This window comes from Oenanthe melanoleuca, chromosome 1 (genome assembly GCF_029582105.1).
Source record: "Oenanthe melanoleuca isolate GR-GAL-2019-014 chromosome 1, OMel1.0, whole genome shotgun sequence".
NCBI classification, from domain to species: Eukaryota; Metazoa; Chordata; class Aves; order Passeriformes; family Muscicapidae; genus Oenanthe; species Oenanthe melanoleuca.
Genome location: NC_079333.1, coordinates 5,116,824 through 5,261,002, shown reverse-complemented (window position 1 = coordinate 5,261,002; position 144,179 = coordinate 5,116,824). Strand labels below are relative to the sequence as shown.

At 46.3% G+C, this 144,179-nt stretch overlaps 2 protein-coding genes across 3 annotated transcripts; both read right to left on the bottom strand.

The window, feature by feature from the left end:
• Positions 1-24,172: 24,172 nt before the first annotated feature.
• On the bottom strand, positions 24,173-45,297 carry CD101 (CD101 molecule). The gene is made up of 9 exons (XM_056498263.1): positions 44,244-45,297; positions 42,533-42,910; positions 41,363-41,779; positions 38,938-39,321; positions 37,798-38,181; positions 36,589-36,987; positions 34,159-34,560; positions 32,977-33,372; positions 24,173-31,490 (listed from the first exon to the last, which is right to left on the bottom strand). Exons 1-9 carry the CDS (start codon positions 44,293-44,295, stop codon positions 31,297-31,299), a joined length of 3,006 nt encoding a protein of 1,001 aa, XP_056354238.1. The 5' UTR covers positions 44,296-45,297; the 3' UTR covers positions 24,173-31,296.
• Positions 45,298-55,704: 10,407 nt separating this feature from the next.
• PTGFRN (prostaglandin F2 receptor inhibitor) lies at positions 55,705-120,531 on the bottom strand. Of its 2 annotated transcripts, none has more exons than XM_056492899.1 (9): positions 120,283-120,531; positions 92,169-92,534; positions 90,899-91,318; positions 87,130-87,513; positions 83,471-83,896; positions 75,687-76,151; positions 67,443-67,550; positions 60,367-60,672; positions 55,705-59,211 (listed from the first exon to the last, which is right to left on the bottom strand). In XM_056492899.1, the coding sequence occupies exons 1-9, from the start codon at positions 120,341-120,343 to the stop codon at positions 59,045-59,047; spliced, it is 2,703 nt and encodes a 900-aa protein (XP_056348874.1). In that variant the 5' UTR covers positions 120,344-120,531; the 3' UTR covers positions 55,705-59,044. The 2 variants fall into 2 exon arrangements, with proteins under 2 accessions (XP_056348874.1, XP_056348883.1); XM_056492908.1 differs by having other exon boundaries at positions 75,732-76,151; positions 120,283-120,529.
• Positions 120,532-144,179: the final 23,648 nt, after the last annotated feature.

Genomic DNA, 144,179 nt, shown 5'->3' with positions numbered 1-144,179 from the left:
AGCCTTGATCTCACCACTATGAAATTCTCCCATTCTTCAGTCTACATGTTGTTATGCTTTATTTCATTGCTGTGGTTAGTCCCCTGCCAGATGTCCAAAACCCCATCAGAGGACTGCTCACTTGCAGCACCTTGACATGCCACTGTGTGCCTTCTGTGAAATATAGGACTGTGAAATTTAATCTATATGCCTGCAGCCCCAAGCCATTGAGAGCAGGTTGTAGATTTATACCAACACACTTTTCCTCCTTGTCGCTGGCCCAAGGACTCTGCTGCACCTGCACTGCTGTGACCCCGAGGCTGCTGCTGCCTGCTGAGTGCTGGCCAGGATGGCTTGGGGCTCCTGGGGTGCAGGAGGAGCAGCAAGGGGATGGGAACTCTTGTAGGTGCCACTTGTGGTACCAGCCTGGAGTTCCTCCCAGGCAGGCAGCTGGCACAGAGGAATTTGGGCTCAGGCTGACCCAAATGGGAGCAGCACAGCAGTCACACCCCAGATCACACCAAGACCAAGTCTGGCAGTTGAGTGGTGCTGATTTATGCGTGCTCTGGCTGATTTATGCAGGCTCACACTGAGCCTCCTTCCCTGCTGAGAGACTCCAAGCTCAACACTTACATCTCCACAGGTCTCAGCTCTGTGTGTCCATCCTCCCTGAAGTCACCAGACCACGAGAGGTTTAAGAGCTGCTGCAGCAGCACTTTGGAACACCCCAGCAAATGGTGAATGCACAGGAAGTCAAACTCATGACACTGCTCACCAAAGAGGCTCTGGGTATTCAAAGCTCTCAGAGCTGAGCACCCTTTCCTTCTCCCATCACAACCACATCAACCACAGAAACCTTTTTCCTCTACCTCCCAGCCTGGCATGCAGTGGAGAGGTTGATCATTGCACAGAAAAATGAAGCTACTGTATTTATCAAGTTATAATCCTCCTTCAGTAGATCCCATCTCAGAAAATCAAAATCCCATCAAAATCCAGATCAGGGTAAGTCCCTGAATAATACTAATGCTCCTGAGGTCCTTGCACTTTCTGCCAGCAGAAAAAAACTTCTTAAGGAAACTGCTTTTGTGCTAGTTTGCATTTTACAATCTCCCAAAGGGCCACGTGCTAGGCAGGAATTCAATAATTCAGAAATTGAGCATATTGGGCATCAGTCAGGGCACATGGAAGCAACAGAAGAAAAGAGAGGATGTCTCATGTGTCCAAAAGGCTTTTAACTAAAGCCAATATGGAAGATCAGGATGTGGGAGTGGTGGATCCCAGATTTCACCATGGCATGCCTTGGCACTCCCCAAACCTACTTGGCCTTGCAGGGCACAGCACTGATGGACCTGCACATCCCAAACCACTGCAGGAGGCAGCCCTGGCTGTGCAGATGAGCCTGAAATGCTTGGAAGCCTCAGGTGGCCTTAGAGGCTGGATTAGCCTCTCCTGCCTCACAACACAAAGCATTTTGTCTGGGAATTAGGGGTGGCATGGGGGATTTCCAAAGACATGAAAGAGCCCAGCTCCTTGGAGGCACCATCTAATCTGCTTGGCTGCAGCTCTGGTGCTGGGCAGCTCCACCCTGCAGACCTCCTCTGATGAGAAAGCCTTCTGCACATCTCACAGAGCTGCCACATACAAACAAGTAGGTCATGCCTGTAATCTCTTCATCTGGGTATTAAAAAGCTTGTCCAAGTTTAAGCTTGGGGTGTGTCAGTCTTATTATTCCCAAGGGCTTCTGTTGAGTTTGGCAGGGGAAGCACCAAGGCTGCCAAGGTTAATGAGAGCATCCCCAATGGCAGGTGAGTACTTCCCCTGGCTCTCCATCCAAAATGTGCTTGCAACAGAGCCCAAGTGCCCCAGTCCCAAACTGGGGAGCAGTGGTTTGGGGACTGGACAAGCAGGCTGCTTTTTTCCAAGCACAGAGTGCTCTGAGTCTACAGCAAGGGACTCCCAGGCTCCTGCCAGGAAGACAAGGATTTTTCTGAGAGAAATACTACCTGGCATTTAGCTGCAAAGACCCTGATTTTATCAGGGAATATGGATGTGTGTGAACGTGTGGTGAGTGATGGTGTGTGAAAGCAAGAGTGCACTTTGTTAGCAGCTCAGCCTCTGGAAACCAGAGCTGTGAGGGAGCTGACTCCAGCTTAATATTGCACAGCAAATTGAGGGTGCTTGTTGCACACAAAGCAATAATTGTATCTGGTCCAAATGAACTCAGCCATCACTCCAGGATATAGTTATTATTGCTGTTAACGGGAAGCTAACACCAGTTACTGCTCTGAAATGAACTCTTTCCTTCTCTCCTGATTGGATACCATCACTCTCCTGCTCCTAACAGTGATTGCTTTCCACAGCCTCCCTCCGTTTTCTTTGCAACAAATACAGCTGCCAAATACAAATATTGGTGTTTGGACTCCTTCCTCATGGCACTGATCAAGCTCCCTCCATCCCACAGACATCCATGGCCTCCAAAATGTGAAGCCCAGTCCTAAAATGAAAGCAGTGAATTTTGGCCAGGCAAATCTACATCCAGATGCTGTCACTCACACACAAGGAACATCAAGCCACTGTGAAAAATTTACAAGCCAGCAAGTGCTTATATCCAAAGAACAGCCTCAGAACAGTTTTTCCTACATAAATCCTGTGATCTAGCATTTGGAATTTTATTGCCATGACACTGCCTACTGTGGTCTGCTAGACTAAGTCCAGAGATGTGCCTGTTCTACCATTCTTTCCCAGCACATAGGTCAGTATTTATGTCACCCTTTGCCAAAGAGAGCAGAGCCCCTGAGCTCAGTGGCTTTCTGGGGGACACAGAACAAGCAGGTGTCACAAACCCTGTGTTGGTTTTTCCCAAATTCAAACCCTCACCTTCTTTTGAACATTCACTTTCAAACACAGTATTCTCTTCTCAAGGAAAAGACACTAAAAGATTTCAGAAATCAACACGAAATCCTTTTCATGGTCTGGCTGAGATTCTCCTCCGAGGTACACGCTGACCCTGGCTTCACCTTAAATAAGATATACATTTCCATAAATGTTGCTGCTCGTCTCAGTGGTGCAGACAGCTGTTTACAGAGCACTTGGCTGGTTTGCTCCATCAGGGAGCAGCACCAGAGTGGCTGATGCAAGCCTAGAGGGTGGATGGGCACTTTGGCTGGTGACAGTCCCTGCCTTGCCCCTTGAAAGTGCAGGTGGAGCTGGCACAGGGCTCACCTTCACAGAGAGGAAGCTGGTTTGGACATTCCCTGCCATGGCTCACGACCAGAGGGCAGCTCAGGACACAGACATCACCTGTCTCTGAGGCTGGGGGAGACAAAGGCAAAGTAGGGAGGCTGTCATCATCAACCTACACACAACACGGTCCCCAAACACCATTCCTGCCCTCTCCCTGCAAGGGTGAGAAAGCCAGCAGGGAGAATGGGAGAATAACCCATTGTGGCAGCCTGCTCTGCACACAAATGCAGAGAGCACCACAAATGTTTGGGATGCTCAGGGAAGCAGAGCATGAGCTGCTCCATCATTCCAGGCACAGGCAGACACCCAGGTGCTGGAGCAGAAATGTTTGGGATGCTCAGAGATCCAGAGCATGAGCTGCTCCATCATTCCAGGCACAGGCAATCACCCAGGTGCTGGAGCAGAAATGTTTGGGGTGCTCAGAGATCCAGAGCATGAGCTGCTCCATCATTCCAGGCAGGCACCCAGGTGCTGGAGCAGACCAGGAGCACAAAGCACTGCTCAAAAGCACCAACCCTTTCCCCTGTTTTACAAACAGGGACGAGGGGCAGCAGCACAGCCCCGGGTGTGGGATCAGCCCTGTCCCTGTGCTGGCCCCTGGGCTGGTCCCCAGCTCTCCTCAGCAGTGACAGTGCCTCAGCAGTGACAGTGCCTCTGCGCCATCTCTTGGCAGCTGCATTTGCATTTCCTCCACTGCAGCAGCTTTTACAGGGACTGCCAGGGATGCTCACCACAGAAAAGCAGAGAGGCAAGAATGAAACCAGCCATGCAGAGAGTGGAAAGATCTCTTTTCTGTCAGCTGATGGATAAGTGTCAGCAGCAAAGAGAAGAGGACATGGACCTGCATTTTCCCTGTATGTGTGGAACAGGATATTTCCATTTGTGCAGGATGCAGACATCAGCCACCCCAGTACCAGGCAGAGAAGCACTTGACAGAGAAGGATTAGATCCTCACAGCTGGCTCAGGAGCCTCTGGGGGGAAAATCTAGAAAGGGGATGTTTGTGAAATCTCTTCTCTTTCTGAAACCAGGGGTTTCCAAAGTTAGTTCCCCTGTAAAGCAGAGCTAATGCAGCATGGTACCCCCCAGAACAGTCTGCAATTAAAACCCCAGGCTGCCCAAGCAAAGCCCTGCCTGGGACATGCCAGCCCCTGGCTCCAGAGCTGCACAGCAGCCTCATCTGTGATTCCTCCTGGGCATCCTCTGCCTCCCCAGGCTTGCAGGGGATCCAAGAAATGCAAGTACCCCGTGTCACAGGCTCCCTGTGTCAGCTGGCACAGCAGCCAAGTGAGTTAATCAAGCAATGCCCAGGGGACCATAAATAGTTCCAGCAGTGTGATGTGTCTGACTACATGGGATAGATATACCATCAGCCAATTTGCCCACAGAGTCAGAAAGGAACCAGGCAGCCACTGCTGGAAAAGCCCAAGTGCAAAGTGAGGCTGAGAGAGGGGAAAAAAAAAACAACTCAGAGAAAGGGCTGCAGCACTGACAGATGAGGATTTTGGCAGCAATCACTGCGTGTGCTTTGTGTATCTCACAGCATCACTGCAAGACTTAATTAAACAAAAAGGGCCCTGGGAAGTTCAGGTGCTATGGGAGAACAAGGTGATGGCACTGATCCTGTGACCACCTGAAACATGAGCTACTCTGGGGAGAAAGGGGGAAAAAAATCCATCTTATTTAGATCAGAGCAATGCCAGTGGGCTTGACTGACACAGGAAGAGGAATTGCACCTCTACTCCAAGAATATTCTTTATCTGCCCGTTTTGGGTACAAATAAGAGTAGAGAGATCATTTTGACAGCAGCAATGAGATTGCTCAGAAAATGAACCTGTGAAAATTGATTTCTGAGCTCTCTGTTAGGAGTGGAAAAGAAGAATAATTTCAGGTTGTCCAGAAATGCAGATTTTCCAGTTTGCTTGCTGACATGTACCATGAAAAAAAATAAACACAGTGGGTTGGCTAAATCCTTGCTTTTGACACAGAAATTCAGTGCCATTTACTTCATTTTGAGAGCTTATGTTTTGTTTTATGCTCTTTTTTAAAAAATCGTGTTTCAAAACAGAACATTATTTCAAAATGAAAAAGGGAAATGTTTTGTTTAGGAACTGTGGGAATAAAACATTTAGATTGAAAAAAAGCCACCCTCCATTATTTAAGCCCAAACTATTTGTTGCACTTGACATACATTTGCAAATGGATTCAGTTGCCCTGAAAATTGAGGGGTTTTTTTTATTTTTCCTTGCTGATAGCTGCTTCAGGGGGGTGGAGGGAAAATAGCCTATTTCTGCCTTGGAGTTCATTTGTTCCTGAAGCTCTTTAGCTCAGCTGGAGTCAGAAATGTTCATCTTCACTGTGGGAATGACCAGGCTGTGCAAACAGCCTGCAGGCAAGGGGTGGCAAAGGTGCACTGGTGCTTTGGCATCAGGCAGCCCCTGCTTTTGCCCTGGTATCCTAACATCCCAGCACATTAAAAAAATTAGGATTGCACAGAAAGACCTGTTGGAAAACCTCTGGCAGCCTGGAAATGCTGTTTGGCTGCAAGAAGTGTATTTTTTTTTCCAAGCAGAGCTCCCCTCAGCACAGACCCCTGCACCACACCATTGCTGGGTGGTTTTGTCAGGAAAAGCAGCACAGGTGTGAACCCAGCTGCAGGACACAGGGATGCAATTGCTTCACCCAACACCCCTTCCTACCAGGAGAGCAGCATTTCTCTTCATGGAAATGGTCTTCAGTGCTTATCCAACATTTCTGCTGCTTATTCTACTTTTGCACTTCTAATTAAGCTCCTTATTAAAGCAATTAATTCTCCAAACACAAAACTGCAGCGAGTGAAAGTTATTACCGACCGAGGGCTGCTTGGTGGAGTGTGGTAAATGAGTCGTGGAGTTCTGAGGCTTAATCCTGGTCCCCAGGGATAAGGATTGTTGGAAGAAAGCCTTCCCCCACTGCTGGAAGGGGTTTTTGCTGAAGCTCAGCAGGTGACAGCAGAAAAGAGGAGCACAGACACACCCCTCTCCTGAGAGCAGCACCCCAGGAGCCTCCCAAACTCATCCAGTCTGGGCAGCCTCTTGTTTTGTGGAGTGCTCTGTACATTAGGGCTTAATAACAAGCTCAAGATTTAGGGCTCCAGGGCCTGAGGGCTGCTCTTCTGCATTAGCATAACAGCCATGCAAAAACAGAGAGAGGGCCATTCCTCCCCCCAGGAGCCTTCTCTTCCTCTCCACACCTGTCTCTCCCCAGGCTGCCAGCTCTTCTAGACCTCACCCTGCCGGGAAAAACTAAAGCTCCTTTCTCTGATTAGGTGTGATTACCTTTTAGAGCATAAGGAGTCTTTGCCCTACAAATCTACCATTCCCAAAGGCAGGCTGTGATAAACCCTACCCTTAATTCTGGTCTGCTTCAAAAGAAAAGGGGTGGGGAAGAAAGAGTAATACAAGAGGGATAAGAAGTAGCTGAGGCTGACAAGCAGCTCACCTGGCACAAGGAGGGCAGGCACAGCACTGACTGCCTGGCTTAGAGCATCCCATGGTCTGCCTGAGCCACAAGGCAGGAAGAAATATTTATAATACCTGAGAGACAAATGTCAGAAAAGTCCTCTTCCCCTCCTCACCCTGCTGACACCCCTTATGTGGTATTCAAAGAGTACATGCTCATTTTTTAGGGCAGACCCACTTAACCATCTAAATTTTCTTTTTCTCCCTTAAGCATCTTCCTCCTCACTCCAGACCTGTTGGAGTGAGCAAAGGACCTTTCCAGGCAACCTATTAACAAAAAGGGGTGAGGATGAGCTCCAGCACTGCTGAGCCAAAAGCAGTGCCAGCAGCTATCCTTTAACTTCATCCATCCCTTCCCCAAAGCTTTAGTTCTCTGCCTCTACTACAGTGCAGCCTCCAGTTGGTAAAATCCCATTTCCCACCACACTGCCCCATTTTTCAGGGGGACATTTCTGCTGTGGTTTGGCAGGGAAGGCAGTCCTTGAACTGGAAGCTGACTCAAGGCTGATTTGTTGCAGTGTTTCCTACTCCTGCCTCTAGTCTTTATCCCCAGCTTTACTTTCTCCAGAACCTGAACACCAACAGCCTGTGAATGTCCCACCACCCACCTGACTTACCTTGTCACAGCCTTGCTTCTGCTGCAGCTCAGGAGAAAGGGATGATGCCATGTGGGATGGCCAGCAAGCAAATCCTTGCACCAGCCCAGGGGTGCTATTTTGATTATCACACACACAGGAGCACTGCAGAAAATGTGTGTTTTCTGCCAGGAGGGAGCCACTCTGTGCATGAGCACATTGGAATGAAGTATTTCAGTTGCAAGAGACATGAAATGATCACCTAGCACCTGGTCAGCTGCCTGTCCACTTCAGGGCTCACCAAAGCATGTTATCAAGGGATTGCCTAAATGCCTCTTAAACACAGACAGGGATGGGGCAACAACCACCTTAAGGAGCCTATTCCAGTGCTTGGCTGCCCCCTCTCTAAAGAAATGCCTCCCCAGACCCAGTTTAAACTTTCCCTGGCACAGCCTTAAGTCCCTAGCAGTGTTTACTCCCAACCAAGCTATAACCCCAATGCCCTTTTTATATTGATTAAAGCCTTTACATTGATTAGTGCCCTCACCTGCCAGCACTGCCACACCCAGCACCCACATGTAGAGATCCATTTCTCCTACCCAGCTGTCAGTATTTCATGAGAGCTGGTGTTCTCTCCCTCCTGCTTTCACCTCAGCTGCAAACACAGAGCACTGCCTTTACCCCACAGCACAGCACTGCCACTGGGCACAGCAAAAGGGGACACATCTCCAGAGATTAATAGGCCAGTCAGGAGCAGCTATAGCTCCTAAACCCTGTGCAAAAAGCTCCAGAAAGACCCTGTCAGCAGGTGAATTTCTGCTCTGGGTTTCTGCTGTCTGAGCACTGTCATGCAGAGGAAAACCAGGCTGGCACACAGCCCATCACAGCAGACACACTGTGCCTGTGTTCCTGGAAAGGGACCTGCCTCTTGCTCCAGGCAGAGAAACAGCACATCCTGTCCAAATTTATGGCCATTTCTGGGTGCCAGCCCCTGAGCAGTGGTGCAAGGGAAAGGCTGCAGGAGAGCAGGCTGCAGCAGGGCCAAAGTGGTGTCCAACTTGTAGAATTCCTGACTGGAGGCTCACCTCGTGCATCAGCTGCAGGGTTGTGAGGGGGAGTAAACTGCAGAGAGTCTGCCTGCTGCTGTCAGTGTTGCTGCTTTCCACTTGCATTTGAGACCAAAACCTCTGTTCTGTTTGTTCTACTCACATGGTTTGGGCTCCTCAGGCAAACACAAGATGGGCAAGTCTCTGTGGAGCTGCAGAAGGGAATCCTCTCAGGCAGCTCTGGCAAGAGCAGGAGAAAGAGGAGGCTTTACAAAGCATTAAAAATGCTTTTTTTTTAGTGTGTTCAAGCCTGTCCAGTCTGTGGCCACTGGGATGGCACTTTGGCATTGTCCTCCAGCTGCTGCAAGCAAAAGCAGAGGGAGGTGCCAAGCCCTGGAGCCCTGAGCTGGGAGGATGAGGTGACAAAAGCCAGCTCAGGGCAGAGCCATGAGTTAAATTCCCCACTGGCATCCCCTGTCATGCAGCAGGGATGGCTCACAGCTGCAGGCAGCCCCTCCTTGGCTTGCAGGGCCAGCACAGCCCCCAGCAAGAGAAGGGTTTTGCCCTCCTCCTGTGCCTGCAGCTACCACAGCCGCTGAGTTTGTGGACAGAATAAGACAAAACCTGCCTAAAATGCTCCCAGACCACACGTTCTCTCCTGTCTATTCAGTTCAACAGTAGCAGCTCCAGATTTCCATACCTGGCTACAGCCAAAGCCAGACCTCCAGACCCTTTCCTTGAGTGGTTAACAAGCAGAGGGACTCCTCAGAAATGAAGTGCAAGTGTTGAGTCCCTTCACAGCTGACTCTGGCATGCTGGGGACCTCTTTCCCATCAACTTTGAGTAATCCTTTCTTTCTCATCCCAGGCAGGGCCTGAGCAGAGCAGCAGGGGACCTGCCTGTCCCAGGTGTCCAGAAGTTCTGGGCTCCACTCCCCTCATGTGTCCTTGAGCAAAAGAGGCAATTTCCCACCCTGACATCAGTGCAGGGGTCTCTCCCATTTTGGGGGAGTTCAGGAGGTTGATACCAGCCAAGGATGTGTCCGTGCTAGGGAAGGCACTGCCTTTCTGTCACTGCCAAATGCATGGCCCTGCTCTAAGGCTGCCACCAGAGAGGCTGATGCCAGAAAAAGCCTCCTTCAGCCAAATAATCTCACTCATCTGTCTGTCAGGAGAGGAAAGAAAGCAGCAAAACACTTTGGGATGCCAGCCAGGCAACTGTCATAGAGCAAACAGCTGCCTGGCTCTCCTCCAGTGACAAAAACACAGCAGCCTTGGCACAGGGAGGAGGAGGAGGAGGAGGAGGATGTAGTGTGAGCCAAGCAAGAAGCATTGCTTGGTCCTTGGTGCATGGGGGGAGTGCTGAGCTCTTCCTGGTGCTGCTCTACCCCCAGGTGAATGTCCAAGAGCCTCCTGCAGCATCTGCAGATGCTGAGAAACCAGGAGGCAAGGGGCAAGCACCCCTGAGTCAAACAAATCCCCAAAACTGCCAGGATCATGCCTCTAGGACATGCTACTGCACAGGGAATGGGGTGGAGGAAAGCTTCTGCCTTCCTTCAGCTGGGTACCTCCTCACCCTGGGGAAGAGGGGAGCAGCCAAGAGTTCTTCAGGTGACTCCCAAGTAAGTGCTTTACTATAACTCAGAAAACAAAGAATCACCACTTTGGGAGGCAAGGCACTCATCTTTCATCACCCTCTGATCTCCCACAGCTCTAAGTGACCTCAGCAGAAAACATGGATGTGCTGCACTTTAAAGAAAAAATCACACCTCTGTGTTATCTCAGCTATTCCCAGGAGATGTTAGAGCCAGAGAAATTTGGTTGTTCACACGTATCCACAGGAGGTTGGTGCCCACAAAGACATTGCTGCTGGGTTTCTGGCTGATACCAAATGCACCCTCTTTGATGTGCACTTTTGGGTCAATGCACACCAACATCTTCCAGGTCCCTTTTCATCCTGCAGGAGCCAGGGAACCACTTCTGATGGGAGAACTTATTTAGAAATTACTCTAGAAAGATAATGTCTGCCTGCACTCTGGACCCCCTGGTAAAATGGGACCCAGCAGGTGCCCCAGGAGGTTTGCTGCTGCTCCTGCCTCTTACTCCTTGCCATTTCTTCCCATTGCCTTAGACCTCCCTGTTGCAGAGCAGGTTTGAAGCCCTTCAGCTTTGAGCAATGCCAGCTGAATATTGAGGCTGATTTTCTTTATATAGATACTGTTTTTCTCTTCCTATTAATGGTCTCTGGAAGCTCCCAGGCCATTTGTTTGAGTGCAGATTTTATAGCTGCATGTGACAGTAAGGAGAGAAAATATGCTAATGCATTCCCAACTTGGGAAGAGAAATGCCAGGTCAGGCTGTGGGGAAGGCAGCAGCCCCACAAGGAGAAGCAGCTTTGCACAGGCAAGGAGAGCAGGTCACCACCATGCACCTGGCTAGGAGGGGCCAGGCTTGCTGAGCTTTCAAGAAAAGTGTGGCTTTCCCTGGTGCAAAGAGTGGATTTATCATGGAATGAGTGTGGAGGCAGAACCTCCTGGTGAGCTGGCTTGGTCTCCATCCCTCCTGGCTGTAGGCACTGGAGTGAGACACAGCTGGTGACAGGATAGTGTGGACACCTCGTGTGCACCTGACATCTCAGACCCAAAGTAGAGAAATGCTCATTCCCTGCACCTCAGAAAGGCAGCACTGAGGTGGAGGATTGGCTGCTGGGGGAGGGTGAAATCAGACAAGAGGTTTCTGAACACCTTTGGGGGTCAGACTGCTGGTGGGAGAAGGAAAATTGTAGGCTGAGCTTTTCCCACACCTCCTAGCAGCAGTAATTGAGAGAAACCTGAATCTTCACACACTTCCCAATCAGATAATCCACGGGTTACATGCATGGAGGCACACCAGCTTCTTCTCTGGTTTCAAGGAATTCAAAAGGTGAAATTGATTCTGCATATGTGCAGCATGTTGTGTTTTCAATCACTGCTCTCATCTTGTTTGCCATTCCAGCCCTGGGAAGCACACAGCCTCCTCATGGAAAGCTCTTCTTCCCTCACATCTTCATTCATCAGGCACACTGTCGACAGCAGCCTGTAAGCACAAAGCTCAGCCTCAGCAGTGGGCTTGGAAGACTGCTTTATTTTTAGAAAAAAAACCCCTAAAAACTTAAAACAACCATATTCCTCTGGAGAGCTGACTCTAGAACCATTACTAGTAAAAGCTGCCTTGGAATAAAACCATCTCTAATGATGGCATTTAGCAGCAGTTTCAAGAGCCCGGTGTTTATCAGAGGGGAATGCATTTTTGGGGCAGGCATTCAGGGCCAGTGAAGGACTCCAGGGCAGGCAGCATAACTGGCCTTAGCTTGCCTGTCCCTGCTCACAGCAATCTGTGCTGCCTTTGCTCACAGGACCCAGCATTTCCCCTCTGGCTCCGATTAATGCACCGAGATCTCCCATTCCTAAGTGGCTTGCAGAGCACAGTTCTTTTTTCTCAGTAACTCTCTCATTATAGGCCAATTTCAACTTATAAATTCATTTATAAGCCAGTCCATTTGTGCAGACTGTCTTGCTGGAGGCAGACTTCTGCCTTCCTCCATCTCCCTCCCTCCCTGCTTCACTGGAGCCTCTGATAAGGACAAGAGTGTGTGAAGCCAGGACATCTCTGCTCTGCTGCTTGTGTGGGGCTGAGGCTGGGCCAGGCACAGCCTCACCCAGCAGATGTGCACAAATCTGGGAAGTGCAGCTGTGGCTGGGAGGTGTTCTTGCTGCCCAGCTACCTCAGGATGGTGGTTTCTGCAAACACAGCTGTGCCCAGCCCCTGCTGCCAGACCAGGAGTCAGGGATGTGTTCCTCAGTGGGTGCCCACAGGGAGCAATGCCAGCCCCCAGGACATCCCATCTGGCAGAGGAAGGACTTGTTTCAGTTCACTCCATCATTCCCAGAACCTCCCTATGGCCTTGGGATGCTTTCCCATTAAAGCAGCTTTGGAACATAGATCAAGAGTGTGTGGGCAGCAAACCAGGGACTGGGACAGGAGTGGCCACATGTGTGAGCATCACATGGCTCATACATTAATTACATGATCATCACACGTGAGGATCACCAGAAGATCACACAAAATCATGTGAGGATCACACAGCAGTCACATATGGATCATGCATTAACTGCACGATCATCACAGGTGACCATCACATGAAGATCACACAAAATCATGTAAGGATCATGCAGTGGTGATGTGACCATCACATGGATCACACATTAATTACATGACCATCACATATAAGGATCACAAGATCACACAAAATCATGTAAGGATCATACAGTGGTGATGTGACCATCACATCTATCATGCATTAATTGCATGACCATCACACGTGAGGATCACAAGATCACACAAAACCATGTAAGGATCATGCAGCAGCCCCATGACCATCACATGGATCACACATTAATTACATGACCATCACACGTGAGGATCACAAGATCACACAAAATCATGTAAGGATCATGCAGCAGCCATGTGAGCACCACACCTTAAGGGTCCTTCCCGTGCTAAACCCCGGTGATTTTGGGTGCCGGCCCGGGCCCAGGGGCCGCTCCGTGTCCGGGAAGCCCCAGCAGATGGTGCCAGATCGCCAGAAACCCTCCGGGAGCTGCGCCGGGCTGCGAGGGGCGAGCGGCGCCGCGGATTTTGGGATGCTCACCCAGCGGTGCCAGCCCCGCAGGAGCTGCGGGAAGATCGGATCCACCTCCACTGCAGCCGGCGCTCCTTGGCCAGCAGCTCGTTGTTTCCAAGGTTGTTGTTTTTCCTCTGCGATGTTTGCTCCTCGGAATGTCCAGAGCGACGCAGTTCCCCCCTCCCCTCTCCTGGCTGACTTTGCTTTGGGCAGTTTATCTCCATCCTCAGTGTAAAATTTTCCTTTGCACCATTTCATCCTATTATTCCAGAATAAATCAGGATCATTTCCATGTCAAACACCAGCAGGAGAGGGAGAGTTTCATTTCTAAGGCAGTTCAGAGATTTTTCCCCTGTGCTCAGGATCTTCCTGCTGACCCTGGGCTTTTTGGAGGTGGCTCTGGCTCCCACAGCAGAGATGCTTTCCCACACCTCTCTGTGAGCAGGGCTGTGCCAGAGGGTGCTGAAGATGCAGGGAGCTGTGCCACATCAAGGACCAGCTGCCTGGGAAGCCACACAGGGGTGTTTCAGGGGCCACCAGAGGGGAACCCCAATAGCCAGCACTGGTCTGGCAGGATTGCCAGCAGACAGCAAACCCACGGGCCTCAGACCCCAAAAATCAGGACAAGCGTCCCCAGGGATGGAAAACTGCTGACCTCAAGCATCCACATGGCTTTGGTGCTCCCAGCTGGTGGTGATGCAGTCACAGCTAAACAAAAGTCAGCTTTTAAATTACAGAGCAGAAAGCCCAGCCATTCCTCATCTACACCCCACAGCTAAGCTCATCCGTGTTATTAAAACCATGTCACCACTGCTCAGGAGCCTGGGAGAGCTGAGTGAGCAGAGCCCCTTGGAAAGCAGGGCCAATGCTCCAGGAGGGGATTTAGTGCTGGAACCTGAATGTGGGAGCTGCCTGGCAAAGAGCTGCCTGCCCAGCTCTGCTTGCCCTGGCAAGTGCCCTCACCTTCCCCTCCACTCCAGGCCCTCATGCAGGGAATTGTATCACCAAACCCTGCTCTGAGGGCTTGTTCCAAACCTTTCCCAGTCTGACAACCAAACTGCTGCTGCCAGAATAGACCAAGGAGCACAGCAGCCCCAGCCCTGGCACACACAGGAGCCTCTCTTCTCTCTGTACACACAAGCAGCACCATCCCAGCCCTGGTTTCATCTCTCAGAGCATTTTGCCCCTCCCCATGGATGTGTTCTCACTGCCCTTCCTGCAGGCTGCAATGAAATTTGATAGAAAGGGCTGCAGTCTCAGCTGTATTAAGCCCCCCCTGACTCACATACTTTAATTCCACAAATGTGGGCAAGCAGACAGAGGATTGAGACCCCCACCATCACACTGGCTTTGCTCAGCTGCCACCAGGCAGCTCCAGCTCTCCAGGGCACAGTTAAGTACGTCCTCCCTCCCCACAGGGTGTTTCTAATCAGAGGCTTCAGCTTGTTCTTTTCTCTCTGGGTCACTGGCACCAGTGGGACCCTCAACCACAAACCATGACCTCTGTGTTGCAGTGAGGAAAGGTGAGACATCACCCAGCAGGAAAACACTCAAGCTTGAATGTTGCCACAGCAGAGGAACAGGGAGCAGGAAAATTGAGGACACAAGTGTGATTTCACATATTTAACCTCCTGATAATTCCCTCTGTCTGTATTACCTCTCAGCTTCCAAATCCTCAGTTTTGCTCAGAGAGAGGGAGATCTCTCTCAAGGCTTTAAATCTTGGGATTATGTTCCTAGGAGATGCCAGTCCAGGTCACACAGTCAGGCTGCCACTGTAGCCATGGGGAGGAGCACACAGGGTCAGCCACTCCCTAGTTGTGTCCCCACCATCCTCCCCCAGCTCCCATCCTCTCAAAGCCACGGGTGTGAGAGGGCAATCCCCATCCCTTGGAGCACCCCAGCCCTGAGTCTGCTGTCCTCAAAGGCCTCTCACCCTGCCCAAACCTGCTGGGGCTGTCCCCAAGGGGCACAGGGCAGGTGTCCAGGACCTGCTGCACAAGGATGTGCTTCCCAAGAAGTGTGGGGATTTCAGTGAGTGTCTCACAGTGGCTGTGCTGCAGGGCTGCTGCCTGTGTGGCTTAGCAAACCTCCTTTGTATTCCTTGACAGCCTCCTCCTCTTCAAAACCTGAAGTATTTTCCCATCCCTCAGCTTTCAAAGGATGCAGTTAAGGTTATGTGAGCCTAACCTGCATCCCTCAAAGTGCCAATAGAACCATACCTAATTCCATACTCTTGTCCTGGTATTCAGATAGTATGCAGATATTCAGGTGTTCTTTGTCCCAGGTTGAAGGCAAAGAACTTATCCAAGGTGACCAGTGAGACACACCTGTGGAGATGTGAGAAGACTCAGCCTGAAAATCTCTGTATAAACTGGTGCAGGTCTGGCACACCCCCATCAGCATTAACCAGGAGAAGCTCTAGGTCTAACATGAGTCTTTGGCTGTGAGGACATAGAAGGTTTTAAAAGAAGAGAGATAAAGCCATTCTGAGCACTGCTGCAGGACTGGAAGTGTGGCATGAACAGCTTGTGCTGGTGTGGTTTCAGTTGCTTGCAGTTTGTGTGGAGGTTTCCTTTCACACCACAGGGCTCTCATTGTAGGCAGCCTGACATTTCCAGAGCAGGAAAGGCAGCAGTGAACATTAGTGCATACATAACAGGCTGGAGATATTGTCTGGGTCTCCAGATGGGTTACATGAGGCAATTATGAAACTCCGAGCTGGCTAGACTCCTATGACAATGACAAGTGAGAAAAAAATTCAGTAGCTTGTTGGCTTTTCCCTGCACCTCAGGCCTTTGAAGGGAAAGAGGTCACTTCACAGTGATCCTTTCCTGGACAATCTTCAAAAGATTTTGTCCCTCCTTGATGAGTTCAGCCTGCTGCAATGATATCCTTGATAAGGAGACAACTCCATCTTTTTCCAGGCTGGTATTTTAAACAAAGGTTTCATGTGTATGCAGGGTGTGGAAGAGAAGCAGAGGGGACAAGGAGAGGTGTTTGTGCTGGTATGAGAGATTTACCCTGGCAGTGAAAAGTAAACGTGCATGACGAGCTTGTGTGTTTACAGATGAACAGAAACACAAAATGAGATGAAAAGTGAGCTAAAGAATATAAACACCAGGGAGTTCACAGCACTCCAAGACATGGTGTGAACCTATAGCAACCTGTAGCAATTGCTCCTGCACCTGCTGGCACCGTCCTGGTGGATTCAGACTTCCCTGAGAAATCATGAGACCTGGTCCTGAGGATCTGAGTGCCTCCAACAGTAAAAGGTTTTTAAAAAACTTGCAGCCAGAACTGTGGCCAGAATGCTGCACCTGAGAAAGCTTTGGGAAAAAAGAACTATCCCAGAGTCATGTCAAAACTATATTAAGAACCCCCAAACTTTTGTAACATGTCAATCTCCAAATTAGCCATCTCTGCAGCTCAAAGCTTGTGAAATCCTCTCCTGTCCTTGGAAGGGGAGCACCCCAGGGAGAAGCAGATCAAGAAACCCTTAGAAGCACTAAGGAAGCCTCAGCAGGCTGCCAGCAGCAGGGATCTACCTTCAAGGACACCAAACTTTACTGCCTGGGGTAAGCCAGCAGGTCTCAGCCCGAGGGCAGGGGTCAAAATGAGTGATGCTCTCTGAAGCCCAGGACAGGGAGGTGAGCTGTCAGTGTGTGCTGAGCTTGCCATGACCATCAGCCTGCCCAGGGTGAGCCCAGGCTCCTCTCAGGCTCCACATGAAGGGCACCACAGAGCTGATGAGCTCTCCCTTTCCCTTTCCATCCTGTTCCCAAAACACATGTGCATGCTGAAGCTGAGGAATCTGGCAAACCAGAACAAGCAGGGCACCTCTGGCCTTGGTGCAGCACATGGCTGATGCAGCAGTATTTCACAGTGGCAGAGGAGTGAAAGCTGTCATTACCTGATGTTCAAACAGCTCGTGATTTACCTTGCTTTGTGCCTGCCTGTATTCAGTCTGCTGCAAATCATAAACCCACAACCTCAGCCAAAACTCAGGGATTTGGAGGAGCTTGGGTAGCTCAGGAGCAGCAGAAAACCTGGGGGAAGCACAGAAACATGAATTACAGTTGAATGTGCCCATGTAGAGAGTCAGCCACACCCCAAGTGTCCCTGCAGAAGCCCAGGGGTCCCAATGGGCAGCTCAAGGTGGGGAGAACCCCACATTCACATGCTGGTGTAAAACCAAAAGGGACACCACCACAGCAGCAGAGATGGCTGGAAAAAGGTGGAAAAAACATATTTCATGGCCTTGACAATGACCCAGAGTCCCACCACAAGAGGAATTGCTTTGGAAAGCACTCTGGCTGGGGATTTATGGGCAAACATGACTGTATATTTCACAGTACATTCTTATGGCCTCGTCGGTCAATAATCTGCATTTAACTCAGTCCCTTCAGAGTGTGATGGGCCATAACGCTCGTGAAGCAGCTGCTACATGCTGAAATAATAATCAAGGAAGCAGAGGGCAGAGCTGATAATTGACTCTGCTAATGTGCAAGTCGGGACTTTGAGTTATTGATCAGATGTGCTTCAGTGGCTCAGCAAGAGCCTGATCCTCTGTGCCTGGAGGTTATCAGCTCAGATGCTACCAAGAAGGGGGTACTCTCTTCCCCCCACATACTGCTTTTTTTGGGTTGTCTTCTATTCTGGATTTTTTTTCAGCTTTTCCCCTGGGGCTGGTCTAACACAGACCCCTGAAATTGCCTGGCAGAGCAGTTTTGTCCCACATCCAGCCTGTTGGTGTTCTGCACACCCAGATCAGCATCAGGGACAAATACACAGTGCTGAGGAGGCAACAACTTTCACCCCTCAGTACCTCTTTATAGCACCATCCTGGGCATAGGTACCCCTTTGAATCCATTGCTTCCTCCTTCAGGTCTCCCACATACCTCTCCTGTTTCTTGAGTGACCTTCTTGAGCTCCACAGCAGCTTTGGCATGTCTCTCCCTGGCCCCAGAGGTTGCCATGGCTGACCAAGGCAGGTCACTGACACTTTATTCCACACCAGCACTGACCACCTGCTCGCCCATGTCCTGGCCAGAGTCAGAGCCACAGTCATCAGCTGCTTCCTCTGATGCTGGCCAGATGTCTGCAGCCACATCTTGAATCTGTGCTTGCAAAAAGCCTGCCAAAAAAGGTAACTGAGTTATGCCAGGCAGTTCTTTTCAGCTGGTTCACTGGTTTGTGCAGAGACTCGCACGATTCAGGAAATGTGGTTTCCTCCTGCAGAATCTCTGCAGGCTGCACCTCCGAGCAGCCTTACCCATGTAAGCTTCATGGCCAATTCTCCTAATTTGCTAGGCATTGCATTCATTTGCATGCATGTCAAACAGGCCTGAAATTCTCCAGATCAGCCCAAGAGCTGATAAAAATGTGAACAAAACATTTTCCTTTTTTTTTAAAGTATGGGGGAGGGCTCTTTTTCTTCATTGAGAGAAATATTTATTTTTGATCCTCATGTTCCCCAAGACGTCTTGGCTGCTCACCACCATGACCTGGAATTTTAATGATACTTACTGGTTGTTCCAGCTCCTTCTCTCTCAGTCTCTGATGCTTTTTGCTCTTGGTGCAGAAAAGGGCAAGATCTGAGTAAGCACCTCCAGAGCCATCTCTGTAGTGGATACTCACATTAAGGAATTATTCAGCCCTTCAAGGATATATTTAGTTTCCTTAATTGCTCTCTTTTAAGTACAGGTGACTCAGTCCTCAAATATTTAAGCAGATTTCCTGGTATGTGTTACTTGGGAAATCAATGTTTTCACACCTCTAGGTTTCTGCATGCTTAAACTCATTTTGATCTTCTGGAAAAAAATGTTGTCCAGTGAAGAGCATGAAGATCTTAGTCTGAGTTGAGCAAAACCAATTGTGAGATGCTGTGAGCAAGTGCTTTCAGAACAGTCTAAGAATTCGGTGGAGAAAATTAAAAGAAGATTAAGTGACTGAAAATTAGAGTGAGAAAAGCCATGTGCTCTTAGCTGGGGGAGGTAATTACCCACTGCAGTTCACTCCAAGAGGAGGGCTGGAGATTCTCCATCTTAACTTCTTCATCACTGAGACCCAACACGAGGTATCCAAGTGAAAAGCCAAATCTTTCTGGGGGCCTTGCAGGGCTACCTAAAACCCAAAATCTGCTAGCTCTCAGTAAAAGCTTTTAAAGGGTGACTGAGGGAGATGTGACACATGGCCTGGTAACAGTGGGGAAACCACCACAGTGCTGAGCTGTCAGGGGGCAGCTGCAGGTCCCCCCACCAGGGACAGCTGGTGGCAGTGGCACTGGGTCCAGTCTTGGCTGCTCTCAGCTCCTGGCACACACAGCTGCCAAGCTGGCCAGCCCAGGGGCCGAGTGATGAGCCCTGGAGCAGCACTGTGATGCCCAGACATGTCCAGGGGTTAGAGGAGCTGGACACCAGCCCAGGGACACAGCACTGCTGCCTGGCAGGGCATCAGCCAGGCACAGGGACAGCAGGGGCTGTGCTGCAGGACTGTGCCCTCCTGACCTACAGCCACTTCCTCTGAGCTCTGGCTCAGCAGATGCCCTTCCAGGCCTAGACAGACCAACTAAATGCTTCACTCTAGTGATTGCTCATGTGGCTGGAGATAATACTGATTTTCAGATATAAACTTCTTCAGGTTCCTGATGATAGTAATGTTGGTTTTCACCACCAGAACAAAAGCCCATTGATTCTTTCTGATGGTGAATTCTTCTAGTCCTGCCATGGTTTGGTGGTTCTCAGCATCTTGAAGCAACAAACTGTGGTTTTAACTTGAGTTTCTTGTAGATCTCCCTGCAGCCTTCCTCTCCATTTCTCAAGCAGACACCACAAAAACACCCTCATTTCCTTGGATCCCTCCTTACTGCTCTGTGGGTCATGGCTCTGGAGCCACTGTCACCCTTCTTCACTTTCTCCTGAACAAGATTCAGAAACAGAGGCTCATCCTCTTCCATTTCAAAAGAAAAGATACAGCTTGGACTTCAGGTGGAAGTCTGGCACTCCTCCCTGCCCTACATCCCACCTCTTTGAGGGGAGGATGGCATAGGCTGCATTCCTCAGTCTCACTGCAGAGTCCAAGCATTGCTCCCATCAAGTGATGGGTGTCCAATGGACTCTGCTTCCCCCCTGTCTGCAGAGGAGGAGCAGGACAGCTCCCAGTTCACCCACAGCCTGCTGGATGCTGGGGAATGTGCCTGTGCTCCCACCACCACTTCTCATTTCCCATGTTGTCTTTCCAGCCAAATTTATCTATTGCCAGATGTTGCTTACCTTGCTGAGTCTGCAGCTCATGCAGCTGCCAGATTTTCATATGGATCCACAGCAAAAAGTTGACAAGGCTCTTGCAGGTTTGCTGTGGCTGGCAGGGTGCTGAGTTGCACAAAGGGAAACAGGAAGGATCTTGTTCTGCTCACTCCCATGATGCATGGAAATCTAAGAAAAAGCCAGGCAGGCAGGAAAGTGATGGTTCCAAAAGGAGAGTCAGGATGCCAGGGGTCAGCTCTGCCACTCGGACATGTGGAAGATGGGGGGTTTGAAAAGAAAAATGGCATTTTACAAGCATCAGGAAAAAGCTTTCCAAATGCCTGTGCCAGCTGGACAGAGCCTTGCTGGAAGATGTGTAAACACAGGGCCTGCAGCAGCAGATCTGCAAGGCAGAAACCACAGGCTGGGTGTTGTTGGCCTCCCCCAGCATCCCCACTTCCCATGGGAAAGGAGAAGCTGCTTCCCTGAGGGGTGGGAGGTGACACATCACGGCCACTTGGGTTCCTGCTGCAGCAAAACCTTCCTGAATGATGCTGCAACTGCCCTGTCCACCCTCACTGTGCAAATTCATGGCCAGGGGCAGCTCCCCTCTCTGCAGGGACATCAACATGAGCTGGGAGTGCACAACTGCAGTGACAAAGCCCAGTCACACCAGGGGCTGCACTCCCTGCAGAAATACATATTTGATCATCCCACTCAGTGCTTTTTCAGATCACACCTGTCATCCTGTAACCTCTTCTGGTCCCCACAACACACAAAAAATGTTGGTAGAGTGGGAAGGGGCCAAAGAAGGGCCACAACGATGATCAGAGAGCTGAAGATCCTTCTGTAGGAGGAAAAACTGAAGTAATTAGGTATTTTCTTCCTGGAGAAGGCTCAGGGGAGAACCTCACCACAGTTTTCCAGGACCTAAAGGGTGACTACAATTTAGACAGAGGTTCTCTCTTCACAAGGAGCCATGTGGAAAGGGTACAAGTTGGGTACAAGTTGCCAGAGGAGAGATTTCATCTTGCTATAACAAATCTATTTTTTACAGTGAGAACAATCAATCACTGGAACAACCTCCCCAGGGATGTGGTGGAGCCTCATCACTGGAAGTTTTCAAGATGTAACTGGACAGGGTGCCAGATAATCTCATCTACACTCTCCCATTCCTATGGAAGGTTGAGCCAGATGATTTTTTAAAGTCTCTTCCAGCCTGGGCTGTTCTGTGCTTTTCAGACTGGTCCCATCTCCAGATCCAGCTTCCCTCCAGGTCCTTGCAGCTCCTGACCCCTGTGCAGGCTCCCTCCCAGGCATTTCTCCTGCTACTCAGGGACACTGCCTCCATCCCTTCTAGAATTCCCTCCCTGCCTCCTGCTAGAGGGAATCATGACTGTGCCTTGACCAGACAGCATTGTCTCTGCTTGCAGACCCCTCTTCTGCTTCTTTTCTTCTGCAGAATAATTTGTTGCTTTACTTCTCCTCTCACCTCCTCCTGAAAAAGCAGAGAATGAAAGGGGAGACAGACCTGCCACTTTGTTGTCCCTAATCAGAAGGGTGCACAGAGTAGAAGAGGATGTATTTAAGAATGCACCAGAAGGATTTTGGGTACCCCACCCACATCCTCATTCAGCTCTCGGATCCAGAGTGTCATTTATCCTAATCTGTGCCTTTGCACTTCCCAGCAATCACCCTTCACATGAGATCACACAACTCCTGCACCCACAGCAGCACACAAATCACCAGGGCCAACCCTGTCCCAAATAAATCACAGCTGATCTCCTCATTACAGAGGAAGTGGCACAAATCACCCAAAGGGACCAGGGAAGTGTAAAACATGCCCAACATGCAAACACAGACTGCAGCTACAGGGCAGCTCCCAGCACTGGAGGGATGGTGCTGGTGGTTACCCAGTGGTTTTCCCATATGTGTGTGTAAAACATTCCCACTGCCCAAAATGCCCTGCCTGAATTTGGAAACAGGTCCCCTCCAGCTCAGCAAGGAACATTTCTACACTGGAGCTTCTGACCCCTGTCACATCCAAAGGCACCAGATCTGGGGATATTGTCCATGTGCTTCATCCCACAGCATCTGCAAATGGGATGGAGACAGAAATGCCTGATCCAAACCCAAACCAGCTGCCTCAGGGGTTCAGAAGGAGTTTTTGGTCTTAACCCATTACTAAAAGCTGTTTAGAGTGTCTGACAAGCCTGCTAAAGAAGCAAGTGTACCAAGGAGAGAAACAGGAATCCTGTTTTTGTGCTGAAAGTGAATTCAGTTCTGTAGAGAAACTGCATATTCAGTACAGGGCATCCAGTGATCTCTCAGCTCCAGTCTGCTCTTTTCCTTCCCTAGCAGGCTTTTCCCAGCACTACTTACCTCATCAGCCCTTCATTGGGACTGAGCCAGGAATCCCAGACAATCTGTCCCATTGCCTCCAAACAACTTTCTGTCTGTCACTAGCAGGTCTGCAGCATCCATATGTCCTGCAGCCTTCACTGCTAACAACAGTCTTAATCTCCTTCCTCGTCACCAGTTATCAAAATATCCGTGGCAGAAATAGATGCTAAATTTCACATCATTAGCAGAAAACAGAACCAATTATGAATTAAAAAAAAAAAAAAAAAAGAAAAGCAAGAGATTTCACACTGGATTAAAAATAGATTGGTTTTAATCCATCCTCATTGCTTCAACTGAGCATGCAAACTGCAGGCTTTTCAAGTTCAAAGGGGAAATGTGTCTGGCTTGGAGGCAAAGCTGGGCTGTGTGGGATGTACTCACCTGGTTCAGGTGTGAAGCACAGAGGAAGGTGTGTGCAGCTCCACAGTTTGTGCCATGGGGCACCTGGGCAAGCCTGGCTGGGGAGTGGCAGGGTTGGCTTCTGCACTGGGTGCCTGTCTCTGCTGGGCATATGGGGCCAGAGGTCTGAGGAGGCAGAAAAAGGTTGGCAAAAGTTGCTTTTCCCATGCAAATCTGTTCAACATTTTGGTCTGTGACCATGACATAGGTCATGGCCTCCTAAGGGATTTGAAACCATCTGAGAAGAAAAGCTGTCCATTAGTGGTTTTGCTGCAGGAATGTAACATCTGGCAGCATCCTTTCCTCTCACCTTGAAAAGCTTGGAGCTGAAAACCAACACCAAGGGAGAGGCATTACTCCTGCCACCACTAAAGTGCCCTTTTGGTGGTACCAGCATGGCAGCACTGACTAAACCAAAAATCTGTCCCAAAGCAGGGAGCAGGGGAGGATGCCAGCAAAGCAAACGTGGCTCTCAGCAAGCACAAGGAACAACCATCCAGGAGATGAAGTGTGTCTTCCATCTCCCTGGCAGATGAAATCTTGGGAAAGAATATTTCTATAATTTTGTAAGGGAAAATTGAAGCTCAGTAGAGCTGGGGGACAGTTTCAGCTGCTGTTGCCCTGCCAAGGACTCTTCACCATCAGTGACATCATGCAAGAACCCCCTGCAGCCACAGAACTGGTGGGCAACAAGCAGGGAGAAATTTCATCCGGAGCCAAGCAAGCCAAGAGCTTCCACACTGAGATGGAACAGTGACATGAACATCATGTGAAGATGGATTTCTTAAATGCCTTGAGAGTTTGTTTTGGCTGGGACAAGCACAAAGGGCTCAGAGAAGGGAACAGAAACACTAAGATACAATTTCCATGAGGATTATTTGTTCTGCATCATCTCAACAGAATCCCAAAGCACTATTATCACTAGGCTTAAGTTCATTCTTTGGGCTCTGTAGTGCTGCTGGGAAATGCTTGGAAGGGGGTCTACAAATACACACCTCTCCAAATAAAAAGCTGGAAGACAAAATAGGGAATAAGAACATGGAAAGTTTTCACAAAGAAAAGTAGCTGCAGCTTGGCTACACAAATGCTCCATCTATTCCAAGTACAGTAAATGGAAATAAAACTCTCAGTCAAACTTTATTTGTCCTGTTAATTCAGCTAAGAATAAAGTCACAACAGACAGGGAAGAAAAAAATATACAAAACATTCTTAAATAGCTTAAACTAAACCAAATCATTTACCAGAATATACTTACAATAAAAGCAATTAGCATGGAAAATATTAAGAACCTTTCCTGTCTTTAAAGTATCTATGGGCAGCAAATAGAAGTGCACAAAAGACAGATTATGAGCAAATCTCCACCTCTTATACCATCACTTCTCAAATTAATTATCTGATAATCACCATGACATTCATTTACAGAATAGGTATCCCATTTAAAATTAAACCTGCATGTAAATAGAAAAAAAAAAAAAAGTTAATTAACAAAACAATTAAGCACCCAGCAATGTAAAAACTCTGCTGACTCCACTCCCCAGCAGTGGTAGGTCTGATGGAGCTCAGTGCTGAACTCTCAGATTGAGGCACTGGGACCTACACTTCTGGCAGCAAAGCAACACATGCTGCCATAAAAAATAAGTTGCAAGTCTGTCAGTGACAAGGAAGCACAAGAAAAATTTGATCCCACTTCAGTGCCGCTTATCCTTATTTCTACCTCCATGAAATAAAGCACATAAGCCTCCATGGAAATCACATGCTTGCATCTTGAGCTGAATAGGGATAAGCAAAGAACATGCTTGAATATTTTGCAGAATTAGATCCACAATCTTAATTTCATACTGCAGCAATTCATTCTCTGAAATATCTGTTTCTATGGAAACTTATTTTGGATCCAGCAGAGAGATTTTTCCCTTTGATTCTTACTATTAGAGTCAGACTTTTCTCTTGTCTCTTTCTCTAGAGATATTCTAAAGAACAGATTTCCTATTTCTTTGCCTGTTTCACAGCAAACCACTATGTCTAAGTTCCCTCATTTGTTAAGCATAAAAAATTCTCAACTATCTTATTGTGATAGTGTGAAGTCCTTGAATGCTGTAGAAAAAGAAAAGATAATGGATAATCTAAAAGCTTCATCTTGCCTCATGGCCTACAGATGAACATGATTTACTGTATTGAAAGGAGATTCTAATGCTTTTTAAAGCATATTTAGGAAAAAACCAAAACTGTTCACCAGCCTTCTCCGTGCCCTGGTGTGCTGTCCTTTCTGGGGGAGGAGGAACAGCCCTGCATGGAAGGTGTGAATGCTCCCCAGGTGCTCACAGCAGCAAAATTGTGGTTTTGTCTTTATTTCCTGATAACTCACTCCTTCTTTTGCTATCTTGGCTGCTCTGATCCTCATGCAGATGTTACATACACCTGGCTATTCTCACATGAAGGCTTTGCTTCTGAATGACAGTGGTCAGCTCAGAGCCCAACATTTCATATGTGAAGCTGAGACTGGGGAATTTTTGCCACCATGTCTCACTTTACAGTCACCTACACAAATGTCATCTCCCATTTCATTATCCAGCCACTCAGTCTCATAACACCCTGTGCATTTCATCAGTCAGCCCTTGTTGCTAATGCCTTGGTTAACTTGATGTTATCTTTGTTTAGCAATCATCCTCTTTTCCAGACCATTTCTGTGTTTGTTGAGCAGCACAGGTCTCATTGCTGGTGACCTCCCTTTTCTGTTAGAACCATTTACTTTCTTTCCTGCCTGGTTTTTTTAACAAATAGCTTAGCCCTGAGAGGAGCTGCCAGACTTGTCCTATCCTTCCTTAGTTTCTGTAATAACCATGGACATTGTGGAGCCTCTTTTGGCTCCACACAGACTACAGCCACGAGGTTTTTCCCATTCACATGCTGACTCCTTCAAAGACCCTAATAGATTTGTGAGCCATGCCTGCCTTTTCCAATAGCCAGACCACTTCTTCCTTGCTCAGTGCAGAGGTCAATCCTCCCTGCAGGTGCCTGCAGGTCCCTCAGATTGCTCATGTCTGCTGGTGAAGCTTAGCAGCTTGCACAGACATCCAAACCTCTGAATGCCCAGGAGGGCACACAACAAAGCCCAGCCTCATCCTAGGACAAAAGCCTTGTGTTAATGAAGAGTACAATAAATATCCCTTTAGACATTGATTCTCCAAGACAATTCAGATCTTTCCCCAAAAGAATCTCAAGGAGCTGCCATTGCCCAGTATCAGCCACCAGGTCACTGCTTCAGGATTAATGAGCCTCTGGGTCTGTCCCAGAATATCTTTCTGAGAAAGTTCAATTGAATGCCCAAATGGCAGCACAAAATGAACACCTCCCACACCTGGAGAACGCCCCAGACTGATGTCCGTGCCCCGAGACCAAAGCTCAGGATGACTGTGCATTGCCTGCTCAGGCTAGAACGGAGCCCTCATCCTGCTCAGGCTTTCTGCCCAGGCAGGAGGGGCTGAGCCCCCGGCACAGCCCGCAGGGACACTGTGACACCCCTGTCCCGGCTCCTGTCCCTTCACACCTCGGGCAATCCCTCTCTGGAGTGCCTGCCTCCCCCAGCACGGCCCGTCCCACTCCATTAAGCCTGTAAGCCACGGGCTGGATGAGATCTGACTCGCAATTTAAAACGGGAATTTGCTCCAGATCAAAGCAGCGGCGGCGGCAGCAGAAATTAGCATCTCGCAGCCTCCCTCTCCCTGGTTTCATTGCCACAGCGTGTCTCCCTCATTACCGGGGAAATGAAATGTCTTCACAGCTCAGGCTGCCTCTGCCACATTTAACATCGATTGGTCACGGCCCGTCCCTTTCAAATGGGGCACTGGACCTCTCCTCCCCATTAGCATCCCACTGGGGCTGGGAGGAGTCACGGCCCCTCCTGGTTTGCTGTTCTGCTTCCAGCATTCACCCATTCATTCCCCCATGCTTAAAATAATGATAAAACCAGAGTTGTCCCCCCCAGCAGGTCAATTTTCACACTTGGTCTGCAGCCCTCGAAATCAATGTTCCTCTCATCCCTACCGGGAGCAGGTACACACATTAACCTTGCCAGTCCCCAGCACCACAAGCAGCATCTTTCCTGGAGAGTGCTGCTGGTTTAAAGGACACAGAGCTGGTCCCTCCTGCCTGCTGTGGCAGCAAACTGAGCCAGATCCCACAGGACCACCTCTCATCCATCCCTCACAGCTGTACTGCTTCTGCCCTGCAAAGAATGACTCCTTTCCTGCCCTGTGAAACTGCAATTAAGTGTAACTGCAACTATAACAATAATTATATAATAATATTGTATAATTATATTATCTGCTGGAAGAAAAGAGGGAGGAACAGGTGTTTTGAGAAGGAACAAAAAAATCCAGCAGCAGGCAGATCCAATGCAGCAGTTTCTTAATGGCTAAGAAAGGTCCAGAGTTCTACAAGTGGTTCTTCTTTGCCTAAGGTGCCAAAAACCAAGGCCAAAGGGCATGTGAAACAAGCAGGAGCTGCAGGAACCAGCTGGGATGCAAAATGGCATCAAGTGAGACCAAAGCATATAATAAAAACTGCTTCTTTTATTTCCAGTTTTAAAATATTTTGTCATATTTCAAAACCAGCTCAGAGCTAATAGGAAGTAATGAGGAGATGCTGCTTAAGAGGGAGCATCCCAGGAGAGCTCCAGGTCATTTGTTTGGAATAATTTATCCAAAGTTTGGCAGTCTTCCTCAGCAGCCTTGCCCTGGCAGTCCTGCCCTCTGCTCCAGGGCAGGCCAGGAAACTCTGAGCCATCAGCCACAAACTATCTCCTTGCTTGAAAAACCACTTCCCACCACTCCTGCACAGCAGCCAGCTCATCACCCACCCTCCCTCCTTGCCAAAAAAGGTCCTCAGTGCAAGTGAGTCACTGGTATGATCCCCTGTCCCACTGCATGCTGGATAAATCACTGAGCAAGGGCTTTTTCCCTCCCAAAGGCAGGGAAAGCATTCCAGGAAGGATACACCATGCAGGGGTTATATTCCCATCCATTTCACCTCCACAATTCGCACAAATTTGAATTTGAACAGAGGGTGGTGATGGGGGTGAGTGAAGGTGGTCAAGAGCCTCAGCAGCAAAATCAACACCCTCCCCCTGTCCCACCAAGCACACACATCTCTCTCCCTTCTCATACATTTACCTCAGAGAGAATTGTTCTCTTTAAAAACAGGACAGTTTTGGAGCTTTTGCTGTGGTAACTTACAGCTCTAAGTTCACTCATGGAAAAAAATACATCTCTAACATTTAGCTGAAAGGTTTGGCAGTGACCCAGCAAAGCCAGAAGAAAAAACAAGGGGAAAAAAACCCCACCACTGCAAAAACATGCATTCTCCTTGCAGACCTCCTCATCAAGGCCCAAGGCACACTTAGACATAAATTCAAACCTCTACACCTGCATGAATAGAAAGTTGCTACTCCATGGGTCTCTGGTTAACAGAGCAAAGTTGGCACAGGACAAAGTGCTCTGCTGATGGAGAAGCCTCCCTCTCTACATCCACCAGACACAAAAATCTTGTGATGCAGCAGTCTGCAGCTTTTTTGTGCTTTTTTCCTGCAGATTAGATGGCAGGAAAGATGCTCCACAGACCTGCCATGGGCTGCTGAGGTGCCTGAGTGAGGGGCACAGAACAGTTCTGGGGGATACAACAAACCCAGGTCACTCAGAGAGCTCACACAGCTTTTGGAGACTGACCCACACATGTGACTGCTACAGCAGCTATTGAGCAGCAACCTAAATAATTCAGATTTTTTGACTGGAAAGATGGTCTTGATGAGGTTCATCCTAAGCCACATAAAGAATGGGCTGTCAAGCCTTCTATTAGTAGTTTGCTGTGGTAATATCTGAGGAGGTGTGAGACACCAAGTGAGGCAAACAGGGCAAAATTATGTTGAAGAAGAAGTAGAAATTGAACACCATCTTTTTAACTATAATCCCCAGGGAAATACAGGGACAAAGTATTTAAAAGTACTAAAAAGAATGAAAAAAAAAATCACTACTTTTTTGTTTGTTTTGAACAAAACCAAAGCAGACCTACCTATCTCCCTTGAAATAAGACTGAAAAACTTGTGGGAAGGTTTAAGCAGCAGGCATCATATATTCTTGACTTTTCCAAGGTTTGTGGAGTAGGCTCCCAAGGTATTCTTGGGCAAATTAAGGAAACAATCCAAATGAAAACCTGGATAAACAGCAAAAAATTAGCAGATAAGCTCCATGCATAGATTTATTGTTAACAGTTGATAGTCAAAAGCAGTTCCTTCTTTCCTTCCCCATGCCCTAGCACACCCACATCTATTTTCCACATCCCATCTCTTTTTCCACATTCCACAAGCCAGCTCACACTGCATCCTTCCCTTGGTGGCACAACTCGCCTGCCTCCCCTCCTTCATCCACCTACCACTCTCCATGAGACCTGTAGGAGTTTAATATCCTGGGAGCATCTGCTCCTCTGTCAAACAGATGGAAACCAGCCCATGAGTTAAAGCTTTACAGAGACAGGGCTAAGATAGGCAGCAGGATCTTCCACAAATTTGTGCAGAAAGCTGCTCAACACCCCCATGGAAATGGGGTTTCAGCTAGGGAGGAAAAGCCACCAGCCTGAACACACAACCTGCTAGGCAGCAAATCTGCAGCAGAGGAGCCTGATGAGCACGAGCCAAGCACAAACAGTGCTTGCTGCTACACACAAAGAGAAAATCAAACATCCTGCTGGGATGTGTAAACGGGACAGAAGGCACCAGGCAGGGGGAGACCTCTGCAGAGAGCCCCAGGCGCAGCTCTGAGCGCTCACGCTGCGGGGAGCAGCTGGGCAGGGCAGCAAAGGGAAAACTGCACGGGTCCAGAAAACATCCTGCAGGGAAAGGCTGAGCAGGCTGCAGCCAGCCAGCACAGGCAGAGGAGGCTGAGCAGGGAAACAGGAGCAGTGGCCTGCAGATGTGTGCAAAACCTGCGTTTCCAAGGGGCTGAAGCACCTGCCAGGATAAAGTCAGGCAGCTTTCTAACTGCAAAGTGAAAGAACAGAGCATCTAGAGGGCTGTGTTCTCTCCAAATCTCTCTGTGGTCACAGAAGCAGGTTCACAAGTGTCTGCTGTGGTTTCTATAAAGCTGCTTTGGTCTGAGGACAGTGCTGATACCTGACCTTACAACTCCGTGGGACCACATCCCATTTTGCACAATTAGGGACAGAATACCCCTTAGGTTATCAGGACTGAATAGAAATCTCCTTTCTACTATGCATCAGCCAGACACTCTTCAGGTAGCAGAGCTCCTCAGCCTTGAAATCCTGAGCTGGACTCCAGAGTAGAGAGGAGCTGCCCCACAAGTGCACACATGGCTTTTTTTATTAATGGAACAACTTGGATGTGTCTAATAGCAGGTCCCAGCTGTGCAGCTTCCTGATCCAGCCCAGGTACCAGGGGCTGGATGCTGTCTTCTCCTACAGCAGGAGCAAAGGAAGCAGCTGGAAACTTTGCACAATCATCTCTGAGATGGTTTGGTGCCCACATGTTCCTTCTGGGATCCAAAACTCCATGCAGGTCCTTTACTGGGTCAACAGGATTTGTTTTTTTTGTGGATGGCTGTGATTCCTCTGCTCTGGACTTTCTTCTCCAGCCAGCCTTGCTCAGTCCTCATGTTCCTGTGACAGGTTTTGTGATGAAAACCCATTTCACTTTGGAGATGATGCTCTTTGGGCACAGGCACTCTCAGAATGTGAAAACAGCAGTGCTTCCCCAGCAAAGAGTGAGCAAAGGCAAGGGTGATGGCTTAAATGGGACACCAATATTCCACTTACAGTTCTACCACTGGTTTTTAGCCTGGATACCATATAGATTTTGTCAAGACACCTAAAATTAGTAGAAATGTGGTACTTTTTTGTCACAGCACAGAAAGAACTGGTTTTTCCCTTATTCCTGCAGAGGAGTACTTCCTACTTCCATCCATAGTGGGAGATAAATTCTGCAAGGACCTCAAATGTACCACAACAAGCAGAGTAGGAAATGGGTGAGTACCTAACCTAAAAGATAGAAACACTCATTTTGAAAACCCTATTTGCTTAGTAATTCCAAAGCTGCTTTGTTCTATCAAAAGCAAACCCACAATTTTCAAATATTTATTGCAAGAGCTACTACAAAACAATAAAAAGTCCCTCTGCAAGGACTCAGTCCTCCTCAGCTGTCCAGCTCTGCTCCTCCAAGTTACATCTGTCTCTACAGACCAGCTAAGTTTTCTTGACCTCTCCATTCCCTTCCAGTTCCATCATCCATCCTGTGGAGTTGCCCTTCTTGTTTTTCCTGAGTTTGCAGAACCAGCAGAAGACAGCAAGGGCCAGGAGAAGGATCAGAACCAGTGGTAAGTATAAGATGAAGTTCAGCAGTGGTGGGGATGAGCAGATCCTAGACAAAACAGTTGACTCTGAAGGAAAAAATAAAGAAAAAGTGAGGCCCCAAGCTAGTTTGTGAATGTCTCTCTCCTACTGTTTCTCTAAGTTCTATTTTCTTAACACTTTTCCCTTAATCTTCAACAGCTACCAATTTTTAAGACTTCATACAGGCTACCTGAGAAGAAGGGGGAGAGAAACCAGGTAATTTGTCTCACTTTCTTGTCTGAGGAGGTCAGATAAGGCCCTGGCTTGTTCATCTTTAACATCCCAACAGGAACAGCCCAGTTCTCCTGCTAACCCATTCCAGACTGGGCCCAGTAAGGAAAAGCAACACACCCTACCTGACACCAGTGACAGTGGGATGAGGCAGAGGTCTGTCAGAGGCTGCACCACTGAGCAAGATGGGATAAGAGGAAAGCAAAGGAAACCAGATCAAGAGGTCCCTGTCCCCCTCAGACACCTGCCCCTCCTTGTTACTGCTGATCTGCTATTGTATTTTATCCCCACTGAGCTGTGAGCACCATCCTCATCCCTGGCAGCTCCTGCAGAACAGCTCCCCAGCTGAGGTGGGGGCTGCTGGCTCCTCCAAAGATACCTGCATCACTGGAGGAACACACATGCACACACATGGCCACTCCTCCAAAAATAAAAAAACCCAAAAATTAAAAGAGAGGGAGAAAAAATCCCCACCCAGCTAATCTTTTGCCTTTTCTGAAAACCATGAAAACCACTTGGCAAAAAACACTTATTCAAAAATTGGAGGAAAATTTACTAGCAGGGAATAACTGAGTGATTTTAGCAATGGTTACTCCACCAGTAATGGGTAACAAGAGATAGAGGGAGCTGATGAAGGAGAAATCCTGAGTGCTAGGGAGAGCTGTGATGGACAACAGCAGTAACACAGCAGCAGGGGGTGAAGTGCTGTCAGCCCCTCTCTGTGCAATTAAACCCAGATTAGCTCTGCTGTAGGTGCAAAGCCATGAGAGCAGCTCTGTGCCTGGCTGTGGGAGCAGCAGGCACGGGGTGGGATCTGCAGGGTCCCTCTTTCCACACTGGCCAGCACTGGGAATTGCTGCAGAAGCCATAACTCCTCTAGGACAGGCTGGCTTCAGGCACGGCAGCTCCAGGGCTGAAGGCGACTACAAGAGCAACATCCTCTCAGCTGGGTGCACCTGATTGATTTCACAGTTTATATTTTTTCCTCCACATGGGTCATCTGAGCCTCCTGTTTTCCCAAAGCAGCAACAACTCCTGCCTATTACCTTCCTAAAAACTCTGGTGCACCTGACTGAAACCTTTGCTTTTATTTACTTTAACTTCTGCATGCAGAATCCTGTCCTACCTTTGCATCCAGCATGCACTCCCACCCACCCCAAAAAGAACAGAGGCTGTTTTTAGAGACTTCAGTCTAGATAGAGTTGCCAGAGAAGTTTTCCCCCCCAAAATATTTAGGTTCTGGCCCCAGCATGGCTATGGGGAGAGGAGCCATGCAGGGTGGTCAGCCCCTGGCAGAGTTACCTGGCGGGATGGTGATGAGCTGGATGTACCCAGACTGTGCCAAGGCTTGCAGATCCCAGTCCTTCCCCTGGCTGTGCTGCTGCCATGCCTGCAGCTGGCAGTAATATGCCCCAGCATCTCCCCTCTCCACGCTGCCCAGGGTGAGGCTGAAGTCGCGGGCGGAGCGGCGGCGCAGGAACAGCCGCGCTGCCAGGCGCTCCTGGGGGTATTCCACGCTGCCATCCTGCTGCAGGCTCAGCAGGGCACTGCCCCTGCCACTGCTCCTCACCTGGAACCAGGTGGCTGAGGGCTGTGTGCCGGGCTGGAGGGCGCCCTGCAGCCGGCAGGGCAGCGTCACCTCCTCGCCCTCCCTTGCAGAGATGCTGTGGTTGGTGCTCTCCATCTGCAGCTGGTGCTCTGGGGGGAGTGCAAAGCAGAAAGAGATGTGCCAGTGTTGTACTGCTGTAAGAGCACTCCTGCCTGCACCCACAGGCTGATAGGAACCTTCTGGAGCAAAGTGTGAGGGACTGGAATGGCCTCTTGCAGGAGCCTCTGTCCCCACCTTCCCCATCACCTCTGCCCCCTGTGAAGTAGTGCTTCCCACCACCTCCCCCCCCCCCCCCAAATAACTGATAAAACCAAACTGTTTTGAACCAAAAGCTTTTTAGGAAGCTGGAACTCCCTGATCCACTTTATTTAGGGGTGGAGTGAGACTGAGAGAGGAAAGAACTGAGCCAGGGAGACCCACCATGCACCCCAGAGGTATAGTGACAGCAGCTGAACTTCCAGTCTTGTCTCTTAGCAGCAATGTGCTGCAGAGTAAGGAAAACCAAATGTTTTCCTTCAGGATGCTCAGGAGCATCAGGTGAGGGCAGCTTCTCTATTCACAGCATTGTACAACCACCCAAGTGCACCAGGTGTTGGAGGGAAGAGAAAAAGGCCACAATTCACTTTGTTATGACTACATCTGCCTGTAGCAAAAATAGCAGCTCGGCTGGTTTGGGAGAATGTGGTAAATCTTCCTAATTCCCCCTTTCCCTTTGAGAGGCACTGACAACTCCTGCATCCCTAAGCCTCAGATCCAACACAGGAGCTGCTGTTTTTCCTAAGCCCTGCCAGCTTAGGAGAGGCCTGGCAAGGACCTGTCATAAGTAGATCCAGCCTTCTTCAGCAGCACCTGCACAAGAGATAACACCTGCTCACCTGGGGGTCTGAACTTGAGCGTGGTCCTTCCTGATGCTCCCTCTCCCAGCTTGTACCAGCCATCCACCAGCCAGAGCCACTCCTCCACCACACAGTAGTAGCTGCCCTCGTCCCTGGGGGCTGCAGACAGGATCTGCAGCTGGAATGTGTGGCTGGACACCCTCTGGCTCAGGAACCGGGACTTCAGTGCAGGAGAGCTGAATTCAGACCCGTATTCCAGGATGCTGCTGTAGCTGGCCCTGATGATTTGCAGGGGTGTTGCATCTGCCAGAAGAGGCAGGAGGTACCAGGTAACAGCAAGCTGTGAATTGTTCTGGGCAAACACAATCCTGCACTCAATGGCTGCGTTACCGCCGGCAATTTCCACAGAGCTGTCTGTCGTAGCAACCTGGAGCTTGCTTTCTAAAATGGAGAAATGAAACAGTCATGCCAGATGCAGCTGCCAGTACAGCGACATGGACAAAGAAAGGAATGAAGCTGTCCTGAGAGAAACACACTGAAAGGAGTAAGGAAGAGAGTGCACAGAGGACAAAATTCATTAGGGGGTGCTGGAGCAGAGGGTGGAGGAAGAAGGGAAAGAACAAATCCACACACCCTTGTTTGAACAATAGCAGGGAATCACAGCTGAGTGTTACAGCAGGAGAGTAGCAGAGACCACGGAGCAGGAATGGGGGATGGAGGCAGCCACTGTGCTGGAGCTTGGCGGCAAAGCCTCTGTCTGAAGCAAATGTGTCTGTCTACCACTGCTTCCATCAGCAGGCTCACACATATGTGACAAAACCAGCCCACAGCTTTGGAGACTGTGAACAAGTGTCTTTTATTGCAGAGAGAACACAGAGCCTCTGTGGGTTTCCCCAACAGTTGCCATCTCAGGTGCTTGCTGTGGTTGTTGCATTAATACCCACAAGACAGAGTCCTGCACACCCTCTGTGATCACACCCAGAGACTGTTCAGTGCTGTGCAGTTGAGGAGAGCAGAGGGATGGTGCTGCCTGCAGGAAGCAGAGAGAGAATTCCTCCCCAGGCTTCCCCACCTCCCCAAATATCCTCCTCTGGCTCGTGCTGCCTTTCCAAGAGAGGTGGCACTGGAGCCAGCAGGAACCTCCCACTGAGCATCACCCTCTCCCAGTTCCCACCACTTTTGCAGTGCTGCAGTCTCCAGCTGCAATACCTTTGGAGCCAAATGCTGCAATCTCATGCTGCTACCATCTCCTCTGTGTGGATACCCTGCAATTACACCTGCTCATCTCAATGCCATTTGCACTGGAGATGTGTGCTCAAAGATGATTATTGCCACCCCACGCCTCAGTGCCACCCTTCCCCAGCTGGTTGTGGCTTCAGTTCTCAGCAGAACATCCCAGCAGCTCCACAGGGGTGAGGGATGAGTAACAGTGGAACAGGAGAGAGCATCAGAGAAAAGAGGGAAGGAAATGTATTAGCTCACACCACAGCAAACCCATCAGTTAGAAAACATGAAAAATGCATAATTTCATTTCACTGGGTTGTGACTCCGAAAATCCAGGGATTTTAGAGGAAGGAGCACTTAATGCATGGGAAAAAAAAGACAGAAGAAAGAAAGAAAAAAAAAAAAAAAAAGAAAGAAAAAAAAGAACACTCCTTTGCTGGCAGAACAGACACGAGGACAAAAAAATAAACCAGCCCATATTCCCACCCTGCCTGCAGAGGTTCAGAGCTTTGGCCAGGACAAACCCTGCAGTTCCTGCAGCAGCCCCAGCTGTGAGCAGGGCACACTGACACCAGGGGAGGCAGGCAGCAGGGCATGGCAGGGTGGCTGGGCTCTGCAGCATCTCTCTTCCATAAGAGGATGAGGCTCCCAGCGGGATGCTGGCAGGAGGGATGGCAGCACAGACCCTGCCTAAAGGGGTGGCCATAAAAGGGAACCCTGGGCAGGGCCCCAGCTGTGCAGCCCAGCTGTGCCTGGCAGGAGATACCTCCCCATGGAGTCCCTGGCCCCCTGAGGCTCAGTGCTGGCTCCCAGCCCGGCAGAGAGGCCTGGTGCTTTCTCAGCATACCTTGAATATTCTGGTCAGGGAACACTGACATATCCCAGCATCAGCTTCAGGGGCTGGTCTCTCTCCACTGCCTCCCAGAAGCCCACACCATTGGTACATTGGTACATCAATGTTTGGTGTACCTTGCACCCCAAACATTCAGCTGGGCTTCTTGGGGGTACTGCTTCTTCCCAGAAACCAGACTTAAAATCCTGATTGATCCCTGTATGCTTGGTGTGATCTGCAAACAAATAGATACTGCCACTTGCCAACACCAAATCTGCCTCCAAGGTTTTGTAACATGTCCTGCAGCCCTGGGAGGTGACCCTGCTGGGGACACCCCAGACATCAGTGGCCCTGGGTGCCACCTTTGATGGATTTAAAGTTGCAGAGAGACCTCTGCTGAAGGGTCTGCTTACCTGGCAGCACCACTTTTATTCCCACAGCATTGGAGCTGCTGCTGGCTGCTGGCTGCCCACGGGGCAGGCTGTTCCTCCTCCAGACCTGCACCTCACACTGGTATGTCCCCTGATTGGCAGGCAAGGCACTGTGGATGAGCAGCTTGAAGGAGGTGCCAGCCTTGGCCAGTTGGGCTTTCCCCTGGAAGTGTGGCTGTGCTGTCCTCCAGACCACAGTGCCACTGGGAGAGTGCTGGACCAGCTCCTGTAAGGGACCTGTGGGTGGGCTGGGCTGGAAAAGCCACTGCACAGATGCTGGCACCTCCTCCAGGGTGTAGCTGGCATCCACTTGGCAGAAGAGCTCAAAACTCTGCCCGTAGCTGACCGTGGCAGTTCGGCTCCTCAGCGTGGCGTGCAGACCTGCCCGGGAGGAGAGAGCCCTTGGGATGGGGACAGCTGTCCTGCCCTGTGCCACCCCAGTGCCACCCTTCCCACGCAGCCCAGGTACTGCAGGGCCATGGCACTGCCACTCTCCACTGAGCTGCACTGTGCTCTGCCAACCCCATGCAGCCCCTCTCCTTCCTCCCACTTTTCCAACCCCAATTCTCCAGAAAACCCTTGAGTACCCTCTTTTCCCAGCCCCACACCAGAGGATGCTCTGCTGATGCTGCTGCCCTGTTTGCTGCTTCCCTCAACCCTCCATAAAAGCTTAACAATTTCTGTGGTCTGACTGGTGCTCTCAGGCACCCAGCCCAGCAACAAGAAAGGCAAACCCCCCTAAACCACAGCCCAAAGCTGCCTCTCCATAGAGGCACCCAAGAAGGAAGGGCATGGTCACTGCATGCTGTGCAGATTAGCAGCTCCCACTCAGAGAAGGGGGCAGAAGAAGCAGGGGTGTATCTATGGTAAATACCACCAGACAACTCAGCAAGTAGCTTTGTCAAGCTTAATTACTGCCAGTAATTATGCTGCAAGAACAGATATTTTGTGTTCCAGCTTAAGGAGGCAGGCCTGCTGACAAGATATTGCCCTTCAGGTCTCCGAGCATTTTATCTGCTGTCTCCTACCGGTCTCTCCCAAAACATACCATGGGGAACTCTAGAAATGGGGAAAGTGAAGCGCTGCAGGGCCAAGTGCTCAGCCCCAGGCCACCCTGCAGTGCACAGCAAGCTGATATCCTACTGAGATGCATCCACACACTGCCCTCAGCCCAGAAATAGCTGCACTTACCCATGGAGCTGACCGTCACCACCACCTCCCCCTTCTCTGTCCAGTTGCGGCCTCGGGACCACTGCGTGGCTTCACAGCGGTACTGCCCCCCATCGTCCTCGTCCAGGGTGCTGGGGATCACCAGGGTGAAGCTGCCAGGGCTCTGTTTCTCCAGCTGGAGGCTGCCCCGGGTGCTCCCATCCCTGTAGGCGCTGCCTGGGCTCCAGCTGCCATCCTGCTGCACGCTGGCCACCAGCACCCTGCGCCCCGGCTGCTGCGGGGACAAGTGCCACCAGCGCAGGGACACGGGGCTGCTGGCTCCCTGCACCTCACAGTGCAGCGCCAGGGGCTCCCCCACCGTCACCTGTGGGGTGCTGGTGGACACAGACAGGCGCATCTGGCTCTCTGCAAACAACAGGTACCACGTTGGGATTGGCGATCCTTAGGAAAAGCCAGCAGCATTAAATGGGAAGGCCAGATGAATCTTGATGTTGGGAAAGGAAGGGAGTTGGGGAATTGCCTGAAATTTTCAAGGTTTTGTGGTTGTGGTTTTTTGGTTTGTTTTTTCAGTTTCATGTCTTTTTTGGGACACGGATACATAAAGAATTAGTTAAGAAACAGAGTCCCAGCAGGCAGCTCCTGCTACATCAGAAAAACCATTATCTAGCTATGACCTAGAGCCTCCTACGCACTTTTCCTAGAGTGGTTTCTCACAAATAATCCATCCAAAATAGGATGATACCCATTTTGTATCGGGGAGATACAGGGAGAGTACCCTGATGGAAATTACAATGATCCCCCTCCCCAGATGAACCTGTTCTGCTGGATTCTCCTGTGATTTTCAGGAGCAGCAGCAAATGTTGCTCACAGTTTTCAGTACCCAAGACACAGGAGGACCCAGACTCCTCAGAATTACCTATATGCCCCAAAACTTACTGTGAAGAGACTGGACTGAAGGTTTACACTTTGTTGACAGCTACTGTGTCTGTCATGCTAAAGAAAATGCTTTCCCCATTATCTATCAAAAGCTATTTGATAGCTTTTTTATATACATGTTTTCACTCCTGCTATCTCTGTCAAGATGAGGCCAGACCTAAAACATTTCCCAGTCAGGGATCCTGCAGACTTTACCCAGAAGAGCAGCTATTAGGATTTACTGACCTGCTGGCTTCACATTGACTTGTATGCCTGATGACACATTGCTCTGGATGCTGTGCAAGTCTCCAGGAGTGTTCATTTCTGACACAGAGCACTGGTAGGTACCCTTGTCCTCCAGCCCCACCTCGTAGATGGTGAGGACATAAACGGTGTTGCTTGATTTGAATGCTTGGAGCTGTCCCAGCTTGGCTCTCTCCTGGTATTCTTCCTCCCAAATCAACACCCCATGGGGGTCAACCCTGGCCACTTCCATCTCATTGAGGAGCCAAGTCACTCTGAAGTGCCTGCTGCTGCTCTTTGGGGCTCCCACCACACAGCTGAGCTGCAAGGTGTCCCCTTCATCCAGGGAACTTTCAGCAGCAGTGATGTCCACGGGGAGGTCTCTGCCTGTGGGCAATCAAGAGCAAGGAGGGTGGTGGGTGGCCCTGCCCCTGCTTCCCTCCTGCCTGGCACCAGTGGCCTTGCAGAGGGCAACAGGAGGGAATTCCTGTTGAAATGTTTTCTTTCATAAGAAAAGTGATCAGGATGGAAAACTTTGACCTTGGGCAGAGAGTTGCCAGCCCTGGGCACTAAGCAGCAGTTGCAGGTGGAGGAAGTGCCAGAGCCCAGTGCTGCTCTGTCTCACCTCCTGGAGCTGTTTTACCTCATGGAACACCTATGTTGTAATCCAGAAAGGGGCACAAAGGGGTTTTATCACAGTAGTTTTAACACTGCTGCTTGTGGCAGAAAAAGGTGTGTGAAGGGCTGGCATTCAAGTGGCTTGTCTGAATCTCCTGTGGCTGTTCCTGCATGCTGAAACCCCCAGTGTTTACTGTGGGTTGTGGGCAAGAGATGCTCTCCAAGCTGGAGAGGATTTGGGTTAAGTTCCTACAGAAAGCAGAAATGTGTCACAGCATGGAGAGGTAGGAAGGAAGCAAGAGGAGGTGGATCCTACCCCCCATACCAATCTGTAGGTGCTGAGCAAAGGAGGCAGTGACAGGGGGAACTTAAAGTCATCTTGCCCTTGGCAGACCCTCTTGGGCAGTCATTCAGCTGTGTCTGTGGTAAGGATCCCATCTCTGGGTCCTGTGATACCATTCTTGCTGGGCATTTAATGTCCCTGGTTCCTGGCATCAGCCTGGCTGGACAGTGGCTGCAAGCAGGAGACCCACTGGGTACCCCAAAACCCTGTGCCATGACCCCACAAAGCACTGGCATGGCCAAAAACCTGGAGGAAGGACTGAGCCCTGATTCCCTGGCTCACACACTCTGTCTCCCTGGGTCACTGTGGTGCCCCCTGAGTCCCAAAACAAGGGAAAGGTTATACACTGTAGTTTGGAAGTAAAACAGAGCAGCTCCCAGAGCACAAATGGAAGGGCTCAAATAATTTCTTGAAAGCAGAGTACCCTGTGAATTTAAACACTGGTTCATAAACAGCTTGTGAACAGGAATCCCAGCTGCTGCAGATATGTTTGGCATCCCTAAATATTTGCTGCAAAGTTTGTAGAGACCGACGGGGCAGTTGGCCATGGTCAGAGTGGTCAGAGGCTCTCAGAGTGATGGGGTGCTCAGCCCTGCAGCCTGGGCTCCCCACTGGGTGCTGGAGGAAGAAACCAGCCCTGCATATTTGATGGGGGCTTGCACACACACTGCTGTGCCACCTTTGGAGCACCAACACTGCCCCCATAAATTCTTCTCACCACCATCACCTCCCTTCTACCTTTAACAGTTACCACAGGATGAATACCAAACTCTGACAAGTTTCTCTGTTTCTAAACAATCCCATGGCACTGATGGCTGAATCCACACACTGCACACATAACCAGCCCTCTTCAACAAGAGGAAGTGCACTGACTGCCATTGCTCCCCAAGCAGCAGCAGGCTTGGAAAGCCTTTGCTGCAAACAGTGCACAATGAGGGGAATAGAGCTTTGCCAGTCAGACAGGTTTCAGGAAACAGACTGACAAGAGACCTCACTTCCTTCCCACTCCTCCTGATACCTTGCTCCCCTGAGCCTGTAACAGAGTGCTTGGTTCTCACCCATCTGTTTCTTTGGTTTCCTGCTCTGACTCACCACATTCCCACAAGACATAGTTCCCCTCACTGCCCCAAGCTCTGCTCTGTAGCCTCCTCCACCCGCCCTGAGGTGTGAGGACAGGGTACACCACCTCCACAGGCAAGGTTTCAGTGGGAGACCTGCTGCAGTTGTACTGCACACTACATTAAAGGACACCAACTAGCCACAGCCTTGTCTTGGCTGCTTGGAGCTAAAGTTTACTTGTGAGAGAGATTCTCCCTTCCCCTGAGCCCAGCCCAGCCACCCACCCCATGTCCAGCCAGACCCTGCAGTGTGTCCCTGGGCTGTGACAGAGGCACTGAAATCTGCAGCTGTAGAGCCTTGAATGCACAGGGGAGTTGGGGCTAACACTTGAGTTTGCAGAGGCCTTACCCTGGCTCACAACTGCCAGTGAAGTCCTCTCTGTTTTCTTGCTGGAGATGTCCTGCCATGTCCCGTCAGGATCCTCAATCCACTCAGCTGCCTCACAGTACAGCTGTCCCTGGTCAGATGGCTTCACTCCCCTGATGAGGAGCTTGTATGTGGTGTTCCCAACCTTGTTCAGCTGCACATCCCCCTCCAGAAACCTCTGCTCATAAGAGGGCCCTGGCTTCAGGATGAAGTCCTTGGAGAGGGTGAGGATCTCCTGGGCACGGTGCTCTGCTGCTCCCTGGAGAAGGTACCAGCCAACTGAGAGATGGGTGTGCTGGGCAGTGGACTTGGACACCTCACAGGTCAGCTCCACTGCATCCCCTTCCGTGAGGGTGAGGGCCTGGGGTGCCATGGAAGCCAAGAGTGTGTCTGGAATCACTGAGCATGGGGAGAAACACAGAATCATAGAGTATCCTGAGCTGAAAGGGACTCACAACAATCACTGCATCCAGCTCCTGCCCCAAAAAACTGCAACCAGGGCCTAGGGGATCTAATGGGATAGGAGGAAAATCTTCTGTAGCTGACTGACAAGGCTTCCATCATCTGATGTTGAGGTGTGAAGTGACAGAAACCTCAACAAACGAGAAAAACAGTGAATCTCTTTGCAGTGCCCTCTTCAGTGAAACTAGAGTCAGTATTAATTAGGCAACCCTGAGGACATTAGAATCCGTCCCCTCACTATCCCAACACCAAGCTAAAGGAGAAAACAGGGCTGAACACCAAGTGGAGGTACCATACCACCATGTAGGCTTGGTGGGCTCACAGTAGGGCCTTCCCCTTTGTTTCTCCACCCTGCTGCTAGAAGAGGTAGAGCTGCTACCTCCCTCCATCTGTGGTTATCCCACTTGGGTCAATTCCCACAACAGATGTTAAAACAGAAGTTGAAACTGGAAACTCCTAAGTGTCAATGCTGTGCCAGTGTCAGGAGGTGAAGTCAGGCCGTGGCAGAGCAGAGGCTTTGTTTCCATCCCTTTGCTCTGGCTGGGAGGAGATAACCGAGGACATACAAAGGGCTATCTGGACGTACCCACCTCAGCCCCACCATCATCCTTTCCCCAGACAGATAAGCCCAACACAGAGGTGAGCACGGCAGACACTGCCCCAGAGCCGGCAGGCCCCAGCAGGCCCCACCTGAGAGGCTGGTCCTGGCGCTGTAGCTGCCGAAGTACCTCTCGTCGGTGTTGGGCGTGTGGCACTCGTACTGGCCGGCGTCGCGCTCCTGCAGCTCGCTGATGTGCAGCCGCACCGCGTCCCCCTGCAGCCGCTCCACGAAGATGCCGCGGCCGCGCACGCGCTGCGTGTAGATGGCGTAGGGGAACGAGGGGTCCACGGTGCTGACGATCTGCACCTCCCGCTCGGGGGCCGAGGGCAGGTAGATGGACCACTGGAAGTTCTGCTCGGCCGGGCCCTGGTAGCCGCTCACCTTGCACCACAGGGTGACGTGGGAGCCCTCCGTGCGGTACAGGGGGCCCTGCTGCACCGTCACCAGCCGCTGGCCAGTGGTCACACCTGTGAGCACACACCGTGTCAGAAACAAGAACAAGTCATGTAACAACAGAGCTGTTGGAGTCAGTGAGTTAGGGCACAGGGAGTGAGTTCTAATGCTTTTAATAAGTGAAAGGTTTCAAATGCCACAGTAGCAGCGAGGCATTCTAGTGAAGGTTGAAACATACTGATATCTTCAATAGAAGCTCCAGGACCACAGCTGTAGACAGGACTTAGACATAGTAGAGCTATAGTAAGAATATTGCTTACATTTCTTAGATAGAACACGATAGATTGCACGCATAGTTATACATATTGCATATAGTTATACATAACCTGGTGTGCTAAGAAACTGGAATTCTAATAGGTTGAGGAGTGATGGTCCGAGCTTAGCTTGTTGGAATAATCCTATATAAGACTATGTATTGGGGAGAGTTGTTGCTTTTTAGCCATTCTGGCTTCTAGCCATTTGCTTATTGTTAGCTGCTTTGCCACTGCCAAAGCAGGAGCCTAAGAGCTCCAGGGCTTGGTGTCTGTAGAGCACTGGGGTCAGAAAGAACCCCTATACAGAGCCCTGAGCTTTCTTGTGTCCTGCCACACTGGGGGCACTCGACACAGACTGGAGGGCCTGTTCGTGCCTGCAGAGGAAGCAGCAACCAGGCTGAGATCACTGGAGGAAGCTTTGTGGTGTGTTTAAACTAAGAGAGGCAAGCTCTCAGCTCCTGCACAAAGTGTGGGGCACAGGGAGCCGGGGTGCAGAGGTGATGGCTGCCAGAGGAGGAGGTGCAAAGCAGAAGCTGAGGGATGTGGGACAGCGGAGGTCAGCTGCTGCAGAGATGCTCCATAGGCAGAAACTGAGGAGAGCACAGCAACAACTCCTCTGAAGGCAGAGGGCACCAGGAAGCATCAAGACCTCCCTTCATTTCTGCTTGCAGAGGGTCTGGGATTGCCACCCTTTATACAGCTCCCAGCAGTGACATTCACTCTGTCTGGTGCTCAGCATGCACACCAAGCAGAATGCCCACAGGACACAGGTTCCGAGTCCAAAAATCAACCGTGGTGACCAGGGAAGACAGCTAGTGACAGCACTGTCTAGGAAACCTTCAGAAATTCCCTCCCAATGGTGCAAGCTAACATCTTCCACACCACAATCAATGGAGACATGTATGTCCCCTCACCAAAACTCTCTTAGGGTCTGGACTCTCATTTTGGAGTGAAAACACAGTGCAAAAGCAGCAAAAGCTGATGCACCTCTTCCCATGGCGACAGAGCCAGAGCAGCGCTGGCCGAGCCCCCCATGCCCTGCTTCCCCCACAAAAACTCCAAGAAAGGTCTGGCCACTGGGCAGGGCACTCACCCAGGAGGAGGAGGAAGAGGAGGGCAGCTGCCAGGCGCTGTGCCAGCCCCATGGGGATCCCCTCTGCCTGGATGCTCTCCCAGAGGGGCGGCGATGGGCTCTCACGGGCGATGGCGACAGCCACTCTGCTGTTCAGAGGAGGAAACTGTCTGTCACTGGTGGTTTCCTCTGCTTAGAGTGGCAGGGAGAAGTTACACAGCAGGGTGCATCAGCAGAGTAACACCCTCTGGGAGGTGACAGCCAGCACCCTGTCCCCAAGCCACCTGGGCAAGTGTGATGATGCCCAAAGTCCCTTCTGCCACTGTTCCCTGCCCACCTGTGAACAGGCACCTGTTGGCTGTGGCTTTGCTGCTCAACAGCACATGGGCTAAACCTGTCTCACTGCTCCCACTTCATTGCATGGAGCATCCTGCTCCCTGCTAACAGCGAGGAGGGGACCAGGGGCTGGGTTCCAGGGAGGGATAGAAGCAGATTTCTAGGGCTGGAGGTTCCTCCAGCTGTTTATTTCCCATGGCTGCAGGTACAGGCTGGGGTGGCACAGTGCTCCTTGCAGAGGGCTGATCAAGCTCTGCCTCACAGTGCAGTGGGGCATCTCTCCCACAGCACCCCTACCAGTCCCTCCACTCCATGGTCAGGAGAATCATAACAGCCAGTCCAGCCAGCTTGCTGGTTCTGGAAGGATCATCACAGAGCCAGGAACTGGCCAGGAACTCTATCCTGTGTGCACATCCCATGAGCAGGCACCCTGATGTGGGACACCCTGGCCCAATACTTCTCACAGGAGCAGCAAGACCCTAGGGAGCTGCACTGGAGGGCTGAGGTCAGGATGCTCCAGCACATTCCCAGAGATCAGTGCTGTGGCTGCATTGCCTGGGACATGCTGCTCCTGCTGGCAGGTGCCAGGGATGTCCTGGGACATGGTTTGAAGCTGATAGGGGCACATCCTGGACATGGAAAAAACAATCTCTGAAGCATGTAGCCAAAACACTAGAGATGGGCTCAGAGACACTGCTGAAATTATTTGGGGTTTTTGGTTTGGTGGTTGGTTTTTGTTTTTGTTTTTGTTTGGGGGATTTTTGGGGTGGTGTTGTTTTCTTTGTTTTGGGGTTGTTGGGCTTTTTATCTGCAGGTGGCACAAAGCATTTATCCCTGAGCCATGCTGCTCCAGCTGCTGCCAGAGGGATTGACTGAACAACTTAATTAGCTCAGGGATTCACAAGCAAAATCCAACCATAAAACAGCTCCTCTTGCTTGATCCCAGGGGGCTTCCAGAGGGAATGAGATTCATGTAACAACCCAAAACAAACATGAGGTCCCTCTTTTCCCCATTTATAAAACCAACTCATATGCCTGAGGGGCTGGGAGGTGGAGAATGAGGCCTCTTGCTGCAAGGCTTGACTCTCCATCAGCTCCTCAGAAAGCCACATCCAGAGCAGGGGATGGGCTGGGGCAGCAGGCAGAGGTCTCTGCAGGATTCCACCTGTACCCTGAGGAGGTCTGTGCCCTGTGGCAGCAGGACACAGCCATGCACAGAGCCATAACTGTGGGGCAGGCTTATGTTCCCTGATGCAGGATAAACCTACCCATTTCAGAAGGAAAGGGATGGAGAGGTTTGCTTTCCAAGAGCAACCCACTGCCAGCAGTGCCCTGGGGGACCATCCTGTTGACAGTGAGCCAGCCCACTTACCACTTTGGAGGAGGGAAAAGCATCAACAGCATCTCTGCTACAGTGACAGAGTAAATGGAAAGGAAACTTGGAGTTCAACCTCAGTGAGCTTCTGACAGTCAGTGTGCAGATAAACACACACTCGGGGACAGTTTAACTCCAAGCTTGCAACTCTAATGATGCATGAGTCGCAGTTTACATTTGCAGTAGAGAAACTGGGGAGAATAGGATTGCCTGGCCCAGCCCTATCCCTGGCAATAATGATGCTCTGTGGACAAAATCAACAGCTCCCTCTTCCTGGGACTGCACAGCCTCAAACTCACACTCCTCCTCCCTGGGAAATCAGTGCAGCCATACACACAGCAGGGCAGAGCTGAGGAAGGGGAGCAGAGAATTCTTTACAAAGAATTAGAAGTGCCATTAGAAGCCACACCGTGAGCCCAAACCCATGGGGAGAAAGATTCCCTTGCCCTATTCTCCCAGGCATGACACCAGACAGGAAATGGCAGGGAAATATGCTTTTTGGATAGCACAGAGGGTCCCTGCCTGTACCTACATGGAGCAGAGGACTTGCCCAGACACCCCACTTGGTGAACTGAAGGGCTGCACAGGTCCATAGGGATTGAACACTCCTGGCCTCCAGCTCCTGGAACAGCCTGGCTACTGCCAGCACTATAGCAGGGCCACCTGTCAGTACACCCCAGCAGGGTACAGTTATCTCCCACTCCAGAACATAAAGCTGGAGGTTGAGTTGCCCAGACATTGGCTTTGCCTTTGACACTGGTGATGACCATTTTTAATTGCATGCCTCCATACTTATTCTCCTTACTCCTTCCTCTCCCTGGATCTCTTCAAAGGTGCCCTTTTTGGATGTTGCTGAGCCACTTTGAGTCAAAGCCTTCCAGAAAAACACCACCAAAAATGCAGTATGGAAAGTTTACCAAGCCCAGTGCAGCGAGGTGGAGGCTCTGCCTAAAAGAGCAGAGCAGCCACCAGCAACATCCACAGTGACTTGGAAACCTCTTGGCTAGACAAGTGCTGACACTTACACACTGCAATGAGCCTGGAGACAGATGGGAATAAGGCAGGATCAGTCTCACATCAGGGCAGAAATGCTGTGGAGGAAGCTGTTGAGGATGAAGGAGGTTACCCAGTAATCAGTGTATGTTTTTAGGAGGAGGAGTCTGTTGAGACCAAAAGCAATTAGGCAAGCAGGGGAAAGGCTGTAACCCAGATCCCAGTCTGGCTGTATGGCTCCCATGAGTTCCCTCACCCCATCTGGGCGCCGGGGGTTGGGGAAGCTGTGGTTTCCTGTGCCTGCAGCCATCACATTCATTGCTGGCTTCCACCAAAAAGTCACAACAAATGCCACCATCTAAAGGAAATCAGACCTCAAACCATGTCATAGGCAAATCCAGCTTTGCACAGGAAGGGTTTTCAGCCACTGCCAAGGTTGCTTGCTCTGTGAGGAAATAAAACCTAGCTCATAAAAAGGAGGGTTTCCCCATGAGCTTTTGTCATTGTTATGCAATACCCCGGGTGAAAGCAAACTGCTCTGGGCCTCTGCTCAGCCCCAAGAATCTGCCACCTCCTCACCCCATCCCAGCAATGCCAGCACATCTCTGCCAGCAGCCTGGGGCTCCCTGGGCACCAGAGCAGGTGGCAAAAGGAGCCAGAGACTGATCTGAGGCAGCGAGGTCCCAGCAGAGGCTGAAGGGGGAAAAGCCAACACAGACTTCTCCTTCCAGCCCCCATAAGCTTGTGCATCCTACCCTGAGGCAGTGTGGATGGGAGCCCTGCTTCCCAGAGGCAGGAAAGGCAGGGACAAGGCAGGGACAAGGCAGGGACAAGGCAGGGACAAGGCAGGGACAAGGCAGGGACAAGGCAGGGAAAGGCACCTGCATGGCTGTGAACACCTCTGTGCCTTGCAAAGAGCAGCTGCAGAGAGCTCCCCACATTTCAGGCTGCTCTTGTGACCAGCTGGGGAGGGGGAATACAACCCAGGGGTGCCATGGGCAAGCTCTCCAAAAACACTGCCTCTGCCTCCCACCCAGAAATGCCATTGCCATATGCCCACAGTGAGAGTGGAGAGGCAGAAGGACAGGCAGGGGTGGGAGCTGCAGCCTGGAAAGCAGGAGGCTGGCGCCAGGCAGGGTGGGGGGGACGTGGGGAAGAGCACAGCATTAGCTGGGATAATCTGGCAGTCTTGGGGGACGCACCAGAAGCCTACAGATAATCAGGGGAGCTGGTGCAACAGACTTTGAAGTCTGCCATCAGGTTTCTCAGCCCGGCTCAGACATCAAAGGCAGCTGGTTAGTGCCCCCAATTACAGAGCGAGCCAGGCTGCTGCCTGCCTTCCCCAAGGCCAGCGGCTCAGCCGCGCTCCCCCGGGCACATCTCACGGCCAGAATCCTCCTGACAAAGCAGAAATGCCCAAATCCCTCCAGCTCCTGCTGGAGCCAGGCTTGCTTTGCTGGGAGCTCGCCTGGCTGCCACGTGGCTCTCACTCACCTTGGGCTGTGGGAGCCGAGTGAGATCTCGGTGGAGACACATCCTGTCAGTCCCAGGAAAGCCAGGCAGCCACAAATAAAAGGGGAAGACTAGCAAAAGTGAAGAAAATAACAACCTTTTCTCATGGTGGTGGGAAAGTTTGCTTCCTTTAGTCAAATCTTGCATGGCCCTCATGGGACATGGCTCCAACGCAGGGCAAGGCCAGGGTCTCCATGAGCAAAACCCCACAGTGGCACTGAAAGGTTGTTGGGGTTGGTTTGCACTGCAAAAACACAACACAGTACAGCAACTGAAAACAAATAATTAAAACCACAAAGAGAAAAAAAAAGAAATTGAAATCTAAGAGCAGAGCTGGCTGAGAAGCAGAGGAGCACCTGTCTTGTACAATTGGAGCTTCTTAGGGCTCTGGTCATGCTAGCAGACAGGTGAGAATACACACAACTCTTGTTCAATGAACTGGTGTTTGCTCTTCTTTGCACCATCACTTCTACTGAAAAAAAAAAAAAAAAAAAGAAAATCAAAGAAGAGTGCAGCCTGCCCTCCATAAATCCCGGTGATCCCCCTGTGCAGCACACGCAGGGCCTGCTCACGTCACTGTGAAGCCTCAGAGTGCAGCCCCTGCCCAGCCTGGCTCCTGCCCAGCCCAGGAGCTGCTCCACGCCCCACCCGCTCTGGGCTGGCTTTTGGAGCAGCATCAGCATCTTTTACGCAAGCAGCACCATGAAAGGCTCTTTGAAGCAGAGCACAGAGGGATGCTCTGGTTGTGTCAGTTCCCGATGGACACAGCCAGGGCAGAGAGGATGGAGGGTAACAGAGGGACAGGAGAGCACTCACAGTGGGCTGCTGCTCAGGAGGAATTTCTGTGGGGGAATACAGGATGGTGTTACGTGTTGGGAGAGAAACTAGGTTTTCATATTAAGCTGCTTACTTAGGTCTCTAAGTTATGGAGATTCTGCACTTCAAAACTAATTAGATTGACAGAGCTTGGATTCGATTACAGGATTTCCAGAAGCAAGAGGGTTTGAAAAAAATAAAATTAAATAGCTGGCCTGGAAATGCTAGCAAGAGAATTAAATACCCATTGCTGCTATACACATCTAGGCTGGGAAAAATGACAACTCCAGTTCCCAAAACCCACTGCACCAGAGGCTGCAGCAGGGAGGTGCTCTCCTGACAAACCCAAGTGGAATATGCACATAACCATTTTTCCCAGTCCTAGAGGTAGGCAGAGGGTTCCAAGGCACTTCAGGAAGCACGTGCTTCTCCAGTGGCTGAGTGTGAATTGGGAAGTGCATGGATTTTTCCCTGCCCTAAGGCTACTGCAGTGAGCAGAGCACGCAGGAGCTGTAGAAAGGCAACTGCAGGGCTGGGGCTGAAGGAGGAGGAGCTGGAGGTCCCATGGAGCAGCACTTGGGTGACAGGGGAAACCACACCACATAAAACCCCACCATCCTTACCAGCCAGGACACTGAAGTGTTTTCTGCACCAGAGGAGTGGGACCATTGCACAGCGGTGCTCCTGAAATGACAAAGCAAGGGAGCAATGGCAGAACTACTCTTACAGCTCACCTACCATCAAAGGCTTTGCTCATCTGCCTGAAAGAACTCCCTCTTTCCCACTCATCTGAGATCACAGGAATAACAGTGGCTTTGCAAGGCCCAACAGTGGAGCCAGAGTGGCCCTTTTTAAAATCCAAGAACTGCCAGCTTCAGTTCCTCTTGAACCTCCTAGAGCATCTTTTCTCTCTTCTCTTCAAATATCCATATGCAGATGTCCAAAGAAACTCAGCTTGGGGCCTGAGGGTTGCCAGGGGAACCTTGCCTCCCAATGTAGTGTTAACATGATGGGCTGGGTGTGTTTAGCTACTGGAGAGCTGTACCTGGCCATGGAGCAAATGCTCTGGTTCCTCCCATATGTCACCTTTTCACCCTCCTTAGGTTTGGGAAGAGGACTCTGGACATCACCACCCCACATTGCCCCATAAGCACCACAAGAGCAGAGCACACTGTAGGCAATGCTGAGGCTCTTGCTGTCCTCCATTTGCACTACAGAACGATGCCTTGGCTGTTGTCACAGAAAGGCTAAGTTATATTTACTCTGAGCCAAACAAATTCCCTTCCAACAAAAAGTAGGAGCTGCAGTGAGCTCCAGGGAAAGCCTGCAGGGTACACTGCTTTGATTAAACAGAGGTGGCAGGAAGAGTTGCAAATGTACACAGTGCATCTCACTTGTGTGCTCAGATTGTCAGTGCCAGTGTGGAAGGAAGGAACTCCCCCCTCAGTGCTGCCACTGAAGGGTTTGATAAAGGCTGTGCTCAGTCCTGCAACACAGCAGCAGCAATCTTCCTTTTCCTGACACCTTCCACACCAGAGAGCCTGCAGAACTCTCCTGCTGCTCCAGGGACTTGGGGAACACCTCTCACCACTGCAGAGTGGCTCTCAGTTGAGCTGGGAAGAGGTGGCACTGGCAACACGCTGCTGCCACCACTGACATGAGGTAAGGGAGGACTGAAAGGCAGCAGTGCTGTGCCCAAGGGTCCTGAGAGCTGTCTTGTTAACACTGTACACAGTCAGGTCGAGGAAAGGGAATTTAATGAATAGCAACTTACAAAAGACCTTTACAGACCTTTGCTGAAAAGACCTTTTCTGCATTCATCCATGCAGGGAACTGTTGGAGACAGAAAGAAGAAAAGGGAAAAAAAAGATAATGGCACAAGGCAAAGACATCTCAGCACAGACCTGAAAGGCTACAGGAAAAGCCATCAACTTCAAAAGGACCTTAACATCTCATTTCTAATGAAATGTATAATTCTACCAGTCTGAGTGCTCTGAACTGAGGGGGCTCCCCCTGAAAAACCAGAGATGGACATTTCTGAGCTAGAGGAAGAGGCCATGCTTGTCAGCCTACAGCAGCTAGTAAGGTCTGTCCCTGCAGAAGAAAGCCAAAACCACAATAAAGTTAAAATCCACATTATCCTTTTTTTCTTTTTCCTAACTGGAAGACTCACCTTATGGCAATGATTTTGCTTTAAATACTCCAAGAAGCCTGATCACTCACTGTTGGTACAGCTACTAGGAAAGACATCTTCAGAGGGACTGAACATTGTGGGTAACACACCAGGGACCTCAGCGTGAGGCACAGTTGGCTCCAGTAGCCACACAGCAGAAAAGCTGCCTGGCTGAAGTCTAGGAGCCTGCAAAAGGATAAAAAACACAGAGTAGACTGGATTCATCCTTATAACCATCATCCAAGACTCTTGCATGAAAGCAGAGGTGTTACACAAGTAACAAAATCCAGATCAGAACCCATCCTGGAAATGTTTTCACAGAAACATAAACTATCTTTGGAGAAAATTTGAGGGCCCATCACCTGTGTGTGGGTTAAATAATGACCACAGCTCCCTGCTGGGACTTCTTCCCTCCTCCCCAGTCCATCACTAGAGGGAGCCTCATTTCTCTCAGCCCCTACCTGTCTGCCCAACACTTTTATACAAGTATCTTGCCTAATTCTCATGTCTTAGGTGAGCTGTGCTTTCCTCTGCAGCAATAGTGAGAAACAAGTGCCTTCAGGTTCTCATTCTGAGATGCATATCTGAGTAGCTCAGATAAATTACATTCTTTTAATTACCTGTTTCTCAAGTCCAGGGTAGTTATCCTGGGTGTTGACAATGAATCACACCGTCGTTATCCTGGAAAATGAAAATTGTCAGCACAGTGGTCTCTTGTCTGGAGCTCCTAGACACTGAGCAGAATTTGTGTTATGATAGCAAGCAGATGGAGAAAGAAGGCTAAACCATCTTTCTTAGGAAGAAAAACTGTCCCTTCTGCTTTAGCAAAGGGAATATAAATGTCTCTTTGGAGTCACTTCCCCATCAGAAATGCTTACTTTCCTTGCACATTGCCTGGAGTCCTCATGAGGAAAGTGGCTACAGAACATTTGCAGAAGAGCACAGGGTGCCAGCCTTGCGGTGGTTCTGCAGTGGGCACTGGGCTGGAGTTCTGCAGCAAATGATTCAAGAACACACCACAACAAAGCACCCCTGCTCTCCTCCAGAGAGAGGAGCACAATAGACCATTGTCCTTTAGATGCAGAGAGACAAAGGCAAAAAAAAGGCTCCATAAGGGAAGCAGGAAAAAGAGAAAAGAAAATACAGATTAAATCAGCAAACAGGTTTCAGGACAACAAAAAGGATGTACCTGAACACTAAAGGGGAGTTTACAAATACTGCACTTGCATTCAGAACGTGCATTTGGCTGTAACCACACACAGCTTTCATGCATGCAGGCAGATCCTAAGCAGCATGGATATTTTCTCTGTTTACCACAGTCCAAGCATCCCAGCCACTGCACATCATGGCAGGGCCCTTGTAGAGCTGAAGTCAGCACAGAGGCAACAAGAGCTACAAATGCAGCACCAGTCCTGTCCTCTCAGGCATCTCTGGGCTCTCAGATGCCCAGAAACTGGCATGTTCATATTGCCAGCTCTGCTGCAGCAGCTCTGGAACTTCATCCTCCCTTCTCTCCAGCTCCACCCCTTATGAAACTTTTAGGAACTCAGTGTCTTTGGCACTCCTTACCATCCATTAAGTGTGTCAAACCATTGCCAGGATCACACAAGCAAGGAACTAGAGGGCATAAGCCAGGTTAAATTGCCAGGAAGAAACAGAAAACTTTGTGTCCATCTGTCTGCAGCTTCACCACTCACCTCTGACAACAGAGGTGTGCTCAGACTAAGTCTGTGGTCTGGTCTAAGGCCCAGAACATGCTGGAGGTTATAAAATCCCAGATGAACAAAGTATAATATAACACTGACTTGCTTTCACAAAGCCTGCATTGCAAAGCCCTGCCTTCCTAAGAGCAGACATGCTCTTAGCTTCTGGCACGTCATGGAATGCAACTCTGCTGCCAGGGAGAGGAGAACAGCTTGTGTCTGTGGCAGCTCTTCTGAGGGACCTGGAGATCCACATGGCCTGGTTTCCTCAACAACTCAGGCATTCCCCTGGAGTTCTCAGGATCACTCATCTGCTGGCTACAGCACAATGCCATTTTCCTCAGAAGCAGGAGATTCCTGGCAAAGTGCAGCCTGACTGAAGGCCACACGTGGCATTTAAGGTGTATTTGCCTGGCACCAGAATGAGAAGTGGCTTTTCCTTCAGTTAGCACATCCCACAGCTTCAATCAGTCACTAAAGACTCTCTCTTGACCATTGGTGCTGGTACCTGCTGTGCTGAGCTCAGCCCCCTGCAGTCACAGAAGTGTGGGAAGTCGTACAGGAAAGGATAAAGCCACACATTTCCTTGGAAGATTTGCATGACTGGGCTTCAGCTTCACCTGACAAAGAGGAAGGTCAGTGACAATGAGTTCTTCTCATGCATCTTGCCTGACACCAGGCAGCTTCAGCCCAGCAAGGGTTTTTGGACTGGCCCTGACCCCAGGGCCACAGCACCACCACTGAGCTCTGTCAGAGAAAAAGTACAGCCAAGCATGTTGCCTGAGCCTGGTGTTACAAAAGCACCTAAACTCTCAGGCTGTGGCACAAAAGTGCTTTTCAGACTGCCCCCATGGCAGCAGGTCACTCCTCCATCAGCAGCTGGCTGAGCTGAACCCATGGCAGGTACAGGGCAGTGATAGAGACTTGACACCTCTCACCATTCCCTGCAACACCCAGGGGCTCACTTGCCAGTACTCCCTTTCATTTCCAGACTTACATTTTTCAGCTTGCTTTCTTATGACAAAATCCTAGCACGTTAACAAGAACATTATTCAGACCCAGGTCATCCCAGGGAGTGGGGGAGGCAAGCAAATTTCATGAAAGCTAATCCAAACTTACCTGTGAGCTGTAACCTGCTCAGCTGGAGGCCAGTGATGCTGTCCCATACCACTCCTTGCTGCTGCACATGCATGTGGGTACTGGACACCTAGAACTGGCTGAGGGACCAGTCAGATATTCCTGGATTTTGGCTGATGGCTTCTGTTGCTCCTTAAGGATTTGCAGCTTGGTGCCACCTCCCAGCTTCCTGCAAGCCCACTCTGCAGAGCACACCTTTCCATCTAGAAAGAAGCCAAATGTACTGTCACCTGTCCTGCACTGCAGCCTGCTCAAAGAATACAACACTCTGAACACAAACTCACCTTGCCAAAGCCTGTGCTGGCATCCCAAAACCACTGCTGCCTCAAACTACTTCCTGCTGGAAAGCAAGTGTGCTGGTTTTGGCTGGAATAAAGTTAATTTTCTTCACAGCAGCCAGCACAGGGCTGTGCTTTGGGCTTGTGCTGGAAGCAGGGCTGACAATGCAGGGATGTTTTCCTTACTGCTGGGCAGAGCTGGCACAGTGCCTTGGCCTTTCCTGCCTCTCACCCACCCCAGCAGCAGGGCTGGGGGTCAGCAGGTGGGAGGGGACACAGCCAGGACAGGTGACCCCACCTGAGCCCAGGGGTATCCCAGAGCAGGCACAGCCATGCTGGGCAGGTAAACCTGGTGGGAGGAGGAGGAAGGGGGAACATTCAGAGTGGTGGTGTTTGTCTTCCTGAGTCACTGGGATGTGAGACAGAGCCCTGCTCTCCTGGGGATCCAGGGCTGAGCACCTGCCTGCCCATGGGAAGCAGGGAATGAATTCCTTGCTTTGCTTTGCCTGAGAGCATGGATTGTGCTTTCTCTATTATACTGTCTTGATCTCATCACATGTACTTTTTTCACTTTTACCCTTCCAGTTCCTGAGTGGCTGTTTGGGGCTTGGCTGCCAGCTGGGATCAAACCATGACAGCAAGTCACCTCCTTGCTCTATGATTTTGGTGTCTTTGCATGGCTGCTAGGGGTAAAAAACCTCCTAAATTCAGCCATTGGCACAGAAAGCAGGAAGTCTTCTTCCAACACTTCTGATTTTTCCCCTCGTACCTTGGAAAGAAGAAGCCTCATGAAGGGGTCAAGGAAGACTCAACACCTAATGCCAGGTTTAACAGAGATATTAAATATACACTCCCAACTGTGACTCCTGGCCTTAGCTAATCAAAATAAAACTTTCCCAACAAAAAGGCTGACTTACAGTGGGGCAGAAACACAATAGACTCAGAAAATAATTATGCGTCCCAATTCATGCCAGAAATGTAGGCAAATATTTAAAACTTACTGTAAAATAGGGCTCATGCTTATTTTACAGGGTAAACAGTGCTGGAAACAAGACTGTGAGATTTACATTTTACACTTTTAACAATAGTGTCTGCACACATGCAGGGAACAAGGAAAGAACTGCCCATAGCTCAAACATCCAGACCCACGGCACAGACATAATCAAAAAGGCTCCCTCTTTATTTTAAACATAAAAAGAAACATTTTACACAACATTGTTAGAACTATTCAGTACCTGCATTCCAGAATTGTGCCCAAAACTTTATTTTATAACTTTGAAATTAAAACAAAAGAAAGAAAATATCTTGCCCTTCTGCTGTATGATGTTCAAGGTTGCCCTGGATCGAAATTCCAAGTGCCTGGAGGAATTTACCAGCTTAACCAGGAGACTGGCATTGCAAACAGAGGAAGATCAATGTGAGCCCTTAGGATACTTTGACAATACCACAGGTTGCAGCAGGGAGGATATGGATGCTTGTACTGCACCACAGGCAGCTTATTCTTCTGATACTCTGCAGGTTTAATACACAACCAGATGCACACACACCTCCACTCACACAAACCCTGGTCACACACAAAATAATAATAATAATAATAAAACATGAAAAGTGACCTAGATTTTTTTTCCCTTAGAGAGAAGATTCACACTTTATTTTTAAAAAAGGGGATAATACAAAATTGGCACAAGTAGAAGGAAACCTGGGGGCTAGGTCTAGCCCATCAGCTTCTAGCCTTCCAACTACAGCAAATACAGGGTGGAATGGGATGCAGCATTGCCTTCCAAGGGGCTGTCAGCAGTGCAAGCCAGTGGCAAACTTCCTTCACTTGGAGTGACAAAGATGGTTTGTTATGGACCATGAAGGAAGGTCAGCATTAGATAAGGACATGGGGACCTTTCACTAGAGAAGAAGGGAGCCCTGACCAAAATAACCCTGAGTTTTTTTCCAGCAGGGAGGAAGTGTGCTATATGGTGTGTTTGGGAAGAGCTGGCGGTTCCCTGCTCATCCATTCCCTAATTATTGCATTATGGTCATGATCCTCTCTCCCTAAAACTTAACCAAGGGCATAGATAGACAAGGAGTCAGTCTGCCAGGACAAAAAGTGACTGATGCTGGGCTTAGAACTTCACCACCACTTCTACCCCTCCCAAGATGCCCCAATGCCACAAGCCTTCTGAGAAGAAAGTAGATATTAATGCAGGAAAGAAGCTGCTGGATCAGTCAGCATCCCAAACATCAGAATAGTGTTTCATAACATTCCAGGAAAAAGCAAGATTTCACTACAGCAGAGACAGGAGAGGAAGAAAAATTCTTGCTGTCAAAGTAGAGTCTGAGTGAATCCTTTCCTGAACTCCCTTCCTTTGGAAAGCATTGCTACAGATTTCTGGGCTTTCACAGTGGAAGCCAGAAGACTTCTTCTGCCCTGTTCTTTAAGGAAAGGCAGCTAAGTCTGCCTTCAAGAGAGGCCTTTTCAGAGCTCTTCCAGAAAGAAAAATATCAGGCCAGGAAGGAAACTTGCTATGTACCTTCAGGCCAAAGTCTTTCAGAGGTTCACAGGTCTGGGGGTCCCAGTTTTGGAATACTACATTAAATGTCTCAAAGAGTCAAATAACTTGCAAGCCCCAACTCTGCAAATTAAGCTCATTTTGAAGATATTTCATATTCATCTTTCAAAAAGCCCTGGACACCTCTATGCATACAGATGTGACTGCATGCAAGTTCACACACAGGACACAGAGCAGCCTTCTGGAAAACCCCTTCACATCAGCCTCAGAACAAAGGTCACAATGCAAGACAGAAAAAAAAAAAATCCACACTGATAAAACTTACCACAAAAAACCTTCATAGCCCAGACACCAGACCTGCAGCTCCCCTGGAATATGCAGTGAGTTGAGCTATCAGAGAAGCAGATTGTCTAGGACATAACTAATGTCTAATCAGGCAACAGTGCACCACAGCCACTACCTTCCATGGATGCTCTTCTTTGCCATTTTTTATCTTAAAAGCCATGGTAAGGATTGAGCCCTGGCCTCATCTCTGCATTTCTCACCCTTCTTGATGCAAGCCAAACCACGGCTGCGACATCAGACTGTGGTGAAGTCCTACTTCCTCGTTTGTTTGTACACAGTATCCTTATTCTGACCTTTATTGCTTAGAACACCAGCTGTGCTGGGAAGACAGAACTGCCTGGCAAAGATGCTGCTCCCTCTCAGGAGCCAGGTCAGTGTATTTGGAAGACCAAAGCAGGACTTCTGCACTATAGCACCGAGGAATAGGTCTCAAGCCAATGGGGAAAGCCCCACTGCAGGCCCACGCTCAAGACTAGGGCTGTTGGAACCTGAAGGATTCTTGCTCTTATTCCTACTCTGAGCTGCACTGCAGCTACTGCAGATCTCAGATTCTGCTCACAGGTTTGAGGGTTACCAGTGAGTGACTGGCAGAAGCAGCACTGAAGTTTGGCCTGTGCATTTGGTAATACATAATTTACAAGTCTCTAAACATGATCAGTTGGTCAACTGCAGATGAAGATCCATCTCTTACTATTTTCATAAGTCACACCATCACCCAGGGAGCAGGGTCTCCAAGCTCCCTGCTGAGGCCAGCAGAAGGCTGAGCCTTGTCCCCAGGTACCATGTGCCCCCCTGCCACAAGCAGAACAGGGTCTCAGGCACAATGTAAGCAGCTGTAATGAGAAGAGAAGGTGGAAGGGTGAGAGAGAAGGTGGCCAAAAGGCAGACATCCATCAAATGCTTGTCTGAGGATTGATTCTTCAGTGTTGTCAAGTTAGTCCCTACTCACCACAGCTAAGAGCTTTGAGCACTGAAAAAAAAAGGTTTAAAAAAAGTGCTTCAAAGATCTCCACCAGGCAAGTGTCAGGATTAACTGCAATCTCTTGGAAAGCCAGGGAAGAGAAGGCATGCTGACAGCCATAAAATAACTCTTTGCTGGAACAGCCTCATGATGGTCCCAGCACAGGAACCTTCCCCAGCCTTCAATCCAACACAGAGAAGTCTCTGAAATACCAAGGAGGAAAGAGAAAGGGAACAGGATGGTGTGATGGGGATAGAGGGGAAAGGTAGATTAGTTAATACAATGAAAGTCTAACGCTTTTACCTGCCTCTTTCCCATTCACCATCCTGCCCACCTTGCTTTCATACAGGGACGTCTTTCCAAAACCACGAGGGGGGAAATAAAACCAATGAACAAACAAACAAACAAAACATTAATGAATTTTGTCACAGGGCCCTGCTGAAAGAAGGCTCAACAGTTTGCACATTAGAAGGACATGATCCCTATGCAGAAAGTGCTGCTGGAAAAGGAGAACTCCCAAGTTGCTAAATATGGCCTGATTGTTCTCAGGACATGACGTGTAACAAGGAGAAGCTTGAGGTCCAGGCTGGAATCAGAGAGCAAACACTGTCTTGTCTGGGCCTGTGAGCAAGTGTCTCAACACAATCCAAGACCCTGTGAGTCTCTCCCAAAACGCAAGTGTGTCCAGCTCAGTCCATCTCCATCGACATTAGCCGGCGGCGCTCCCGCCTTGTTTCCTGCACCTCCTTCTTGCAGCACCAACGGGAGCTGCAGTAGCCAATCAGGCAGGATAGGAGTCCAATGGCAGTGGCCAGACCGATGCCAATCAACAGGGGGTACTTGAAAGCATTCAGAACTGAAAAAGGAATGCAGAGTCATTAGATATCACTGAGGAATTCAGACATCCCTTTTTTTTCTTCTTGCCTGAAAAAGGAGATAATTCCACATTATTCAGTTAGGGGCAGATTAATTATTTCAGAAAGAAATTACACTAATTTTCCTTCTTGATTTCCATCTACTTGGGTTTGAAAAATTGGTCTTTTAGTCTCTCCCTTTCCTCTTCACCCTAATTCGTCCTCTGTAATTTCAAAGCCTTGGAGAGGCTGGAAGCACCAGAAGAGCCTGGGAGTGAGATAGCAAAGTCGAGTTTATTCCAAGAGTCATCCTCTCACACATTTCTCCAAACAAAATATTAAATTGTTTCCCCATCAATGGCAGAATATGGCTGCAATACATTTCCAAAAAGCAGGAGTGGACTACTTTATGCTTTGAATTATTAGAATTACTATATATTTACCCCGCCTAATCAACCTTCAAAGCTGGTGCCTAAACAAAAAAAAACAGATTTTGAAGTACCTACTGCTCAGTTAAAAGGCAGTAAGGAACTGAAAGGCACTTGGAAAGTACAGTTATAACAGGTATCAGCACAGTGGGGAGAACAAAAGCTTCTTGTTCATTTCAAGTTCATGGAACTTCCAAAAATGACCTCTCCTGGAAATATCAAGAAATCAACTAGTTCAAAACCCCTCCTGTATTAATTTTCATCCTTAGCTGCTGAACGAAGTATCTAGTGTGTGAGTTGCTGCTCATGAAGTCTAGCAACACTTGCAACTCTGGGTGGAAAGCAGACAAGGCACAAAGCAACGAGCTCTGATTTTTCTCTTCTCAGCTTTGACACTAATCACAATGTGACTAATTCACACACCCCATCTGCAAACCAAGGCTTCCTCCAGCAGGCAGCAGAAGGGTTAACACTTGGAGACAATACTGTGCCCTTGACTGAAAAGTGCCTCAGCTATGGAAAATATCACCAAGAGGTGATCAGGAAAGAAAACACTCCAGTCTATCAACTGTTTAGGCAGAACAGATTCTTCTCCTCTGAAGAATCTTGAATCAGAAATTGCTAACCATAAAAAAGATGACAAAACCTAATGAGATTACCAGAGGCACCTTTGAAAGTAGTTATGGAGAACAAAAAGACAACTGAGCAGCACACATTTGAGTCTCTCACCATCCATTTTGACAGACAGGAAGATGGGCTTGGCTCTGACGTCGGGCTCGCGCTGCCACACGCCGCTGGCGGATCGCACCCAGGGCGTCACCACGCAGTAGTGGTTCCCGAAGTCGTGGTCCTCGCAGCCGTGCACGCGGAGCCGGAACTCCAGAGGGCTGATCCTCTCCAGGCTGAGGTCGCTGCTGCCATTCCTCCTGCTCTGGCTCACGATCCCCCTGCGGTCCAGCGAGGCCAGCAGGATGGGCTCCCTGTCCAGCGCAAAGGAGCGCACCGCAAACCAGGAGACATCGAAGGACATGTCATCTGCCGTGGGGGTAAAGAACAATTCAGACACGGTGGTGAGTCCTGAAAAGCATTCAGAGTGCCATTTCTCAGCAGAAAGGTTAATCTGGAAGCAGCACTGGTTTGATGGCAGAGGAAAAAAAATAAAAAAGAAAACAAAGAAAAAGAGAGAGTCCCCCGAACATGTCCTTTCTAGGAAGATTCAAGCAGTGAAGTGCAATGAAATATTACTGACAGGAAGAATGGAGCTGTACAGAAAGGGTGACTTACCACAGGGATGACAGAGAAGAGATTTCTTGCCTTTCTGCCTGAGATTCTGAAATTTGTATTTAAGTTTTTACCAAGCAGGCCTAATATCATAAGACATTTTACAATTACACTGCACCTACAGCAAAAGGAAGTGGGAGTGCTAGATATTTGCTAGCAGAAAGTGATTTGCAGTCACTGTCTTTATGGGGGCTTACACAACCACATCCTGAAGATCCCTTCCTTACATTTAGAGTTGCCTAAATGAACACGAGATTCTGCACAGTGCACAAAAAATTGCACTGCAATTTTCTTCTGCAAGAGTACAAAACATTCAGGAGCAAAGCCTGACCATGCTGCTTTTACACATTTTTCCCAGAGTTGTGGGTTACTGTGACACATCAGACATGATGCCTTGTACAAGTTTCACCACCCAAAGACACAGTCTATAATATGGATTTGCTGGAACTTACACTTCTAACACAGCTGGCAGGTAGTCAGAGTCCATCAGCACATCCAGCTCGCTGTGTGCTCATGCAAGGTCCTATTGATCTCATTAGCAGATCTCAGTCCTAAGCCTATTAGGCAGATGTAGCTGAGTACCCACTTTAAAAATCACCACTATTCTTTGCTATCATGAGCCCAGCAACACCTACCAGAGTCTGAAACCTGGCATGACCTAGAGCACAGAGAGGAAAGGCTGCTTACTTGTTTCCTCACAGGTCTTCTTTCCTGGCACATGAGCAAACCAATGGGCTCAAACTGGGAACAGAAGTTACTATTTCTGTCCTGAATTTGGTACAATGCACATCTAAAGCAGTCCCAGTGATTCTTAGCAATGTATTAACACTCCATTTTTAAGTATTGAGAGCTCTGAAAAGTAGTGTACTAGCAATCTGAAATTTAAAACTGATCTTTTGTCTAAGTAAGTTTGCTTTTCTCTTAAACTTTTACATTTGACCTCCAGGCTAATGGAATAACTGGAGCCCTAAGCCTATTGATGTACTGAAATTGTTTACAGATCTAAGTGAAGATGATTTTTAAGTCTCAATCAGGCAAGCTAGCACTTTGGCAAAGACAGGAACCTCCATATTTTAAAGTAAAGGGAAGCAAAGGGACAGCCTCAGCTCTTTTACTTGAAGTATAATATCAGCTGGCTACGTGGGACATTCTTCTTTACTGCAGAAAAAAACCCAAAAAAACCCCAGTGTTTGGGGTGCAGTTCCTAAGGTGCACTGGCTTTACACACATCTATAGAAACAAAACAAAAATATGAGAAAGCACATGTTACTACCAGAGAGCGTCTGACCAAACTGTTTTGGGACACCAGCCAATTTCCTGCCCTGCCTGCCACAGCCTGGTGTTCTGGGCAATGCACAGGACCTCAGGAGAGCACCTGGCCTGCTTTGCAGCCCTACAGCAGCAGCAAGTGTCCCAGTCCTACATGGGGTTCAGCATAGGTCATTTGGACCAGCAGCCCTCAGAGCAATCCCTCTTGCCTTCCATCCTACAAATGCTACAATGAGTTACTTGGCAAAGCGCTCAGACCACTTCCCTTGAAATCAAAGTTAGTAAAAATTGCCATAAACACATGTTCAGTCAAAGAGACCAAACTTTGACCTCTGCTTTGTGCACTCATCCAAGTGTCTATGGGAAACAGGGCCTCTGCTGGAGAGAGCTCTGTTTATAGAAACCACTCTTCACCCCTGCTGTCTGTTTATGCCAAATACGGTAACAGCACTGGTCCACAGGCAGTCACGTTGGGAATGACCAATTCCTTCCAAAGATCCAAGGCTGACGCTTGCTCTTGTGCTTCCAGGTGCTGTAGGAGCATATGGACACATTTCAGGCTAAGTCAAATTACACTAAACACACCACTGACCTTGCTGGAAAGGGTTTAAGCAATAAATATAGATATTAAAAGATAATAATAATCTAGTCTTCAGATCCTCAGGCAGCTTTGAAGAATTCATTCTTTTGCATCTCAGATAATTTGAGGTTCCCTTCCCTTAATATGAGTACAGGCACTTGCTGTCATTTTGAAATATTTGAATCTGTCTTCTGTAATTACAACATGGGACAACAGTATTATGCCAACATATTTTATTAGCCAGTACACAGTTTGCAATTAGTGACTCACTACAGACAGTCAGAGGGAGGATTTGGCTCCGAGTACTCTGTCACTATCCTCCTTGAAATAGCTTAATACAGCAAAGTCATCTGATTCATTTCTATATATCTCTGGGTTTCATGCAATAAAAACACAGGCAAATTTAGCAAAGCAAGGACATAAATCAGGTGCTCTCTAAATATCAGAGATGAACATGCCTAGCAGCTCTCAAGTGCTAATAAATATGCAGATTTACTGATATAAAACAGGTTACATACTAGGCATCTGCCCCATTCCACACACCTTGCATCAATGTTGATGAGTCACTCTCAGTTTTTGACCCAAATCTACAAAAACTCCACTTCAAGAGCCACACTCACACTCAAAGGTTTCTTTTCCTGGTTCTTTCTGTGCCGCAGTCAGTATGTGGGACACCTGGCCAAGGTGCCCCACAGTGCAGTGTTATATCCCAGTGCCCACAAGGGCATCAAAGACCTCAGTGCCACCTAAAGGAAGAGAGAGCACTGGGAGCTGGACACTTCAGAGCTCTGTGAGCAGAGTTAGCAGTGGTGCTGTGCTTCCTCCCCTCCTCAGCCAGTGAGGATCATCAACATGTAAAGCACATCTTTGTGCACATTTCGATTTGACACACAGGGCTAAGCTGTCTGGGTCTTAGCTACTTCCCTGACCAATCACTCCTCAAAAGAGGGAATCCTATTTCTAGACCAGCTTCTTAGGAACCATACACTTCCACTGCTTAGAATGGAGCTCTCTCAGCATCCTGTTACAGTGTTGAATCACAATTTTGAGACCCTTTTTGTTTACTACATTTAAATGAGGTTGAATAGGGCTTCCTAGAGAGCTGAGCAAACCACTTCAAGCCATATAAGGGGTAAACAAGCTGGTTTTGTTAAATTCTCCAGAGTGCCCAACTGGGTCTGTCTGGAGCAGATAAAAAAGCCCCACATCTCCTTTCAGACACAGTAAGTAATACTTTTAAATCCCTAAGTACACAGCCCAAGAATGGGTGATCTGGGAGAGGTCTAGAGAGATCATTTGTGAAAATGTGTATTCAACAGAAGTATCAGAAGCAGCTTTTATATCTTCAGGGCACAGAAGAACTACTATTCCCCACTGACACACACACATATTCCCCTCGTATCAATTCAAAACACCAACCACAGCTGCCATGCCAAAGGAGCACTTCTTTAGATGGAGCAGTTGCTGCCATGTACTGGGCTTAGTAACACACACTTGATTTCAGCAGGGTCTCAAAGAGGCAGAGGAAATTAAAGCATGTAGCAGCCTCGCCAAAACCTCTTCTACCCTTTTGAAAATTTCCCACAGGGTGGATACACACAAACACACACTGAAAGCATTGTGAGTTGCTTCTACCAGAAAAGGGTTCAAACTGTAAGTGATGCCTCTAGAAAAAAAATAAAATGGATCAATCTAACTAACAAATGGCACTGACAAAGATAGCTGGTCATTCAGCTTTTCTTCAGCTCCTTGAAAGTACTTAGTTTTTCTAATTGTGCATATAAAGAGGGAAAAGAGGTGGCACCTGACACCAACATACTGCAGGAGGAATACATACTAATCCACACACATGCCTGCAGAGTTGAGTGTCTGTGTGCACAGGAGCAGAGCTGGCTGGCACACCAAGTATGTTCAAAGGATGTGCATTTAACAGGACATCTTAGGAAACATCCTGCCCCTCCTTTGCTCACAGGGGATCCCACACCACAGCCCTGCAGCAAGTCTGACACCAGAAGTACAGATGGTCTTGAAAGTCACCACACCCCTCAGAAGGGAGTCAAATGCATTTGCTCTTTTGTCCTTTCTCATCACATTCCCAAATGGAATGACCATGTCTGCACTGCAGCCATCTGTTTTCTTCCAGAAGATGCTGGTAACTCTTGCCCTGTTTCTCTCAATGCCAGGTGAAGGCTTTCCCTAACAGCGTGCCTCGTGTCCCCAGTGGGATGAGACCCGTTACTTTCACAGTCTGTCTAACATTTGGCACTAATTTAAAAAGCAAGTCCTCCATTCCAGTTGTGAACTAAACTGCGATACTGACACAGCATAAAGACAGATCAGAGATGGGATACAGAGGAGTAAGGTTAGCAGTGAGGAACCACATCTGTTTGCTACCATATAAGTCCTTAAGTCCTTCCTCTAACCTCCTCCATCAGCCCCCTCCAGCTCCCAAGGCCAAGAAGGATGAGGGAAGCCTGCATAAATTCCAGCTGTTCCCTGCCAGTATCATCCAGAGGACCAGCAAGGACTGTGTTTCATCACACAGGATGACTGGTTATGCCCCAAATACTTTTCATCCTGCAACTGCTGGAGGCTCAGAGTGTGGACTGAAGAGCCCTCTCAAAGCCTGCCACAATGCCACATTTTACTCCACTCTAGGTTTACTTGTCTACACTTCATCTGCCCCATTGCAGACTGAAAAAGAAAGAAACCAAACAAACCATCAACATGAAAGAAACAAGGTAAAAAACCACCACAGTGGTCTGCCATGTCCAAGATGACATTACCCAGCTATGGAACAGATTACAATGCTGACATTTAAGACTCTGCTCTGGTTGCCCATGACTGCTGGAAACAGCATCATCTCCAGCTTCAGGAATAATCTATCAATTCAACAGACACCCACAAACCCTCGTGAAGTTGCCAAGTTAAAACTTAGCTGTGCTGATGAGCAGCTCCTCAAAAGACAACACCTTTTTACTTAACCATTTTGATTATCCTTATACTGTCTGTGTTCCTCCCAGTACCAAATACACACAAACCCATCCCAAACTCAACTGCAGCAAAGCACTGACAGGAAAGCCCCACTGCTCCTTTTCACAGCATGGATAAGGCTGGAAGGGACCACTGGAGGTCATCTGGTCCAACCTTCCTGCTCAAGAGTTATCCTAGAGCACATAACACAGGATTTTTGTCCAGAGGGTTTCTGAATCTCTCCAGAGAAGGAGCCTCTACATCACCTCTGGGCACCCTGTTCCAGTGTGTGGTCATTCTCACAGCAAAGTTTCTCCTCATATTCAGGAGGAGGTTGCTGTGTTCCAGTTTTCAAGTTTTAAGAGAGGGATGCTGAGGCCTCTTCCACAAGGCAACGCCAAGCTGTCGAACACCAGCAGAAGCAGCAGCTGCTCCCTGTCAGCAATTATTGTTTTGGAAAGGAAAGCAGCTGCTCTGGGTACTGCCTCACAACAATACCTGCAAGAGCTTGAGCACACCTCAACGTGGAAGAGGCTTCCTGCTGAGCAGAAGCCACAGGACAGGCTGAGGTAGATGCACAGACACACATTGCTGCTTGCTGTGCCCAATATCCCAGGCTATGACTCTTTTGACAGCAATAAAGTTTACTCAGCCTTTTTCTCCCTGCCAGGCATTTCAATAATACAATCTACAGACTTCTATCATTTTTTTTCACATGCAGCACACGACTGTAATCTAGTAAATTGCTTCCCTGCCACGCTCAGATTTAATGCAGAACAGACCTCTTGTAATTTCAAAGTGATGGACCTTTACTAAGCCTGGTACTTCATCTCATCAGCTACTACATCATAAGTAATATTTTCTGCACAGCACCTCTTTTGTAGTGGTTTATGTGTAGGCTTTTAAGTTTGGCATGAATCATGACCACTTTATATTTAGATATATTCACATATATTTATATTTACATATATATTTGTAGATTTATTTTAAAGAGATGCTTATATTCATATACATAATGACTTAACTTACTCCAAACCCAAATTTTGGGTATAAGAAAGAGAGTTAGTCTCACAGCATTTTGATGAAAAGCAGCTCAGACAATGCTTGGCAAGCAGCCAGGTTTTGAGCAATTCTCTGAACTTTTTAGCTGTCCATAAAAATTTGCTTTTGTGTCTGCTACCCTTCTTACAGGAACTAGGTACTGTATTTCTTTCTTCCACATAAAAAAAGGATGCTCAACTCTGAAGGCAATGAAAATTCATTTTGGCATTTAGGCTGCAGCAGTCAATTATTATGATTTTTAGATTTACCTTAAGCCTTAAATTCACTCTGAAGTGAGAAGCTGGATGGCCAAGTATCTAAGATTCCTTTACAGATGACCATTTTTTTCTAAATGGTTTAGCCAATGGACCTTCTTTCTATTTAAAGGGAATAGGAATAGTTTTCATGGCCCATCTGATGTTTGTAGGCTGAGATTACCTGCAGTGGGGTCAGTTAGTGGGGACAGCAGATGGGGATTTGATAGGAGGTAAAATGAAAAAAACTTGCTTTAAATTGAGCTGGGTAAAGCAAGCACACTCTCCTGTCTTTATTTAGTTCTACAAAATTGTTTGTTCTCAACTTTCCAGCTTCACTCAAAGCACATAGGGTTGTAACTTCTGAAGGCAAATGAGTTACAAGTGAAATAATTTTGCTGACATACCTGGCTCAAGTGGCATTCCCTCCATTGTGATGATGCACAGCAAATCTGCCACCTCCCCCTGGTAAATCGTTGGGCTGTCAGAATGCACCGAGACATTGAACACAGGACCTAGAAAAGAGTAACCACAATTATTCATGAGGGGCTTTACTTCACTGTCCAACACCTTTCTTGCACGTTTTTGAAGTATTCTCTCCTAATTTGTGGAGACAGAGCCCTGAAGTAGGGATAAACAGCCATTTAAGTTTTTTGTAAAATAGTTTTTCATTTTTAGCCATTTAATCCTGTACTAAGAAAAAGTACCCAAACCATCAGACCTTTTGCCCAACACAGAGATTGCTGCCTAAATCTGCCTTCTACTCTCCAGCACAAAAGGAGCTGCTCTTCCACTGGTGACTCTTTTAAGAGCATGAGCATTCAGATCCTCAGGCTAATCCAGAACATATCTTTTTGTTGAGGCTGTCAATAGGAATTCAAGTGAAAGCAAAACAGTGTCTTAACAATACCAATGGTTGTACAGTGGAACTGGAGCAGACAATACAAGTAGTGCATCTGATAATACTTTTCTGTGGGTTTTCCTTCAGGCTCTGCCACAGATAGCTTCTTCTGTAGATGCCTCAAAGCTCAAGGGTACAGTAACTCCTTCAGCTGCAAAGTGGTGATGATATCAATGAAAACCATTAGGCTGTTTTGAAATACCCAGATGCCATGACAACACTGATGTTTTAAAAGACTTCTGACATACCTAGGTTAAAAAACCAAAACGTCCTCAAAGTCTGACAACAGCTGCATCTCTAGTGCAAAAATAACAAAATCATTACTCCTCAGATATGCCAGTATTGTTAATACTGTCTACTTCACAGGGCAGAAACTGAAGAATGTACCAGAATACCTCTGATTTCTCTACTAATCCAGGTGAAGGAGATGAGTAGAAGGAAAGCTGATCCCAATAGTGACCTCCAGGATGACTCTGGGGGAAAGAGCCAGGGAATCCAAGAAGAAACTTGGGACTCAGATCAAGAAGTAACTCTTTTTACACTCCCTAGACTCCCATAATTACCTGGCTCACCTACTTCTGGCACAGCAGCAGCAACAACAAGCAGAGAAGTGTGGCTTGGGAAAAGAAAGATAAGCTGTTTATTTGCTCTCTTCCACTCTTACCTCTACTCTTTTAATACAATCCACTGAAGATCAGTAGCAAACAATGCTTTTAATGAAGAACACTTCAGGAAATCATCCAAAACAACCCACTTGTGCCTTGCCCTCTCAACAAGTTTCTATGGAAAGCTACACTGACAGCTCACCACATGGCACACACCACATCATTCCCAAACTGAGGTTCTGGAAATAAACTTGGATGCATCATGAAGCTAGAGCTATAATTTTTGGTGCAACTTTTCTAGAGTACAAGAGCCTGGCTTGTTTTGGTCAACAGATAGTACACAGCATGACAAGAAATTAATTCCAACTACAATGCAATAATTACTTCTCCAGCTTTCAAAATCCTCCTCTCCCCCAGTTTCCACCAGCCCTCTCCTCTGCCCCAGAAGCAGCTGTACTTCTGTACACATGGGTAGTATGCAGACATATAATCTGAGAGTTTGACACCCATTTTGACATTAGAAGACCTTTCTTAAGATTAACCCTGCAAATTACCCCCCTAAACACGCCCTGGGCCTCGGGTGTAAAAGGACAGAATAAAGCACCTTTAAAGATTTATTCCCCCCCTTAAAAACCTGAAAAGGCAGGAGGCTGAGTGCCCCATTCCCCCACCCAGTGTTCAAGAGGTCCTGGATCTGGACCACGCCAAGCAAGGCTCAGAACACAAAACCCAAGTACTTTCCTCAAGTTTTTGCCCTCCAAGACAAAACAAACAAACAAACCACACACAAAAAACAAAAAACAAAACAAAACAAAACAAAACAAAAAAAAAAAAAAAAAAAAAAAAAAAAAAAAGGCCAAATATCTCAATGCCACAAGGTTACAGACAAAGGCATGTGGTGAAACAGGCAACTCCCAGCAGACACTGATGGCACTGGAAGGGTTGGGGAGGTGACAGGAACTCTCTCCTTCAGTCAGACAGGAGTTCATGCTACATTAACACTGAGAAAAACACAACTCTGCACGTAACAGATGATGTGGCTTTGGCCATCTTGCCACCTGCATTTAATAGTTTGAAATACTGTTATTGGCACCTGCTGGTCACTCGGGGGAATAAACAAACCAGAGCTTAGTTTCAATTGCAGGGCTGACAGATCAAGCACGACCTGTAAAACTCATCAAAAGCAAAGCAAAGTTAAATGCTGAAAAGCTGTTTGTGAATTTGAAACCTGAGAAATAACTGGATTTTAACTTTAGATTTGAAGATAAGTGTCATTCCCTCAGATAATTTGGAAGCTGAAGACCACAGATTTACAAAACAAACCAGCATTCCCAGTTCTAAGAGCTAAGTGTCATAAATTGCCATATTCTGCTGAGACCTTTAATTTAAAATAAGCCAGAATATCTGTTTCTCACTATAAGCAATGCCTCATGTAATCTTAGGTAAAACCCCTAAAAGAAGTGTTCTTCTTTATTGAAGTAATAACTATTTTATATTAAAAAGCATCTGCAGTCAGGATAGCAAGAGTTTTCAGAGCATTTCTTGACTCCTGAACACTTGAAAAACACTAGACAACTTTAAACAGAAAGTGAAGAAATTGAGGTTAGAAGTTTACTAGTACAAATCCAGAAGTGCTTAAAGAGAAACCAGGTTCCAGAATCAGGATTTGTTCAGTGTACTTTTCTCTGAATGCTCCCATTTATGTTAGATCTCAATGCTCAAACTGTTATTTCATGTCACCAGGAAGGTAACTCCATGAGCTAGACCATATAGTGATACAATTTTCAGCTAAAAAGTGTTATGCTAATTCTTCTACATATAAAAACGAAAGGAGAAAGTGTTTGTAAGCTGAACAAATATTTGTTTATTACTTTGTGCTCACTCAGATTGACACTGAAGGGGCTCCAGGGTGGAAAAGAGGAGTTCAAGTTGATCAAGTTTATTTACTTAATTTAAGGATTTACAAGTTGGAGACAAATTCTAAGACCACTTTCCCTGATGTCACCCCACTTTCTCCCTGTTTTCCTTCCCTGCTCAGTAACCCACTCTTTAAATCTGGAAGAAAAATGGAGAAAATGTAGGAAAAGGAAAGAGAATAACCAAGAGACAGTTACAATCCAGTTCTGTAATAGAAGAGTTCCTAATTATCTAGGGTCCTAGGTGATGTTTTGTCTTCTTTGATTATCATTTTACACTGTTCTTCTCTGAAAAAAAGAAAAAGCTACAGTCTTTCCAAAGACACAAGCTACCTTTATTTCCCAGCCAAGTAGAGAGGAGAAAGGTCAAGTAATCTGATGACAACAGAGACCTAGGGCAGACTGTTTCCCTCAAGAAGCCTGTGCCCAGTCCATTACTGACCAGTGGGGCTGGAATTCCTGCATGTTTCCCTGCTTCCAATCAGACAGCACCACAGACCACAGTGGGGAAAACAACTGATGCAGCCCACGAGTTCTGCATTATCCAAAATATTACTCATCTCTGCCCTGGCACCAAATCATTCACTCTTCAGCTGAGAATTCCATGACCTGCTTTTCTCCATTTTCTTCACTTTTCCAGACCCCTGCCCTTTCCCAGCTTCTTCATGAAGCTGTTCCCTAACAAGCTTTGCCCCAAGCCTCATAATGGCTGTTACTGGAAGAAGCCCTCAATAGTTAAGTCTGTGGTTTCTACTTCCAGCTACAAATTACTGCACACAGGCACAAAGGCACACGATGACAAAGCACGTTTCTGCCCATTAACAGTGGCTGGAAAATACCAGCCTTTCTTGCCAAAGACTTTCTGCTGCATTGCTTTTCATTCATTTCCGTGATGAAGCTTTCTTTCCTTCAAGAATCTTTCTGTTCGCCCTTCTTGAAATTGAGTATCTCTCAGGGTCATTGCAGGGCATCATTCCATTTTAATTGCAAGTTCAACATCAATACTCAGCTCATATTTCAGCAGCTCTTGGTTTATCTCTGCTTCTTCCAAAGTGAATGATAATACATTGCTGTGCAATGAGCTCACATGCAGATGTAATCCAGAGTTGAAGATTTCATTGAGATATTTCCCTTACAAGTTCTCTTTTATTTTTGCCTCTCCAGAACTTTCTACCCTTCTGAATGGCACAGAGCAGAGACAGCTCAGAGCACAGCCAAGTTCCAAATGGTTCTCTCATAACACACTTCTCAACATGAGATTAAAGGCTTCCTTCTCCCTGCTTCCTTCAAAGGGAGAGGAAAATAAGTCACTTCTGTGGAAATCCCTGAGAGTGTGTAGTGGGTAAAGACATTCTAAACACTAACCTGGGTTGCCCAGCTCATGGTGAAAGGGTTTGAAAATTAAAGGACAAATGTCAGAACAGAGTTTATGAAGCTGTCTTCATACACTGGCTTGAGAAGAACAGCAAGGGACAGAAGACAGGTGTGTTCCAGGCTGAAAGAAAGGCTCTGTACACATGCACCAACCAACAACTCAGGAGGAGAGAGGATGCATGGGAGTAGAAACAGTGCAATGAAATTAAGAGAACATTTCAAGACAGGCACTAGCAGCTGCTCTTGTACCTCACATCACTTAGCAACCTTTTAAAAAATACATGGCAGATGTATACTCTCTGTCCTACACTGGGAAAAAAAACAAACAAAAAAGCACTGAGGAATATTAAATTCTTCATATGGGACAGCTTCCCCTGCCCCCCAGATAAGCTTATTTTGCTTACAGCAGCTGGACATACAAAAGGCATTCGTTTTACAAAACTGGCCCAGTGATCCATGTTATTCATGAGGTCATACCAGAGGATTCACAAGATCCTCTCTGGTCCTAAAATATATCCAGCAGAGAACAATCTGTCATTGATTGAATATTTGAAAACTAATGGCCTAGTAGGCTCCTCCTCACCACACTCCCCCACCCTCGCTTCCAGTTCATATGGTCCAGCGGACAAAATCCACTTTTCCTTTTGTTTTAGTTCAGTTTTTTCATTTCAAACAAATGCCTTTCCATTAACATTTCAGATCATTAACAAAACAGAATAAATATGTTCCTCTGCAACAGCAAGTGGAGAAAGAAGAGAGGAGATCTCTGCTTGCAGCCAGCAAGTTCTGCCTTGAATGGAAAGAATCTGAGCAAGACATTTTCCACAGATGTTCATGGAAAAACATTTCAGAGCACTGCCACATTTCAAGCCTATTGTGGCAGGAAACACTGAAGTTTCATGTGTTCATGAGTTCCCAGCTCATATATGAGAAGCTCGCAGGCCCCTGCCATTCAGAGAGATCACACTGAACAATGTGTATGCATGCTTAAAAACCCCTCTTTGAAACATCACTCAGCTCAGAGAGATCTGGGAGAGAGTCAAATCAGAGAGAAGGATTTCCAGTCCCAGCAAGCCTCACCATCCCCCATCAAAGGGGAATCAATAAAAACAACTGAGAAAGAAATTCCTCCTAGGACTAAAAGCTTCACGTAAAACCCTTTTAGGGCTTCCTTTTGCTGAAAATGCTACTTCCTTATTGATCCCTTCCCCACTCCAACAGCCATGATGGAAATTGAAAATGCTGCCCAAGCCCGGGACTTCAAAGTACAGAGAGACTGGAATACATCCTATTTTTCAAAATTACACTGCTGTATTATATTCCCTCCAGCAGTTATAGATAAGTTGTCTTTCTGTTACACTTACAGAAATCAGTGTGACTGACTCCTTAACAGTTTTCCTATCAGAGCAAACACTCATAAGATATCATACCCCACCCTCCCTACAACTCAGGATTTAGCACACTGGTGCTCCCCAGCTTTTTGGTTTTTTGTTTTGGTTTGTTATTTGTTTTTTTGTTTTGTTGCTGTTGTTGGGTTTTTTTTGGTTTGTTTTTGTTTGTTTGTTTTTTTGGTTTTTTTTGTTTTTTTGGTTTGGTTTGGTTTTTTTTCCCAAAGTTGCCTGGAAAGCTGCATGCCCTTCTTTTTCCCTGTACCTTTCCTGTTAATATCTTCCCTCCAATTTTGGGAGAAATTCTCCCTACAAACAACTAGCTCCCTCAGCAGTTCTGCCTTTCACCATGCCCATTAGAGAAATTCTGGCACCAACTTTTTATTTTTTGAAGAACAAGTTTGACAGCTGCTTGTGCCACAGGATGCAAGAGAAGGGTGTGATATCTGAGCTCCGGGTATATCTTTCTGCTCCACAACTTTGCCATTTACCTCTGACTCCCTGACTCAGTCCGCATCAAAGATGGGAGGTTTCAGTAAACATAACCAAAGTAACACACCCACAAAACATCTTCTGTCTTGTATACTTAATTCCAGATGATTTCCCAAATAATAATTCCACAGTTAGTCCATTCTAACTGTGCTCATCACATGTTCTCATTGTGCCCAGAGGTGAATATCCAGCAGGGATATCTGAGTAACAACTGAAGGACACAAAGTTCATCCATCAATTAAAGAAAATTGCAGGTATTTCAAGACAGATTTTGCTACATGCCAAGATTATTTTGGGAAATAGCACTCCAGCATATTGTGCCTGGGATCTCATTTCTTCATTCTTTTGTAAAGAATGGAAGGCTGACAGGGCTTCAGGACCATCCCTGTCCCTGCTCCAGCCCTGCCACTGGAATTCACACATTCCCAGGGCACTTCTACACGCTTCCTCCCTTTCTTCACTCCACGCTCCAGAAATCCTATCTGGGTGTAGGGGCTGGGAGGAGAGGCTGGCAGCAGAAAGAAGTCAAGACTACAACACGCACACTTCCCTCCCTCACATTGCTCGCAGATTTCCCTCTGAACCCTGGGTGTCAAAGCATCCCAACAAACTTTTTGGATGGGAGTTCAAAGTGACACAAGACAAGCAATGTTGGGAGAGGCACCAACCACCAGTTTCATGCAGGAAAGCCTCCACATAAGAGCTTGGAGGGGAAGGGTGGGGCTTGGGGCAGATTTCATTCTTGCTGGTTTCTTTAATCACCCCCTTTGCAAATACTGCTCTCCTGCTGTGTCTGACCCAGCTATGAAGAGCAATAAGGCTAAAACTGCAGCCCACTAAACCATCTGGGGAAATTACTTAAAACTGAAAGAAGCTGAGTCAATGTCCTCTGTCTGGCCAGCTTAGGTCAAAGCTACATCTCAGAGCTTCCTACGAAGTGATGTCCTCATTGCCAGGCTGTCCGCCTATGATCAGCCCTTGTCCTTTTCCCAGTGTGCTGTACAAGCAAGTTCAGATCTTAGGAACCACATCATCTAGTTGTAGATACAACCACAAGTCAGGCTGCTCTTGCCTATACATAGACACATCTCCTAAATATACTACAGCCCATTACTACCAGCAGAACATGAGCATGAAAGCCCCACCAGCTCAAAACCCCACCAGCTGGGTTTATCAAATCATGAGAGGATCCCTTCCCCCATATGTGCACCAGTGTTATAAAAACAGCTCCCACTGCACTTCCCAACAATATAACCTGACAGAAATCAGGGTTAACATGCATCTCTGATGATCCAGATCAATGCCATCCATCTCTCCCTCCCCCCAACATTATATCAGAACCAGCATGTTTCTATAGAAAAGTCTCAACAGGCAGGCTTTGTTACAGCTGAAGGTAAGGGTTTCAGCAAGCAGTTGAGGAACAGGATGTCCTTCTGGGTACTGAAATTCATCCCAATTTGTGGAGTTTTGTAGTTCAGCCACGAGGGACCTCTAAGGTCTTGCAGTGGCAGGTTACACTTACTGAGACGGCTGAAATGTTACCCTGACCTGACCATTTTCTGCAATTACATCAACAGTGAGGTGTGCTCAGGGAATTTAATGCTATGCTAATAGAGTCTGTTTTGGAACAGAAATCCAGTTTGTATTAATGTTCTTCCAGAGCAGCCACTACTAACAATCTAGTGATACAGCTGGCAAATGCAGCAGCAGTTGTTCCATACTGAGCCTGCAGGACCATAAAAGCTGCATTAGTAGCGAAAAACCCAGGGGTTATGATTACAGCCAATTCATTAAACATCTTTCTGTAAACAATCAATAGCACAAAGGACACAAGTACCACCAAAGAAGACAAGCACAGCTCTCAGCCATCATACCATTTGTTGCAAAGCGTAGCTATTTCTGAGACACAGGGAAAGCATCACAGAAATCTCTCCCTTCCTGGCTTAGACATGGGGCTGGCAAGCTCTGTACCAACCTGATGTCTGGCAGTCTATCTGGACAGGCCAGGCTCTGTACCAACCTGATGTCTGGAAGTCTATCTGGATGGGGTTGGACAGGCCATTGACAGCCTCTCGCCACATGCCGCCGCCGCCCGGGGACCAGGCGGTCACCACGCAGCGGTAGAGCCCCGCGTCCGAGACCTGGGTCTGGTACATCCTGTAGCGGAACTCGTTCTCCTGCACCTTCTCCAGCACCACCCCGTCCACGCGGGTCTGGTCCGTCCAGTCCTCCAGCCGCACCACCGAGTCCTGGCTCAGGGAGATGATGCGAGTGGTGCCGTTGGGGTTCGACTGGTCCGTCAGCGGCTTCTCGGCCGTGATGAGGACGGAGTAGCGCGGGCTTTTGATGTTTTTGGAGGACACTTTGCAGGTCATCTCAAAGGTGTGGCCTGCTACAAAGAATGGCTTCAGTTTCACCGCCTCCACTGTAAGCGTGTAATCTGAAGAGGGAAGGAAATAAGCAGCAAGAGTGGGTTAACAAACAGGCACGGGTATTTCTGCAGCACCATCACTGGTTGAATCTCCCATTCAACCTAGGCAAAGCTCCTTTTCTGGAGGAACAAATCCCAGCACATTTATCTAAACATGCTACTCAACAGTGCACACACAAACACAAGTACACAAGTTTGGGTCAAGATGCACAAATTCAAACAAACACCAAATACTGGACAGATAACACACGGTTGTAACAAGACAGGATTGTTGTATTCAGGAATGAAGATATTAGACAAGATTCAGAGTCCCAGTTCTGGGAGTGGATCTGGAAGAACACCCTCAGTGAAGGGGTATAAGGGCACTGCTGAAATATTCACGACTAATGACAAAAGCTGCCACTCACTGAATTGACAGCACTTAGTGTAGCATCCTTTATTTCCCTTGAAAATACACCCTAACAGCAATCCAGAGAGCTGAAAACACATGACAAAATTGGTGGTAGCAGAAGTCTCCACCCCAGGCATCCCCATACAGATTTACACACATCTCTGCCTCTGTGTCAGTCTTTCCTCCCCTTGCTTCTCATACATTTACTTGCACACAAGCCTACCAGAAGTCTTGACATTTCCCATTTGACATCAGGAATTTTCAGCAAGACTTCCTGCTTACTTTCCTTCCATTCTCTATTGGCTCCTCAATCCCAAGAATCCCTTAATTACAGGGTTTGGGAAAATTATACATCTCGGAGCACAGCTCCAAGACACACAAAATACAAGCTCACAGTGAGAAACTGAGAAATGAGGAGTGACTGAAATCAGAATCATATAAAAGGAAAGGGAGTTACCAGTTTCCTGGCATTGTGATGAAAAGATATCCTGTACATCAAGGTTCTTCTTAGGGAAGGGAAGGCTGGGGATACAGCCAATTCAACTCTCTGGACTTACTTTGCTGCACCACATTCTCCCTTCCCTCCTTTATTTAAAAAAAAAAAAAAAAAAGAAAAAGAAAAAGAAAAAGAAAAAGAAAAAAGTGTGTAGACCAGTTGAAAAGCTCCACAGAACTTCTTTATGCAAGATGAAACTTCTCAGGAAAAGGGAAATAAGCAGTGGTGAGATTGAAACACATTTCCCAACTGAACTTAAATGCAGTAATATTTATGTCCTCCCCACAAGAGCAACAAGATACTTGTCAAGATTACATTTTGCAGTGTTTTGCCTTCAAGCAGCAGTTTTCACAATGAGTAAACACAGCCCACAAGATGAGAAACCCGGTATGACAACTTTAAATCAGTACTGTATAAAGCAGATCACAGTACAAAGCTATATAAAGAAACAGCAGGAGCAGTGAAGGCTGAGATGCTTCTAGTGGTCTAGCTGAGCACAGAATTATTTGATACTCCACACCAAACCCCCCTCACACTTCCACCCACTAAGCAAGTGACAATACAAGAGTTGCACATTTGGGGACTCAGGGTACAATCACAAATGAAGCTGTATAGGGTCAGAGTCATTCTCCTCTCCCTTGTGCAAAGGCTCATCAGACACCAGATTCCAGACTTCAAATCCATTTTTTTCCTCATTCTATGCCTATGAGACACTGATATTTCCTTCTTCATACTGCTGCAGTATTTAGGAGCCTAGCACAGATCAGCTTTTCACATATTTTTGGGAATATAGTAGGCAATTATATTTTGTCCCAAAAGCAGAAGCACAAACAGCTAGTTATACTTTTCTGGCACATATTGCTGCTTTCTAGGCCCTATGAGGAGGATCTGGGCAAAAATCCCTCCTTATTTAAATGTTCTTTATGTTGTGGATCTTCACATGAGAGCACTGGGTCCTAGACACCAGAAAGGAAATCTTATATTTGGTCTCTGGTATATATGCTTAAGATTAAATACCCTGACATGCTCAGAGCAGTTCAGCTACAGCTGAGATAACTCTCTCTACTATCTGGGCTTCGAATACCTTAACTTGTCCCTGAGCCAGGGCAGTATCTTGTCCCCAACAAGGACAGAGCAAATTTTGTTCCAGACATCCTTTACTGGTTTTCCATTTGAGGGCAACAGCAAATGCTTTTACTAAGTATTTCTGCTAAAGTAGTAGGAGAAAGGAGTGGTGGTAGCATGGGACAACAGCAAAAATGCCACTGGTAGAGTTTGTGGAAGAAAACAGCTGAGGCCCAGATATGCAGCTGGAAAACGGTGATAGAGTTCAAAAGGGTTAGAAACCAGGATGCTGAACAGAGAACAAGGGGATATGTTCTTATTAAAGTCCTCTCAAAGCATTTTTCTACCTTTACAAACCCCTGAGATCCTTAGTTTGGATGAACACACAAGGCAGAGGCACCCCCTCTTCTGTTAGACCATAAGAAATCTAGAACAGGATAGAGAAGGCAACACAGCCCATCACATAACAGGTGCTGAATGTTTCCTTCTGCAAAAAAAGATCAAAGGGATGTTTCTGTATGCGCCATAATATTAGAGACTTGCATATGTAGCAAAGTAAAACAACAACAACAAGAACAAGGCCCCATATCCTATCAAGTAGAAAAACCTGGGTCACCATTCTTAATATTCTGGTTCTGTGCCAATATTGTTCTCCTTCAGTAGCAGCAGATGAAGTGTAATTAGCACTCCTTCACCCCCACCTAGAAAACCATGTAGTTAGTTGTCTGTGTGTGTAAGAGTGCACATTATGAGAAAGAGGGCAGCCCAAAGATTTGGCACTTGTCTCAGAAATAACAGTAATCTGCACGGAAAATTAAGAGGGAAAGAAAAGTCTCTTCATGTTTCCTATGTTAGCAGAAATTACTCATCAGATCTTGCAGCATAAGATGAGCCAGAGAGGTCAAATTAATGTTTTCTTCCAAGAACTGCAGCCTAAGGTCTCATTTCTAATCTTCTGGGAATTGCCAAGGAAGCAGTGTGTGTCTTGACCACTACTCCACACATTTGCCTGTGTGCATACATGCCTGCAGTCCCATGAGGAGTCTCATTGACTTGTAAAGCTCCATGAATGAAAAGCACAATAAAACACACCCTGCTTGGTCATACACAGGAGGCTGCAATCTGCAGTTTATTCTGGAAAGCAGTAAGGGGAAGAGTTCCTAAGTAAACCATACCCAAAGCTTGGGCACTACTCCAAAGGCAGAGGGCTAGCAAGAGAAGAAATCCTAGCCAAATGACTCAAATAAAATTTGAGTAAACTGTACTTTGGAGCCTGGCAGTGCAAGGTTCTGCCTTCCATCACTGGCCAGTCCAAGTGGTTAAGCCACACTCTAATTCTCCTGTTGCTCTTCTACCACAAAGTGTGTGCTCAGCTTCAAGAGCACTTCCTGGGTAGTGACCAAAACCAGTTTTCACCTAATCCACGCCAGGCAAATTTCTAGAAAAGCCCAACAGCTACAAGGAAACTTTAGAAAACAGCAAACACCTTCCCTGCACTCCTGTGACTCCAGCTGGAAAAGCAGCACAATGGCCAGGGCTGTCAAACTCAGAGCCTCACGGTGCCACTTGAGGCTGCTGACAAGAATCTCAGTGTTCACAAAGGCCCCTTCATCCCCCAGTGCACTAACGAGGCTGCTCTTACAGGGAATGCAGCAGGCATTTAGGCAGGGACAGCTCTGCTGTGACAGAAGGAGGTGGCTGTACCACACCCCGAGGTACAACTGCAGCCCCAGCAGCTCTGGGAGCACAACAGGCACACGAAAGCCTGAACATGGGGACTACACATGAACACACACCTGACTTCAGGAGCTCTTGTCCCTACAGCCAAGTTGGCACATACGTGTAATGGGTTAGTTGCACCACCTAATTAGTGGCTTGTCTTCATTTTCTCCTGTCTTCACTCAGAGCCAGGATTAAAACATGAAGGAGACGAGTATCTTGTGTTTGGATTTGGTTGTTTATTAAATCTTATCTAAAGTACAGAGAGTTCTGCAACACGTCTAGCTACCAGCTAAAAGCAAGCAAAAGGGAGGTGAATTTAGCTAGTTACAAGGTCTTTTAAAGCTAATGAGTCCAATTTAAAGCTAACACCTATATTATTTATACTTTTGACCCAATAATCAAACACCTGTTACCCACAGTGCAGCACTATCTAACCAAAAATGACTACTGAAATCATGAAGAAGGAAGAAAGAGAAAAGAAACAACACCCAAAATCCTCCATCTTGTCCCATACCTATTGCTATATTCTAAAACCCCAAATTCAAAACCCTTCACCATGTGACACCACACACTCCTATTCTAACTACACCTGTGATTCTAACTCCACCACTCAAATTTGGAAGCCTCTCCAAGGCCTCAAGTCAAAAGCAGTGCTCTTCTGGGGGTCAGTGCCTGACAGCACAGAAAGTTCAAAACTTCCAGGCTTCTGGCTTCCAACACATACACACACCAGCTTAGTGCCATGGGGATTTCTTTGCCCAGGAGGAACTGTGTGTCTGTACAACACCCTGTCTGTAACACAGCAGTGATAAAGAAAAGTAGGTGGCAGAAATATTATCTGCTCTCTATTGCAGGACTGTCTGAAAGATTAAGGCACCCTTGCTCCCAATTAAATGTGATGGGAGGGCCTGGGCAACCGTTTAGGACAAGTAACATTATGTTAAATATAATTATTTTGTAAATTAAAGACAGAAGTATTAACAAAACCCCAAATAATAGTACCTTTGGGATCTGGAATTTCAATTAAAAGATAATGTTCTCTTCTGCTATGTACTCCATGCAGATCCAAAGTTGACAACACTGGTTTAGGAAAAAAGCATTGATTGCACACTCCACTGTAAACAGTATCTGTGTTCTAAATGTAACTCATATTCAAACAAATAAATAAATAAAATTATCATTTAGAATATCAAAATTTTTTCTGGATTGAAGATAATTTACAGAGCTAGTCAAAAAATGTTTCCTCCCTTCCTTTACCCTTTTTTACTGACTGGAATTTGTACTCTAAATAAGCAAAACATAATACAACTGATGTTTCTAATTTCTGAGATGAGACAGATGCCTTCTTTGTCACCTTGGCAGGGGAGAAAGTAGAAGAAGGGGAAGAAACATATCAGGCAGACTATGTCAAAAACAATGGTGATCTATGATAGCAATTGGCTGCATTTGCAAAGCTGAGTAAGCAGAAAGATGTGTGAGCATTATTGGTACCAGTGGAATAAAATAAAAAACAGAGACAATAAAACCCCAAGTTCAAATGGGCAAACACACAACTTATTATACAATGCACAAAAAAGGGTTTTTCGCATCTTTACATGATGTTTACATTTTGAAAAAAGGCTCTGAACACCCCTCTTTGCTGAGAGACCCACATACACAAAATAAACCCATTTCTCCTTTCTCAAGAACTCAGAAACCATTGTTTTCAAAGTGAGACTTCTCCAATGTCCTCCCCCCAAAGCACTGTTCTAAAGTCAACAAAGAAAATGCAAGCAATGAAATAAATGGAAGAAAAGTCTCAGTATAGGCATAAGCTATCCAAGGAAGAGGCAAATTTCTGTTCTCTCCTTAGGCAAACACGTGGGAGCCTGGCTGCTGGCTTTTATAAGCACTGGGAGCAGTTAGGGACTCAAATCACCAGAGATACTTGTCAAAACAACAGTCAGAGAGCACAGGCAGCAGCAGATTAACTCCTTCATAGCTGCCTGCTACAGCACTGGGCTCCCAGCCGAGTCTGGAGCTCACAGAATAGGATATGGCAGAGGACAGGGAACACAGGGAGACGCATCTGGGGCTGCACTGCTGAAGGAGGAGTTGATGGGGGGAAGAGAAGGGGAAATCAAACCTACATTCCACCCTCCCCACCTCATATACACACAACATTCTCTTTCAGGAGGGGAAGGTTTTTGTAGGAGAGCTCACTTTCACGTAATAAATCCCCCAACCCCACATTTTGCCAACAGAATGTACTTTTAAGCACGGGGACTATAACATTTACATTCGTGCTGCAAAATTAGCAGAGTTTCTGGAACAAAACCAGAAACAAGGGAATGTTCACACCTGTCATGGTTTGTTTTCCCTCAGAAATGTCAACACAGGCTGAGACTTTTCAACTCCAGCTGGTCTCTGTAGCTGCTCCGAAGGCGACGATCCATTACACTGGCATGCACATACACACACTCCGTGTTGTGGCATAACACTGAACTAATTGTGACCAACATCCACCAATAATGAGACTTCTCAGTCCTGTGGGGAAGCCAGCTTCAGGGGAAAAAAAATAAAAAGCAACCCAAAAAACTCCCAAAAAACAAACAATAACAAAGAAAACCTGAACCTTTCCCTGGACCACATGAGTGGTCTGGGGATGCAGGGAGTACTGAGCAAGTATCCCACCACTTCTCTCACCACTGAGGCAGAATCACAGCAGAAGATTTCCAATCTGCTGTTCAGGGATTATCCCTAAACAATTTCAAAATTATTTCAAATTGCTTGTCTCTGAAATATAGTTTTCTGCCTGTGGATGCCTAAACTAGACTATTAAACTAATTAAACTAATCTATCAAGATAAATGCAGCTTAGCTATGCCCAGATTTTTTGACAAAGACATCACATCCTAGCTACCCTAGCTTTTCTAATGCTCTCCAATGGACTCTTGCATGACTTCACTCTGAGCCAAAACATATCACTCTACAGCACATTCAGGAAAGAGAGATTCCATTTTAAACCAGAGTTAAGCAACTTCAGGTAACTATTAAGCTTCTAAAATGCTCCCAGAATAAGTTAAATACTGACTAGAGCTAGTTCACTTCTGCCTAAAAAAGGTCAAAATCCAAGCAAACTACTGAATCACATTGTTTGACTACCCACTTATTTTTTGATACTCTGGTAGTACTAAGCCCATGAACTTCCTCAGAACTGCCTTTTAAACATGGGCTTATAGAAGAGAAAAATAAAACCACAATTCTCAAACTGTCAGACAGAGAAGATGAATTGACATTCCTCTTTTCACCTCAGTACAACCCTGTTGTTAGCAGCAAGATGCATCCTAAAGACACCAAAATACTCTGAGCCACGAAAGTGAGAAATGACCACAGCACTGCTGCTGGATGCCACCCCTGCCCCTTGCAGCCCAGCTCCTGGAAGTCTCAGCTGCTAGTGTCTCTTCTTTTGCACTTCCACTCCAAACTGTTGCATAAAACTGGTATAGTAGTGATGTAAAATAAAGGAGTAATCCCCCTCCCAAGATAAGAGGCCTTTTCGAAAGTTGATTGTGCTTTTAAACCTTCATAAACACAGAACCCCATTTCCAAAGCCCATTAGCAGGACTTCTGGCTGACAAGTCTATTCTCAGCCAGCCAGGTGTAAAGTTCCTACCTTGTGTAGCCCAGAAAATGTTGACAGGTGCAGAAGTCACATCTTTGCTCTTCACCCAGCTGTTGTTGCGGTGCCTACTCCATGCTGAGATGACACAGAAATAATCCCCTCTGTCACTCTCTGAAGTCCACTGGATTCTCAAACTGAAGGTGTCAGCAGACTTCTTAAAGAAGATTATTTCCCCATTCTGAATCCTCTCTCTGCCCCTGTCCCCAGGCAGCAGAGTCCAGTCTGCATCCATGGAAGCCAGGAGCTCCCCTGCCACCACATCGTCCCCGGGCAGGTGCTGCCTGTAGTACCAGGAAACGGTGAAGCGGATGTTTGCTTCTGGGTCCTGAACGTTTGTGATCCTGCAGTTGAGCTCTGTGGGGTCATCTGAAAACTTGGGTGTTTTAGAGGCATTCAGGAACACATCATAGTCTGGCTCTGCAGGAGAGGAAGCACAGAAGAAACAGGTTAGAAGCTACAAGAAGGGAGAAAATGCCAGTATTAATTAAAAGATACATTAACTTCTAACATCCAGTTTTCACATCTGGGCTAAGAAGCGAAGTGCATTTTTCTTACAAGACCTTGGAACTTGGACCCTGGTTGTCAGACTTGCACTATTCTGACACAAGCACCCCCAGGACTGCATTCCCAAACAAGACATCCCATTTCATAGGTCTAGTCAGACCATTTCAGAAAAATCAGGACTAATAGATCCTGTTGAGCAAAACAATTCCCTTCTCGAGCCCTGCCCCCAAGAATCCACCTGTGGGTTCAATTTCAACCCAGCTAGCCGCTTTTTGCACCTGTCAAACACCTGGGGCAGCCTGCAGCAGGACATTGATTATCCTCTAGCTTTGGACTGACCAGAGACATCCCACTTCCCCAATACCTCTCCAGGGTAAGAGGCCATCCTCCATGTTGAAATGCCTTCTTTTCCATACTTAGCCATCCCACTGTGTCTCTACAATGGTTTAAGAATGGTAAAAAACAGCCCTTTAAAAGGTAAACATTTCACCCACCCAGACACCCAAACCAGGGGACACAGAACACCACTGGCATCGGCCAGAGGCAGCACCAAGAGCTGAGCACAGCAAATTCCAGTGGTTAGCAGTTTAAATACTACCTAGATCAATAAATACTAAGTAGGATAAGAGCTGAAGATGTGTAGATCAGAAAAAGCTTCACACTCTGAATAGAGAAGTATGTGCTGCTCAGCTGTGAGGCTGGGATATCTCATGCTGGAAAATCAGTGCCTGAGTTTCATGGGTTAAGAATGGGGCTGTTGTATTTAAATCTGAAATTGCTGGCTGCCCAAAGCCTACAAGCGATAAGGGAGCCGCATGACTATTTTCTCTCAGACTAGAGAGATAGTAAAGAAAAAAGATTACAGCAAGAACCTCACACCACAAAGGAAAATACATATTTATTTACTAGTATTAGAATATTTTTGTCTTGCTGTCTGCTGTAATTCAGAAAAATGACCAGCTTCACAACTGCTCGGCCAATACTCACCACACAGCTCTTACAGCCTAACTGTATTCAGCACTCTGTATTTATTTCCTGCTTTATGTTTTACTTGGCATTTTGCCCTCCTAGAAACAATTAACTGAAGCTATAATTGGGACAAAGAAGGCATCCAAGGCTAGAAGTTAGGCTTAGCTTACCAACGAGCCAAGATAATAAAGCATCTTAATAGAACTGCTGTGGAAACTCTGTGTGTATATGCACTTTTGGACTTGAGATGCAAAGGATAAAAACAATTGTAGCAAACAAGCTGGGCTGCTGCTATGTCAGCCTGCAGAAAAGATGTCTCACCAGTGTCCTTGCACCTAGCAAGAACAAGGGCATCAATACACACCAGACCCCAGAGAATCTGGTAATATTGATGGTGAATTTCTGTGACATCAGGCAACATAAAATTATAAAAGCACTGCTTACAAAGTCTGTGGTACCTACTACCAGTGAGCGTGAGCAGATTTGTGCACATTTTCAGGATAAGTAAGGCAAAATAAAGAGAAAATGCAGAGAATTTTGCTACAACCAAAGCACAGATTATTAATGATGGCCAAATGCCACTTTTGGTGTAAGCCCCCCTTAGATCCTGCAGCTACATTGCTCTTCCTTTCTCATTCACAAAAGACTAGTTTACTCCAGGGCCTCATGATGTATTGCTCACACTCTACAACTCTCTTAGCATTCCCCCTTGGCCACTCCTTCCCCTCAAAAAGAAGGCATTCAAGACCCACTAATATTTTCACAGCAACAAAGACTATGAAAGCAGATGCACATCTCTAGACAGGGACACAAGAAGGAAAAAACTGCAAGAATCCCGAGTTCTTAGAAAACCCCTTGAGGTTTGTTTTATTCGTGGGCAGGGGAAGGACCCTAAGAAGAGTTTTCTCTTTGATAGCACCACTCCAGATCAGTGCTTCACCCTGACAGACACTCCAACAGAGGATTTAGAAAGCATAAAAGGCTGGCTGGATAAACCTCATTCCTCCACTCTGTCAGCTGTCAAAGAACAGCCTCGCTGACAATTCAATGACTTAATACTCCAGGAGCTCTTAACTTCCATTAAGGAGGAGGAGTCGGTGAATTCTGGATGCAGTTGATAACCTCAAATGCCAAAAATTTATTCTGCTTTCCCTCTCCCTAGCAACCAAGCATCTGCATCTGCAGAAAAGCAGATTTTATTTTCTCCTGTTCCCAAATAATGCTAAATTGGAATGGAAAGAGTAAAGACGAGTCCTACAGGTACAGGCACAACAAGAGAGAACACGAGCATGCAAGTGCATCTGTACACACATGAACACATGTGCATGATTGTACTTGAACACAAGTGGGGGAAGGAGGGAACACTCAAAAATTAAATGTGCAATGTGAATGGCTGAATGAGGACAGGAAATGAAGACATTAATCATTTGTGCACTTCTAGTACACATTACAAGTGTACTTGGAGACAGCTACGGCTCAACTGCTCTGCACAATGCTAAAATGCAACATTTAAAGTCACTGTTGATGGGATTTAAACTTATGGCACAGCTATTTATTGCTGAAAAACAGGTTCCCTATATGCTGGCCTCATTCAGCACTTGCATGTTGGAAGAGCCCTGCCTTTGTAACTGGACAGCACCACCAGTTTCTCATGACAAGAGGATCTGAAAGGGTACATTGAAAGGGTTTGGGCCCGGATGCTTGCATCCAGTCAGAGCTGGGAACAGGCACTGCAGCTCTGCCAGTTCACACTCAGCTTCATTCATACTTCCCACACCACCAATACCTTATAAATTTTAGCAGCTGCAGATACCTTACCTACACCATTCTGCAACAACATCTTGAGTTTCACTGCCTCTAAATTGACGCTATTATCTCCCCAAGAATAAACTAGATTACAGATTGGGTAGGCTGACACATCTAGACCTAGCTGTAAAACAATAGGCTTTTTAAGAAGTTTTACTGGAGTTTCATTTTTAGTACTTCTCTCCACGTAACTTCTAAGGATATTTGCATAAAGAAATATACCTGAGAAAGAGATCCCTGCATACAGATAACAGATGCAACAAGAGAAACATTCATGCAGAAGCGATTCTGCAGGGTCCTCTCCCTTTTCTGATGGGGCCAAGGATTGAGGGGACACATTACCCATGAAGTCTGACAGCACAACCACTCACCTAGTGCTGTCACCACCACACTGACTGGTGCAGAGGTCCTCTCCACCACCTTATGCCAGCTCCCATTGTGCAGTGGCACCCAGATGGCCGCTTCACAGAAGTAGTAGCCAGAGTCCTCCACATCCACATCACGCACCAGGAGGCGATAGGAGTTCCTGTCCACATGGCTCAGGCTGATGAGAGTTGAATCACTGACAACAGAATCGTGGTCCATGCTCAGCAACAGCTGAGCATCTGACAAGGAGTCATCAGGTGATACAGAAAAATACCACATCACCTCTGCTTGGAAAATACCACTTCTGTCTGTTGTGATGTTGCATGTAAGATCCAAGGAGTCTCTTTCAGTCACAGACACATTGCTGGTTGAGATGACTACATCTAGAGCTTGGAAAGAGAGACACAAAAATTCAAACAAAAAATATTTTTTGTTTGCTACTTTTAACAAACATAGTTCATTCTAAGTTATCCAGGACTTCACATCCTATAACAGGAGGTTCTGAACAGGCTCAGTAGCACAACCTTCAAATGCCTGAGTGATTGAGCCGAGTGATCTATTACAAGGGCAATACACATTATCAGTCAAGCAAGGGATGTGTGATGAGGGCAGAGGGGAGAAAGGGAGGGAGAACAGCAGTTTTATAACTCAACAGCAACTGGTCCATGAAGGTTTTGTCTCATCCACAGACTGCACATCACCTTTGCACAGCAGGAAAATGGATTTTTCAGCATACAGGATTTTTCAGTCTCACAGGAGGGTTAAAGTGTTTTGGGACTATGTGTCAGAAGACCAAGCATCTACAGAAATCACTAGGAACTACACTGGAACTCAACATGGTTTCTGCTGACATTTTTGAGCTCCTCAAAAAGGGCACATTTAGATGAGAAACAGCCATGGCCACATGTTGGAGTCCTGAATGACCTCAGGTGTGCTGAAAAACATGAAATGGAAGCAAACAGAAGACAGCAGGAACTCCCTATATTGCTGATTTCTCTGCTTACTGCTCAGAACAAGACACACTGGGGACTTCAAAGCAACTGCTGGCCAGTGAATATTTTTAATATACGTATCACATGTGGTCATAGCCAGCATTAAAACAGGACCAGATACAGAATATTGAAAGAGAGCTATGGAATCAGTGTCAAGACCAGGCTACTACATGTCTTCACTTACTCATTCACTCATTCTATACTGCCTGAAGATTAGATCTGGGTCTAGCAGCACCAGTCCCACACTGTGTAATGCAGCTGCTCCTAAAGTCTCCACTGAGGCCAGTGGACAGGGCTGCTGCAGCAGCTCTTCTCAGCACAAGCAAGAATAGAGATACCTCCTTTAAACCAGCAGCTGTGTCTCTGCTGAGATTAGTGACTTCTATGTAAAACCATGTTCTACTGCATAATAGTTCCCCATCTGCATAAACTTCCTTTGACTATCCTCTGGAATGAGACACAACACACGAAGGCTAGAGCCAAACTGAGTAGTCAGAACTATTGCCAATAAAACCAAGCAATGCTCGTTCTCACTCCTCACCACCTGATAACACAGAGCAGTGAAACTGGACAGAGGGTAGCAATCCCCACCTGAGTGCTGAAACCAAGTCTAGATGAATCTCTCACTGGGACTTGGCTGTCTTATCATGAGATTGGAATCAGCAGGAAACCCTAGCTAATTTAACAGACTAATACCAGAATACAAAATAAGACTCATCTGCAAGGTTAAGAGCAGCAATTCTCCAAGCAACATTTCTGTCTTCATGAAAGTGATGGGCATTCACAATCTGGCAATATATGCACATAGAGGGAATTTGAGAGAGTTTACCCATAGGCATATAACCATTTACATCTCAAGTTCTTTTAGCAAGCAAGTGCAGAGATTTCAGATGTCAGCACAAGATGTTCTTCAAGGCTTTCTACAGGATATCCATACAGCATTTTGCTGGAGAATAACCTATCCCCTTCAGCATAACTTTAAAAAAGCCTTCATTCCCCTGACAAAGTGCCAATGCTGCTAAGGACTGAGCTTAAAATGAAGGCAAAAAACCCAAAGAAAAACAAACAAAATCCCCCACAACAAACAAACCACACACTCAAACCACATCAAAAAACTGTACCACTACTGATCTTGGCCAGCCTCATGCTGTTTCCAGCCACTGATTAAATCCCACTTACTTAAACCAAACACTGCAAAAGTGTGACAAAATTAAGAATTACAGCTCTTAATTAGTCAAGTCCTGTGTCAGCAGAGAGCACCTGCAAGCTTTGCTGTGCAACAGACACCCTGAAAAAGAGAGGGCAGATTGAGCCTGTCAAATTTCACAGGCTAAGTGCCACCAAGACACTAAAACTACATCCAAATGAGCCAATCAAAAAACCCAGACTTTTGGGTTCTCCCTACAGTGATTAAAGGATTACAAAAATGAAAAGATACCCTTCCTGTCTGAACAGTTCTAAAATACCGTGATAATCTCATTTCTGAAGGACCATCACTGCCTGTTTTTCCACCTATTGAGTGATAAGGTGCATCACCCCCGCTCTCCCTCCTCCAACCAGCAGTGATAATGCTAATGCAATCAAGTGCTTAGTGCATCTAGTCCTGAAATCTGTATGGGCAGGGATATCTGGATATCCTCAGCATAGCACTGCATGTATTTTTGTCTCCTAAGCCAAGCATGCAACGATGTGTTTAACAGAACCATTACTGTCCGAGACCCCTGCCAACACAGCAGAGCAATCAGACCAGTGATAAAAATCATTGGGTAATTTGCCCTGTTAAATTATCACTGCCTTCCTCCTTTCTCTTGATCCTTCCATGCTATTTTAATAAACAGCATACAGAAAAGCTTCACATTTCTATCAATTAATCACAAGCCACTCTCACAGGAGAATTGCAGCTGTTTAGTGCTATGGAACCCTGTGTTAATAAGAGAGCAGGGGGAAGGCTCTGGGTGACCAGGTGTTAAATATAATGTTTAAGAAATATAAAAACCATGAGCACTCTGAAGTGAACAAAGGATGAGATAAAATCTGGGTCTAGGCATCTAAGAGGTTCCAGGCAATCCTTCCAAGCCATCAACCCCCTTTGCTCCAAAATAAAGCTAGAAAAATTATGTCACAGATGTAAACAGGCCAGCTATCCAAACAGGTTCTGCTGGATTGCACCCTGTCCTAGGTTACAGTATAAAGATGTGCCCAAAAGCACACTATCTGTTGAAACAGGTGGGGCAGTGACCCTCATCTCTGTGGCAGATATCCTCTGCTAATGGCCCATCTGTTAAAAACCGGGAGAGGCAGTGTTCTTCCTCTTTTCCATGACCCATCCTTCCTCTGGGAAGATATCTTCTGTTAATGGGCCACTGAGTCCCATGACTGATAAAATTACATCATCCCATTGGGAGATGCTCCACCCAGGGGGAGGAATCAAACATTTCCTACCTAGATAAAAACTGAGATTTGGAACAGCAAAGCAGCCCTTATCCACTGGTTTCCAGAGGACAAGAGCTACCAGACCTTTCTACAAGATCACTATTTCAACAAGACCACTTCATCTGGACTGCTGCCACCACCCTAGCAGGATGTCAGGTTGTATTCTGACTCTGTCAGTGGTTTTCTTTCGTACCATTGCACGTATTTTATTTTTTCTCTTTTTTCCTATTCAATTGTATTTCTGACTTGGAGTCTCACTGGCTTTGCTTTCAAACCAGCACACACCCTCACTCCGTTCATCTGACCCCAAAGCAGCAGAGCCTGGACACAGCCCACCAGGAACACTCACCGGTCCTCTGGACTGACACGGTGGCAATCTCCACGCTCTTCTCCTGGATCTTCTGCCACGAGCCGTCCGCCCCTCTCACCCACTCGCTCACCAGGCACCTGTAGGCGCCGCCGTCCGCGGAGGAAGCCTGGGACACGGACAGCCCGTAGGTGTCGTTGGCTCCCGTGTCCAGGCGCACGTCCCCGCTCCGGTAGCGCTCCTCGTAGCCGGGGCCCGGCTGGAACTTGCCCTCGTGAGTCAGAGACAGGATGTCCCTCCACGAGGAGCCGCTCCTGAGCTGCCAGCTCACGTGCAGGTGAGTGTGCTCAGGTGAGGTGGTGCTGGCCGAGCAGCGCAGCTTGAAGGAGTCGCCCTCGGACAGCCGGAGAGACGCCGAGGAACGAGCTTTGGAACCGCTCACGGACAAGCCGTCAGAAATCACTGATAGGGGAAAAAAAATAAAATAAAAGGCCAAAAGATATAAGCATCATAAAACGGAATCAAGAAGAGAACGCCCACAGTGAGCTGTTCAGATGTGAAGCAATACAACCACCACAGAGCAACAGCTTGCCAATCATCCCTTCTTCCACACAAATGTATTCCAGGAAGAAGGAAATTTAGCTGAAAAAGCACTTAAGGAAGTGCACTGCTTTAAACAAGCCAAGACAAGAATTAATTTATCCTTCCACTCACTTTCTCATCCAAACATCATCATTTTGACTATTCCCATACAAAACTAATCTTGATATTCATGTGAGTAAAAGATAAGACATGGGAAAAGAAATTGTGGCCAAATTTAATACTGAAAAATGCTAAGTGATGGAGCAAAGCTAGGACAAGACAGTAGTATCAACATGCTAAAGGAGAAAAGGAAGATTACCTCCTTTATATAGAAAGATCCCTAGATGACACTAAAACTGAGAGAGAAGACAGCCTGTGGCTTTTACCTGAACTTAGCTTCTCTACCCAGATACTTAGGGACATGAAATATTTGCAGACATCTTCAGAAAACCCACTACTTAGTGTTTTATTTACATATTTACTAGACAGAAAAAAAGAAAAGTGGTGTTTAGAGTAAACAGCCTCTCTTCATTTCTTCACCTCACTTGCCTTTGCTATCATATTTCCCAGTTTTAAATTCTGGCTTTAGGAGATTTAAAGAGGAATAATAAGAAGAAGATAAAACAAAAATCACAATGATCATGAACAACAGAAAGTCAGCATTCTTAAGGGTACAGTTATAATCAATATCAAAAACAAATTTAAAGCACACCTCACTCTTGAGAAATACCTTTCACTTGGACCTCTGCATCATAATTTCCCTGAACGGTGGCATCAGTGCTGGGCGTGGAACATTTGTATCTCCCTTGGTCAGCTGGCTGGATGTTCCTAATCACAAGCTCCACAGCATCGTTGCTGCTCCGTCTCAGTTTGATATCCCCGCGGCCCACGCGTTTTTGGTACTCCTCAGAGGTGAAGGTAGAATCCCAGGTACTCACTATCCGCACGAAGTCAGTGTCCCGGGAGAACTCCCAGTCAAAGTTCTGTTCACTGGGTCCATCATAGTCACTCACGCTGCAAGGGATTGCCACCTCCGTGCCCACCACTCGAATGAGGGGACCTTTGGGCACTCTCACGATGCGCCCTCTGCACAAAGCTGGGCAGGAGAATCAAGGATAACACACTGTTAAGGGTAGGCTTCAACCAGGAAAAAAACCAAAAATTAAATATACGAAATTTGGACAACCCACTCCGCAGAAAGCAAGAACTAGTAAGAGCAACATTTCCCGTTAACATTTAATCTCAAGCAGCAGCCTCTAAACACATAATTTTTAGTGTGGGCAATCTTTTTTTCACTGCTCATATGATACCACACAAGGTAACAAAACACTGAGAGAAAATTGTAAAGAGAAAAAAAAAAAAAAAAAAAAAAGAGAGAATTAGCCATGGATACAATGGATAACAGTTTCTCTACTACAAGGTAAGTGCTATATATATGTGTGTGTTTATATACATAGTATATAAACAACATTAATAAGTGGTTTTCATTACTACAATGAGAGTATAATCTCATCAGGAATTTTTATAAGACTTCTGCTGATACCATTAGAGAGTCTGAAGTAGGAAACTAATTCCCCCCTAGATTGAGAGCCATGAGAATCTTAAGTTGACATTCTCCAAAAATGAGTACAGTCAAAGCTGCCCTGAAGCATCATGGTTTCCCTCACACAGGTGAGATTCCTTGCCCTCCAAATTGATTTAAAAGGAAGAACTGATTATAATGGATTCAACTTGTTTGAGTGGATTTCTGCAACCACAAGTTTCCTCTTTGGTGAAGGCACGAGCAGAGCAGGCTCCCTCCAAAGCAGAGGAACACAGTGCTCAGACCATGTTTTCTGGGACTCTCACCAGAAGGAAAGGACAACAGCAGCTTTCTGCAGAAGGCTGGCAAAGCAGCATGTTATGCTCCAGGCAGAAGTGTGAACCACTTAAACGAGCCAGAGGACCTGGCAGAGACACAGCAAGAGACTCTTCTGGTTGATTTGGCTCTGTAGTCCAGAGAATAACCCCAGCAGCTGCACATGGATTTTGGCAGGTCCTTACTTCTCCAAAGAGCAAATCACTTTGATTCATAGTTCCAACCAGAGAAATCTCTTAAGAGATGAGTACTATCCAAACTCAGCCTCCAAACATGAATAGCTTACTGCATCTCATCACCTCCAAATCCATAGCGAATTATTTTAACGGCCAGGTAAAACAGAAGCCAGGACACTGAAAGACAGATCTTCATACAACCAAGCAGACATCTAACAACACCAAAAGCAACTGAACCAAAAAATTGATCTGAGATACCAGAGAGGAAAAGACAAATTTAAACAAACAACTCCCAACACACAAAGGACAGTATCCCACCTCTGCTACAATTCACCAAGTCCACTGGGAAAGCCACCAGCTAGTGACATGAACACCACTATATTTGCTGAGCCTTTCCCTCCTATCACTCTGCACATTTTGCTGTACATTAGGACTCCACTTGCTGGCTTAAGCCCATCATGCCAAGGGGTATCCAAGTGTGGGCAAAAGAGTCTTGTGAACAGAGACCACCCTCCACTGGGGAACCTGCTAAAAAGCACAGCTTGACCCCTCCAGAGTAGTGTGGAGAAGGATGCGTTAAAGAATAAGATTTCTGTGGGCATTTAAAAACTACACAAACAGCTGTACACATTGAGCATAACTGCCAGAGAAAAAGCATAATTTTATTTGCAGTTACAGTTCAGCAAACAGCTGAACCAAGGACTGACACTGTCTTTACCTCCCCAGTTCAGAACTCTTACCATGCTCTTTACTTTGCAGGCAGTTCACGTGTACAAGCTCAGTCATAATAGTCCAATTTCCTCACTGCCATGACCTTCGTATTCAGCATTAGTACTTCATTAAACTTATTTGTAATGCAGACTGGGGTTAATCTCCTACCCCTTCTATCCCTCCCAGAAGACTGTTATTATATACCTGATCAAGTGATTGACTAGTCCTAATAAGGAAGCTGGACTTGGCTGCACCATTCACATGTGCATTGGAAAGGAAAACCTCCACTGACAATGTGTTGTTCCACAGACACATCTTTAAGGACACATCTCCTAAGCCAAGAACCACACTAAAATCATAAAATCATCCATACAGAAAAGCAATCAACAAAAAATAAAGCAAGCTACAGGGCTCTAATATACTTCCTCATGAAGTCTTAAGTTGCATTCAATCCTTCAACTTATCCTCTTACAGAAAGCAGCAGGTAAGCTTTAAAGCCTGACAGTCAAACCAGCTTCCAGCAAACCACTGTGAGAAGTCAGCTCAGGATCCTGACTGAGGACACTCTTCAAACACTGACATCTCCCTAGAAAATACTCTCTGGTGACACTAAAACAAGCAGACAACACTGTTCTGCATGTGTCTTCAGCTGCAGACCCACATACCGTGCACTGCACTAATCCAATCTAGAGGTGACAAAGGCATGACTAATGTGGCAAGAGCTGCACATTTGTGTTTGAGATTAGCACGACAGCTCAGTTCCTCTTCTTCCAAGGTCACTAAAGACCCTTTGACACTAAATGAAGGTAGGGGGTGATTAGCACCTTCCTACAAAAAGGCAAACCAAAGTGAAAGATAGAAGCACTGGGAGTCTCACCAGATCTGTAAAGCCATGACTATCCCCCTCCCTACAGCACAGTCCCACAAGCAATTCCTGCTTAATCCAAGGCTGGAAGGAAGGCAGTGGAACAGACTGTAGTAGAGAAAAGGGATGAGGTGTAATACTTTTCAAACAATAACATTTGTTATTACTAAGATAAATCAGGATTCTGGTGAGGCAGGAACAGAGGCAACATCACCAAACAAGAGAATGAGAACTTTCTGCAGAGCAGCTGCTCTGCCCTCCCCACAAGTGATGAATGTGCACAGGGCAGGCATTCCAAGGGTAAGCTGCATTTCTAAGTGAGCCAGGAGGCTGTGAATACAAGGTTCTGCCTTTGGTCCTGCAGCAGGGCTATATCTAGAGGCTAAACAAGGTGTTTTGCTCTCTGCCGTGCACTAGGGATTAACATTTCATGTAGCTGTGGCAGAAGTAGCTACAGACACAGATCTTGGCAAAAGGTGAGCTCCATATTACTCTGGTAGATAAGTGAGGAGTTTTTGCAAATATTTTACTCTTGCAGAGCCCTGTGTTACTTGCATAGACCCCCTCACCTTCCCAGAGCAATCATGATACAAGAGCTTAAAACTGTGAATTTGTTGGAAACATTGATTTTTCCTGACACCCAATATATTTCACAGTTAATATAAGGTGACAGGTTCTTAATGTATTCACCTGAATCCCATTTAACTACAGAAACAGATGGAGGAGGACAAAATGCATACACTAGGAACAAAAAACAACAGAACTTTGACAATTCTGTATTTCCCACTGATCCCACCAAAGATGTGTACTTAGGAAGAGCTCAATAACTGGACCTGAGTTAGTGTTGGATATCAGATTTGCCTAAGCACAAGGTTAACTGCCTAAATACAAAACTTTATTTTTACTGTGTTACCAGACCACCAAATGAAATTGCAAGGAACTATTTTCCAAACCAAAAGGTAATGGAGCCCCTATATGGAGGCCAGCATGCAAACACAAGGCATGGGACGTATTCCTTGGGTTCATGAAACAGGTGACAGCCCTACCAGGCAACACTGGTCCTTTTGCAGGGCTGGGCCAGCAACACATAAATGTAAGACAACCACAGACCCCTAGAGCAGTTCATTGGAGCATTCTCCCATGGGAATGAATTAAACACTCCACCAGAAACATGGACAAAGGGTAGCTCAAGGTAGAATAATAATACATTAGGGTTACATTAGTAAGATGGGGCAAGACAGCTCAGACATAGCCAAGGCAGCTTTGAGCTAGTATTTTTTCCCTAGCAATGCTTTATAAATTTGTCCCACCACCCAGATGCACCATCACATTGCTGGCACTAAATAAAATCCTTCCAGAAAGGAGAACAAGGAAAGCAGATGATTGAATAGATAGGTTGTGAAGTCAATCCGAGTACATTAAATAGCAACCTGTCATTTTTAGGATAACCAAGAAAACAAGGCAGCAAAACTGTGCAGGATCTATAGACCAGGTAGTCTGTTTAAACTCTCAACAAGCTACAAAACTCCTCAAGGAAAGGGCTGGTTAAGGATTTTCCCTTGCAATAAGGACTTGTGGGAAGTCTTCTAAGAGCTTCATTTTAATTTCCATTTTGCATCTATGTATCACTTATAAAAGAACAAGATGAAAAGTAACCTGTGGAGTCCTCCACAAGGCTGAGAAGGTATTACTGTGGCACAGAACAGCCTTGTGCTTCAGCACTCTCTCACAAGGTGCTTCCTGCAGCCTGCACCAGACAGCTCTATCTAATAAGAAAACATGTTCTCGTAGCAGCCAGAGAAGGAGGTCGCCTCCACATCCGCCAGCCAAAGCAAAATGCAATCTGACATGCAGTAGGAAGCCAATTAAAGTCAAAAAAGTAAGAGCTAACGAATGAGTAAATTGGCTCAGACTAAGCACTCGAGCCTGTGCATCAGAAAGACTCAGAACACACAGTCCAGCTCCTCAACCAAGGCAGTCACAGGAGACACAGCGACAACTTCGCCGACGCCTTTCATCTCAAAAGAGCTTCCCGAACAAAAGGTTGTTTCATTTGCCAACTAAACATTACCATGTCTGGGAAGGAAATACCCAGCTGCCCTTTCAAATTCACAACAGTTTATGACAGGAAAAAAAATACTGCAGCCAACTTTGCAAATGATGATAACGATCCTCCCTCCCTGAACTCCTCCATTTATTTCCAGTCGAAGCAATGCTTGCTGCAGCACTCTGGGAGTGGGCTGAGCAGGGACAGCCCTTCTTGTGCCACACTGGAGTGTGAGCAATGGATCCCCTACCATTAAAGCTAACTCTAGCAAAAACCCCAAACCTCCCACTTCTGTACTGAACTGCTTAACTACAGTGTTTGTGATACAAGAAACCATTTTCCAAACTGAAGAAAAAAAAAAATTATTTTTGCCTATTTTTTTCTTTTGGCCCACCAGAGTCACGTCCACTCAAATACTCTTACTCCATTCTCAAAAAAGAAATTACCAGGCTCCTGATGGGAAACATTCAGTATCTTTCCCTAGCAGGCAGGTGAAGAGACCAGGCAACATGCCACACATTCACAGGCTCTCTTCTTGGGAAGGAGAGCCAAAGCATATCAGCACAGGAGATTATAACCCTTATCTCCAATCTGCCCCCTTTCCCCTTGCCTATCCTCCCAGCTTCAATTATAATCAGGCAGCTACACATCAAGAATGTCATCAGTGACTATCTGGGAGAGAAAGAACAAGCTATACCAAACACACCTACAATGTTTGCAAACCTTTCAATACTGTTACAACAATTATTTTTTTAATATGCAAATAACATGATTTTCCTAAAAGAGGCACATTTAAACAAACATTGTACTTTGGCATTTCCTCCACTTTTTAAAGGCAGTCAATTAAATTTTCTATGCTACACTGTGTAGTCTGAGAGGAAAAGTCATATTAAGCAGAAAGGGGAAGTTCTTGAAGCACCAGAAAGGCAGCTAACTATCAAAATTTCCGTATTTTCTCAAAAAGAGAAGGAAAAAACCAAAACTAAGTAAGTGAGATCCCTTACCATTCCTGCTTAACACATGATGTCATCGTACCCTTCTTTCCAGTGCAGACACACACAGCAGGGATTGGGATGTATGCTAAATTAAGTGATAGGGTATTCCTAGTCTTTCCAAATTACAAAATTCAGATTGCCTTAATCAGCAGAAGTAACCCAGACTTTACAATCAGCCAGCCTGCACAGGGAAGAAACAAGGGCCTCCTTTAAGAGACCAAATTTGTAATCAGCACAGTAGCCTGGGATCATCTGAGGCACACAGGGCTCCCTCCATACCCTGCAAGAAAACAGTTGTGTTACACCTCTCTGACTGCAATACCCCCTTACCTCAAAAAAATAGATTTTTATGGTTTGAAAGATGTGCAGCCTATCATCTGAAGATATCAGAGAAGAGCAAATGAAAGAGTCCGTGAGAGAGACATTTACATTGTTCTTTCCCAGGCGGCTAGGATTCTTTTTTTAGATAATGTAGAGCTCTTATCAAAAGGAATTAGCCTGGGTGTAATTGCTTAAAACCCATTATCTCTATCAGGATGAAGAAACACATACTGCATCTTAAGTGGAGCCTCAGAAAAGCTATCAAACTGCAAGGCTGCTGGATTGCTCTAATCTCCATACCATCTGAGACCTCAGAAAAGCCACATCTCCAGCACAGGGTGAAAAAGCAAACTTCCCAGCTGAACTCCATCTGTACCACGTGGACTAACATTCATGTGAAAGCACGTGAATGTTAATTTTGCAGCACAGGAACAACCTGCTTTCTTCACCACCCATCCCCTCACCCACTGCCTCCAAGCCACGGGATTACAAAAGCACCTGAACAAACCATGAGGCTTTCACTAGGGCACAGTTCTCAGTTATCACAGAACCACAGAATGGTTTGGGTTAGAGTGGACTTTTGAAGATCATCTAGTTCCAACACTGCCATGGGCAGGGACATCTTGAACTAGACCAAGGTGCTAGAACTTTCAGCCAACCTGACCTTGAACACTTCAAATAATGAGGCATCCACAGCTTTTATGGGCAACCTGTTCCAGTGTCTTTCCACCCTCATCATAAAGAATTTCTTAATATCCTTAACATTCTTAAAATGAAAACCTGCCCTCTTTCAGTTTAAAGCCATTATCCCCTGTCCTATCACTACATGCCTTGGTCAAGTGTCTCTCTCCATCTTTCTCACAAGCCCCTTTAAGTACTGAAAGGCCACAACATGATCTCCCTGGAGTCTTCTCTTCTCCAGACTTAACACCCTTAATTCTCTCAGCCTTTCTCCATAGGAAAGGAGTTCCAACCTTGACAGCAGCCAGATCCTATTGTCTAAAAAGACAGGGACAGTAAGAAAACATTACTTTACCATATGAAACACACTATACCACTGCAGATAGTCAGCAGTTCATCTGACCACTGCCCAAAAGGAATAATATTGGAAAAAAAGTCACTGAACCATCTCATAAAAATGAAAGCCACCTTCTGTCTCTCTCCTAAGGCAGCTGCAACAGGTAGCATTGCCTCTCCTGAGAGAGCTTTTGAGAATGAAGCACTGGTCACCTGTACAGCTCCTCTCTTTAGAGAAGCTGACTGACATCTTCCACTCCAGCACATCTCCCATTTCAATTCTGTGCCAAAACAAGCTACAAGAATTTGCTGCAAGTGCTTCTGTGGATTATTCATGCTACAGTACAAGGAGAAGAGACCAGTAAACTGCAGTGGAAGCTGTAAGGCAGAAACCAGGTTGCATGTGCAGGTAGAGTTTAAAGTATAATCATTGGCTGCTGACAGCACAGATCCCTCTGTACACCACTGATTCCTGGCCATGGGGAGAGGTTTGCTACTGGAAGGTAGACCAGGTAGAAGGGAAAGGAGAAGCCACACAAACTTTTCCCACCTGTGTAAAAAAGGAGACTACCTTGTAAAACAGAGAAGCTTTGGCAGGCAGAGAACTGTGGCACCACTGGTACCACAACAAAACAAAACAAAACAAAATAAAAAAAAAAAAAAAAAAAAATTTAAAAAAAAAAAAAAAAAAAACCACAACCACACACCTAGCAGGCAAAGATAGTACTAGAGATCATGTTTTAGATTCCCTGGACATCAAATAATTCCATCACATATAATCTCTATTCCCTTTCCCTATCACTGACTGACAGTTAAAGATAAAAGGCTGTACTCCAAGAACTACTTTTGACAAGCCTCTAAAATGTATCTGGGAGCAAAAAACCCCATGAAATCCAGGAATTTACATGCCACTTCTTCCTGGGCCTCACCTGACAAACCTGCCCCTGCTAATGGCCTTCATTTACTGTCCTCCAAATTGTCGCACAGATCTCCATTTTCATTCTGCTCTGACAGAGCAGCCCATTTAGGTTACCTGGTAAATCTGACCCAAAAGTCCAGGGATTCTGGAAGAGGTATTTAGACTGCCACACAAGACAGGTGATTTTTCTGTTGTTCTTTCTCAGAAACAATTTGTGTTGCAGAGGAGAAGTTCAATATGTTACATTCTAAAGAAAACTGTTGACAAAGCAGTAAAACCCACAAGTCAAGGCTTAAGAGCATAGCTGGAAACCAGGATGCAAATATTTCAGAATTGCTGTATCTACAGTATCTTCACATTTCCCTTAGTAGGGAGGAAGGACAAAGGTTAACAAATATCTATTACTAATGCCAACTTGAGAAAGAGCAGTATTTTTTTAGAAGTCCCCAAACTGGAATATACAGAATTAAAATCAGCGTCATTCTGCAACATCATTAACTTGCACTTATCTCTTATCTTAAATCTTTCCCAAAGCAGTTGGAACTGAGCAGAGCAGTCCAAATCCATTTGTTCTATACTGCAATTTCCTCTGGGCAGAGACAAACCATTTTCTTTGCTCTGTGTGGAAAGCAGCACACCACTAGGATTAAACTGAACTTTTGGGGGATTTAACTGGAGTAAACAATCAGAATAGATAATTTCTAAATCTGCATCTACATTAACTAAAAATCATACATCAAGTGAAAATCCAAGACAAAACATCTAAATCCTAGAAAGACTACATTAAAACTCTATAAGCTACTAGTTCTTTTTTAAAAGTGTGTCTTTCAACAAGACATAGTACACAGCAGAGCTGATAAAGCTGGAAAGCTAAGAAAAAGCATTTGTCAAGACTTTTTTAAAAGATGCATGAATAGCAATATCCATGTGTTTCACAAATCTGTAATTTGTATTTTATATACATATATATATTTAAATAAGGAAATCCTGAAACACTCCCTTCTCTCTTCAAAATAATTTCCATTATCATCACCATGTTTTCCTCCTAAAGCAGAAAGCATTGATTTTTATCAGCATGAAATAATCATTTGTTTTCCAAGTTACCTTTAATGCTAGGTGCTAAACAAAAAAAAACCTTTAAAATTATAACAAATGCAAGAAGTGCTGAAACCAATATAAAGTATTTCTATTTTTCATTAACAATTATACTAAAACCAAAAAGCAAAGCAAGAAAAAGCATAAACAGCTATTTGGAGGGGTGCTTTTTTGGGGTAAGAGTGCCTTGGGTGATTGTTTTGCCTTGCTTTTAGATGTGAGCTTTTTAATTTCATGTTTGGGATGAAGGGGGGCAGGCTGCAGGAGGTTTTTGTTGGTTTTCTGTGTTCTTTACTACCTGCTTAAATTTGGTGTCATTTGTCCACTGCCATTTAACCCCACTCATACCAGATAAGGTCCTGTCTAAAGCCAAATTAAATCTAAAGGGGATTTAGAAATGAAATTTTAAAAGCCAAATACTTTCCTAATCTAGATATTACTAATCTTAACCTCCCCAAGAATTACTTTGGGGTTCACTTCAAATCTCCACACACAGGCACTCATTTCCCAGCAAGCATTTCACCGGATGTGCAAAGGCATCCTGGAGCAACACCAGAGGCAAAACAGAACAGCAAACAAAACCAGCAACTTCTGCCCATCACAGAAGTCAGCAGCCACAATGCCAAATGATACAACACACCCACACTTGAGCTCCCAGACTCTCCAGTTGGGATCCTGAAGGGCAGCTTCACTCTGCCTGCATCTGCTGTGGCCAGAGATTATGGAAGGTGGCTGGGCAGCCAGGCTGCTGGAACTGCTGAACAAGGCACCATATGGCACTGGCCCACCTTGGCTCCACGCTTGACAACTGATTTGCAGCCACAGGAGCCAGTGGGGGGATGGAGCTCAGTGTTTTAGAGCAGTCCTTTTCGCCTGTAATTTAATTTTCTAACGGTCTCATCTTCACCGTAAATAATCTCCAAGCAAGCAGCCACATTAAAAATGCCAGCAGCAGATGCACAGAGAATGGGTGTTATGGCATGGAAATGAGTGCCTGTGCCTTGCAGGACCATGCAGGTAAATGCAGTAGCACAGTCATTGCCAGGTCTTTTTGCAGCAGATCTACTTGGACAGATTAACCAACTAGATCAAATTAAAAAAAACAGGAACATTCAGGAACAGATAACAGGCATTCCAGGTTTTAGGTTTAGTGTTCACTGTATCACACTGATTCTTTACATAAAGATGAAAGCAAAGATATGCACAGCCAGGCAAAGATGACAAAAGCCAACACAAAACAGTCACTTAACTTGTGCTTTAGCAACTGGTGCCCCTGTACAACCACCACATCCATACTGCTGCCTGAAACCTGGAAAACTGGAGGCCACTGTTTTCCAAGCCCTTCTCTCAAAGACCACACACATCCAATTAGCACCCAAAAGCCAATTTCAGGTCAGGCAGAGCAACAGTGTTTAGTATGTTAATCTCTGTGGAGCCTGCTTGGTATTTTTCTCCTGGACAACAAGGAATTGCACGCATGCGTGCACACACAGGATGATTTAAGAGACATCAGGGCTCTTCCTCCTTTAAGACAAGATTTACATAACTAATTCTGTAGTTGAGAACAGGACTGCAAGGTATTTACATGCTGCTGAGCTTTTATTATTTGCTATGGGAGAGACAATGAGAGACACTCTTGCCCCAGAAAAGATAGGTAGTCTCATCTGTAGCATTAAAAAAAAGGGAGACACGTGAAATTACCCATTTCAGGAAGAGATATTTTCCATTACAGAATCATTTCTCTCTTCCAAAGCAGAGGGTCAGCGGTTCAGTGGGAGCAAGAGAAGAAAAGAGGTCTGGATAAGGAAAAAGATGAGAGGTCAGGGACATAAAACAACATCTAGAAGGCACAGAGGGATTCCAGTCAAGGTTTCTGTGCAACCCCCACACAGATTGTTAAATAAAATTACCCCCAGATGGGTCTGCAAAACAGCTGGCTTTGAAAACAGGCATGCCACAGCACTCTTCATTATTTAAAAGGGACAAATACCAACACAAGACAGTTCTGGAAACACAGGAAAAAGCCTCACAAACAGCATTCAAATCAATATGGCTGGTATCATAAGACCCCTAAAAATTCAGAATAAAGTTTTAGGTTAGTAGATGGAACTCAAGATGGCCTCCTTATTTACTTCACTAATATTTAAACAGAAAAAAAAAGAAAAAAAATTGTGCATCACTAAGAAAATTAAGATTGGCACAACTGTCTACTTTGGCAGTGGTAGTCTTAGAAAGAGAAAAGGCAGCAGAAGGGTGCTAAGTACCCAGAAATCTGCATCTTTGAGAGGTTGCAATGTACCAAAGATCCAAGACACCTGAAGTACAGCAGATGTGCTCCTGAGTGACACTTCTGGTTCAGTTACCTCCCAAGGAATATTAACTGCACACTCAGATTGCTTCCCAGTAAAAAGCAAAGTGCAGAAACTGGGACAGTGAGGAGGCTCACCTCAGAAATTCAGTCCTCAACAACCACAATTATAAAGATGCAACCTGTGTGCTCTTAAAGGATGTTTAAAGCACTATTCATATTTGAACTTCAGTGTGGAAATAGAAACTCTTCCCTAAATCACAAATGTGAGCTAAAGCCATGAACACATGTGTGGCCAGGATTTGAAATCCACCCACACTTCGCAGCATCACTTATGCCTGCTCAACAAATTTAACAGCCAAAATTTCCAAAAAAAGCATGCAAGAGTCAAAAATTTCCTGGCATTCAGTGCCTCCAAGAGCTTGAAGGCAAATTAGCTGTGTAATTAGCTGTCTGTGGCCCTGAATCCTACCTCTAGAAAGCTCTTCTCACACGTGAAAGGAAATAGTGTTGCTTGTGGCTGATGTTTAATTTCCTGGAAGATTAATTTTACTGGACAGAAGAAGAGACTTTCTGGAACAGGTGGGCAGATATGTGCATGTGGGCAACATGAAAGAGATCCAGAAGCCATCAAAGCAGTGAGCAAGCACCTGGTGAAATTCCACTCCCGATTACCCAATCCTGGAGAAAAACAAACATTTCTACTTGTGACTTATAGAGTAGGCAAGAAAATAAAAAGAAAAAAAAAGAAAAAAAGGAAATAAGTACTCTGCTATTGTGTGACCAAAGTGTTAGCTAGTTCTAGAAATGAAGAGGCATTAATCTCCTGGGGAACCAAGCGTCCTTTCTGAAGTTCCAGGCTCACATTCCCAAGCTTTCCATCACCTCTGAAAACCCTGCCCTGAATTCAATACAGGCATTTTGTTACCTCCAGTAGCAGAATAGCAAGGTTCATCAATTCAGCACCTGGCCAAAGAAGACCAGCAGTCTTTTCATGTTCCCCATCACAAATCTAAAGTCTTCTCTCCCTTTAGATTATATGGCAGCAAGTTATCACTGTTATCTGCTTTGATTAACTTGCAGCATTTGCTGCAATATCTACTTTTGCCTGGACAATCAATCCTGAGCAGCCTCCCTGGTACACAGGAACAGGTAGCACTGCAGAATGCCATATACATTTAAGCTTCTGGGGAGAATTTCATGCCATTAGACATGAGAAAACCCACATGTAATAAAAGACTATCACAGCATAGTACCACTTGGAGTCTTAGCAAAGTCTGGGGTTCAGCCTTTAGCTACCCACTTTCATTTAAGCATGCCCAAACAGACATCTTAAAATGCTTTCTGTTATTCCTGCCTTTAAGAAATGTACCTCTCCTAAGCAGATACTTTGCTGCTATCATTGGCATGGTATGCATTGGACAGTCAACAACAGAGGTGATAAAAGAGAAAGGGAAAGGTAACACAACAAGATTAACTAAGAGGTGCCAACACCCAGAACATTTCAGAAACCAACTTCAGAGGTAGCCAAATGCAACACCCATGAGCCAGCAAATACTTGGAGGAATTAGCCAAGGTTAAGCATGTTAAGGCCAGGTTGGATGGAGCTCTGAGTGACCTGGTCCAGTGAAAAGTGTTCCTCTCCATGGCAGGGGGGTTGGAACTAGATGATCTGTAAGGTCCCTTCCAACCCAAACCATCCTATAATTCTATGAGGATACCACCTCTAACTCAGGAAGTTTCCAAGCTGCAGAAGAAGATCATGAAATGATACACTGGGATAGTAATGTTGACTCTTCCCTAGGCTTCCACTCGTGGCCACTGTCAGAGGCAAGACCTGAGGCTAAATACATCTTTGTGTCAGCCTTCCCCTCTCTTCCACAACCTCAGGAAGTAGGAGCTTGGAAGCACTACCCTTTTACCATTGCTGCTGCTCAATGGAGATCAGGCTGCAGACTAGTCTGGGCCCAGCAGTGAGAACAGAGACAAAAAAAGGAATGAAAGAACACAGTTTTCAAGGAACTCCAAAATCAGAAGTGAGGGAATCCTTTTGAGCATGAAACAAGAGTGAAAGGCGGGTAGAGAACCAACATGACATTAAAATAGCAGGAGGAGGAGGAGACAATTTTTGAAATACACCCAGAGGGAAAATGCTTAATTGTTTCTTTGGTGCTCCAGTCTCCATGCAGAACTATTGTAGGTTACACTATTTAACAAGACAACCTACGCACAAAATAAGTAGCTGTTAATATTTGGGTGAAACTTGGGATATGCTGAAATGATTTGGTAACTAACACTTATAATCAGCTTACACTGAAACAGACAGCAGATTGCATGCACCCCAGGCATCCTCACATTTGCTGTGTTGGGAAGAACAGTTATGTCCCACAGTACATTGCTCAGCAGAACAAAAGGCTCTGCATCCCAATGGACAGCCATTTTGGGGATCCTGCACTGCTGCACTTATGGAGCACGACAACTGCAGGCAACACCTCAAGTGCACACTGCAAAAGCAACAGTGCAGTGCTGACTAAAACTCAGAAGTCTCCACCAACCCCTGTATTGATGCCAACAAAATGTTAATATCAATTAAAATTATGTCTAGTGCAAACACAGTAGCTGTCTAACACCATAAGAACAGAAGGGGAAAGTACACCACCGATTTAGAAAATCAAGGGTGCTAAAATTCACCTGGAGAGCTGTAGATGGATTTGGCCACAAACACTGGAATTAGCAGTCCATGCTTTTAAAGCATGAGGGAAGAGCCTTAGTAGCAGCTTTTAAGTAGCTTTGGGATTTCTAGTGAGCAGGTACAATTCCCTGAATTGTCCCCTTCACTTGAGGGCAAACAGCCCTCAGGTAACAAAGGATGTACTCACTGCACCAGAGCCAATGTTCCCCAGAGGTACTTCTGACCAGAAAACCAAAGCATGGAACACTCCTGTCCAACCAGTGCAAGCCCTGATCCCTGTGTCAGAACTCATCCTGGAAGCCATGCCAAGCCAGAGACCTGCTCACCAGCCTTAGCACTAGAGACCATGTGAACTGACACATCCCCCCAAGGGCAAGCACAAAACACAGACCCACACATAAGAAAACAGAAATGTGACATCTATTTCTACCACACCAACCTGAACTGGAGAGGTGTTCATTTGGCACCCAAGCCCTTAACTCAGTCTGTAAAAAAAAAATGAACTGAAAGCCTGATCTCATAAGCATTAACTGAAAAACCCAAACCAACAAACAAACCCAAATAAAAAGATAAGCAAGTAAGAGGCTGAATTCTGCACAGCACCAAGAAGTTCTCCTTGCTCACATACTTCATGATAACATCTGAAAAGATAGCATTGTTTAAAGAGTCAGTGCTATATCTAAGCCCCCTTGGGCAAAAGAAAAGGAGTTATGCCTTCATTAATGTTCAGAAAGAAGCACAGTATACCTTTACTCAGATTTCTCAATGGATGGTTTAAAAATAAAGTATCCTCCTCCCAGGTCTGCACCTAGTCATGTCCAACATCAGCAATACATAAGACTGACAAGCCTTTCATAAATAAATAGAACAAAACTGTTTATTTCCCTTTTAATTTCTTCAGTGTTTATAAATTCACACTTTAAAACTTCTAAGTACTACTTATATGCCCTGCTCAATATTTATCTTACTGCACCACATAACCAACTGGGTTTCTGTCTTGCTGGGATGGCAGTCATAAGTCATGTTAACAGCACCACTATTGTATTGAAAATTTGTTTATTATTAGAGAGCAATCAGTATTACTACTGTTACAAGAAAATAACAAAGTGCCTAAAAGGCTCTCCTGCTGCTAGTGGAGAGCTAAATAGAAGGTACACACAGAATTTACAGGGCTCTAGTTAACTATACTACTCTGCTCTCACCTCCTGCATCCCCACTTAATTTTTCAGAAAAAAGAACAAGCTTTTAGAGATTAATAATCTGAAGAGCATGAAGACCATTTCCCAGGAGCTTAAACCTGTTCAAATCCACAACACTAAATTATGACATTTCAAAGAATTCAAGCAGAAGAGCACCTGCCTGAATGGAATGCAAGAGCAGCTTATAAATACCGCCACTGTTTGTATTTTTATTGCCTTAGCCTACCTGGAGTCAAAATGCAGGGCACAAAGCACACAAATAGATCATGTTTTGCTTTTCCCCAGACAAAACACAGATTATTTCAAGATCTTTATTAATTTCACAAGGAATAAGCAAGCCTTGGACAAGGGATTGCCAGGAAGTCTTTAAGTACAGAAGTCCAGTCTGTCCCTATTTTGAAAAGCAGCATGCTTTGCCTTTTTTTAACAGGATATCCTCTTGACCAAAGAGAATCGTGTTTTAAAACAAGAATCAAGTTTAATATTTGAGTAATTATCTTCCCTGGGCAGTTTAAAGGTATTCATATTTCTGCCTACCCTGCTCACACTACTTCACCTTCATCTCTTAGCAGTTCAATGCAAGAAATTCACTACCTGTCCATCACCTACAATTGCTCAGTACAATCAGTGAGCTCTCCCAGAATTCTCTGAAATCCTATTGAAAAAAAATCTCTCTACTGATGAAAAGAACCATCTTCATTAATCCACCTGGCAGATGTATTCTTCCCTTCTAATCATTATGTGAGTTTACAAATCTAACAAAGCTGTACTCACATCACATTATTCAGATTACAAATTCTCTGGGAAAAGAAAGCTCTTGGGCATGGTGCTGTAAATCATCAAAACCACTTCTTGCTCCTAGCTGATACCTGCTTTAATAAAACACAGCTGACTGCTAGGGAAGAGTCACAGGCATGGTCAGTCAACTGGTTATCACTGAAACAAGCACCAGAACTCAAACAGAATCCTATTTTCTGCAGGAAGGTTACATATTTATACAGGACAGCTCAAACTTGGAGTGAAACACACCCAGAGTATTGTAAGCCAAGGCTGTAAGTTATCTGCAGAGAGCCTGAAACAACAGCAGACGCAAAAGCTGCATCCTTGAATGTCAACACTAGAAGCCAATAACAAATTTAACATCCCTATTGTGGACTGTTTTAGGATTTATGTATTTTTATGGAAATGCACAAGAGTAGAATGTTCAATTCCAGTTATCACAGTCAGACTAAGTCCATGAGGCAGGACTGGGGTTACAAGAAGCATCCTGCAGGAAGAGGTTGAAATGAGGCTCCCTAGTTTCTGTCAGTATAAGAGACGAGAACAGACTTGAACAATCTAACTTCACAGGCTCCTGCTAAGCCTGGATGTCAGTCAGTTAAATGTTTGTCCCTATTTCATCCTTAAATGCCAGAAATATCAAAGCGTAAGGAAAAGAAACACAGAATCGCAGAGTATCCCAGGTTGGAAGAGACACATGAGGATCACCAAGTCCAGCACAGGACACCCCAAGTTCTCACCATGCCTGAGAGCATTGTCCAAACACTTCTGGAACTCTGTGAGTCTTGGTGCTGTCACCACTGTCCTGGGGAGACTGTTCAGTGCCCAGCCACCCTCTGGGGGAAGAATCTTTCCTGATACCCACCCCTGACAACTTCAGACAACCCTGGGGTCCTGTCCCTGGTCACCACAAGGATGAGGAAGCAGGAACTGCAATGAGGTCTCCCCTCAGTCTCCTCCAGGCTGAACAGAACAAGTGACCTCAGCTGCCCTTTCCCACCAGTTTCTTCCCCATCTTCACAGCCCTAATTCAAATTAGTATCTATTTCAACATAAAAAACTTCTGTAATAATCAGAGGTAGATGATGCTAAGGAGGGGGAATCCAGAAATGGACAGTGGAATTTCTATATGACCCCTGCCATAAATTCAAAGAATATTCTGCAAACTATTTCATTTTTAGAGCTCACTCGGTTTTAAACTCCAGTTTTATTATTACTTGGGACTTGTGACAGGAGCTTCCATGCAATGCATAATTCAGCACTCATGTGGCAAAAATCATCAAAATTACAAGAAGTCACAGAATAACTGTGTAACAGAGTAGCAGCATTTATGTAACCACAGTAATATAAGGCAGTATTCTTTAGAGATCTTTCATCAGACCAGCTGTTACAGTAAGAAGAGATGGCATACACGTCCTTTTCTGAAACAGATACAATAAGAAACTTCTGTAAAGTTTCACAAGCACCAACATTCTATAGAAAAAAAAAATCTCTACTGTTAAAGCTTTGCTATCATTCTGCCTCAATGAGCTCAAACACAGCTCAGCTCACGTCCCACAGCCTCTCACAGTCCTGCCCATCACAAGTGTACACTCACAGTGACTTTGCTGCAGAACAAAACACCCAAGATGACCTGACAAAATCCTTGCTGGCATTCACACTTCTGATGCTGCAAAGAAGACTATTTAGGTAGAAGTGGATTCAAATGGAAGAAAAAAAGACAGGGAAAGATGACTTCATGCACAGAAACAGATGTTCTAGAAGAGGGCAAGACTCTCCTAAGAATGCCAACAATATATACCCCCAGAGGAGCAGAATTCTGTCCAAGTGCTATTCAGGTTTCCTAGCAGGTACTCACTGCCCTTCACCTACTTCAACAGAAAGCACACTGCCATCTTTTCCAACAGAAACCAGAACCTCCTCAGTACAGGCAGGCAGACAGTCTCAGGCTCCTGTGGCAGAGGCTGCTGAAGCTCCTGAAGCTCCCACCAGCCCTCCAAGCTACACTCAGTGCATGAACCAGGTGTTTCTAAGAAATGCCACAGCAGAAAAAGAGCACAGGTAAGCCATGCTTGCTCCTCTTTGCATATTTTTAGTGTCCAAACCCAGCCTGGCTTACCCAAACACATCACTGCCTCTGAAGAAGTACTGAAGATCTGTCTGAAATATGGTAAATGTACCAGGAGCAAATTTTATATCAAATTACAAGAGAAGGGTACATGCAATTGCCTGTGAGGAATATAGAGACCTTGCAAAGGCACAGAAACAATCATCAGACCATTTCCTGTCACTATCTGGTGACATACACCCAGGACAATACAGAGGTCTTAAAGGTAGGGCATTAACTACCTCAAGTTAAAAATCTCCTTGGCTTCATATATTAAACAAAACTGTCACTTCATTAGCCTTTCAGGTTTCTAATGCAGTTGCTGGGGAGGTGCAGAAGGAAGTGGTGGTGTTAACTAGTGCCAAGAAGCATTCAAGTAACTTCAAAGGTTGAAGTTCTTCACTCATCCATGCAAGCAGAACACTCAAAACCAGGGCAGACACTCCTTGTGCTTGTGTCAGCCACAGTCAACACACACCTGGCTGTTTTGTATCAGAAACTGGGTTCCAAGCTCACTCAGGAGCCAACCTCAGTTGCAGAGTTTTAATTCCAAGAAACATCTGTGTACTCATGAGAGTCACTTGACCAAAGCCCCTTTGGACTGCAATCAAAATCCCACAGCAACAAGGCACCCCTGACACTGGAGAATTAGTGCTTAACCATTCATGTGAGAGTAGAACCCATGATGGACTTGGGCCAAATACACATATGCAAAGTGTGTTCTCATCCCAATGCATCAATACCAGCAGTGCAACCAAAAAATTAAAATACAGAAGAAAGCCAGCATATTTCTTTGATGACAAATGCATGTTCTGTCAAAGTCCAGGTAAGGGGACTCATTTCTTGTTCTGGGGTAGGAATTGTTAAAGCAAGGAACAGGACCCACCTTACAAGTTTGAATACCGAAGTGCCCCATGCACTGCCCTGCATCCACCTGCAGGTTACTACCCTTTATCCACCTGCAGGTTACTACCCTTTATCCACCTGCAGGTTACTACCCTTGCCCAGATGCACAAAGAGGTTCAAATGTCTCTCTACAGCACCAGACAGTGAAAAATCTCTCTATATACATATAAGCTCAAAGCTGACAGCTCACATCAAGAGGAGAGTCAGTGAAAAATACTTCAAATTACCTTTAACAGCTACTTTCCAAGTAGCTTTGGCCTATCTCTGTTGATCCTTAGAGGTTTATAAGGCAGAGTCTGGAACAGGGGCACGCCCTGCAGCCTCTGCTCCTAAGAAGGAACAAGGGTACTATGTAAAGTCTCACTTGTTCTTCAGCTATTTTGGAAGGACATCTCCACCCAATAACTCTATTCACAGTACTGCAGCCTCCCCCTCAGCCCTCCCTTTCAAACTTAAAAGGCAGACACCAGCAACAACTCAGATGCCACAGCATACCCTGCAGCCACATGCATCACACTTCAGTCCTTGTTTTAAACTCTGCAGGAGTCTACAATTAGATATTCCATTTACCTGCCAGTGGTGAGGAGAAAACCTTCCTCAGAAAATCAGAATATTTCAAGACTCAACTGCAGAGCTTTGAGAAACCTGCAGGTTTTTACCAAGGCTGTTTTGTGGTGACAATGGCCCCAGTGCCACCACCTCATGCAGACATACCTTTAACTAATTCTTCCATTTTAAACAAATTATTCCCCCACTTCCCTTTCTCTGTGGAAAGCATGCCCTGCTACAGTTATCTCTCCTCCCCTTCCTTCTCCTACTTCTAATTTCAACCAACAGCCATACTTCTGTGCCCACTGACCCTTGGGTATATATGTTATTTTCTCAACCTTTTTTGTTTTATAATTTAATAGATAAACCCAAAGACCTATGGATGTCAGCAGCTTTGCAACTATATTGACATGTGCCTATCAATACAGGACTAGCAGACAGGACTCAGTCAATAGCTTTAGTGACCATTCAGCCCAGTGTGGTGATAAGACAGGGAAGACCCAGCCTTGTGTTACTTCCCATCTCCAACCACCAAGTGATTTTGTCTCCAATGAGGTGTCATGCTCTTTATCTTCTCACTGATGAGGCCACTTAAGCTCTGTTTGCCAAAAGGTAGAGCATGCCTTGTCTAGAACCAAGCCCTGAGATCAAACAGAAACAAGGCTGATGCGATACACTTCTTACTCTGCATTAATTTAAACCTTCATATGAATTGGATGGGAACAAGAACACTGCACACACACCATAAAGGTTCTTTACACAAACACCATCCACTGACATCAGCTCCCCAACACACAGTATGCTGCTGGGCTTCTAGAGAACATAACACCTCTTTTGGGGGAAGGTGGATGTTATCTGGGTAAATATTACGGGTGGTGCTGTGAAAGCACAAAATAACCTGTGGCAAGATACATCACCTCTCCCACCCTCTAGGAAGAGGATTAGAGTGCAGACAGAAAGACTAACACCTCTCTGCTTATTCTAACAGTTTCCATTAACAAATAATTGCCTATTTTCACCTCAGTATTACTGACTATATTCAAGCACAAATGCATGTACTGATTAGACATGCATTTCTGAGGGGGGAAAATGAGTACTGAAACTTAAATTACCATTCACAAATCGAGCAAACTCTGGATTTTCGCTCAAAATGAATATGTTTGGTACCCTGAAAACCTAGGAAGCGTCCTCCATCGGTTCAGCATCTGTTTCATATTTAGAAGCCATTCTTTGCAAACGCAGGGGTCACACTGCTTTTAAGGCAGCCTCTGCCAATTCTCTTTTGCGGGGCAGATTTAACAGCGAATTCCACTGCCACGGGATTCAGTGTGTAATAATGAAGGGTAGCGTGTCAATAGATGAAACTGCACACATCAATAAGGAGCTGGCAGAGGTCCCCGCGGACGCCTCTCTCGCAACAATCATTCTAATGCGTGCAGGAGAACAATGCTCAAAGATTCCCCACAGCCACACTGCATCAAAGGCCCTCTGAAACACCACAAATCTCTGCACTTGGAGCCAGCAGTGGGACATGCACAGAAACAAAGTCCTTTACACTGGCACTTATTCTTTTTAAGACTGGCAAACCTAAGCAGAGCTTTTGTTGGAACTGGACTCTTGCTAACCAACACGACCCCCAGCAATGGTTCCACCAAATTCTTTTTAGAGGCTACTGAAATGGTGAGAAGAGAGTGATTCAAAGAGCATGACTGCACACAAATTGCAATCATGAAGCAAGCACTGAGCAGCACAGCTAAACCATGTCTTTAAGAAAGGCAGAAAGGCAAGTCCAGGCTGATCAAGCCTGTTAAACAGAAAGAGTGGAATAAGAGCAGCTACAGCAGCAGGAGTTGTTTTACAGCCAGAGTAAAGTAAAGAATGGTGATGGATATCTGGGAAAAAAGCCTGAGAGAAGAACTGAAGCCAGAGAACAAAAGTTAAAAGCAACACAAAGTTTACATTGATTTTTTTTTCCAAGCTCCATATAAGAAAAATGATATATACACTTTGTGTGATACAAGCAGCAGACTCTCACAGCAGCTCTGACAGTGATCCACACAGACCAGTACATCACTCCAGCATTGGACAATTTGGCAAAAGGAGAGAGAGAAAAAAAAGAGGGGGCGGGGGGGGGGAGGGGTGAGGGGAAGAGGGGGAAGGCCTCCACACACATTTACAGAAATCTGAAACTGGAATAAAAAGGAGGGCTCCATTTCTCCACCCCCAACTGCAGCTGTAATCCTTTGCCACCTTACGAGCAATGACAGAATGTTTTCTCTAGGGACCTGAGACTAATTCCCTATTAAGCTTTTACAAACTGATGCTATTCCAAGTCTTATAATGTGGCCAAATTTGGACATTTTCCTAAGAACAGCAAAAGCCACATTCTTGATGCAGAGTTAACACTCCAGCCAAATTTCCAGTTCTTGTTCTAAACCATGGTTGTGCTAGAACTTCTAACTTGGCAGCTTGAGATCATTATTGGTTCAAGAGTGACAAGGAAGAAATAGCTAGAACCTGCAAGAACCAAAAGGAAAAAAAAAAAACCAAAAATAATTTACCCTGCTACCTTCCCAAGTATAACTATGGGAAATACTGGAGCTTTTTAAGGAAAGAGGGAGCGAGAAGAGCAGTGTTTCCTGGGGGGAAAAAAGTCAACCTGTGGTAGATATCCAGCCCAGAAAATTTCAGCATGAATGCCTGAAGTCCTGCAGAATAATAAACAATTTAAGAGATGGTACTCATAACAAACAGTAACAAGCAGATATACTACAGGCATTGCTGCCAGCCTTGCTTATTGGCAGCTGTGACAGATTGCCTGGGAGCTCCAGTCTTTAATTAGTTCTCATTCCTGAAGTTCACAAGTCAATTAATTCTAAAAACCACCCTCAGGTTCTTTTCTAAAGGAAATCCTGTCCAGGATTCTCTCCCTTTCTTACCTCTTCTTCCCATAGCTCAGCTAACAGCTCAGATCCTTTAGAACATCCATGCAAATTCCATCTGGCCGTGGAGATTATCACTAGTCAAATACTTCAGCTTGCTTCAGCAATTCTTCCTATTTCTGCAGCAGTATTTTGCCACTACAACAGATACTGTTCCCCAGGCTGCTTCTTCAGACCCTCTTTCCCCACAACTTGCCTCCTCCAGGGTAATGAAAAGGAGCATCACTCCAGTGCCAGTTTCAAGCAGTCCCCATGGCAATTACATCACTGAAATCTACAAGCATTACCACATTGCTTTATAATTTTTCCAAGACTCAACAAAGGCATTTAGCAACACTGGTTCTACCTAACTCACTTTAAACTCAGACAGAATGCCACAGTCAATTAGTTGATTACAGATTCCACTGGAAACCCAGCTCTGAAACCACTTTCAACTCTGGAAGGAATTTCAAAATTACAAAAGAAAAAAAAAATAAAAATAAAAAGGTTATTTTCTGTCTCCATTAAGAAGAAATCAGTTATGCCTTACAATTATAAATTCTTACAAGTATATGAATAAGCCAGCTTCTGATATGAAACTAAAAAACAAACTTTAAGTTCCTTAATTTCTGTCTTGCTTCTTATCCTACTTTACATTTGCTGATCATCTGGAAAGACATTATTCTAGACTTTTGGCAGCTTAGCAGCTATTTGTCAGTTTATCCAAATGCAGTTTGGTCTGAAACTGATTTTACACTTTTGCTCCTTGCAAAACACAAGGTGCATAGATATTCGAGTCTTGAAAGATAACTGAAATTTAAGGTTCTCTAGAAAATCAACTGACAAAAAAAAAAAAAAAAAAAAAAGAAAAATTGCAAACCTAGTATTTTCCTCTATGAGATCATTTCTTCTTTAGAACAAGAAATTCAAACAACTTCAAACCTGCTTATGTCACAGTCTCTCCCTGCCTTGTTTGATCCAGTTGTGAGGTACCTTGTGCAGGTAAGGAACTGGGGTCATGCAGGAAACTGCTTATTATTCTTGGACAGAAATGGAAACATTGGTATGCCTAGACAATTTTACCTCACAGGTCACTATAAAACAGACTTTATCACTTACTATCACAGATCTGAGAAAGCAGAACAAATATCAGAGGCCTGGTAACATCTCTAATAAAAGTAGAAAACTAAAGCATTAAACAGATATTTTTATTTGCATTACAATATACAGACTGACTTTATACTCCATCTAATATCTTTCTTTTGAAAATATTACAGACTTTTATAGACATTGACATAACCTCTACTTTGACCTAACTCATGTTAGTAAAGTTTCCCTCAAGTTCTTTCCAACTTACCTTTCAATCGACTTCTATACATAATCTGAAAGAATTCACATTTTCTGACAATGTGTCCCTTTTCCCTTCTTTCTAAAACACAGAACTTCACACACCATAAAATATATCACTGAAAGGCAACTAAAACCAGACAATAGAAATGTTCACTTTCTAAAAATACCTTATTCAGATATGTACCCATTTCCCTTCTTAAAAAAATATACATTTCTGTATTGTAAGTTAGTGTTTGACAAGGATTATGGAGATTGGGAAAAAAAACCAAACTAAACCCACAACAACAAGAAACAACCACAGAGAAACAAATCAACCCATGAATACATTAGATGTGAAAGCTGAAATCTCAAATGTCCCTGAATGTTTGTTTATACAACTAGAGGGATGGATATATATTATTTCTTAAGCACGTTCCCCTCTAATCAAGAATGTGGCTGCATTTTTAAATGACCCCTACTGCTTGCTTCAAATCTTGCTCAGGCAGGTTTATACCTCAGCTCAGGGATTAGAGCCAAATACAACAGAGGCTACCTAAAGAGAGCAAGCTGTTGCTATGTTGAAATGTAGCCATCAAGAAACCTGGGGAACAAGGTCAAAGAATTTCAGAAAAAGCACCTAGACTCCCTAAAAAGCAGCCCCAGCCAGGCACCTAGAAAGATGCAAGAGAGCCAGAGAAGGTGACTAAGCTGTCATCTGCCAACCCTGAAGAACACAGGGATGTAAAGGAACAAACACTCACTACACTGCTCGCCCGTGGATTCCCACATGTTCCCGCAGCCTACACACCAAGAGAAGACATCAGCATGACAAAGCCACAGGGGAAGCTTCCTCCTCAGCAACACCACCTGCCCTTCAGTGCCTCACCAACCCATTCCAGCACTCACTACGTGTTTCCAGTGCCTTAGCAGTCTGCACTTCCCCTTTGGAAGCCTTTTTAGTCACCTCCTAAGTCACAAGGGACAGGCAGGTCTAGCTGTAAGCATTCTCTGGGTACCAGTGAGGATTTGAGCCTGCCTCCTTCCAAGAGCACCAGGCAAAGGCCACCAGGGCCAGCCCTGGGCTTATCCATAGGTGAGCAGGCACCACAAGGGCAGAGGGAGCAAATTCCACTCTAACATACCTTGAACAATCCGTAGGCAATCATCCTTACATTGCCTCCCTGCCCTAAACCTTGAGGCTCTCCCTTTTCTAATGCTCCCACTTTAGCTGCAAATGCAGGAAAAGATTAAAGCACGCTTTTCCTTGAAGTGCATGATCACAATAACTTACACTAATTACCAAAAGCCTTCTATTGCAGAGCCTGAATTAAACCTTGATTCAAATGACTAATTGTTGTAGCTTCTGAGGAAAAGAAACAAAAATAATTTCAGACATGAGATGCAGGAAACAACTCCATTCATCTAAACACACAGCTCCTGCGGTTCTGGCATGCTGGAATTGACTTTCATCATAGCGGACAGCGAGCGCCACACAGGTCTAAAAGGTGAGTAAGAAAAAGGCCATCTCTGGGAAACCCATTATCAGTGGTTTTCCCCCAGGATCTACTGAGTACATGCTCTCCTCACGCCCCACAGCATTTAAACAAAAAGTTTTTCTTTTCAGATCCACTGAAGTTATTACCTTGAACCTCAAACAAGAGCCAGGAAAAAATCCAGGTGGTGGAATGTTTATTATTTACTTTTCTGTCTGAGCCCTGGTAACAATCAGATACTTATTTCAGTTTTTGTCTTGTCCTAGAAGAGATGTTTCAGTTTCCAGAGCATTTCACAGGTTGATTAGGTAGATTGGCTGCAGAGTGAAATCATACATGAAACAGACAGAGCAAAATGCTCTTGTAGTGTCCTCCTTTCTCAGGATCTAACCACACCAGAGGAGGGAAGAAAACAGAGTAGATCAAGCCTTGGTATCAGAATCCCACAATCTCCTTACTAAAAAGATTATAAGTGTACTGGATCAAAAAGAAAAGATGATAAAACATTCTCATTTATCACAGCCAAATACTTCAGCCATTTGCATCCTTTTACTGGATTATTTTGTAAATATCTGAAGAAAACAGACAAGTATAAGTACTCACAAGGGATAAACTTGTCTATGCTTCAGCCACTTCCCTCCACCTCCTTCATACAAGAATTCCTCAACACTTGCAGCAAAAGCTCCAACCCATCTCCCCATTAAAGAGCTGCTGGAAATGGTTTACAGAAGCATACTTCTCCCACCCAGAGTGAGGGAACGACTGCTTTCCAAACCTCTTAACCTTTGGAATATTTCACAGAAGTGACCAAGTAATGGCATCAGAAGATAGGCACTCTACAACACACACCACAAATAAGACTACAGTTCTGAGATTTTTCTGCACACAAAAACACTTTCAATTTTAAAAGCATCATTCCAATTACAAAAAAAAAAAAATCCCCAGGAGACAACTCAGAACATCTAGACAAACCAGATCATGAACAATGGCCATATATCTTTGCAGGTACACTCTAAGTTCTTCTAATTATTTCAACTTGAATTAAGAAGAAAACAACTTTCCTGTTGTGCATCATCCTTAATAGTTTTTACTTTTTGCTGCATGACCTTGAGCATCTGAGAGTCTTGATTTTCCACTTGTCCTACTAAACCATTCTCTTGAAAAATCTTATTCCCTTTCTGTTTCTAAACAAAAACACTGAAGGTGAGCTCTGCAGCTCTTGACTGTTTCCTCAGCTGGCAGAATGCCTATATTGCACAGATAAACGAGATGACTAACTTCAGCTGCAAGTAAGAGGAAGCACAGTGCACACCTTTGTCTGGTAGGATCTTGTAGACAGAACACCCTCTGCCCCAATAGCCTGCAAGCAGCCTCAGGAAAAAGACTGGGACCAGCTTTAGGAAGCTGACTTTTCAACTGCAACTCAACAGCCAAACCATGAGGAAAGTGCTCTGGCAGACATAAGGAGGAAAAAAGCCACAGCAAAGTCAAAAGTACAAGCACAAACTAAGTCAGCGAATAGAGTTTTGTTTAAAGAAGAGTGTTGGCAGTGTGGGGCTGGGGCACTGTTTAGTTACTCCTTCCACCTGAAATCTGGAAAAGGCTCCCATTTACTACCTGCAATTAATCAAGTGCTCTGAATCATGAGCTACGTAGAGTAACCTGTGGGACATACTTGCTTACCAGCACCTGACTGCCCAGAGCCGACACAAAGCCACCGAAATACGACACAGAACTGCCTAACCCGAGCAGTCTTTTGCTTCTCTACTTTTACACTCACTGCTACTTCTGTAACAAGGTGAACAACAACGCTACAAGTACAACATCGAGGGGAAAAAAAGAAAAAAAAAAAATAGAAAAGGGAAAAAAATGCCACCACAACCCACCATCCACCCTTTTTGTGCAGCGCTTGCTCGTCTTTATTCCTGCACGCTGCCTGGCTGGCACTGACACCAGCACGGAACAATGCCACATGTCACGCTACCGACAGCTACACAATTACCTGAACGCGGCGTAAACCATCCCCTACTCAATCACACGCTATCCCCTAGCGGGAGAACTTCCCGGCAGAGGCAGCACACCCCGGGAGCCCGGCGGGGGAGCGCCGCTTCCCCCGCAGCCCGTGCGCTCCGAGAGCCCGAGCAGCTTCCCCGGGGACAGGCAGGAGGGTCCCCGCCCCAAGGAGCGGCTTCACCTCCGCCAGGTGAGCTTTGGGAACCAAAGGGACAGCACAGCCCAGGCACCGGCTCCTCCACCAGCAACTAGGGCTGCACCGCCACGCTCCCCACGGAGCCTGCCAGAGCCGCTCCCGGCTTCGGGGAGGCCGCTCCGGGGAGGCCCCCTAAACTTTGGGGGAATGCCCGGCAGCGATCCCCGGCAGGGAGCAGCGGGGGCCGGCTCCTCCCGCGGCTCAGCCCGGCCCCGCCGAGGGCAGCGCCCGGGCGGGCACAGCACAGCCCGGCCCGGCCGGCGGCTCCCCCGGCCCCGCCGCGCCACCTGAGGGCGAGGCGGCTGCGCCCCCCGGCCGCCCGCCCCGCCGCGCACCCCCGGGCTCACCGAGCAGCAGCAGGACGAGGAGCAGCAGAGGCAGGCAGGCCCTCTCCCCGCGGTGCCCCATGCTGGCAGCGCTGCTCGGCGCCTCTCCCTCGGCTGTGCTGGCCCGGCGGGACCGGCGGCCGCAGCTCTCTCCTCGCTGCCCTGCGAGCGCACGGAGCCGCCCGCCCGCCCCGACCGGCCGCGCCGCGCGGCGCAGCCAACCACAGACACAAACTTTCCCAGCGCCCGCCCCCGCCCGCAGGTAGCGGGGGCGGCGCGGGGTCCGGCCCGGCCCAGCCCCTTCCCTCAGGCGGGCGGGCGGAGAGCGAGGCCGCGGGCCCGGCGGGGAACGGCGCTGTCCTCGCCGCCTCCCTCCCTTCTTCCCCCCGGGAGACGTGGCCCGGGAAAGCCCGCGTGTGGGAGGGCGGGCAGGCCGGGAGCGCTCCCTGCACTCCCAGGATCGGCAGCTGCGTCTGGGGCAGTTTGGTCACTGCTCCTGCCCCGCCTTACGAGGGTGGGGTCCCCTCATGTCCGCTCGCTGTGCTTCTCTGCTCCACGCCTGTGGGGTCACCGCTGGTCCCCAAACACAGCCCCAGCCGCGGACCCCCAGGCACGGGGCCACTCGTGCTGCCTTCCATGCATGTGCAGCCTCCAAACCAGTGCCGGGTGTGCCCACGGTGTCCCCTGCCCTCCCACGGCAGCAGCGGGCCTGCCCGTGCTCCTGCGATGCCGCCCTGCTCGTGGCCCGGGTCAGGAGAGGGACAGCACAGACACTCCATGCCCCAAACACTTCGTGGACAAGGCTTCCTCCCACACTGGTGCCAGGCATTGCCCTATTTCGAGACTCGGTTTCTTTTCCCTTGCCGGAGATCCCAGTTAACCCAATAAAGTGCTGCTGCAGCATGGCCTTCGTGCCACCAGCTTCCTTCCCAACCTGCTCAGAGATTTTTGTTTGCTCGGGGATTCAATTTCCTGTTTGTTTGTAAAAACAAAGAGCGGAGGCGCTGGGCGGCTCTCTAGTCTCGGACAGTTATCTGCTCTTTCAGTCCCCTTGCCACATTCTCTGTGAAATCTGTGCTCTCCTTGGACACATCTTGCTGTGTTGTCCAGGCTCCGTGGTAGAGAGGGATCCGTGTTACACATTTCTATGTGTGCACGGTTTGGAGCAGCTGCTCCTGCACAAAATGGCTGGTTTAGGCTCTTTTCTAGTGTCTCCAGTGCACCTTGGTCTTCAGCATGACTTGGCTTGGGCGAGGTTGTTCACTCCCAATAGCAGGAAGTGTGTGCTGTGTTCTTGACTGAGCACCATTATCAGACTGGATTCCAGGCTGGACTTTGTTATTCCTTCTGTTATGTTTTATGGAAAAGAGGGTGTTGCCTGATAGGAATGAAATGAGAACCTCCTAAAACTCATGAGGAGAACTTTCAACCTTCAATCTCAGTTACCTGAGCTCCTGCAGTAGATCAAGCTTTTTGCAGAGCTGCAGCCAGGAGCTGTCTGTAGGATACTTGGTCCTGTGCACCACTGGAGTTCTCTCAGCTCCCAGACAGCAAATGAGGCTGAATCCACAAATGTGACTGAGAAAAAACTGCCTGAACAAAACAAGGCTGTCTTCAAATATGTTCACAATGGCCTCATATCCCTGCTTGTTCTTGCTGTTTCCAGTCATCCTACTTTCCTCCTTTAGCCAGCATCTAAACACACTTTTTCTTCACTGGAAAACGTCACTTCCGTAAAACAAGATGTGTCCCTTACATCAAATTCAGAAAGCAGTTTTAGAAGATGTCTCACCCTTACTGCTCAGCTTCCATCACACTGGTTAAACTCCTGATCCTTCATCAAGCTTTAGTCCTGAAACCCTGCTATCCTGAGCCCTGGGTTGTGTTCTCAACAAGCACCTCTCACCCTTTTACTTCAGTAAGAGCCACTTTTCCCCCACATATATTCAGACTTCTAGATAGAAGGTCCACTATAACCCATTAATCTGACCCATATACAAAAGCCATAGATTTTTTCCTCAGCAGCTGGATCAAAGTGAGTTAGAAAGACAACACATCTTGTCCTAAAGACTCCAAGTAATGGCAACTGCCTTCTTCTACCTACTAATTTATTCCAATGTTTAATTATCCTTGCTGCTAGGAAATTGCTTCTTTCAAGGTTGAATTTGTCTAACTTCAACTTTGAGACATCAGTGCTTGTTATGGCTTTGCCTACAAAACTGCACACCCGTCCCATTTTCATGGATAAGTCACTACACATGGTGCTTCCATCACTTCTTGTTTAACTGAATAGATTGTTTTCTTTGAAGCCTCACATTGTAAGATTTAGTTTCAGTCGCTGCAGATTTTTGGACTCCAGTGTTTCTAAGTGTTTTTTTGACTTGCAGGCACCCACTGTGGGTACAACGTCATTGTGGTCTATACACACGTGCTGTGCACAGAGTAATTTCTCAGTCATTGTTTTTTCCCCATCTCTCATAACTAAAAATGGAAGTAGACCATTTCCTGTGCTGTACAAAAAGCTTGTGGAGTTCATTACCCATGTGGAGTCCCCAAATCTCTTTCTGCATCTGTGTTTTTCTTGAGAGCATCTTTATCCTGCCATTCATCACTATGCTCTTCCCTCCTCCGTGCATGGCCTTGCAGCAGGGTGTGTTAAAACACATTCTCTAACATTGTGACAATTTAAGCAGATGCCTGAGATCCCTCATTCAATTTGAGAGCACTTCTCCAAGGCTGACAAATCGCCGGCACAGAAAGAGCAGGTCTGAAACTGACCACTGTGCTAGTCTACCTTCTCCTTCAAAGCCTGTTTTCTTCTCCTTTTTGTGTGTCCTACTTTCAATGGATTGTTACATGTATGTGATTATGTCATTTTTCCCCCTTGCCAATTCCATTTTGTATCGTTCAGCTATGAGAGGCAGTCTGAGCCAGAAGCTTTCTCCAAGTTGAGACAAATATCTTCCTCTGTTTTTGTGCATTTTCCATGTTTATTCATGAGCTGCAGAGTAAATACATGGTCAGTTGTTTGTTTCTCAGGAAGGCATCCCTTTTGACTTTCAGTGTTTAGCATGTTGTTGATTTGAGTAGATAGCACTTATTTATTTATTGATGATGCTGTAAAAATGCTTGCTTACGTTTCTTCATACCTACATTTCTGCATAATGTATAGGCTGAAAGTGTCTCTCATTTGGGGGTAACTAGGTTAGCCAGCAGAATTTCGGGGAAGGATCAGGATTGGAGTGTTATATTAAAGCACATTATTATGCATGCACAGGTTCATGAAACATGAACACACCCTGATCCTAAAGAAGCCCACACGCAACCACTCCCTGCTTGCACCACTCCCCCAATATACACTTGATAGCTTTAGCAAAGTTTCTCTCTTGGCAAACATGGATAAACAACTTTTGTTCTCCCCACCTTGTTGCCTGAGCAGCAGAAGACGGTGTGAAATGTCTGTGTGAAGCCCACGTCCAACACAGAGTGCAAGAGTAAAGAACATTTAGAAGGGATGATAAGGACCCAGCACCCTGCTTAGGGGCAGAGGTGCAAAAGTGCTCCTCTCGTGCAGTGCAGATTGCAGGCTGCAAACCTTAACCAGGGGAGAAATCTTCTGGTGCCATTGTCTGGCGTGTGCTAGCCAGGAGCTCTCCACAACAAACGAGAGGCGTAGGCAGACAGACAGGTAAGGCCATGCTCCACTGCCCCGTCAGCAGCACAGCAGCCTCTAAGGCAGGAGGGGGCTCACAGTGGCTTCCAAACTGTTTGCATGAGAACCCTGGGGAAAGGGAGCCACAAACACAAACACTGTCCTGGAGACATCTGTGTAGGGATGTGCTGTCTCATTTAAAGACCCTTCTCTCAAGAGCAGAGACTTGATCCCCAGCATGCTGGTGAAATTCCACCTTGCTTGATTTCATTCCGCCCCTGGGTTCCTTTTGTGTTTCCAAGCAGGCACAATACTCGTCTTCATTTCCTCTTCTCAGCTCTTGTTAAATTTTGCCTTGCTCCAGTGAACAGATTGCCTGTTCCAGCCCAGGGCTGCCCCATCACAATTGAGGCTGATGTGACACCCACACCCTCGGAGCTGTACACTGAATTTTGTGAAATGTTTCGAGCCTACCTGGATGGAAAATATATGCCCCCCTGTCACTCCTCTTTAGTAGCTGAACAGAAATATGGCCAATAGTAGAGAACTCACAAAGAACTGTAAAAAACTCAGCTTACCCATTTATGTATTATGCATTAAAACCTGTCTCTATTGAGCTGTCCAAGATAAAGTCGTACTGGCATGTGATCAAAAGCGTAGGAAATTACCTTGATTTGTCCTGGCTAGAGCTGGCTGCCTCATGTAAAAGTATTTGTGAATAAATTATTTGCAGATTGATGAGGAAAAAGTGAGTAATTTATTTGATGAATATTGTTCAGCTGGCTCTTGAGCTAACCAAGCCATGAGGAAAAAATATTGGCGAATTATTTATTTGAAAATCTAGTTGAAATTTGATAGAAGAAAATGGTCAAACAATCTGCCACTATTATGCAAATTCCAGTAGACCTGGATGATGTTCATTCACTACTAAAGCACAGCCCAATGCTTCAAGCCATGGCCATAAAGAAGATATTGAAATATGAATTCAAATCTTCAAATCTATACTCACCTTCTCCTTAAAAGAGATTCTCCTCAACCACAGACCCAAAGGTACCTATTAATGAGCATAGAACAGATTCTACATTTGCAGTTATTTATTCTTATTTATTATTAAGACGCTCTGGAAACTCTCCTGCTCGATAGAGCAGCAATGAAAATTGAGTACCTTTTACTCCTCTACAGCCTCCCTTCAGTGGATTTCTAAGCACTTTACAAATTTCAATGGGTTTAATGTTACAGCTGTTCTGTTAGGCAGGAAGGCATAATGAAATCCAGGAAAAGAAGAAAGCACACACCACACGCTCCAGGTTTCTTTACATCATAAACTCTCAAACTTTGTGAGCATCTTTAGACTAGATTCCTTTCAACAGAGCACATCATTCAAAAACTGACTAGATTTTTCAAACCTGACTGTCTAAACTTTGGTTCCTAACTACCTAAGAACTCATAAACACATTACATGCTGAGCTCTTGTTGAAATTTGGTGGAATTTTGAGCACTAAACACACGAGGAAAACCCCCATGTGTTGTGATATTTCCATGCATATGCACAGATTTAGCAGCATTATCTCTGGATGATTGATGTCTCACAGGTTAGAGCCATAATAGCTGCAGAAAGCTGCCTGTGGCTGTGGGTTGCACATCACATCGCTGTCGCCACATGAGCAAACCACATGCAAAAAGGTTATCCAACCTGTTAAGCAATAAATGACACGTCCTCCTACCTCCTGCCTCCCTCTTGCACTTCCTGGGCTCCAGTCCCTCTGTTGCTTCTTGCTTGAAATGGTGAATGAAATATGAGGGGCTGCACTTCAAAGCACTGGAGAGATGTTAAAGATCTGATGTTAGATGTTGTGGCAGCTCCCACTAGGGCATGAACAGTAAGGATAAAATCAGCACCCTATTCAAACTACTGGACATTTTCTTCTCAGCTTGAGTGCAGGCAGGATTTGATCTCTAGTATCTCAGCAACCAAAGAATTAGGGAGCAGAAAATACATTCTAAAGCAGTACATGACAAAATTATCTCCCCCCAACAACTTGCACTCTGAACTCCTATAGAAGTGACTCATTAAATAACCAATCTAAAAGATACATGTTTTTATATAAGGAAGACTGAATATCAAATTTAAAAACTGCTGTCAGCCTTAAAACAAATAAACTATAAAACCAGAAATAAATATTTGTATGATTGCTGTTGATCATTAGAGGCAGTTTAAAATCCAGATTTACTTGGTGTGATTTTTATTCTCCTTCCCACTGGCATGTCTCCTCTCTTGAACTAGGAAAAATCAAAAGGAGTCTATTTTGCTTTCAGGTTTGCTCTCTTTCTGCGATGTGACTGCAAAAAATCATAAGGGAGGATATTGCTCTGTTTTAAAGGAACAGATTTCATTAGATACAGAGAAGGAAAACAATAGAAACATTTCTCTTGGCATTTATTTGTTTTTATATGAATTCTCCTAGGCAAAATTGAAGTCACGAGAGAGGGGAGTCTCTGCTTATAACATGGGCAGGTACAATTCTGTGATTCTTACTCTGCTCCAGATTCACTCCCTTTATACTGACCAGTTACACTCCATTTTGGGAGCTTGCTTTTTTTCAGTAAGGTCAATCTGAGCTTAGCTCTTCTTTGTGTTTTTTACCTGTGGGACTGCTGTCTTCCCACATCAGTAACAGGCTCAAATCCTTTTCTGACCTGGATTGCAATGAGTAGGACATCCACGCGATGAGAATAAATCAGATTAAATCAGAAGCAGGAACAGTGCATTTCTTTGGCAGGTCCCAGAACTTCACATATTGTTGCCTTCTATTACACAAGATGTATAACCCAACCTTGACTTTAGGCTATTCTGAGACACAGAAATCATGGAAACAAGAGGCCAGGAGGTCTCTGCCAATGCTAGACTGAAATGCTACTTGTAATATACACTGAGCTGTCACCTATTATCCTGAGTTGATTTTAAATAATCTGTAATCCAGGGATGAGAAGTGAGCACCATAGGATGTGGCAAATCCTTCTCATACAGCAAGACAGTGTTGTCATTATACCAGACCATGAAAGAAGAAACATACTGTCTCTTCAAAAAAGGACTTCTAATTTTTTGAACACTACAGTTAAAAGAGTCTTTTCGAGTCCATTTACATTAACAGGAATTAATTAAGAGATTAGGCTAAGGTTGGTGATTAGGGCCCTGTCTGAGAATGTGGGCACACTCTTTAATAACAAGAGCCTAGAAACAGGAAGGAGGCTCCACACCCCCCATCCATACGAGCTAGTGCAGTCACTGCATTCCAAGGAACTGAGATCTCAGTACAAAGGATGATCCAGAAGTCAGTCTTCTGGGGATCTTCCCTCCCCTTGATGGGACCAGAGGAGGTGCTATGAAGAGAGCTTTGTGTTCTCAGACAACAAAAATCTGGGGAAGTCAGTGAAGTCTCAATGTGTGTTTTTCAGGTTAATTTCTAACTTCCAGTGCCAAGCAAAGAGAACAGAGATGAAAAATACATGCAAAACAAAACCAACATAAAAGTTCAGTGACAACTGGCATATTGAAAACCCTGCTTTTAACACAGTTCCAGAGACCAACTCAGAGGGCTTAATGCACAAATTAGAAAGGAGAGCAAAGCAACCTCTGCATTAATATATTTCCAGTCCTTTCGGCATCCTAATAGTCCGGCATCTCCTGCCTATTGCAATTTGCTCTCCTTTCCTCTGTTTTATTTTCACATTGAATGACCAGCTAACTAGCTATTGAGCCAGCAGAGACCAAAAAAAAGGTCAAAAACTGCAGATGTCTTAGTGTTTGTGCCCAGGGGACATCAGATAACAAGCTGTTACAGTCTGCCTGCAAATCCACTGGCTGACTTGTTATTCTTGAGTGTCTGTGTAAGGCCTCATTGATTCTGGTTTGGCACTGTGCTGTTGACCCTGCAGCTTTTTGAGGAGATCTGCAGTACAAAAGGCTCATCAGCTCATCCAGCACATCTTCTGTGAGTCTTGGATAATGGTCAGAGGAGTAGCTCAGAGAAGCTGTATCTCACCCCAGACCTTCAGCTGAGCTGTCAGCTGAGGGCTCCTGTTCCCTGCTAGGACACTCCATACACCTGTGCCTTGGCAAATCTTGCATCCTGGAAGATGGGCACTGTTAGAAGGTGCTCCTGTATTGGCAGAACAGGAAATGTGTCTGTTGATCATGTGGATCTTCAGGACATCCCCAAAAAAAAACCCCAAAAGTCACAAGTTAAACCACGGCACAAAGTCCCCTTGCCTACTCTGTGACAGCAGGGACTGCAAGCAAGGAAACACATTCAGATTCAAACCACGATATATATGAAAGTCTCACTAATTTAGACCCAAGGGACTTCAGAAGAGGGCAGATTTTGGTTCTCTGTGCAGTGCAGTGTGTGCATATAAAGTCACTGGAAAATGTTCAATAAGGCTACACATACTGTGTCCCTCAAAACACACTTCTGTGACTGGGGAGTGGTGGCTGTTATTCATGAATTGCATGTCTTATATCAGAATAAGAAGAGTTGATAAAAACAGCATGAATAAATCCTATTAGCATTGTTTTAAGGAGACCTCCACTCCAGTCCTTGCACAGATGAGTGAGCAAAGCTGGGCAAGTCTGCACAGGGGGTTTGGCTATTTTCTTGTATCCCAGAGGGAAACAGCATTTCTCTGTGGGTGGAAGGGACGAGATCCTGTACATTCCCTGCCACTCAGACTTCCCATGGGCTTTCAGGCCAGCTCCTCACCCACCACCATGCTATGGAGTGGTGTTTCATGCAAGCAAGATGACTTCAGAGCAGGGGGGATTGAGGAGCAGGGAATGACTAGTGCAAAAGGAGGTATCACTCCATTTCCAGAGCTTGTCACAGAGGATCAGGACAGCTGGGTAGCCTTGGAGACAGAAATTGAAGGTGTGTTACGGGGATTTACATGCTGGTTTTGGAAGTCCTGTTTCAATTTAAAATGATTAGCAGTATCTGTGAAAGCCCTCAGGAAGATGACTCCTTTACGTTTTCATAAAGGCATCAGACAAGGCATAGCCCTTTTCTTTTAGCAAGAATTTCCTAGCCAATGGCTGGAGAAATGTGCTGCTTTTCCCCTTGCTGCGACTAGGCAGCTGCTGTGCTCACTAGATTATAACCCAGGCTGCATGGGAAGATTTGATTTAAGGCAAGCCTGGCTGATGACTCTCTGCATGTAAAACTTCCAAACAAGGAGGAGGGAGCAGCTGCAATTACAGTTTTCAATTGGGAAGTGAGAAAATAGAGATAATTTCCGTTTCTACAGCAATGTGAATAATTATCAAAAAGAAAATGGTTGACTGGCAGCTAGAAGCCTTGCTACTGCTACCTAGAGCAATGGGCCAGTAGCAGCAGCACAGATGAAATCCTTGGACAGAGGAGTCCACTTCTAAATTTTAAATCTCCTTTCCCCATTCTCACGTTTGTTTGTTTTTCATTTCCACGTACTTGGAATTTACATTCCCCCACCCTGCCCTGAGAACACTCTGTATTACGAGGTTTGCATGTGAATATCACTTCTGAGATTTCACGTTCCTCTGCTTACATCTCAACACCAATCAAACAAGACTGCAAGGCATTCAGGCACTAAGCCTCCATAAAGCATCCCTTTCTAGATTGAAATCATCACTGTATATTCTGCAGAATGTTTGAAAACCAGCCACGTTTAGCAGGTGATGGGCACACCCCACAAAGTTGCTTTGACATAGCACTAGTTTTCAGGTGCCCTCCTGCATCATACAGGAACTCCTAGCAAATTTCATGTATCCAGAGACTGGCAAATCCATGGCAATAGCCTTCTGAAGTGCTAATAAATGCCAAGCTGAATCTGGAATCATACTCTAGCACACGAATCTGGGCTTATTTATCTGAATGTTGTGATGCTTTGCTGCCAGCTGAAAGGTGGTGGTGCCCCCTTTGAGTAACACTGGCCCAGCTGAGTTACCTGGCCACTGCACAGTAAGAAATCCAGTGGGACCCAGCTGGTCCAACAGCAAATGCACTGAAATTCACATAGCTAGCTACACTGAAAAGCCACAGGATCCTAATTAGAATGATCAAGTAGTCAACTTTAAAACATCGGTACAATCTGCTTCCGAGCCCACAGGCTCACAGAAATAATGAGCATTAAAGGAAAAAAAAAACCTCTTCAGAAAGGAAGGTCTCACTGATACCTTAGATAACAGATCATGCCTTTTGCATTTCTTGATGAGCTTCTGTAGCTGGTCTTCTCCGACTGCTCCTGCCAGCACATGTTGGAGCACATCTCATGCCTATTCAAACAAAAGAGGATGTCTCGTCTTTCACTTTCTCCTTCCTCCATACTGTGGGGAATTACTGCTCTTCTCCATTCTGCTTCTCGTGTGGAGAGAGTAATTTTTAGTTTTTTACTGCAGTAAAAATAATACAAAGCTTCACGAATGAAGCTGGCAAAATACAGAATGGGGCTTTACTCTTCATGCACAAAGATAAAATGGTAACATAATATTTAATCAGTGAGTGAAAGAAAGAGAAGTGAGTTCATTAACTTTTCCCTTGAGTGAAAACTCCTGTTTTCATTCTTCTTTTATTTTTATTCAAATAATTTCCAAGAGAACACCATCCATATGCAAATGCATATGTGTTCTTGGAATACAGCTTTCTTTTATATAGATGATCATGAACTCACTTCAATAAAAGAAAAATGTCAGGATTTTTTCATAGAAATAATCAGCCAGGCAGCCAGCAGTAAAAGCTCTATTAACCTCCAATTATCTCTCCCACATTCCCAAGAGCTTGTATACTTTAGTGGACAGTGTTTTGCAGTGCTGGACATCACAGATCCAAACTGCTTTTACTCAGTCCTTCTCTGGGACGAATCACATGCTACTTTTTGTGGTTCGCAGGGGTTTTTTTCCCCCTAGTTGCTAATGAGAGCAGAAGAAGAAGAAATAACTTTTTCATTGAGTTTTCCATGAAGCAACATCCATGCTCTTTGGAGCTCCATAATGCTCTGTAAAGATCCATGTCTCCACTTCTGGATGCCGACAGGAGGTTTGGATTTTTGCCAGGAGTGAGCTCAGAGGCAGAGCTGCCTGTGACACAGAAGGACAGGGAAGGGCAAAGATGCTTTGATGTTGAATGATGGGCAAACATCATTCAAAAGATGACATTTGTATTGTGCCCTCATGCACCAGAGACCTGGGAATGGGAATGTGATTTGTCCTGTATCCAGGGCAATGGCAGGGAAAAGTGACAGCTTCCAAACAAATTTTGAGGGAATGCTGAGCCTTGACACGATAGCCCATCTACCCCTGGACCTGTTTAATAAGCACCATATCCCTGAATGTGGTCAGGCCCCAGCTCTGCCTCTCCTGAGGCATCCACATTATGGGAAGGAATGTTCCTGTCGAGGAGGCATCCTGACTAAAAGAAGGCACACAAGAAAGGAAAGGGAAGTTCAGCCCTGGGAGTGCCTGCTCAGAGCCCCTGCTCTGGGCTGTGCCACTGAGCTCCACCCCAGCAGCTTCCCCATCCAGACTCTGGTGGCTGCACACTCCAGCCCTAAAGCACAGAGCACAAAATAACTCAGAGTTAATATGTCCTGAAGGTCTCCTACTTTCAGAGGAGCATGTGCTATGTCTCTTCCAAATGATCCCTCTTATGGGTGTTGCCCCTGGGTACGCCCATTTGGGAAGCAGTTTGCTTGTGCAAAAGTTTTTGAAGAGATGCAAACACAACCATTAAAATAACCTAAGCAATTCCCACACCCCTTCTGTGACATAAAAAATCTACTTGTCTCCCATCACCAGGACGTGTTATTTCTTTATTATTCCTGCTGTTATTTCCTTTTAGATTCCCACATTATCAGAACCCACTAATTTATGAGAAGCAGAGGAAGACCAGGAGAGTTAGTCCCTTCCTTGAAGATGTTACTCCTGTCAGATTAGTATGTGAAAAACAGCACGGAACTTCTCAATGAATCTTTCTGGAATATTTCCTAAGCAGCTGCTGATTCTTTCTGGGTAATAACAGAAAAGAAATCTGAGAGGAGAAGCTGCAGCTGCTGCCACAACAGAAAGAGCTTATTATGAGACATTGCGCTCTTTTGTTTTTTCACTTTGCTTGTTTGGGTTTTGTTGAGGTTTTTATTTTTTACCGAAGTGATAAATTACTATGGAAATCCACACCAGGAATTTTATACATATACATACATATCTATAGCCATATATCTATATATATACACCCCTACCAACAGGCAGGTTCCCATACAACCATGGATGATGTCAGCTATTTTGGTTAGCAATGATTTTGTCCCCTGTGGTGTTTTGATTCCCTTGCTGCAGGACTCAAATTCTGTGCTGGAGGCACTGGGCTGGGATTTGAACGATTTGCCACCAGTGCCTGCCTCTATCCAGCTCACTCTGGCTCAGGTTACTTCCATTTGCAATGCCACAGTGCAGCATAATCCCAGCTATCTTCTTATCTGCCTCCATGGTTATTGTGCTCCAATACTAAACCTTTCCAAGAAAGGATCATATCTGCATTGGATTTTTTTGGCCCTATTGCAATACAATAACTGATGACAGGGAACACCGTCTGCAGAAAAATACAATTCCCAAGGCTCCACTTAAGGCAACCTTTCAGTCCTTAATTACCCAACACTGAATCAGAGAGGAAAGAAAGAAAACCAGGCATCTGCTCCCTCAGTCACTGAGAAGGAAACTTGATCTGCTAGCCCAGAGTCCACCACCCTGCAGCATTCCTCCTGAAGAGCACAGGGGTCTTCTGTTTGCCTTATACCCAGAGCTGGTAGGAAGCAAGAGATTATGAAATGTGAGGTTGTCAGGGCAGACTCAGCCCAGCACTGCCAAGAAAGGACATTCAGAAAAGCTCAGCATTTTGAAAAGAATTACCAAAGCTTTTTGAGTTCCACAAAATGCTACTTTGCATTCACATTACAAAACTTTGTGACACTGAGGCCAGGAACCAAAACGAGGGGGAATACCTCATGTTGTAATAATTGGAATTCAGGTGGCTGTGGGCATGCTACCTGCATGCTAACAGAAAGTGAAGATATTTCTAGTCACCTGCAGGCTTTTCTGAAGCACCTCTGACATCCTCCAACACCCTTCTTTACTGCTAAGCATCTAAATAACAAAAAATTAATGCTACCATTGAGCAAGTAGGTTATTTACCCTCTTAGATACTCCATGCCCTCCTCTGGAGGCTGCACACTCTTCTCCACCACAGTTCACTTGCTGTGCAAGTTCAGTTTGGCATTTGTCAAATCCTTTCCAAATCTGGAAACACTGATGTGTCACGGAAGTGTTTCTTTGTTCGGGGGTTACTGGGTGGATTAATTGCAGTGGCTTCTCAAAGGACAACTTAATCTGCATTAGCAACTCACCTGCTTCTCAGTGCAGCTACTGTGCATGTGTTGGGAAGGATGGATGGGAAATTAGGACATTGAAATCATTTTTGCTTTGTGTTTCTTGATGTGTCTTAAGCTACTTGCCTAAATGGCTGGCAAGCATTTGCCACAGTACTTAAATGTATTATGAAAATGAGTCAACAGAGAACCTCAGGCTGGTTAGGAATTTTTTTAACTTTCCCAGGCAATCAACTAGACCATATCCTCCTAAGCAGCTGAGTCCCTAAATTATTTGTCCACAAAAAAAAAAAAAAAGCAGTTTTAACCAGCAATTTGACTTTGCAAACAGTCCATTGTATGTCTTGGAATCAAAACTGTTCTGTGACACAGACATGTTTCATTATTGATTCAACAAGTTTCAATTCCATATGGCTTCAGTTACAGAAAAACTAACTGGAGCCTTTCCTTCCTTGCACAAAAGCATCGTCAGCTAAACTCCAATAACAGAAGCTTTATTTCAGGCATGTGCAAGGGGTGGAAAGAGGCTAATTGAATCTGATCTGATAGTTTTTCCAGTCTTAAAAATTAGCGTGGATTGCCATTTCTTCTAGATGAAGGAGGGGAAAAAAATCTAAATGAGGCCAGATTCTGAGCTGGTGCCCCTGCTGAAGACCTGGTCCCATTTTACAGCTAGGAAAATAGTAGTTTTGGAAGGGTGACTCCCTACAAATGGGACAGGATGGTGTGGGTAAATGGTGAGGGTTGTGGACCAGCATGCAGCTCCTCTGCAGATCAGAAATTAATGGGAACACCACAGCATGGGGGATTTTCTAAATCCATGCTTCTGTTTGGCAGCCAAGGGCTCCCAGTTCTGCTGGCTCTGACACCAGTGGCTTCTCAAGGAGGCAAAACCATTCCTTAATAGAGTCCTGTGTGGGATCACAGTGGTTCAGACTTCCTCCTGCAGCTTGTGCTCCTCAGCCAATGCCCACTCAAGTCAACAGAAATCTTCTTGTTGACTTCAAAGGACATTTGCTTGGCCTTGATCTGTCAGCCCTTGAGTGCAATTAGAGCCATATTGTGTACAAATGCATGGTGGACACCATTCCTTGGATGATGCTTTTCTTCCAGCACTGCTTGCTTGGTAGGACTGGTGATGATAATAGTAAAAGTGGGATCATTTTGCCTGTGCTGTGAGCCTGCCAGTGGCTTCCAGTGTTGAGTGATTTGAGGAATCAGAGCTTTGTCTCAGTTACAGCTTTACAAAGTTTCACAAGGAGAGGAGTTTAAACCTTCCCTTCCTCTGGCATCCCTTCACTTAATTGCGCTGTCCCTTTCTTTTCCCAAGATTGTTTTGCTGTTGCTTGAGCCCTGTAAAGTAGGACATGACAAGCTTGGTGCTAGAAGCCAGTTTTGCTGAGATTGCCATGATTTCTCGGGGTGGCAGTGGGGTTCTGAGGGAGGAACTGGGACCCAGATCACTCTTGAGAGACAAACAAAATCTTTCTGTGGGCAGAAGCAGGGTCTGAAGAGCTCCCTGCCTGCAAGCCCAGTGTCTGCAAGGTTTCACTCCAGCTCTTTTCCTGGTGACTTACTTCTTTCCACAAATCACTAGGCAATTACAGATCAAAATCACAAGCTCAGCCCAACTCCAGCTGGCAGTGCCTTAACTGAGACTGGCAGCAGCTGGTTTTCAAACCAGTGAAAAGGTATAAGAACCTCACCAACGTATTGCTGGGAGGGACAGGGCTGTCCCTGAGGCTCTGGGCAGCCAGTTAGCATCACAGCTGTACTGCAATGCAGAGCCAATTGTGGAGACATTCATGGCCAAATCATGTTTTCAGTACTTCTTCTGTACAGAGGAAACCCTGTGGCAGCTCCTGTCTTCTAACCAAGAGCAAGTGTCAGTGTTCTGCTCTCCTCCATCAGCCTGCAGGATGGGGTGACAGCCAATCTGTGCATGATGCCTCTTGATGTCCCCTGGCAGGGGATGCAGGGTGGCCATTCCCATGGAAGGACTGCTGGTGAGTCCTGTGCTGCACTGTGTTCATTGCAGGGACTAAATGTTTAGTTATCTCACAGGGTGCATACACTCAGAGCTGAGCTAAAAATGGACTGGATGTGTTTGCTGCACCTTGAACTGTCTGGCTGCAACAAAACATGATAGGCTGTTCCAGTTGTTCAGACTTGTATCTGTGTTTAATCAGCCCAGGTGCCCAGCTGTCTGCTAAAGGAAATCCTTCTGGAAGCCACTGAGATGGGCTTTTCTTTATGGAATCTCATTACTGTGATAGGTGGCAGCAGTGTCTGCTATGCAGGTTTGGCATTATATTCACTTTCTTCTAACGCTGACTTGAGCTGGCTGGGCTGACATCTTCTGTGAGAGGTCTTGCCTGGGGCTGATGGATTCCTCAGCCTTTTGTAAGACATGCCATTCCAATCTGGTTGCTCTGGTCCTATTAATTTCCTCTTGGGTTCTTCTATAATACCATTATAACGCTGAAGTGCTTACAGCAACTCCTGCATTTATTATCACCAGCTCACCTGATGAGAAAAAGCAGCTATTTCTGATATCCCTTTGAGCTGCCCAAAGTCTGCCTGCCCAGAGACCAGCACAGTGCAAGGAGGTCCAGGACTCTCACTGATTTCTGTCACTGATTTCAGGATGGGCAATGAGAGCACACAGAGGCAGTGATTGCCTACAAATGCTTGATGAAGTGATGTCCATGATATCCCACAGGTACACAGCACTTCAGGCAGGGAGAAAGTCCAGTTCTCTGGGACAGAACGTTGGTGTCTTCTCAGTGAGACAGCATCATCTTTCAGCCTCCACATCACCTGTTGCACACTTTCCATCTTCTGCAAAGAAAGGAGTACAGGTCAATTGGCAACAGCCTCTTCTGTCCTCACACTTTGCTGTTCAGCCCATCCACAGCTGCAGTCTGCGCACTGAGAGAGGCAGGTCCCAGGAGCTAAAAGAACAGGCAAGTTGGACACTCATGGGGCCCAAAATTGGATTGCACAAGGCCGCCATTACTCTGGCTCTCCTCCACTGCCTGCTTGTGGAGAGCTTGCTTTCACAATCTTTAGCATTGTAATTTTAACATCTTTTTCCCTGGGGAGGGTGGTGGTGGTTAGAAAGATGTCTGACAGAAGCTGACCATCTTTTGTAAAAATTTCCCAGTGGTAGCTGAGGAGATGACAGGGCAAAGCCCCAGAGACATGTACCAGTGTCTTTGGAAAGCAGGGTGAGGAAACCTCAGCTCTTCTTCATGTGAAACTCCAGCTGAGGTCAGGCTGCCAGGCCCCAGGTGCCTGGGAGAGGTGCTGCATGCCTTGGATGTGTGCTGTGGCTCTCCTCAGGGTCCTGGCCACCCGGATGAGCTCCCATCTGTGAATCTGACCTGGAGATAGCACATCCTCCTGCATGGAAATCAGGTGTAGGGACTTGGAGACCACCAATCTCTTCTGACTGAGAAGGTGATTTGGCACCTAAATTCAGGTGCCAAAGAGGTCATTGGCTGACATAATACAGGTGTAGCTTCTGGCACCAGAGGTTACATGCCCAGGAGCTCCACAATTTATCCATCCTGGCATCAAGTCACGCTAGTTTCAGTATTTAAAAGTGTTTCAAGCCTGAATTCTTCTTGCAGCCATGAAATGCCATAAACAGAGGTTGCTGGCTGACATGCAATCCCCTCCTCCTCTTTCATTTGTGCCATGACTTTATCAAGCCCAGCACCTTCCACTCAAATGCCAGTTGAGGTTTTACACTGATAAAAACGCATCGCAGCGGATCTCACAGTGTGGTACTCGCTATGCTGTGAGCCCATCTTCACTGCTGCACTGAGCAAAATGGGCAATTCTCCTTCTGCAAGGCAGCTATTCAGATCCCAAACAAGGCTGATTATATTTTTCCCTGACTTGTGGTTATTAAAAGCTCTGCCATTTGCAGGCGTGTGTGGCGGATCAGAAATAGCGATGGGCACTGGAGGTTGAGCCCTGTGTTTTGCTAACACTTTGGAAGAGGATGCCATCTGTGACATGATTCAGATCAGTGGTTTAGTGAAACTCTGTTGGCAGGGAGTTATTCACCAGATTAATGTTTCAAAAGTTCTTGTGCTTCCAAAACGATGCTCTGCCTTCCATCTCCCTCTGTTATTTTCTTTCACATCTCCAAAGGTAAGCCCTGTCAGAGTGCCTCATTAGCATGTCTGGATGAAGCAAGAAATGCAATCTTTGCTGGCACAAACCCATGATACACAGAGGTCCTGATGCTTTGAGCAGGTCATGCAGATGCCACCAAAGCCTGTATCATGGGCACAGAGTGAGAGTCCCCCCCAGACACCTCTTCCCCACAGATCCCAACACAAGAGGCATCCCCAGAGCACCAGCAGAACACAGAGTGGAAAGAAAATCTGGTTCTTTCAAGAGAAATGAATTTTGGCCATGTGAAGACCTCCACCACGTGCCTCTGGAATGTGCCCCGTTTGTGCAAGCAAGAAGAAGTTGAAAATGCCTCTAATTTTAATACCCTGTCAGGACTACAGCTCCCTACACACACCAGACTTCTCTGGTTTGCAAGCAATCAAAGCAATCTCAATACTCCCTGAGTATGGACTCGGCAGAGTCCCCTCAGGCCAGGAAGCCCCATGGCTTTGGGTGCTGCTCAAACACCTCCAAACCAGTAAAGAGCTCACAGCCCATGAAACACCTCACAAACATCCCCCAGACAACCTGGATGTGGGAAATAAAATTCTGCAGTACCTCTGTGGGCACCTCTCCCCAGTTATTTTCTGAAATACATTTTTCCATAAAACACCAGCAGTGTCAGACACTTCAGAGTGGCTGCAGCATCCTAGGGATGTGGTTTGAATTACACCAGACCTTCTCTGGGTAAAATTATCTCCACACAGCATTATTTGTAATTGAAAATGAGAGGTTAGAGTAAATGAATTCTCATCCCCATCACAGATCTTCATAAACTGCCCACTGCCACAGTAATTAGGGCACAAAAATTAAGCAATGACAGCAGTTGTTTCCGAAGTATTTTGAACATCATAAAAATAGTTTTAATGGTTAAAACCCAAAGTGCTGGGAGCCATCACTGTGACAGCTCTGTAGATGAGAGCTGCATCCCAGCAGTGAGATGCAGTAAATTTACTCACAGTAAATCTGGATCACTGGAAAAACAGTTAGATAAAACAGAACATTTTCATTCCTGTTAGTTTCTGGTTTGCTGTTGATTGGACAGTGTGTCTGATCATTTTGTGCAGCAGAGTGACAAATAACTTACAAAATTATTTCCTTGAAATAGTTTGGAAATATAGCTCTTCTTGCCATATATTTCATCTGGAAGGCAATTTTTTCCTGCCCTTCTGCACATCAGCCTGGAGTTTCTGTTAGAGAGAAGTGGTAATACAGACAGACATCAGCATCATTCATTGAATGAAAATTCTGAAACAGCAAACAGTTTCTAAAAATAAAAATATAGTGAATATGTCTTTAGGTCTCTAAGGCTTTATATGGTGACTAATCAGAGCAGTTTTCCTACCAAAAAGGGACAGGAGCAATAGAGATAGCATCAGATTTAATAGTATAAAATGCAAGGTCGTGCCCTGAGGGAGTAATAATGAGAATTTCTGCTACCAGCTGGGAGCTCATCAGTTGGAAGTGACAGAGGAGGAGAAAGACCTGAGTGCACGAGCTGATCAAATGTCTGTAAGCTGGCAGTAGCATGCAGATGTGAGAAAGACAAATGTGAGCCTAAGACATGTCAGATGAGGGATTTCTAATAGAAATAGCAAGATTTTAATGCCGTCACAGAAGTACAGAATATTGTATGTCCATGTAAAAGATGAATTAATTCAAAATTGCATTTTTTTGTGCCTTTCTTGTCATGACCTGGGAGGAGAGAGCTTTCTTCCACAAGAAGAGACTAAATGAGCTTGGTTTCTCGAATCTAGCAAAATGCAGGCTGGGAAAAGAAATATTTGTTGCTTACAAATACCCTGGAGGGAAGTACCAGGAAGAAGAAGAGCTATTTGAGTGAAAGGGCAGTGCTGGCACAAGAACAAGTGCCTATAAATTTGCCAGGAATACATTTCAGCTGGAAATTAGAAGAAGGACCTGACTGTCCAAGAAGTGCATCTCTGGGATTGGCTTCCAGGAGATTCTATGGGGACAAAAATCTCAACTTGTTTTAATGCAGAATTGAGGCAGTTGTTTACCACAGCTACCCCGAACAGCAGGGGATTGGACAATATGGTCCAAAATGTCCCTTTTGGTCTCTATTTTCCACTGTCCTCATGTGCCTATCTTGTTCAACAACCAAAGGTTTCACACTGATGATATTCAGCTACCTCTGAGTAGCTGAATAACCAAAACAATTTGGTTTTCCTTATTTTGCTGACTACAAGAACTCACAGCCAAGGTCTGGTGCTATCCCCCTGGGTCCTTTCTGGCCCATTTTGTTGAAGAAATCAGTGAGGACAATCCCAAGCCTGTTTCTAATGGACACATGCTGCATGAGTCAGACCATCCAGCATGTCTGTGGAGAAATGGGCCAAAGGCTCCAGGCTGCCCTTTGCACTGAGATCAGCTCTGCTCTTGCCAGGGGTGGAGAGAGAACACACATTATCCAAATGCAGAAGTGAGGCATTGCACACAAAGACTCGCTCCTGCAGGGCAAGGTGCTGCATTGGCACATCATGAGTTACTCTCTTGGTGTCTATTTGTGACTCTTCTCTGTGTTGAAGAGCTAGAGATGAAGCTTTGGCTTCAAAGGGTGGAAAACCATGATGTGCAAGTGTCAGGTAGGTGATGAGCAGCAGGTCAGGGCAGTTTTCTTGCTAACTGCCTGGCACCTCATGCAGCATTCACTTTTGTAAGGACATCTGAAATATGAAGAAGCCCAGCACAGAAGCAAACTTAAAGTGAGCATGTATGGAAGAGGATCAGCCAGGTGAGGTTAGGCAAGTGACATCAAAGTCCTCACTTAAAGCTTAAAATGGAAAAGCTTAAATGGAGCCATGGGTAGAATTGGAAAGTGGGAACCTCAGCCTCAGCCTGGAGGAGGTTTGATAGGTGGTTCTTACAATCAGTTTGTTCTGCCCACCCAAGGGACAAGAAAGTTTGTCCTTCCTCTGCCTGTAACAGGAGAGTCTGGGCAGATAATCTCAGAAAAGAGCTTTAGATGCAAAGTGTTAGATAAAGACACCTTTTATGTACATCTCTTTGCTTTCAGACTAAACAAAACACCACTGACCTTTGTTTTCTTTAGCTCTCCTCTCTGGCACATTATGTCTCCGATTGCAGCACCATTAGGGTGGTTGTTCCTTCCATGTAGCACTGTAACTTTACACAGCAATTTGTCACCGCAGATAAAACATCTTTGCTGTCCCAGCCTGCGTGCAAGTTAAAACAGGCATGGCAGGCAAATCCAAGCGAAATTCAAGAGTTCAGATTCAGAGGAGTCTGGAGGAAGGAAAGGAGGGGGAGTGCTTTAGGAGGACAGTTTTGCAGAGGACTGCCAAGGCAGTGATAGTGCACTGACAGATGAGAGGAGGGAGCCCTGTCCAGGAACAGGAAACACAGCACAGAAGGGCAAGAGTGGGAGCAAGGGATGCAAGGAGGGATGTGGAGGGGAAATGCAGGGGAAGGAGGCTGAAGGAGAAAATTAGAGAGCTAACAGCACTGCTGTTGTGTGCTCAGAAATGAGAAGGAGCCCAAGGGCACAGTAGATAACAGGGTACAGCTGCTGCATCCCACAGCAGAGCCTCCCCTTCATGGCTGGGCAAACGATCAAATGTGCACACAGACCTACAAAGCCTTTGTGGAGACTTCAAGGTGAAAGGCACCCATAACAGGAATTATTACTGTTGACATTAGGTAGCTGTGGAGGTTTTCACTTGGAAATGCACCTGGGTTTTGTCTCTTCTCAGCACAGTCAGGAGTTTCTTAAGCACAGATCTTTGTCTTTAATTCAGCCACTTGGTTTGGGTTTGCAGCAGCAAAGCCCCTCCTGTGTGTTTGAACAGCACACACATAAAGCCTCACTCCTAGCACAGCAACTGAATGTATATGCTTTGTTCAGTTTTATATTCCAAGCACTGAGTAAGCCCTCAACAAATGCTGTCTTCAAAAACTGGCCACACACCCACACCAGTCAAACTTTCCATGCAGTCAGAACCTCAGACATCCCTCACCAAGAAGGAAGCACTGACCTGGTCTGAATTCAATCTAGAGGAGGAGGGAACAGAAACACATTCATCAAGTTTTGTCTAGGCTAATGATAGTGGCCTGAAATTTTATAGCCTTGATAACCAGCAACATTTTACTCCTAAACCCTACGTGGAAGCAAACTGGAAGTAAGACTAAAAGAAATCATACTCTTACTCCATATTTTTGGGCACCTCTGTGCCTCTGAGGAACTGGAGTCTCTGGGGAACCCAGTTTGTGAAACAAACTTCCACAGGGTCTTGGGTTGTGCAAAACAGCTCTCCTCCTCCTCCTCCTCCCATGAGGAGGGAACTCATCACAAAAGTTGTGCTGCCCTGCATCAGGGCAGGTGAGGGGGAAAGAGAGGCAGGCAGAGTGTGCTGAGCAAGGGGTGCAGGAGCAGGGATGGAGCCATGGGACAGCAATGCCAGCAGATGTCTGACTGCACGTGGCTTTTGACACCCAATGAGCTCAAAAATCCTTTCACTGGGTACCCAGGGACAGGCTGGTGAGCAGAGCAGGAGCTTGTGCTGCCCCGTCCCTCTCCTGCACTCACAACTCCAGGCTGGTTGGGAGATAAAGCTCTCTTTAGGCTGGGATGGGAGGAGAGGGCTGTACTAATGCCTTATTGTTGATGCTCTTCACTGGAGAGTGCCCTAGAGAGGCCTCAGCTCTGCAGGGAAGGCGAGTTTCTGCTGTCAAGGGGCTGTGTGGGGGCACAGAGCTGTGTCAGCAGGCAGGCTGTGTCTGAAGGATGCAGTGCACAGCAGATGTCCAAGAGACAGCCAAGAGGTGGGACTGAGGCAAGGCACAGGGAATGAGTCACCCACAGCTGAAGCCAAGCAAGGCCTGAGCATTGAGACAAATTGTCTAAGATGAGAACAGGGCCAGAGCCAAGTGGGAAAGAGAAGTCTTCCTATCAGGGAAACAGCCAGAGAGATGGAATAAGGAGAGCAAACAAAACCAGAGAACTAGAGAAGTGCAGGGTGTAATTAGGACCACCCTTCACCAGCCTGGTGGGCATCCAGCTGGGTACACTGTGTGCAGCAGTGGCCAGGAGCAGATGTCCAAGGGAAAAGTGCAGGAAGGCCAGGACAGGCATAGAGTGTGACTTTCCCCAGGGGACCCTCCCAGCCTCTTACACTCCACAGCACAGCAAATCCCTGAGCCAGAGGCTATGCCTGCAACATTCATGGCCTTCAGGGAGTTTTCTCCTCTGAACCTGATTGCTGTGCCATGCCCTCTGTCCAAATTGGCAGGAGTGAGCTCCACAGCCTGAGGGTGCACAGGGGGAACACAGGGGAGGGAGGGATGGAGGAAAGCTGCTGAGAAGTGAGGGAGGATGGAGGAGATCCTTCTGGGGAAGGACCTACTGCATCAGCCAATCCAGCCATTTTCAGAACCCTCCTAAAACGGCAAATCCAGGTCACATCATTGTGGTGCACTCCTAAGCCCTCATGTCAGCCCCTTGGAGGGTCCAAGGCATCAGCAGTGCATTTGAGTAGACTGCCCCAAGCATAGCACTGTCAAAAGGGAAACTGCTTCTGAGAAAGAAAACGCCAAAACCAATGACTTTCAGCACCAAGAAGTTTGTTTTCCCTCCCGAGGAGCCTGCAGTCCCCACAAGTTCCTCTCCGAGAGAAGAGCTCCAGGCTCTTGAACAGCTTGCACTGGTGCTCCTTTAGCACCTCTGTGCTAATCTGTGTTGGAGACTGAAACTTGCTCTGGGTGCAGCAAGAGGAAAGCACAAAGGATTTTTTCCCCCAAATAGTAGAGCATTTCTTTTTTTCCTCCAGGAAAGGGACAGCAAACGAAGGTATTATGCCGATTAAAAGAGAGGAGGCGGCAGGATTTGAGTTACAAAAGAAACCAGCACATTACAGCAAGGGAAGCTGCAAGGTACAAGGCCATACTGTAAAAGAAAAAAAGCCAGAAAAGGCATTCAAACCCTCTCCAGCATCCATCAAAGCGATAACGTTATTGCATGGTACGTTTATAGTTCCCTCGCAGCTGCAGCAGCTTTCAGTGGGGCTGGGCTTATGAGACCAGAGCCAGTTCTCTGCTGCTGCAGCACCAGCAGCCAGGCCTTTCCCACCCCCTCCTCCCTGCACAGACATGCACAGCCTGTAGCAGCAGCTCCAAAATTCATTTCACCCTTTAATTGGATTTCATGGAGGAGAGCGAGGCGCGGAGGGGAGCGGCTGGGGCTGCAGGGGTGCCTGTGGGACAGCCAGGCTGCAGAGGAGAGGGTTTGGCAGGGCTGCTGTGGCAGGGTCCTGCCTCCTGCACCCAAACACTGACGGGCTCAGAGCTCCTCTGGCTGGGAAAGCAGCAAAGCACTATTTCTGGTGTCGATTTTCAGCCAGCGCAGGTCGCTTTTCCATTTCGCCGCGCTCAGAAATGTCTGGGCTTAACTAGGTCACATTTCCTAACTGTATCAGAGGCAAGGGCTTCTCTTGCTTGAGTGATTTAACTAACCACCCTAGAAGGATTTTACCAAGTGGTGCCACGAGTGTCCATGATGAGAGGTGACTCCCCTGCCTTGCTCTGGAGGAGCAAAGACAACCTGTGCAAGGGACCAAATGCTGTTTACAGTCCCACTGCTTTAAGGTCCTAGGTGAGAAGCAGCTCCTTTTCAGCAGTATAAATATGTGTGCCT

Coding starts and splice junctions, on each gene's coding strand:
- CD101 (XM_056498263.1), bottom strand. CDS start 44,295: ATGGGGCTGGCACAGCGCCTGGCAGCTGCCCTCCTCTTCCTCCTCCTC. Junction 42,911..44,243: donor CCTCTTCCTCCTCCTCCTGG/GTGAGTGCCCTG, acceptor GTGTGCTCACAG/GTGTGACCACTGGCCAGCGG. Junction 31,491..32,976: donor GCTCATCACCATCCCGCCAG/GTAACTCTGCCA, acceptor TTTTTCCTTCAG/AGTCAACTGTTTTGTCTAGG.
- PTGFRN (XM_056492899.1), bottom strand. CDS start 120,343: ATGGGGCACCGCGGGGAGAGGGCCTGCCTGCCTCTGCTGCTCCTCGTC. Junction 92,535..120,282: donor CCTCGTCCTGCTGCTGCTCG/GTGAGCCCGGGG, acceptor TCTCCTGCCCAG/CTTTGTGCAGAGGGCGCATC. Junction 83,897..87,129: donor TGTGGTGGTGACAGCACTAG/GTGAGTGGTTGT, acceptor CCTCTCCTGCAG/AGCCAGACTATGATGTGTTC.